At 43.9% G+C, this 143,468-nt stretch overlaps 4 protein-coding genes and 2 long non-coding RNA genes across 14 annotated transcripts; 1 reads left to right on the top strand and 5 right to left on the bottom strand.

Annotated features, from left to right (window-relative positions):
* The first annotated feature begins 59,900 nt into the window (after window positions 1–59,900).
* Window positions 59,901–60,951, top strand: LOC311139920. 2 transcript variants are annotated; one of them, XR_014614113.1, is made up of 2 exons: window positions 59,901–60,569; window positions 60,701–60,951. It is a non-coding gene; the product is annotated as an uncharacterized lncRNA (long non-coding RNA). The 2 variants fall into 2 exon arrangements; XR_014614114.1 differs by having other exon boundaries at window positions 60,683–60,951.
* LOC311139922 lies at window positions 60,740–61,656 on the bottom strand. Its single transcript, XR_014614115.1, has 3 exons — window positions 61,466–61,656; window positions 61,053–61,355; window positions 60,740–60,824 (listed from the first exon to the last, which is right to left on the bottom strand). It is a non-coding gene; the product is annotated as an uncharacterized lncRNA (long non-coding RNA).
* A 771-nt stretch (window positions 61,657–62,427) lies between these two features.
* On the bottom strand, window positions 62,428–64,340 carry LOC311139919 (GPI mannosyltransferase 2-like). Its single transcript, XM_084174920.1, has 3 exons — window positions 64,221–64,340; window positions 62,906–64,075; window positions 62,428–62,736 (listed from the first exon to the last, which is right to left on the bottom strand). The coding sequence occupies exons 1-3, from the start codon at window positions 64,281–64,283 to the stop codon at window positions 62,446–62,448; spliced, it is 1,524 nt and encodes a 507-aa protein (XP_084031046.1). The 5' UTR covers window positions 64,284–64,340; the 3' UTR covers window positions 62,428–62,445.
* A 758-nt stretch (window positions 64,341–65,098) lies between these two features.
* On the bottom strand, window positions 65,099–85,814 carry LOC311140711 (AT-rich interactive domain-containing protein 1A-like). 2 transcript variants are annotated; one of them, XM_084175895.1, is made up of 20 exons: window positions 83,961–85,814; window positions 80,188–80,406; window positions 79,403–80,041; window positions 79,071–79,205; window positions 78,114–78,354; window positions 77,727–77,816; window positions 77,191–77,364; window positions 76,176–76,521; window positions 74,247–74,392; window positions 73,599–73,705; window positions 73,132–73,347; window positions 72,635–72,839; window positions 71,482–71,611; window positions 71,117–71,304; window positions 70,866–71,025; window positions 70,498–70,623; window positions 70,167–70,263; window positions 69,180–70,041; window positions 68,842–68,972; window positions 65,099–68,337 (listed from the first exon to the last, which is right to left on the bottom strand). In XM_084175895.1, exons 1-20 carry the CDS (start codon window positions 84,873–84,875, stop codon window positions 66,409–66,411), a joined length of 7,056 nt encoding a protein of 2,351 aa, XP_084032021.1. In that variant the 5' UTR covers window positions 84,876–85,814; the 3' UTR covers window positions 65,099–66,408. The 2 variants fall into 2 exon arrangements, with proteins under 2 accessions (XP_084032021.1, XP_084032022.1); XM_084175896.1 differs by having other exon boundaries at window positions 73,138–73,347; window positions 83,961–85,813.
* A 5,545-nt stretch (window positions 85,815–91,359) lies between these two features.
* Window positions 91,360–97,773, bottom strand: LOC311140248 (GPN-loop GTPase 2-like). Of its 6 annotated transcripts, none has more exons than XM_084175208.1 (7): window positions 97,672–97,773; window positions 95,737–95,844; window positions 95,387–95,613; window positions 94,541–94,697; window positions 94,234–94,394; window positions 93,805–93,935; window positions 91,360–92,051 (listed from the first exon to the last, which is right to left on the bottom strand). In XM_084175208.1, the coding sequence occupies exons 2-7, from the start codon at window positions 95,804–95,806 to the stop codon at window positions 91,979–91,981; spliced, it is 819 nt and encodes a 272-aa protein (XP_084031334.1). In that variant the 5' UTR covers window positions 95,807–95,844; window positions 97,672–97,773; the 3' UTR covers window positions 91,360–91,978. The 6 variants fall into 6 exon arrangements, with proteins under 6 accessions (XP_084031334.1, XP_084031336.1, XP_084031335.1 ...); XM_084175210.1 differs by lacking the exon at window positions 97,672–97,773 and adding an exon at window positions 97,240–97,310; XM_084175209.1 differs by lacking the exon at window positions 97,672–97,773 and adding an exon at window positions 96,131–96,233.
* Window positions 97,774–107,162: 9,389 nt separating this feature from the next.
* LOC311139399 (G patch domain-containing protein 3-like) lies at window positions 107,163–142,950 on the bottom strand. Of its 2 annotated transcripts, XM_084174270.1 has the most exons (8): window positions 142,466–142,919; window positions 114,238–114,368; window positions 113,929–114,144; window positions 113,470–113,644; window positions 113,282–113,341; window positions 111,948–112,072; window positions 107,602–107,729; window positions 107,174–107,451 (listed from the first exon to the last, which is right to left on the bottom strand). In XM_084174270.1, exons 1-8 carry the CDS (start codon window positions 142,689–142,691, stop codon window positions 107,268–107,270), a joined length of 1,245 nt encoding a protein of 414 aa, XP_084030396.1. In that variant the 5' UTR covers window positions 142,692–142,919; the 3' UTR covers window positions 107,174–107,267. The 2 variants fall into 2 exon arrangements, with proteins under 2 accessions (XP_084030395.1, XP_084030396.1); XM_084174269.1 differs by having other exon boundaries at window positions 107,163–107,451; window positions 113,929–114,368; window positions 142,466–142,950.
* Between the last annotated feature and the right edge of the window lie 518 nt (window positions 142,951–143,468).

The raw sequence follows: 143,468 nt of genomic DNA, 5'->3' as shown, positions 1-143,468 counted from the left end.
CACTTGTTGGTTTATCCCTCTGTACTGGTACAGATCTACTACTCACACCACTCCTCTTAGGATCCCTCCCCCTTGACCCATCTTCCTCTACTTTCTTCACTGCCTCAGCATATGACAACTTCTGCACTACTCTAACCCTGGAAACCTCAACCTGCCTCTCTCGCATAGGACATTTTTGATCCCCAGTCCCAGGGGCACCCCTACAATTAACACATACCACTACTTTCCCCAATGGTACACATTCCTTTGTCTCATGCACTTCTGCACACTTCTCACACCTAGGAACCTCCCTCCTACACACTGCTGCCATATGCCCATAAGCTTGACACCTGTAACAACGTAATGTATTTGGCACAAAAGCGCGTACAGTATAACTTATATATCCTAACATCACTTTGTCAGGCAAAGACTCAACATCAAAACTCAAAAGAACAGACAATTACTCTTCTGTTTCTCCACTCACGCCACCCTGTGTGCGTCGTGCCAAACGACGAGCATCCCAAACACCGGGAATCTACCTCTTCAGTTGATCAGCTTTCACATTTACCGCTACCCCAGTAATCACTCCTTTCAATGGCGCCCACATCTCTTGCGCCCATTCGTTTAACACGGAGCACCTGCTCCCTCTGACCAGCAGAAACACAAACAATTATCACTAGACCACTTCTGGTTACCCTCACCGATTTCACAGCTCCCAACTCTGTTTTCACCCACCCTGAAACCACAAATGGATCAGCCAAAAGGCAAGGGTCCACTTTTTCCAAAAACTTCGCTCCTACTGTCACAGTGGCGGTGACCCATCCTTTCAGGCTGTTGGCCTGAAGTTGGACTAAATACATTTAAATAGTGAAGTGTGGTATTTATTATGATTTTTTATGTGGTGTGGTGTTAGATGGTAGGGTATTAGTATTATTATAGTATATATATACACTACCGGTCAAACGTTTTAGAACACCTACTCATTCAAGGGTTTTTCTTTATTTTCACTATTTTCTACATTGTAGAATAATAGTGAAGACATCAAAACTATGAAATAACACATATGAAATCATGTAGTAACCAAAAAAGTGTTAAACAAATCAAAATATACACTTTTGGCATTCTCTCAACCAGCATCACCTGGAATGCTTTTCCAACAGTCTTGAAGGAGTTCCCACATATGCTGAGCACTTGTTGGCTGCTTTTCCTTCACTCTGCGGTCCGACTCATCCCAAACAAATTATAGTCCCACTAAACCCAAACCAGATGGGATGGCGTATCGCTGCAGAATGCTGTGGTAGCGATGCTGGTTAAGTGTGCCTTGAATTCTAAATTAAACACAAACAGTGTCACCAGCAAAGCACCCCCACACCATAACACCTCCTCCTCCATGCTTTACGATGGGAAATACACATGCGGAGATCATCCATTTACGCACACTGCATCTCACAAAGACACGGCGGTTGAACCAAAAATCTCCAATTCAGACCAAAGGACACATTTCCACTGGTCTAATGTCCGTTGCTCGTGTTTCTTGGCCCAAGCAGGTCTCTTCTTCTTATTGGTGTCCTTTAGTAGTGGTTTCATTGCAGCAATTCGACCATGAAGGCCTGATTCACACAGTCTCCTCTGAACAGTTGATGTTGAGATGTGTCTGTGACTTGAACTCTGTGAAGCATTTATTTGGGCTGAAATTTCTGAGGCTGGTAACTCGAATTAACTTATCCTCTGCAGCAGAGGTAACTCTGGGTCTTCCATTCCCATGGTGGTCCTCATAAGAGCCAGTTTCATCGTAGCGCTTGATGGTTTTTGCGACTGCACTTGAAGAAACTTTCAAAGTTCTTGAAATGTTCCGTATTGACTGACCTTCATGTCTTAAAGTAAAGATGGACTGTCGTTTCTTTTTGCTTATTTGAGCTGTTCTTGCCATAATATTGACTTGGTCTTTTACCAAATAGGGCTATCTTCTGTATACCCCCCCATCCTTGTCACATCACAACTGATTGGCTCAAACACATTCAGAAGGAAACAAATTCCACAAATTAACTTTTAAGAAGGCACACCTGTTAATTGAAATGCATTTCAGGTGACTACCTCATGAAGCTGGTTGAGAGAATGCCAAGCGTGTGCAAAGCTGTCATCAAGGCAAAGGGTGGCTATTTGAAGAATCTCAAATCTCAAATATATTTTGATTTGTTTAACACTTTTTTGGTTACTACATGATTCCATATGTGTTATTTCATAGTTTTGATGTCTTCCCTATTATTCTACAATGTAGAAAATATTAAAAATAAAGAAAAACCCTTGAATCAGTAGGTGTTCTGAAACATCTGACCGGTAGTGTATATTTGTTATTATTTTTATTTTTAAAGCAAAGTATAAGGGCGTTATACTCCAGTCTAGTAGGTGGCGGTAATGCAACATTTATTGGCTGCCAACCACCGTTAAACCTCATTGAAGAAGAAGAATGTGGGTCAAAAGGGAAATACAAGTATTATCAGAGTTTTGGGCAGCTACTGAGGCCATACCTACGAGTTCAGGGAGGAGGAGGAAAGTAGTCCCATGGTGGATGGAGGAATGTGGGGCAATGGTGAGGAGTAGGAATGGCTAGCTAGTATGCTAACTATTCTAGCTAACTAACTGGCTGAATAAGTTGATGAAGGACTCGCTCAAGCTGTCGGGACTAACCCACAACATTAGACACGGACACGAATGATCTGCTTGGCGTGTTGACACACTGGTGGTTTGTTGTGGCCGAGTATTGGTTGACACACTGGTGGTTTGTTGTGGCCGAGTATTGGTGCTAAACCGTGTTGTTGGAGTCCGGCATGCTAGTTGGCTGTGGCGTCATATGACTAGGTGCCCTGGACGATTTTCACAGAAGAATACTGTACCAAGTTAGCTAGCTGAATAAACTAAGTTAGTCTATTCCTAGAAAACATTGAACCGCTGTAGTTTACAACAATTATAGTTTCTGAGGTGGAAGTTGGGAGAGTTATATTTGTGTGTTTCAGTGAAACGTAAGTGAGGGAGGCCCCGCTCTCTCCTTTCCCAGATGTTTAGTTCATTTCATTCCGATCTCCTTTGCATGATTGTAGCCATTGTCTGTAGCCTGTCAACTATGCCTCTGTCTATCCCTGTTCTCTCCTCTCCGCACAGGCTATACAAACGCCTCACACCGCGTGGCTGCTGCCTCTCTAACCTGATAGTCCCTGCATGCACCACCCACGTGGAGTTCCAGGTCTCAGGCAGCCTCTGGAACTGCCGTTCTGCTGTCAACAAGGCAGAGTTAATCTCAGCCTATGCTACCCTCCAGTCCCTCGACTTCTTGGCGCTGACGGAAACATGGATTACCACTGAAAACACTGCTACTCCTACTGCTCTCTCCTCGTCTGACCATGTGTTCTCGCATACCCCGAGAGCATCTGGTCAGCGGGGTGGTGGCACAGGAATCTTCATCTCTCCCAAGTGGACATTCTCTCTTTTTCCCCTGACCCATCTGTCTATCTCCTCATTTGAATTCCATGCTGTCACAGTCACTAGCCCATTCAAGCTTAACATCCTTGTCATTTATCGCCCTCCAGGTTCCCTTGGAGAGTTCATCAATGAGCTTGACGCCTTGATACGTTCCTTTCCTGAGGATGGCTCACCCATCACAGTTCTGGGTGACTTCAACCTCCCTACGTCTACCTTTGACTCATTTCTCTCTGCCTCCTTCTTTCCACTCCTCTCCTCTTTTGACCTCACCCTCTCACCCCCCCCCCCCCCCCCCCCCCCCCCCCCCCCCCCCCTACTCACAAGGCAGGCAATACGCTTGACCTCATCTTTACTAGATGTTGTTCTTCTACTAATCTCACTGCAACTCCCCTCCATGTCTCCGACCACTACTTTGTATTCATTTCTCTCTCGCTCTCCACCAAAACTACTCACTCTGCCCCTACTCAGATGGTAATGCGCCGTCGCAACCTTCGCTCTCTCTCTCCCGCTACTCTCTCCTCTTCCATCCTATCATCTCTTCCCTCTGCTCAATCCTTCTCTCTCCAATCTCCTGATTCTGCCTCCTCAACCCTCCTCTCCTCCCTTTCTGCATCCTTTGACTCTCTATGTCCCCTATCCTCCCGGCCGGCTCGGTCCTCCCCTCCTGCTCCGTGGCTTGATGACTCATTGCGAGCTCACAGAACAGGGCTCCGGGCAGCCGAGCGGAAATGGAGGAAAACTAGACTCCCTGCGGACCTGGCATCTTTTCACTCCCTCCTCTATACATTTTCTTCATCTGTTTCTGCTGCTAAAGCCACTTTCTACCACTCTAAATTCCAAGCATCTGCCTCTAACCCTATGAAGCTCTTTGCCACTGTCACGCCCTGGCTCTGGGACTCTGTTATGTTGAGCCAGGGTGTGTTGTTTCTATGTGTTTTGTGTGCTAGGGGGATTATCTAGTTCATTTGTTTCTATGTTGGCCGGTGTGGTTCTCAATCAGAGGCAACGTGTATCAGCTGTTGCTTATTGTCTCTGATTGGGAACCATACTTAGGCAGCCTGTTTTCCACAGTGTGTTGTGGGATCTTGTTCCGTATGGTTTGTATTGTAACCAAGGACTTCACGTTTCGTATCGTTTGTTGTTTTGTTCGTGTGGTGTTCTCAACAAAATAAAGTATGTTCACTTATCACGCTGCGCATTGGTCCACTTCCTCCGACGATCGTGACACATTTCATATGGCCCTGGTGCCTTACTGTATCTGTATTAGATGCTGTATCTTTCTTTTTATTACAACACATTCTGGTAACATCAAATTATATATATTTAAATAAGAAGATATTAAAACAACCCATCTCAAAAACTGCCATCTACAAATTGCAGAATTATAGGCTATATGTTCTTGAATGTACAATTCATGCATAAATAAATATCATGACACATACTAGTGTTGCAGTATTGAAACTGGTCTCTGTCTACTTTCGAGTCCGCATTTTGGGTGTCTTGGTCTCGTCTCGGACACATTTGTACTCGTTCCAGATAACTTCTATGGTCACAAATTGAGTCAAGTCAGAGATCAGAGAGAATATGTACCATATGTATCACGCATCTTAGAGTAGGAGTGCTGATCTAGGATCAGGCTCCCCCGTCCATGAGGTCCCCGAGTCCATCAGGTCCCCTAGTCCCGATGTGACAATGCCATCACGTGCCTGGTAGACCCACTGCCTCTGCTTTCCTCGTGTCAAAATAGAAGTCCTGCATATGCACCGCCATATGTGCACAAACAAGAGTAACTTGTGGGGGACTTTTATTTGGACATGAGAAAGCAGAGAGGATGTGGGTATACAACAGACTCTTGTTTCAAAAGTCTGTTTAATAATAAATTAATTTGGATATTTTTTCTCAAATTCATTGAGGTATAAGGACCAAACCTGTATAAGGACCGACTGTCAACTTGCTGCAGTGGAGAGAGTTGCGTACTCCAATGACCCTGAAAGCTATGCCGAAGGGGGTGTATACCCCCGGTAGGTGCAACCGAGCCGGACATGTCAAAGGGTAGGAGGCAGACAAAACAGTCCCTGGTCATCCAGGTTGGGGGTTGTGTATGCGGTTGTGCGTACTTACAGGCCAGGAATGAGGAAGAATAAGTAAGTAAATATAAGGACCAACCCCACGGACAATCGGTAGAGTAAGTTCAAATATAATTGTATTCAACATACGTGATAGACAAGGGACATTTAGCTTTTCGTCTATGTAAAAATGCGTGGCGCTGCTGTCCAGGCAAGGGATAGCATCATCACGTTAGGACTAGATATCCCCCTGTCCATTTAATCTTATTTGTTGTGATCTAAAAGGAAAAAGCTGATCCTAAATCAGCACTCCAACTCTGAGATGCTTGATACATATGGCCCCTGGTCTCTGACTTGACTCTCTGACTTGACTCTGTAGTTGTTTTAAAGCAGATATTCTCTTTTAACATTGTCCTTTACAGCACGGGTCCAGCAACTATGGTGGACACACGTATAACCGGGCCAGCCCAGTATAGCTCAGCTCAGTTCAATAGTGTGAAATGGGTAAAACAGGAAGGTTCTCACTTACCACAACCTGGGCTCGCTTAACCTGGACGAATTACGATGCTTGACCGTATTGACCGCCCAATGCCCAGCCTGAATGGTCTCCATTTATTAATTTTCTTGGTCCCCAAAACATGCCTGGCATGTTTTCCTGGCCAATGGATTGAGGGCAGGGCAGTGGGGCACTGAGTAATTTTTGGCTTGGGCATTATTTACTGCAAACAAAACAAGACTTATTCAAAAAATGTATACATATATATATATATATATATATATATATATATATATATATATATATATATATATATATATATATATAAAGAAAACGACCATTGAACAGATTCCAAGATCCCAGATTGTACCTTTATGGGTTCACAAATCCCAGATAGCACCTTTATGGCTGGTATCAGGACAAGCCATCTACTGTACCTAGCTAGCAAGAATAAGCTCTAATGTGGCAAGGTAGAATAACAGGTCTGAAATCTGCATGCATATACACTGAACCATGATCAGAGCCACTTTCTTTTTTTAAATGTAGAACTGATCTTGGACCTGCAGTTAATGTGCTGGTGCTGCTAACTAGTTAGCTAGCTATGGTAGTTTGTTTTTGCTGATATGCTTTCTAGTATTGTGGTAAACAAGTTTGCAACCAAGCTGATCAAACAAAATATTTTGAGAAACAATCAAATCATTACACTGCAGCTGTGTCTTAAAATGCAAATAATTAGCAGCTATTGTTATCAAATGTAAATTACATTTGCTAAGCACACGTTTGGCTAACATTACCTTATCAATCCAGTCATGATTCGAGAGTCATGATTCATTTTTTCTGAGTGACTCGTTAATTTTAGTCGTTCGTTTTACCTGCTGGCTGCAATGAATTCTACAGCAGGATTAATACATGTTCTTCCGGCTCAATAAGAACTAGACAGCCTCCAAGATGGCCGACCGTTGTTTTCAACATAATCTACTCACGGCGGCATACATGATGTCTTTGACGACAGCAAAGAGGGCCTGCCTGTCTCTCAGGTCTACTCCACAGCCACCTCCACACTGCCTGGAATAGCTGGAAGGTGCAGAGAAACAGTTTGGCACCTGGAAATGCCCTGCCTAATGCTCCCCTCTCTGCCTTGCAGCCATCTGTAATGATGAGGCGAGGACCAGCCTGACCGATCCCTACAAAGCGTCCTCCGTCAGGATGTCCTTCAACAGTTGAAGGCCCTCAAGGATTATGGCCTCATCCTCAGACTGAGTCAGCATAGCCCCAAGGGAGTTCTTCCAGAAGATTTCTCAATCTTGGCGCAGATCTCACCGCATCTAAGATTATACTCCCCAACCTGCCTCTCTAGGGCTGAGAGCATCTCAGGCCCATTCTGTTCCCCATACTCCTGCCTGAACACTTTGTGGTACAATCTGTGCAAAAGGTAAAAGCAGCACAAGATGTGTTCCCAATTTCCTACACCTGTTCACTACTAATACTGGAACACCATGATAGAAAAGGAAATGATCATAATCATCCTAACACAAGACTGTCCTGAATTCAAAACATATCACCCACTTTCTTCGGCACCTTTCTTAAAAACGATTAACTTACCGGTAACAAAACTGGAGGTTTGGACAGAGAGATCTGTTTGCCAAGGTGAAGATAGTCCTCTCCATACTCCATCTGCAGGCCGTGTTGCCAACTATTTTTCAGTGAGATCCGCTCCTTGATTTGTTGCTAGATGACATCACAGCACCAATTTACCTTGCTTTGGCACAGCTGTGGTCCCCGACATAGCGGTTTTGCCCCCTCTCCCGCCGCACAACACCTCCCCTTGTGCTTCTATGCACCATTTATGTTACTTCTGTTGCAGAGACAACTTCTCCCGCTCTCGTTTGTGACAGAATTGAGTGGGAAAAGTTGCTAAATTAAATCATTGGTGTCAAAAAGGGCAGCCTGAAACGTAGCTGAATTTGTCACTAGAATCCCCCCCCCCCCCCCCCCCCCCCAACAAAATCGCTGAAGGGGTCTGAACTCGCTAAATAGGCTATAGAGGGCTTGCAGTTGTAGCAACCGCACCAGGCGCCATGTTGGAAGACCAGAGTCAGTATGTTGGATGCCTCTAATCATCCACATGGCTGGCTGCGTTCTGCTACCACTGGAAACGGGAAGATTGCCCATTATTAAAAAAATTCTAAGGACCCAGAAAACTGAGGCAGTGGGAGAACCTATTCAAGTAAGTAAATATATTTAGAAAATTATCAAAAACTATGTATTATTAGCTAGCTTGCTAGAGAAATGTAGTGTGCAGGCTAACTTAAATGAGCTGCTAATGTAATGTTTGCTACCATAGTTAGCTAGCTATACAGTATGTAAAGTTAGCTAAGTGATTTAAATATCACCAGCTTGCTAACTTCATAATAGCTAATTAGCTAGCTATCTTAATGTATTTATCGTTGTAACTAAATGCATTTGTAGCTAGGTTGGTAGCTAGCTAACTACTCTGGAAAGGGCAGGTACCTTTGTGGGAGGACATTATAAAATAATTATCCAGTCCCTAGCGAGAAAAACTGAGGACAGAGAGATAGCAACATAATATTCAGGGCTGTCTAATTTTTGTATAATGCAGCCTGTTTCTTTGTGATGTTTTCTGTCCTCGGATAGAGAGCTGTGAAACCCTGTCTGCAGATGAAGAGGTCTCAATGAATGTACCAAGAGAATAAGGGTACATCCTTGTATACCATGGATTATATGTGTACCTATGTTGGCAAATTCTGTGAACAAAAAAGGCCAACCCTGCTGGGTGTGCACACTTCTGTTCCAGCCCAGCACTAACACACCTGTAATTTTACCTTTATTTAACTAGGCAAGTCAGTTAAGAACAAATTCCTATTTACAATGACGGCCTACACCGGCCAAACCCGGACGACGCTGGGCCAATTGTGCGCCGCCCTATGGGACTCCCAATCATGGCCGGTTGTGATACAGCCTGATTCAATGTATCAAACCTAATTAGTTAATAATCAAGTGTGCTATTGTAGTATCTGAAGAATTTATGACTTTGTTAATGTTTGCAAATGGTAGCTTAGAGAGTGTTGATTTGGCCCAGGGAGATATCTGGAGAGCAGTTCTATAGGAGTACCATAGAACAGAGGAAGTCTGTTGTGTGAACTCCTGGGAGTGGTCTGTAGGGGAAAACACCCATATCAGATTACATAGGATATATACTATGGTTTGGGACAAAGGACGGTGAGAATAGCATATTTGAATTTGGGTCGGCTGTTCTCCGGGTGCCTGCAGGTATCCATAAATTGAAGCTGGAATACTCTGATATAATAAACCTTTATGATCGAAGTACAGCGTCAGCGGATTTCCTTGGTCTCACAGCATAATTAGCAACGTTTTCTCGACACAACAAAATGGCGACGAGTATTTGGCACGGAATTGCGTTTTTTCTCAGCGTTCCATTCATGGGCGCCGAGCTGACTCTAGCTCCGGAGTCCGGCAGATAAGGGTGAGTTTTCTCACAACTTTGGGCTCTGGTTAGTTTGTGTGTCTGTGTGTGCGCGTTGAATAAATGCACCGTTAAGAACTTGCGTGTGTGATATGCTGTGGGATAGGAGTCCGTTCTAAATTTGTTTGCGCTGGTAAACAACGCAAAAAGGGGGGAGTGTCTATAGGGATATTTGGCTTGAATAAAATTCAAGAAGAATAGAGGGAATAAGGCCAGGAACTAGGGTAAATGTGTACAATTTAGAACCATTGTGAATCTACGGTAGCCCTCTTAGGGAGGCGATCATTAGGATGGGCCGAAAATCCTAAAAACACGTTAGGTGTATTTAGGTGAGTCCAGGGGACTTGAGGCTGTGGTATATATATTCGGTTGCAAGTTACTGCTCAACATGTGGTTGACGAATTATATGATTGATGTGACCGCTCATTGAATTTCCGCGGACCTCGTGGCAGCCTAAATTTAGAGACAAAGGAATTATACGGCGCAATGGAGGTAACATGCTACATGCTACATGATACATGCTACATGCTGCATGCTACCTTAGAGGTCCATAGGAATGGATTAAGCCTCTTAAACTGTGTTTATGTGTGTAGAATAGAGTAGGATTTGTGTCCTATGGTTTGTGAGCTCTGTTAAGTGTTATTGTTTGTCTATGAGGGGTAAAAGAGAGGAAGTACAGCGGGACTGTCTACTTTCTGTTGTCTAGCTTGGAGAGAGCTGGGAGAGAGCTCCGTCCACGCTGAAATCGTATTGGTGTATGAACTACGCATGCGCGTGATTTTATGACTTTAGAGTTACGTAGGGCAAATGTGCCACTCCTCTGCCTACACTGTGCTGCGGGGAGACGCAGACAAAGAGAGAGAAGATTTAGAGACTAATAGTGTATTCTGGTTGTTAAATCGGCTGTTGTTTGACGATGAAACTGTTTTCTTGAGACCTATTGAATTGATAAACTAGAGATATGTTGACGGATTAAAAATAATTAAATAAATAAAATAAAATGTTGTTGAGCTATTTATACTATTCCTGAGTTAAGTTTGCTTATTTCTTAGCGCGAATGTGAACGGAGGAATATTGAATGGTTGAAATAACTTAGTGAGTGCATAAACTACTAAATTCTTGTCTGTTTCTTTGTTCTTTTGTGATATGAGAGACGATAAGAACGAGGAGGAGAGAGAGAGAGATGAATTGCTGACGTGTACATCACGCGACAGGGTGTGCTGCGACAGAGTCTGCTGCAACAGGATTCAGTCAAACTAAGGCCAGTACTGTTCTATTTACAAAACTTACCTTCCCATACAGGATATTTTGTGTGCCTAGCATATTTGATGTTATGACAATTTGACAGGGACTTGGCAACAGACTGATCAATTGATGTAATTGCGTATTGGAGTTTTTGTGCATGAGTGGGTTTGATTAGATATGAGGGGAATCGAGTACTGACATTATTCTGTAAAATTAAGGTAATTGGGTGCTTATTAAGCAATTGGTTTGTGAGTACTGTAGTGTTGCAGGATTATAGGTCTTTTCTTTTTTTGGATTGCTCTGAAGTTGACTACTTTCCTTTACTTTCCTGATTGGGTGTGGTAAGATTGCCACTAATCAATAATTTGGTAAAATAAAATAAAATAAATAAATAAATAAATTGATGAATAAATTAATTGATTAATTAATTAATTTGGGGAAGAAAAGGAAAAAAAAAATAGGGAGGAAACCATAAGCTACATAGTCTAAAATAAGGAAATAATTTACAATAAAGGAATATAAAAGAGTTGTTACAAGGGGGAAAAAGGTCATCAGGACTATGAAAGTAATTACACCTGTTGATATAGTTGAAAATAGTAATCCTTTAGTTAATGGTATTGCAAGGTTATCTGGAAAAGGGAATAAACGTTGGCATGACATTGAACAACCATAGCTAGTGGAAGGGATTTTAACCCTGACGTCATCAACATGATGAAAGTGATTGAATAATAGAGAGAGGATAAGCAGAAACGACGATAAAGAAAACTCCAAAAGTAGGAAGAAAATGAGATGTCTGGAAACTAAGGGTGGAGTGATGTTAAGGAAGATGGAACTTGAAGAAGAAGAAGATGATGATGATGATGATGATCAGAGTGATTGAGAAGATATCATGGGTGGATATGACTCTGTGATTAGAAGGAAGTTGGCAAGAGAGGAAAGAAGAAGGATACTAGAGATTTGATCTCTGATGGAAGTTGAAGGAAGAAGGATACTAGAGATTCGATCTCTGAGGAAAGTGAAGATGGAGACAGTGATGAAGATTTGGAGATTAAAGGTGCTTTATGTTCAAGAGGATTTTATCCAACAATGACTAGCACAGAAGAAATAGAACGAGATATAGACCGATGCGTATCATGCCTGGATAAAGCGAATAATTTAGAAGAAGTAAGAGAACTGGAACAACAACTCAAGAAGCTGAAGATACAGAAGAGGAGAAAAAACTGCTGAGAAAAGGATCCCAAGAATTGGAGAAGAATAATACATTGAGGCCAAGGGAAGAGAGCACAAGTAAGACGAAGATATTTCTAGGACAGAACTTAGAATATAAGCCTTTGAAGAATACCGATATGTCAACAACAAGAAAGAACAGGACCAAGAAACTCTCAGAAAACTCAATCAAATACAACTGGGGGGAGAATAAGAAGGAGAAGAAAAGCTTTGGTTATGAAGAATCAGTGTGCACCAAATCAACAATCACTGCCACAGCTTCAACTGAACAAGGTCAAATGCAATTGTACCAGCCACAACTAGTGGTACAAGTTGTTTCATATCCATAGATAGTTTCTGGAAAGAAAGAATTTCAGAGGAAGATACAGGAGCAAGTGAAGATCATCTGGAGGACAGGTGAACCCCTATAGGGGCCCGGAGCAAGGATTCTAGAGTGCCTAGAAGATCCGAAAGGGGGGTGTCAGCTGGTAGCACCAGTTAGGGGAAAAAGATCCAACAATTGAGGTGAAAATAAACAATGGACTATGGGAAGTGATGATGGATAGTGAAGCTGCTTTTATCTGTGTTCAGCCTGAAGAGGTTACACATCTCACTATGTAAAATTAACTAAATTAGGATAGGGATTCGAGGGAGTAAAACAGCTGATTACTCTTAAGGAACCAATTGAGCTCTGCTATAAAAATCAAAGAAATTTACAATACCCATACTGGTATCAGAACATATACCTATTGCATTATTGGGAAGAGATGCATTGTGTAAGTTGAACTGTACAATAAGATGTACACCAGACGGCTGTCTGGTAGAAGTGCCAAAGGAAAAGGTTTACCAATTGTTGATGATGACAGAAATGGATTTGTCTTTAGTATTCTGGATTGGGAAATCTCAGTAAAGATTCTTTAAAGAAGGCTAAGGTTAGGAGAAGATTATAAAAGAGTATGGTTTTTGGGAATCATATTTGCTTGAAAAGATTGATTATATCATAGGAAGGAGGACAATCTGTCTGAAAAATAATGTTTACAGGGGGTGACTGTTATTCTTGGTTACATTCTTACACCAAGAGGTGAATAAGATGTCAAACTAGGCTAAAAGATGCTCAATCGTTTGCCAAGTCTGTGTGTAAAGAAGTCATAAGCAGGTGGGGACTTCCCGATCACATATCCTAAAATTAGTGGGAAAGGAATTTGTGGATAAATCAGTGAAATGTTTTTTAAAAGTTAGGAGAAAAAGTCAGATTAAAAAAAAAAAGTTAGGAAAACTAGGGTTGAAGGAACTCTAGGACAGTCAGCTAAGCTTCAATGTTAGTAGTAAGAGAGAGAGAACAGTGGTGAAGGGAAATTTAGAGTTCAGTGGGAAGATAGATATGGTAGGAGTTTAGATCTGTTAGGAGCAGTTACATTGAGAAAGTATGTGTTGTTGAATGATAAGAGAAGAGTGAAGATTGAGGGTGATTGCAGTATCTATATTTACAATTCCCAGCAGGAAGATCAAGGTGATTATAAGTGTATTTTTTATAATCAACAGTTTGAGTTAGAGTTGGGACTGAGAGTTAATGTAGTGACACTAGTGGTGATAGATGGAAATACAAGTAAAGAGTTCAAAGCTTTAGGGAGAATGGATGAATTAACAACAATGACATCAACACTTCAGCCTATTATAACAACAGTGAGAAGCAATTCAACATTGACAGTTATTAAAGCTATAAATATATCACATTTGATTACAAGGGAGCCAATTGCTCCAGCACTAATTTTAGAGGAAAAGACGGTCATTAGGGTTAGGATGGTTGATACAGCTCATCTTCCTTGTAGATGTGAGAGAAGGAATGTGTAGAGGTGAGATTCCTCTCATGTGGAGAGATAATTATGGAGAAGAAGTGTTATGAGGACAAGAAGTAGAAGCTGTTTCACCTAGTCAAAGGAAGTATATTTTGTAAAACGATATGAAGTGGAAGAGGGTTATGAGTGATTGCTAACTTATTTTGAGTAATGTTAGAGGCAGGATACTATCATGGAGGTACAGGATGAGTTCTTTGATTTTAATGGAGGACGAGAAGATATATCTGATCAATACAGTTCGTTAGGGAAGAGAGAAACTAAATGGAAGGTATATGGATTTGATTTTTCTGTTTTGGAAATTAAAGATGGATGGGCAGGTAGGAATCTTTGGTTCAAGAAGTTAACTCATTCTGTAAGATAAGTGAGGAATCTTGAGGGTCCATGTCTGTTGAGAGTTTCAGCATAAGGAAAATGGGGTTGAATCTTAGAAGGTAGCTAAACCTCTATCAGGTATGTGTAAAACACATATCATTAAGAGAGAAAATAATGTAGTTGTCGAAACATTTGTTTAGGCCTAGGTTTAAGTGTTCTTGGTTAAGTGAATGACCCTATGTGAATTTGTTAGATGGGAAGGAAAATCAGTTAACAGCGCTTTATGAAGCATTGGGGAGGTGAAACCAGTGAGGGCTAAAAGCTGTTTTTGTTCTAATAAAACATATGAGGGAAAGAGGATGTTTAGGGGAATATCAGATGGTGATGATTATATGATGATTTGGGGTAACCAGGAACATAAGGTTAGTAATGAGAAATATAATGTAACTTTTGAGGTTTAATTTAGTAAAGAGAGACGTTTCATAGTCTGGGAAGCCTACCATTGGAGGATAAGTCTAAGAGAGAAGTGGGGATTTTTCCATGGTATGGTGTCAAATTTGGGAAGATAACATAGATAATGGTCCTCTGTAGCTCAACTGGTAGAGCACGGCACTTGTAACGCCAAGGTAGTGGGTTCGATCCCCGGGACCACCCATACACAAAAATGTATGCACGCATGACTGTAAGTCGCTTTGGATAAAAGCGTCTGCTAAATGGCATATTATTATAATATTACCTATAATTTGAGGGGTTTTGCGAATGAAACGATAAGAGGGTTTAACCTTCTGTCAAGACTCAAAGGAGTATTGATAGATAGATATCAATTTTGATTATCAAATGTTTTTCAATATTAGTGTGATTTTAGTATTTTGTTATGAATCAAAGGGGGGAAATGGTATGTGATTCATTTTATATATCATTTTTATATTTTTAGTTGATATTGATGTTTTAATTTGAATGTGTTGTTTTGCAAAAGATACTGTTTGGTCTTTTCTTTTCTTCCAGAAGCATATGGGGGAATATGTAGAGGGGACAATATGAAAGGACAATATGAAGGGACTGGAGGAAGTGGAACAAGGAAGGTGTGGAAAGGTTCCGATTCCATCATCGACGATGCATTGGAAGTCGACACTGCTGAGGAGATGAAGTGTAGTGGACTACATTCCAGTGTCTGCAATGATATATAGACATATTTGCATTTGTAATACATAATTTGTGTCATATTCTTTCTGTATTAATTTTTGTAGAATGATGTTTGCTGTTATTGGGTACATGTGGGGATCTCAGATGTTTTTGTTTATTTCGTGGAAGCTTAGGGATATGGGGTCTAGGCAGGGATAGAGAGAATCCACAGGAGGGTTCGATGGGTCGACCAGCCTGAATGTGGACATTTTGGATTGTATTTTGTTTGCTGAGGCTTTCATGTGTATTCAAATTGCATCATAGTTTCAAATGCATTGATAAAGATTTATGAATTGATCTGGAGTACTTAGGTGGTTGCCTGGGGCAGAGGGGCCGTGAGAGAATTTTACTGTCTTGAATGATGGATGGATATTTTGAAAGAAGGCTGCCAGACAGGTTTTTCGCTCTCACACTCCATAAAGATTTGTTCATATTTCATAGAAATGTATTCACACTCCATAGAGATTTGTTCATATTTCATAGAAATATATTTACACTCCATAGAAAAATGTGTTTTTGGTTTATTGTTAAAGATACTCAATAAGATAAATTGTTACTTGTCATGATCTTATTCTTTTTGTTTTCGAGACTTAATTTGTCTCGAAGGGGGGAATATGTAGTATCTGAAGAATTTATGACTTTGTTAATGTTTGCAAATGGTAGCTTAGAGAATGTTGATTTGGCCCAGGGAGACATCTGGAGAGCAGTTCTATAGGAGTACCATAGAACAGAGGAAGTCTGTTGTGTGAACTCCTGGGAGTGGTCTGTAGGGGAAAACACCCATATCAGATTACATAGGATATATACTATGGTTTGGGACAAAGGACGGTGAGAATAGCATATTTGAATTTGGGTCGGCTGTTCTCCGGGTGCCTGCAGGTATCCATAAATTGAAGCTGGAATACTCTGATATAATAAACCTTTATGATCGAAGTACAGCGTCAGCGGATTTCCTTGGTCTCACAGCATAATTAGCAACGTTTTCTCGACACAACACTATTGCTGGGCTGGAATGTAAGTCTGCTCACCCAGTAGATCAGGGATCAGTGGAGCGAGGTTGGCCACCTCTGGTATTGACTTATTTATTTATTCTAGAAATTATGCTTTAGTAGTAATAGCCTTCTAAAATGTCCAACGTTTACAAATTAGTTTGCTTACTTGTACACTGAAATTACAGTGCATTCGGAAAGTATTCAAACCCCTTGACATTTTCCACATTTTGTTACTTTACAGACTTATTCTAAAATCGATTAAATAGTTTTTTTCCCTCAACAATCTACACACAATAAATACCCCATAATGACAAAGCAAAAACAGGTTTTTAAAATGTTTAAAAAAAGGGAAAAAAAGGAAATATCACATTTACATAAGTATTCAGACCCTTTACTCAGTACTTTGTTGAAGCACCTTTGGCAGCGATTACAGCCTCGAGTCTTCTTGGGTATGACGCTACAAGCTTGGCACCCCTGTATTTGGGGAGTTTCTCCCATTCTTCTCTGCAGATCCTCTCAAGGTCTGTCAGGTTGAATGGGGAGCGTCGCTGCACAGCTATTTTCAGGTTTCTCCAGAGATGTTCGATCACCTTCAAGTCCGGGCTCTGGCTGGGCCACTCAAGGACATTCAGAGACTTGTCCTGAAGCCACTCCTGCGTTGTCTTGGCTGTGTGCTTAGGGTTGTTGTCCTGTTTCAAGGTGAACCTTCGCCCCAGTCTGAGGTCCTGAGCGCTCCGTTCTTCACCTTAGGGATGGTGCCAGGTTTCCTCCAGACTTGAAGCTTGGCATTCAGGCCAAAGAGTGCAATCTTGGTTTCATCAGACCAGAGAATCTTTTCTCATGATCTGAGAGTCCTTTAGGTGCCTTTTGGCAAACTCCAAGAGGGCTGTCATGTGCCTTTTACTGAGGAGTGGCCACTGTACCATAAAGGCCTGATTAGTGGAGTGCTGCAGATATGGTTGTCTTTCTGGAAGGTTCTCCCATTTCCACAGAGGAATTCTGGAGCTCTGTCAGAGTGACCATTGGGTTCTTGGTCACCTCCCTGACCAAGGCCCTTCTCCCCCGATTGCTCAGTTTGGCCGGGCGGCCAGCTCTAGGAAGAGTCTTGGTGGTTCCAAATTTCTTCCATTTAAGAATGATGGAGGCCACTGTGTTCTTGGGGACCTTCAATGCTGCAGAAATATTTTGGTACCCTTCCCCAGATCTGTGCCTCGACACAATCCTGTCTCGGAGCTCTACGGACAATTCCTTCAACCTCATGGCTTGGTTTTTGCTCTGACATGCACTGTCTAGGTGTGAGCCTTTCCATATCATGTCCAATCAATTGAATTTACCACAGGTGGACTCCAATAAAGTTGTAGAAATATCAAGGATGATCACTGGAAACAGGATGCACCTGAGCTCAATTTCGTGTCTAATAGCAAAGGGTCTGAATACTTATGTAAATAAGGTATTTCTGTTTTTCTAACATTTCTAAAAACCTGTTTTTGCTTTGTCATTATGGGGTATTGTGTGTAGATTGATGAGTAAAAAATTTATTTGATCCATTTTAGAATAAGGCTGTAACGTAACAAGATGTGGAAAAAGTCAAGGGGTCTGAATACTATCCGAATGTACTGTATATAAGACATGTGAATCGCTGACCCACCTGCTCAATTTTCGGTTATTTTTTGTTGTTGTTGTAAGATGTCCTTATATATTTTATTTTAACAATACAAAACATCCACATTCAAACGACAACATACAGAGGCACACAAACATCCACAACATCACCCCTGCCCAGACCCATATGGTCACACTTTTGCGAAAGCAGCAGCTACTCTTCCTGGGGTCCACATAAAACATGATACATGACATAATACAGAACATTAATAGACAAGAACAGCTCAAGGACAGAACTACACTACCAGTCAAAAGTTTGGACACACCTACTCATTCATATGTTTTACATTGTAGAATAATAGTGAAGACATCAAAACTATGAAAGAACACATATGGAATCATGTAGTAACCAAAAAAGTGTTAAACAAATCAACAAATATTTTATATTTGAGATTCTTCAAATAGCCACCCTTTGCCTTGATGACAGCTTCGCACACTCTTGGCATGGAAATACATATATTTCCTATTTCCCATAGAATCATATTTAACATTTTGGGGAAAGGTATTTACACAAATGACAACACACATTCATTGCTTCCTAGTTCCATGTTTGAAACGGTAATTTCAGTTATATTAAACCCAGGAAAATCTGGAGAGTCCCCTGCTGATTACAGCCCCATAAGTTTAATAAATTGTGACAATAAAACTATAACAAAGCTCAAAAGCGATAGAATGGCATACATTTTACCAGACAGGGTTTATTAAAAATAGACACTTACAAACAAATACAAGAACATGTTTCAGTTTAATACGCTAAAAAACAAGATATACAGTGGGGGAAAAAAGTATTTAGTCAGCCACCAATTGTGCAAGTTCTCCCACTTAAAAAGATGAGAGAGGCCTGTAATTTTCATCATAGGTACACGTCAACTATGACAGACAAAATGAGGAACAAAAATCCAGAAAATCACATTGTAGGATTTTTAATGAATTGATTTGCACATTATGGTGGAAAATAAGTATTTGGTCAATAACAAACGTTTCTCAATACTTTGTTATATACCCTTTGTTGGCAATGACACAGGTCAAACGTTTTCTGTAAGTCTTCACAAGGTTTTCACACACTGTTGCTGGTATTTTGGCCCATTCCTCCATGCAGATCTCCTCTAGAGCAGTGATGTTTTGGGGCTGTCGCTGGGCAACACGGACTTTCAACTCCCTCCAAAGATTTTCTATGGGGTTGAGATCTGGAGACTGGCTAGGCCACTCCAGGACCTTGAAATGCTTCTTACGAAGCCACTCCTTCGTTGCCCGGGCGGTGTGTTTGGGATCATTGTCATGCTGAAAGACCCAGCCATGTTTAATCTTCAATGCCCTTGCTGATGGAAGGAGGTTTTCACTCAAAATCTCACGATACATGGCCCCATTCATTCTTTCCTTTACACGGATCAGTCGTCCTTGTCCCTTTGCAGAAAAACAGCCCCAAAGCATGATGTTTCCACCCCCATGCTTCACAGTAGGTATGGTATTCTTTGGATGCAACTCAGCATTCTTTGTCCTCCAAACACGACGAGTTGAGTTTTTACCAAAAAGTTCTATTTTGGTTTCATCTGACCATATGACATTCTCCCAATCCTCTTCTGGATCATCCAAATGCACTCTAGCAAACTTCAGACGGGCCTGGACGTGTACTGGCTTAAGCAGGGGGACACGTCTGGCACTGCAGGATTTGAGTCCCTGGCGGCGTAGTGTGTTACTGATGGTAGGCTTTGTTACTTTGGTCCCAGCTCTCTGCAGGTCATTCACTAGGTCCCCCCGTGTGGTTCTGGGATTTTTGCTCACTGTTCTTGTGATCATTTTGACCCCACGGGGTGAGATCTTGCGTGGAGCCCCAGATCGAGGGAGATTATCAGTGGTCTTGTATGTCTTCCATTTCCTAATAATTGCTCCCACAGTTGATTTCTTCAAACCAAGCTGCTTACCAATTGCAGATTCAGTCTTCCCAGCCTGGTGCAGGTCTACAATTTTGTTTCTGGTGTCCTTTGACAGCTCTTTGGTCTTGGCCATAGTGGAGTTTGGAGTGTGACTGTTTGAGGTTGTGGACAGGTGTCTTTTATACTGATAACAAGTTCAAACAGGTGCCATTAATACAGGTAACGAGTGGAGGACAGAGGAGCCTCTTAAAGAAGAAGTTCCAGGTCTGTGAGAGCCAGAAATCTTGCTTGTTTGTAGGTGACCAAATACTTATTTTCCACCATAATTTGCAAATAAATTCATAAAAAATCCTACAATGTAATTTTCTGGATTTTTTTTTCTCAATTTGTCTGTCATAGTTGACGTGTACCTATGATGAAAATTACAGGCCTCTCTCATCTTTTAAGTGGGAGAACTTGCACAATTGGTGGCTGACTAAATACTTTTTTTCCCCACTGTAGATTTATCAATAATAGCTGTTGATGCTGAAAAGGCCTCTTTAATGGCATTTTCTATTCAAAACTTTGGAAGCTTTCAACTTTCCAGCTGAAATAATATATGTAAAAAATATATAAATGTCCTAAAGCAAAAATACACACAAATTTAGAAAGGGGCACGAGACAGGGATGTCCTCTCTCCCCCCTCCCGTTTGCACTGGCAATTGAACCACTTGCAGAAAGATTTAGGACCCAAATGTAACAGGTATCCTTATTGGTAAACATGAATATAAGCTAAACTTATTTGCAGACGATCTCCTGATATACCTGACCAATATTGAAAAGTAAATGCCCCCCTGCTAAAAATATTTTCAGATTACTCAAATCTCAGGATATAAAATTCATGTGGGAAAAAAAGGAAATAATGGCAATAGGAAAAAGAATAACTCATGATCTACAGCAATCCTTTAAGTGGACTACAAAAAATATAAAATACTTAGGATGATACCAATTACCCCACCGAAGACATTCTTTTAAAAAGTTTACTTGGTCATAACAGACTTTATATGGGAAAATAAAACTCATAGGACAAAAAGGAAAGTTTTACATCTTCCTAAGTCTGAGGGTAGTTTTAACCTTCCAGACTTGGAATTGTATTAACTCGCCACCCAAGGCTTTTACTTGCAACATATAGTTAAATGCACTAAAGAGGAACAATGGGTACATATTGAAGATGAAAATGCTCTTCCCTGGAATATGTTCATGTGTCTATTTTCAAAGGATAAAGCTTAAGAACATTAACAACTTCATAGTTAAGAACACTATATCAACATGGAAGAAAATTAAACGTATTCTACAAGAACCAATATCACTCCCTAAAAAAGCACAAGCCTATGGAACAATCCTTTGATAGATTTTCAGAATTCACAGATAAATTGGTCCACATGGAAAACTAAAGGCATGACTTGGTAATAGGAAATACATTTATTTCCATGACAACATTAAAAAACAATTTTGGAATGACCAATGTAGATATTTTCAAATACATGCAACTTCACAACATTTTGATTTGAAATATTTTAGATAATGTCTTAATTGCAAAACTAACAATGACTTGATAATCCATGCCTTCTGGGAATGTTATAGTGGCCTGGAAATATGATGACATTGCTAAAGTAGGCAAATGTTTAGTAGGAAACAACTTTGCCATCATTATCATGTCGTCAAGATGGCAATGTTGTCATTAGCTAGCAAAGTTCATAAAACATAGCTAGCTAGCAATGTTAACATTAACTATCTAAAATCCGGTGATCTCCCCTCAATTTTAGCTAGCTAGCTAACGTTATACTGCATCTAAAGTCAATCTGGAGACATCAAAATTACAAAAGACCTTCCTACTAATTATTTGCCTCCTTCTCCAATGTCATTGTATTTCCAAGCCACTGTAATGCACTTCTGATGAAATCAGCGCTCATTGACAATGCATTGAGTAGAATGCTCGATCAGTTGGACATGCTTCTCAGATAGGGGCTTGCTTGTTCTTGAGAACAGCCATAGCTAGCTAACATAGTGATCCCCTCGAGAGTAGCTAATTTCAATGCATCATTCATATAGCTAGCAAGCTGGCTAATTGTTTCAATGCACCTTCCAAATGTGAAATTACAAGACAAAAAGGAAACTTACTTCAGCTGTTCTTCTATGTACTCTTGGTTGTGAAGGTAATGTAGCTAGCTAGCTAATCTTGTTCCCTGAGACTTCCGCCCAAAATGCACACTCCATAAGGGACTAGAATGTGAAGTAACCACATGACTGTTTTGGGTCACCACATCCTGCATGGACATATTTAAGATGTATTCGTTTGTATCCATGAAGCTTTCCATGTCGGCCCAGTTGATCAAGAAGGAATAACGCTATGTCAAGGACGTAAACTGATGACAACACAATCTATATTGCCCAATGACACTAATATCTCCCAATGCCTCAAACCGAGGAGAAAATAAAAGTTGATCAACTCTAGCAAACCGGCCATAATGTCAACCTGTGCATGAGAGGAAGCCAAGCTTGCATAGCCTATGCTACTGTTTCAGCATAATAAAGGCTATTTCTCATAATAACGTGCAACCGGATTATTGACATTCTCGTTATAACATGATCTTTCTCATAACATTTGAGCTCTTTCTTCTTATAACGTTATCTTTCTCGTAATTTATTTTTATTTTATTTATTTCACCTTTATTTAACCAGGTAAGCCAGTTGAGAACAAGTTCTCATTTACAACTGCGACCTGGCCAAGATAAAGCAAAGCAGTGCGATAAAAACAACAACACAGAGTTACATATGGGGTAAACAAAACATAAAGTCAAAAATACAACAGAAAATATATATACAGTGTGTGCGAATGTAGTAAGTTATGGAGGTATGTGTCAAGTTGCGTCAATTCGAATCTGGTATAAGGAACAAAAGAGGTGAACACACGTCTTTTAAGATATACTAGTATTTTAATTAATGCAAACACTTGAATGGTAAATATGATGTTCGTATATACGGGCCCACTGAAAAACCACGCAGGGCAGACAGAGAACTGAGCTATTGTTATAAGTTCTTCTTTAAATACTCTGACAGAGATAGTTCCCGCTCCCTGCTGGGCCTGTCAGAATAGAGGCTGGGTGTGGTTTAAACTTACCCAACCTATCGTTGGCGCTCAGGCTGGTCCCAGCCCCTTGGCACTTCACTGTTGCCGGGCATTAGTTGTTATCTTTACAACTTGTCTCGAGTCAGCAACCTCAGACATAGTTTATTCTTCTTCATTGTAGCAGTACACATGTCCTTGAGCAGTTTAACAAAGAGGCAGTGTGTGTGTGTGTGAGTCACAAGTCTCAGCCTACCCCCTAACGGTTCCTCACATTAATCACAGCTTGTTATGTTAAACAATCTATATCAGTACAGTACAAACCTATTATGTTTAATCATTAATGTATTCTTTCTAAGCTAGGCATCACATCTAGTTGTAAGAGAATAGATCCCAACAATCCCCCTTTCAGGGAAATTTTGGATTCCCCCTTTTGACACCCACTAGGGTGTCACTCATTAAAATACAATACAAACAAAAATAATCACACTTTTATTAATAGGCAATAATGATAATAAAAAAGCCTTCAGTCCTTCCATCTACACCTAACTTGTACTAGGTTGGCTACCAGCCACCCAGGAACTTCAAACCTTCACCTAAGGAAAGACAAACATTCACAATAGTTAAAATGGATTTATAAAACATAAAAACACAAACATGGAATTTTGATTCCCCCTTTAGACACCCACTAGGGTGTCACTCCACCACCTCACCAATAGCAAACCAAGGGTCATCCTCAGTCAGCTTCATCTCAGTGTCTGCATCTCCTTCTTGAGCCCCTAGGAGGGGCATCATACCCGCAGCATGCACGACATCTGTAACATACTTTCTCAAACAAGGAATTACACAGGCAGCACAGCACATTAATATTAGAAACACAACTACTAGGGTCAGAAATCCAGTAACCACCAGTGCAGCATACTTACCAAACCACTCCCCTAACACAACTACTAGGGTCAGAAATCCAGTAACCACCAGTGCAGCATACTTACCAAACCACTCCCCTAACCAGGAGAACAGTCCGTTTCCCTCCATTCCAGCCATGCTCTTCATTTCAGCTGATAGTTTATCTAAACCAACTAGGGCTTTAGAGATACTCCCGTCAGGACTGATATTGTTAGGGATAAACGTACAACAATGGCTTACCATTCTATAGACACCACACCTTTCTGTCTGATCTAGAGCCAACCTCTTTTTACTAAGTCATAAGAGTGAGATGGCGGATAATTGTTCAAAGATCCCTTTTGTTGCACCCCTAGTCTAGCCAATAAATCGTTGTTGGTCGTAATAGATATAATTATTCCAATCCACAATTCTGCTTGTCACCTATCAAAAGAACGTGGTAGTAAACCCTTCCCCTAATTGTTTCATAGCTCGGTATCCATCCGATACCCCCCTTGGTATCCCAATCGCATCCATCTAAATAGGGCTATTCTCCTTCTTATTAAAACTCCTCCTACATCTGTTTAATCCTTGGTTCCTGGTGACTAATTCTAACTAGCTGAACCAGTAGAACCAGGGCGCACGTATCTAGCCACCCTTTTGGAATTCTCTGCCTTATACTGCCTTTACTGGCACACGCCCACCACACATCGGTTACAGGGGCTGTAAGGTTCAAAATTCTCTCCTGTGCTTCCGAACTTAAGTCCGTCACATTACTACTATCTCCAATTGATAATTGGTGATGTCTTTGTTTCTCTTTACCCCCCATCTGGATGTTCAGTCCCACCCGGTCTCATATCCCCGTCCCCAAGTGTGTTTCAACACTTGAGTCTAGGAACAATCCGCCGTGGGGGCCGAACACGAATATAATGGGATTTTATAATCCCAATTTGCTTATTGACATGTACCCCACCCATTGGCTACGTCCCTAACCCTTATTTTGAATCTGACAGTCTGCCCTTCTCTGACTCCCATTTTGTAGGCCACTCGTCCTTGACGGTCAGTATGTCGGGTCGCTTCTCTTCTCTTTTACTTCTTAACAATGGTAAGGGCATAGCACAACTGGTGGTGGATCTTGACATATCAAGACCATTACCGAGACTATGATGCAACTCAAGTTATCCATATTCCCAAAAACCGCCAACCCTCTCCTGTCCTCAGTCTTTCTGCTTGGTACTACCCCATACTCACACCCTGAGAACACACTACAGTGATGATAGGTCGGGGTAGGAGATCTTCTTTAACAGAGGTGATCCCCAGACCCTATTGGTCCAGTTCTTCTCTCTAACTCTGCATGTGTTCAGTGGTGCTTGCATGTGTTCTTACCTTTTTGCAGTGGGTAACGTGGACCCAGGTTGCTCTTTCTGCTATTCTAATGGCAAAGGCAGTGACCAATATAACCTGATAGGGCCCTTCCCAACAGGCCTGCTTCCAGTTTTTCTTCTTTAGGGACTGGATGCTCACCAGTCACCTGGTTAGATAGAGTGGGTCACCTTCTCCTTTAGTTCACCTGTGGGGCACAAAACCTCTGACATACGGGTGTGGTTAATAAACTATCTTCACACGTGTTCAGCTCTCAATTTCTATTTCTGACTGCATTCTCTTTCTAGACTGTATCTAAAAAATTGTTTTTGTTTTTTTAAAAGTATTTTGTCCTCTCCTTCGTATATATTTATTATTTAATCCTACCATCTACTATCATCCTCCTTTTGACACATGTTTTGCCCATGGGTCAATATTACACCTACCTAAACAATCACTTAGGTAATATTGGTAATTTATCATCCAATTGCCATCCCTTATTATTATTTATTTTTTGACTGTCCCTTGCTTCTTTATTGCTCCTCCCACTTCCTTTGTCTTTTATGGCGGCTAAATTCGACTTTCATTCAGTTCAGAATCAATAGTAATCCAATCAATCAATCCCTTATCTTGTAAAAACACTCATGTTTAGTTCAAACTCTGTTCTCCCCCGGCTCTCCCGGGCTTGACCTGAAGACTGATGGTTGGACATGACAGGTCCATACTTAAATCTTTCAAACCTAACACAAACCCCCTAAATTTAACATAACAACCCTTTATAACCATCATACTAGGTGTGTTGTTTTTTATTTGAAAAACCCAATTTGAAAAACAACAACCACAAATAGCCAGGCCCCACTTAATTTGGTAGCTCACTTTTACGACCTAAATACTGCCTAACTTCACTACTGCTCCCCCTAGCCCTGGGCAACATTCCAATGAGATAAGATAATCTCTTTCTCCTGGTTATACATTTTGTTAACCTTCAATTACCATCAGTAATCTAAAGATGGTAGTACACACAAAACATGATACAGATATCCCCAGTCCTAACCCATCAATAATTGTTTGTATCAATCTAATTCCTCATAACTAATCCATAAAACCACTCAAAATGTCTCGATGATTATTTAATTGATTACCCTAAATCTGCTACATGTGATCTCATCTCAAATGATCCATTATCAATTATTTGATCAACCCCCTAGGAAAATCTGTCTCCCCTTCTATTGATCCTGTCCCCCCTGTAAATGTCATATTTCATTTTTTAGCCAATACAATCACGGTTACATCAAATGTTCCCTCCTTTGGCCATTTAGTTACTATCTTTCTGGTCTTTTTTCTAATTTGTTAGAGATATTACCAATATCTTCACTATTTTCTGGGAACCTTCTCTTCATGATTGCTACTGGTGATCCTGCCATCTCTACTTCTGGTGTGGTCTAATGTCTATATTAGGGTGTAAGGTAAATTATTCCTGTTGTCTTTTTCAGCGAAACGTTGTATATCCCTCAGTTAATGGTATTTTCTCCCTAATATATCTTCATACTCTACTTCTTTCCCTAAATGAGATTTAATCCCTTGCCTTTCCTCTACTATCCTTCTATCATTACTGGATCAATGATAATAACTGTAATAACTATTAATAATAATTGTAATAACTATTTCACATTAAATTGTGCCTTTTTCTGATAATGTTATAATTGTAGCCTATTGCATTACTTTAGTTTAAAATATACGTTTGTTTATTTAACAAATCTAGAACCCACTATAGGTTGGTGCTATTCCCTCAGCATAATAGCTAAAGCTACTTGCATCCCCTGGTCCCCGTAATGAAAATAAATTATCGTTCTAGAATTCACCAACTATTTGCATACACCACTGGTGTTAAGCAACCTATCGAATAAAGTAATAACAATTAGAATGTATCAAAGCACTGCCTTCCAGTCAAGTATTTAGACCTCTACTTGAAATCTTACAGCTCAATCTAACTCGCTGGACTGTCTCTATTTTTTATTTTAAAAAATCGCTAACCAGAGCCATAAATTATTCTCCTTTGTCCTCAACTCAATTTTCACAGCTCTATCGCCATTTCAGTTCGCTATTCAATATCTTTAACTGTTCTCTCTGATTAGGCCCTAATTAATAAAACAAATACTTGCTATCGTTGATAAGCATACATTTAATGATATTCCTATCATTTGAACGATGTACTGTCTCTCACCTATATTATACATTACTTCTATAACCTCATTAGTTATGGTCCGATTACCCATTAAACCTTATCACATAATTAAACAACGGCACAACCTTAAACTCATTTTCTCTACTTTCTCACCCATGATGTATGTCTACGTTCGGGTGAGCAAGTTCATACGTTATACATCTAAAGTTGCTGGGGCCCCTTTCATTCCCCGCCAATAGATTAGGTAAGGCTATCAGTGGGTACTGGCCCCCTCCTACTCTCTCTCTCTCTCTCACTGCTTCTTCATGCTCTTCTCCCATATCTATATAGTGCCCTCTAGGAATGGAGTTTGCTCTACTTCCTTGTTTCCTTTCCTCGCTCAAGTCTCGTATGGTTCTCTCCATCTCCTGCAGCTGTTCCGCGCCTCTTCTTACTTCCTCTTCCAATATTTTCACTTCCTTATTTCTTTCTTCTCTCTCTCTGTCCTCCCTTTCCTGATTCTTCAGTTCTGTTTGGGTCAAACCCCCATCAAGCATCAGGCTTCCCCTGTCGCCGTCACCCGTCAGGCTCATACGACTTTCTTCTTCCTGTAACCTGGACCTGTTCTCAACCCCGTCTCGTATAGCTCTTGCCGCTTCTAGCAGTGCCCCTACCTCCTGTCTCCGATCGTCCAGATCGCAAGCCCTCACCCATTTTTTTCCTTCTTCCTCTTCTGGTCGCTTATGATATTCGACTTTCCCCACAATATCCAGTGTTGGAGCCATTAGCTTTGGTGCCTCGTATGGGGGTGGAGACGTAGGCAGTTCTGGATATAATCTTGGTGGCGGTTCCGTAGGAAACCTGGATCCTTCCTTCTTGTCCTGTTTTCTCCTCCCACATTTTCTTCAATTTTTCAAGCATGGCTAGGCCAATCCGCTCCTTTAGCCTTGCTTTCTCCATTGCGTCTTTGATCTTGCCTCTGCGGGGCTCCCCTTCATTCTTCCATTCACCTTCTGCTTTCTGAGTTCTTCTTTTCAGTGTTTCTAGTATTCTGCCAGGTTCTCTGTCTCCTGGGATTCCGTCAGTTGCAATTATACAACCGTCTTCTATCCACTCTTTGTATAATTTTTCTCCTCTCCGTTTCCACTCCTTTCCATCTTTTCCTCCATTTGTTTGAAGGGTGGACTTCAGTACTTTCAGCACCCATTCCGCCTCTGTGTGTCCCGCCATATTTATGTACACGACACTTTTTATCTTTATTTTAGAAATTGAATATTTTTAGGCTATGATTCTTTGTCTCACTTTTAATATATATTTTATTTTAATTTCTCTACCCTAGTATATCTATTCCCAATTGTTATTAACGGGTTATACGGTTTAAGCAGCTACAGACTTCTTTAACTCCTAATTCGTTTTCTATCAAGGTATACAAGGTATATTAATTTTAATAACCCGCATTCACTCTTTTATTTAATTTGCAATCACTCTTTTATTACACTGGGATCATTCGCACTCATACAACACCCTATACTTTAAAGTGCTCCTCCGATCTGGGTTGTTCCCCCAAGTACAACTCCCTGCCGAAGCGCAACACTATAGTGTACTTTAAAGTGCTCCTACGATACTAGCCGTACTAGTTACGGACCTTGCCGAGAGCGCAACACTATCTAAAATGTTAAGTGTCCCTCTGATCCTAGCCTAACCCTCGTAGTTACGATCCTTGCCAGTAGCGCAACACTTTTAATCCAATAATTCCCTATACCCCCAGTTCCCACCCCTGGTGGTCCTAGCCTGAGGATTTCAGTATTTTCCCTGGTCCTAGCCATACCCTCGTAGTTACGGACCTTGCCGGTGGAACAATACTCTATGGTACCATGGTTTAACATCACATTCACCACAGGTTTGCATGTCACAATATGGTGCTTATCTACTCATAATAATCCGTATAATAATTCATAATTTAGTTCACTTACATCAAACAGGTGTTTCACAAAATTAATTTGGATAAAGCCAATGTGCAGAACTTTAGTTATATAACAATAGGTGTCTGCTTACCTGTTTTTAGTTGTCCGGACTCTTTGTGAAACACACCGTCCAATGACAGCGATGTCCAATCGGCCGGACAATACCCAGCGAAGTCCCTCTACCAGATCACGTCGGCGTCACCAATTGTCAAGTTGCGTCAATTCGAATCTGGTATAAGGAACAAAAGAGGTGAACACACGTCTTTTAAGATATACTAGTATTTTAATTAATGCAAACACTTGAATGGTAAATATGATGTTCGTATATACGGGCCCACTGAAAAACCACACAGGGCAGACAGAGAACTGAGCTATTGTTATAAGTTCTTCTTTAAATACTCTGACAGAGATAGTTCCCGCTCCCTGCTGGGCCTGTCAGAATAGAGGCTGGGTGTGGTTTAAACTTACCCAACCTATCGTTGGCGCTCAGGCTGGTCCCAGTCCCTTGGCGCTTCACTGTTGCCGGGCATTAGTTGTTATCTTTACAACTTGTCTCGAGTCAGCAACCTCAGACATAGTTTATTCTTATTCATTGTAGCAGTAAACATGTCCTTGAGCAGTTTAACAAAGAGGCAGTGTGTGTGTGTGTGAGTCACAAGTCTCAGCCTACCCCCTAACGGTTCCTCACATTAATCACAGCTTGTTATGTTAAACAATCTATATCAGTACAGCACAAACCTATTATGCTTAATCATTAATGTATTCTTTCTAAGCTAGGCTTCACATCTAGTTGTAAGAGAATAGATCCCCACATAAGGCAATAAATAGGCCATAGTGCAAAATAGTTACAATTTCGTATAATACTGGAATGATAGATGTGCAAAAGATGATGTGCAAATAGAGATACTGGGGTGCAAATTAGCAAAATAAATAACAATATGGGGATGAGGTAGTTGGGTGGGCTAATTTCAGAAAGGCTGTGTACAGGTGCAGTGATCGGTAAGCTGCTCTGACAACTGACGCTTAAAGTTAGTGAGGGAGATGAGAGTCTCCAGCTTCAGAGATTTTTGCAGTTCGTTCCAGTCATTGGCAGCAGAGAACTGGAATGAATGGCGGCCAAAGGAGATGACCAGTGAGATATACCTGCTGGAGCGCAGACTACGGGTGGGTGTTGCTATGGTGACCAGTGAGCTAAGATAAGACAGGGATTTGCCTAGCAGTGATTTATAGATGACCTGGATAATGAATTATTTCGCTATAACGAGTTATTGAATTATTTCCTAATAACGTGATTTCAAACGCAGAGTTCTATAATCCCACGGCAAACACAACCACAAAGACAGGCCAAAGTACAATCAAAAGTTCTGTATTATAAATTCAGCATTTACAACAATGACAAACACAGTATCACTATGGCCCGATTAGAACATGTAAAAAGGCTAGGATTTAGAACTAAAGGCTAACTATGAGCACCGGGGAAACTAACAGCAGTTGATTCACTCAGAGCGGTGGCCAATGTTCGTTTGGCTCTACCCGAGCAGGGTTCGTTCGTTTGGCTCTACCCGAGCAGGGTTTGTTTGTTCGGCTGTACCCTAAATGACATCATCACCTAATTTGCATAATTGGCCATGTGTATGTAATTGTGATGGACGCTGTAGGAGAGAGGAATAACATCGTGGGAGAGACAAAAAGTGAGTAAAGGATCAGCCAGCGTCAGCTTCCCGCATGCGCGATTCATTTGCAGTCTGGACGCGGAGGGGTGAACATCTTCTGCTCTGACTGCAGCTGGGAGGGACTGCTGCGCGAGGACTGGGTCGCCTGTGAGTGCTTTGGGACGGGGGTGGGGCCCACGGCAGCACCCGCTGCTCGTTGAGAAGAGTAAGAACGATACGTGCTTTCACGTCAGAGTCTCCAAAAGTCTCCAATAACACCAGAAAAAGTCGCTAGTCGCTTTTTTGAAAATGTGTCGCGAGAGGGGTCTGAAAACTTGCTAAATATAGCGACAAAGTCGCTAAGTTTGCAACACTGTTTCTGGGGCGTGTTTAGCTATTAGTTTGGGGAGGGAGGCGGTGATAGGGAATTGGCAACAGCTGTCTCAGGTCAATGTAGTCCATGCCAATCTGGGGATCACAGCACACCATGCAAGCAAATAAATAATTCATGCAATTCAAAAGGCAATCGTTGTAAAACAACACACAGCACAGGTGATTAAAAGGCACTCCTAAATATGCTGATACATAATATAAAAAGAATGTCAGTCTCTAGTTTAGTAAGAGTCAGTGTCACTTGTGACGACCTTATCTCTGTCACGCCCTGACTTATGGGACTCTTGTATGCATTCTATGTTGTGTGTTTCTATGTTTGGCCGGGTGTGATTCCCAATCAGAGGCAGCTGTCGCTCGTTGTCTCTGATTGGGGATCATACTTAAGTAGCCTGTTGGCACTCATTAGTTGTGGGATCTTGTTCCGTTTAGAGGCTTGTGTTGTGTTGTGTTTAGCCTGAGGACTTCACGTTATGTTGTTTTGTTCGTGTGTTTATCGTTGATATAAACATGTATGCATTTCACGCTGCGCCTTGGTCTGACCCGTCCTTAAACGAACGTGACAGAAGATCCCACCAAAAATGGACCAAGCAGCGTGCCCAGGAGCAGACATCCTGGACATGGGAGGAGATCCTGGACGGAAAGGGATCCTGGACATGGGAGGAGATCCAGGCTGGGATGGATCGCCGTCCTTGGGAGGAGACAGTGGAGGCCCGGTTTAGAGAGGAGCAACAGCAACGCAGAAGGTGCCGGCCGAGGAGGAAGCCCGAGAGACAGCCCCAATACATTTTTTTTGGGGGGGGGGGCTAAAAGGGTGGTCGGGGATCGATGGAGAAGAGCCCCGACCACTGCACTCGTGGGGGCTCAGGGAGGAGTCCTCACGGGAGGAGGACTGGGCGTGGAGAGTGAAAGACTGGTACAGTCGGAAATCTCTAATGTCAGTTCCCAGTCCGGTACACCTCGTGCCTGCGTCTCGCACCAAGCTAGTGGTGCGTGTTCCCAGTCCGGTACGGCCCGTGCCTGCTCCCCGCACCAAGTCAGTGGTGCGTGTCGCCAGTCCGGCCCGGCACGTTCCTGCTCCTCGCACCAAGCCAGTGGTGCGTGTTCCCAGTCCGGTACGGCCCGTGCCTGCTCCCCGCACCAAGCCAGTGGTGCGTGTCGCCAGTCCGGCCCGGCCCGTTCCTGTTCCTCGCACCAGGCCAGAGGTGCGTGTTCCCAGTCCGGTACGGCCCGCGCCTGCTCCCCGCACCAAGCCAGTGGTGCGTGTCGCCAGTCCGGCCCGGCCCATTCCTGCTCCTCGCACCAAGCCAGTGGTGCGTGTTCCCAGTCTGGTACGGCCCGTGCCTGCTCCCCGCACCAAGCCAGTGGTGCGTGTCGCCAGTCCGGCCTGGCCCGTTCCTCGCACCGATGCGTGCCTGTTCCACCGGTGCCTGGTCCGGCAACGGTCAGCTGCTCCACTCCGGAGCCAGAGCAGTCCGCTCCACCGGTGCCTGATCCAGCTCCGGTCAGCTGCTCCACTCCGGAGCCAGAGCAGTCCGCTCCACTGGGGACTAGTCCAGCTCCGGTCAGCTGCTCCACTCCGGAGCTAGAGTAGTCCGCTCCACCGGTACCTAGTCCAGCTCCGGTCAGCGGCTCCACTCCGGAGCCAGAGCAGTCCGCTCCACCGGTGCCTGATCCAACTCCGGTCAGCTGCTCCACTCCGGAGCCAGAGCAGTCCGCTCCACCGGGGTCTAGTCCAGCTCCGGTCAGCTGCTCCACTCCGGAGCTAGAGCAGTCCGCTCCACCGGTGCCAAGTTCAGCTCCGGTCAGCAGCTCCACTCCGGAGCCAGAGCAGTCCGCTCCACCGGTGCCAAGTCCAGCTCTGGTCAGCGGCTCCAGTCCAGACCCAGACGTCAGCCCCTCTCCAGGTTCGGGGTCTCCCATACCAGGGTCCAGACAGGGCTTGGTACATCGTGGGAGGAAGGAGAGGGGAAGCAGCGCGCAGAGGTCCAGACCAGACCAGGGGCGCAACGGGGAGGCTGAGAGAATGTGGTCATCACGCCCGGAGCCGGATCCGCCTCCGAGGCGGAATGGCCACCCGGACCCTACCCTGTTATGTAAGGTTTGTGCGGTCGGAGTCCGCACCTTTGGGACTGTAGCCCATCCCAGCCTTGTGCAGGTCTACAATTTTATCCCTGATGTCCTTACACAGCTCTCTGGTCTTTGGTCATTGTGGAGAGGTTGGAGTCTGTTTGATTGAGTGTGTGGACAGGTGTCTTTTATACAGGTAACGAGTTCAAACAGGTGCAGTTAATACAGGTAATGAGTGGCGAACAGGAGGGCTTCTTAAAGAAAAACTAACAGGTCTGTGAGAGCCGGAAGTCTTACTGGTTGGTAGGTGATCAAATACTTATGTCATGCAATAAAATGCAAATTAATTACTTAAAAATCATACTATGTGATTTTCTGGATTTTTGTTTTAGATTCTGTCTCTCACAGTTGAAGTGTACCTATTATAAAAATGACAGACCTCTACATGCTTTGTAAGTAGGAAAACCTGCAAAATCGACAGTGTATCAAATACTTGTTCTCCCCCACTGTATGTTAGTATTTCTATGTTTGCATTCTATGTTGTGTGTTTCTATGTTTGGCCGGGTGTGATTCCCAATCAGAGGCAGCTGTCGCTGATCATACTTAAGTAGCCTGTTGGCACTCATTAGTTGTGGGATCTTGTTCCGTTTAGAGGCTTGTGTTGCGTTTAGCCTGAGGACTTCACGTTATGTTGTTTTGGTTGTGTGTTTATCATTGAAATAAACATGTATGCATTTCACGCTGCGCCTTGGTTTGACCCGTCCTTAAACGAACATGACAATCTCGTAATAATTATATAAAAATATATCAAATTTGAGTGGCAGCTACTGTACTACTAAGAAAATAAGTATAATTTTTTCTGTCACACTAATTGCTCTTCCTTTTATAGCATTTAAAAATATACAGTGCCTTCCGAAAGTATTCATACCCCTTGACTTATTTCACATTTTGGTGTGTTACAACCTGAATTCGAAATTGATTAAATAGTTTTTTTTCCCTCACGCATCTACACACAATACCCCGTAATGACAAAGTGAAAACATGTTTAGAATTCTTTTAGCAAATGTTAAGTACAGAAATACAATGGGGGAAAAAAGTATTTAGTCAGCCACCAATTGTGCAAGTTCTCCCACTTAAAAAGATGAGAGAGGCCTGTAATTTTCATCATAGGTACACGTCAACTATGACAGACAAATTGAGGAAAAAAATTCCGGAAAATCACATTGTAGGATTTTTAATGAATTTATTTGCAAATTATGGTGGAAAATAAGTATTTGGTCACCTACAAACAAGCAAGATTTCTGGCTCTCACAGACCTGTTACTTCTTCTTTAAGAGGCTCCTCTGTCCTCCACTCGTTACCTGTATTAATGGCACCTGTTTGAACTTGTTATCAGTATAAAATACACCTGTCCACAACCTCAAACAGTCACACTCCAAACTCCACTATGGCCAAGACCAAAGAGCTGTCAAAGGACACCAGAAACAAAATTGTAGACCTGCACCAGGCTGGGAAGACTGAATCTGCAATAGGTAAGCAGCTTGGTTTGAAGAAATCAACTGTGGAAGCAATTATTAGGAAATGGAAGACATACAAGACCACTGATAATCTCCCTCGATCTGGGGCTCCACGCAAGATCTCACCCCGTGGGGTCAAAATGATCACAAGAACGGTGAGCAAAAATCCCAGAACCACACGGGGGGACCTAGTGAATGACCTGCAGAGAGCTGGGACCAAAGTAACAAAGCCTACCATCTGTAACACACTACGCCGCCAGGGACTCAAATCCTGCAGTGCCAGACGTGTCCAGAAAATCACAGTGTAGGATTTTTAATGAATTTATTTGCAAATTATGGTGGAAAATAAGTATTTGGTCAATAACAAAAGTTTCTCAATACTTTGTTATATACCCTTTGTTGGCAATGACACAGGTCAAACGTTTTCTGTAAGTCTTCACAAGGTTTTCACACACTGTTGCTGGTATTTTGTCCCATTCCTCCATGCAGATCTCCTCTAGAGCAGTGATGTTTTGGGGCTGTCGCTGGGCAACACGGACTTTCCACAACAATTTACCAGAGTATAATTCCTTAAGAAGTAGAGGTACACTTGTTGAACGCAAATGCATGGTTCAAACCTGATGAGACCTCAGAAGATGACTCCCTCTGCATTTCCTTCAACCGAATTATCCTTTCTGACGGTGTGATATGAATTCCTCTGTGTGAGTGCTGTATTGACATATAAATGCATGGTTAAATCCTTCAGCTGTGAAAGAATGTCTACAAAACTGCATAAAATAATGTGTATGACATTTTAAGTCAAACATTAAAATTGATATTTGAATTTGCCTGAGTTTGGGGGATTTCCAATCTGTTACTGCATAAGCACCTACTGTACCTTTTTTATTTTCACACTCAGGACTGTGGGCCCCCTTCTGCCAGTGTATGTTTGACCTGGCATCTGTGATAGGCCCTTTGTTGCAGAAACAGTGGAAAGGCAAGCCCTTGGTGACAAGCCCTTGGTTGCAGAAATGGTGGAAAGGCCCTTTGATAAAGTGATGTTTGAATGCCACGTGGGCCATTCTTCATAATTTACTTTGCTACTCACTACATATAGTGGTGTTTGACTCTCAGGTTGATGGTGGGAACCTGAGTCTACTTCAGGGGAGCTGCCATTGGTTTGACTTGAGATCAACAGCAGAGTCTCTTGCACAAGATGAGCAACAATGAAGTAGCTGAGAGCCTCATCTTGGGCATCCAGGGCAGAGCTTAAGTTGTAGCCCATGAGGTTCATCTGAAATTGCAGGCACTCCAGAACACGGCCGCGGATTTACTCAATGACCTGTGGATGGCGGCAGACATCACAGATAGTCTCATCAGCACATACTCTTACCCCTGGAGACTCAGACAGTTGATTTATAGCACAATGAAAAAGATCCTGAGCATAAAGGTGGCGCTTCTCTTCCATGGGCACATTAGGAGAAATCTCCTGCAGCAGTCTGGAGATGATCTCCCACACAGCCTTGCAGTTCACTATGCACTCACTGGCAGATTGAACAGCAGCAAGCTCAGGTGTGAGCTGTCTGTTACTGTGGCTCGTAACAGGGCAGTCATCTTTGTGGCTGGTTTGGGCTGGGAGATATGTGGAGTCTGACTCCTGTTCTGGGAAGAGCTTGTACACTTGCTTTGCCACTACATCAGCCAGTGCTGTGACTGCAAGCTTCCTTCTGAGCTTGAGAGCGTCTTGCAATGCCTCAGCTGAGCCAGTTTCCCTCACCATCTTCTCATACACTAATCTGGCAGCTTTCTCCAGATCTGTAAGGGAGGGTTTGCACCATTGTTGCTGGTGGTCATCTTCTGGAGTCGCCAGCATGGCTGTGTTAGTGAAGAGCTCCACCATGACTGCATCCATGAGATCTCCGGTCATGTCAGTGGAGCATCGGCTCTGTGGCCCATTCCAGGTGCTGTCTGGTGACCGACAGTATGATATGAAGTCTAGGATTCTGAGGACAAGATCTTCAGAGATGTCTGAGGCTGCACAGGACACCCAAGAAACATTCGTGTCCGTTCTGGGGCCGGGTGAGATTGGACTATCAGTGTGATTGACACTATTGGTGTGATAGATAGCCCCAATCTTGCTGGTTACTTTGGACACCTCCAGAAGTAACCAGTGCGTGCCTGTTCCACCGGTGCCTGGTCCGGCAACGGTCAGCTGCTCCACTCCGGAGCCAGAGCAGTCCGCTCCACCGGTGCCTGATCCAGCTCCGGTCAGCTGCTCCACTCCGGAGCCAGAGCAGTCCGCTCCACTGGGGACCAGTCCAGCTCCGGTCAGCTGCTCCACTCCGGAGCTAGAGTAGTCCGCTCCACCGGTACCTAGTCCAGCTCCGGTCAGCGGCTCCACTCCGGAGCCAGAGCAGTCCGCTCCACCGGTGCCTGATCCAACTCCGGTCAGCTGCTCCACTCCGGAGCCAGAGCAGTCCGCTCCACCGGGGTCTAGTCCAGCTCCGGTCAGCTGCTCCACTCCGGAGCTAGAGCAGTCCGCTCCACCGGTGCCAAGTTCAGCTCCGGTCAGCAGCTCCACTCCGGAGCCAGAGCAGTCCGCTCCACCGGTGCCAAGTCCAGCTCTGGTCAGCGGCTCCAGTCCAGACCCAGACGTCAGCCCCTCTCCAGGTTCGGGGTCTCCCATACCAGGGTCCAGACAGGGCTTGGTACATCGTGGGAGGAAGGAGAGGGGAAGCAGCGCGCAGAGGTCCAGACCAGACCAGGGGCGCAACGGGGAGGCTGAGAGAATGTGGTCATCACGCCCGGAGCCGGATCCGCCTCCGAGGCGGAATGGCCACCCGGACCCTACCCTGTTATGTAAGGTTTGTGCGGTCGGAGTCCGCACCTTTGGGACTGTAGCCCATCCCAGCCTTGTGCAGGTCTACAATTTTATCCCTGATGTCCTTACACAGCTCTCTGGTCTTTGGTCATTGTGGAGAGGTTGGAGTCTGTTTGATTGAGTGTGTGGACAGGTGTCTTTTATACAGGTAACGAGTTCAAACAGGTGCAGTTAATACAGGTAATGAGTGGCGAACAGGAGGGCTTCTTAAAGAAAAACTAACAGGTCTGTGAGAGCCGGAAGTCTTACTGGTTGGTAGGTGATCAAATACTTATGTCATGCAATAAAATGCAAATTAATTACTTAAAAATCATACTATGTGATTTTCTGGATTTTTGTTTTAGATTCTGTCTCTCACAGTTGAAGTGTACCTATTATAAAAATGACAGACCTCTACATGCTTTGTAAGTAGGAAAACCTGCAAAATCGACAGTGTATCAAATACTTGTTCTCCCCCACTGTATGTTAGTATTTCTATGTTTGCATTCTATGTTGTGTGTTTCTATGTTTGGCCGGGTGTGATTCCCAATCAGAGGCAGCTGTCGCTGATCATACTTAAGTAGCCTGTTGGCACTCATTAGTTGTGGGATCTTGTTCCGTTTAGAGGCTTGTGTTGCGTTTAGCCTGAGGACTTCACGTTATGTTGTTTTGGTTGTGTGTTTATCATTGAAATAAACATGTATGCATTTCACGCTGCGCCTTGGTTTGACCCGTCCTTAAACGAACATGACAATCTCGTAATAATTATATAAAAATATATCAAATTTGAGTGGCAGCTACTGTACTACTAAGAAAATAAGTATAATTTTTTCTGTCACACTAATTGCTCTTCCTTTTATAGCATTTAAAAATATACAGTGCCTTCCGAAAGTATTCATACCCCTTGACTTATTTCACATTTTGGTGTGTTACAACCTGAATTCGAAATTGATTAAATAGTTTTTTTTCCCTCACGCATCTACACACAATACCCCGTAATGACAAAGTGAAAACATGTTTAGAATTCTTTTAGCAAATGTTAAGTACAGAAATACAATGGGGGAAAAAAGTATTTAGTCAGCCACCAATTGTGCAAGTTCTCCCACTTAAAAAGATGAGAGAGGCCTGTAATTTTCATCATAGGTACACGTCAACTATGACAGACAAATTGAGGAAAAAAATTCCGGAAAATCACATTGTAGGATTTTTAATGAATTTATTTGCAAATTATGGTGGAAAATAAGTATTTGGTCACCTACAAACAAGCAAGATTTCTGGCTCTCACAGACCTGTAACTTCTTCTTTAAGAGGCTCCTCTGTCCTCCACTCGTTACCTGTATTAATGGCACCTGTTTGAACTTGTTATCAGTATAAAAGACACCTGTCCACAACCTCAAACAGTCACACTCCAAACTCCACTATGGCCAAGACCAAAGAGCTGTCAAAGGACACCAGAAACAAAATTGTAGACCTGCACCAGGCTGGGAAGACTGAATCTGCAATAGGTAAGCAGCTTGGTTTGAAGAAATCAACTGTGGAAGCAATTATTAGGAAATGGAAGACATACAAGACCACTGATAATCTCCCTCGATCTGGGGCTCCACGCAAGATCTCACCCCGTGGGGTCAAAATGATCACAAGAACGGTGAGCAAAAATCCCAGAACCACACGGGGGGACCTAGTGAATGACCTGCAGAGAGCTGGGACCAAAGTAACAAAGCCTACCATCTGTAACACACTACGCCGCCAGGGACTCAAATCCTGCAGTGCCAGACGTGTCCAGAAAATCACAGTGTAGGATTTTTAATGAATTTATTTGCAAATTATGGTGGAAAATAAGTATTTGGTCAATAACAAAAGTTTCTCAATACTTTGTTATATACCCTTTGTTGGCAATGACACAGGTCAAACGTTTTCTGTAAGTCTTCACAAGGTTTTCACACACTGTTGCTGGTATTTTGTCCCATTCCTCCATGCAGATCTCCTCTAGAGCAGTGATGTTTTGGGGCTGTCGCTGGGCAACACGGACTTTCCACAACAATTTACCAGAGTATAATTCCTTAAGAAGTAGAGGTACACTTGTTGAACGCAAATGCATGGTTCAAACCTGATGAGACCTCAGAAGATGACTCCCTCTGCATTTCCTTCAACCGAATTATCCTTTCTGACGGTGTGATATGAATTCCTCTGTGTGAGTGCTGTATTGACATATAAATGCATGGTTAAATCCTTCAGCTGTGAAAGAATGTCTACAAAACTGCATAAAATAATGTGTATGACATTTTAAGTCAAACATTAAAATTGATATTTGAATTTGCCTGAGTTTGGGGGATTTCCAATCTGTTACTGCATAAGCACCTACTGTACCTTTTTTATTTTCACACTCAGGACTGTGGGCCCCCTTCTGCCAGTGTATGTTTGACCTGGCATCTGTGATAGGCCCTTTGTTGCAGAAACAGTGGAAAGGCAAGCCCTTGGTGACAAGCCCTTGGTTGCAGAAATGGTGGAAAGGCCCTTTGATAAAGTGATGTTTGAATGCCACGTGGGCCATTCTTCATAATTTACTTTGCTACTCACTACATATAGTGGTGTTTGACTCTCAGGTTGATGGTGGGAACCTGAGTCTACTTCAGGGGAGCTGCCATTGGTTTGACTTGAGATCAACAGCAGAGTCTCTTGCACAAGATGAGCAACAATGAAGTAGCTGAGAGCCTCATCTTGGGCATCCAGGGCAGAGCTTAAGTTGTAGCCCATGAGGTTCATCTGAAATTGCAGGCACTCCAGAACACGGCCGCGGATTTACTCAATGACCTGTGGATGGCGGCAGACATCACAGATAGTCTCATCAGCACATACTCTTACCCCTGGAGACTCAGACAGTTGATTTATAGCACAATGAAAAAGATCCTGAGCATAAAGGTGGCGCTTCTCTTCCATGGGCACGTTAGGAGAAATCTCCTGCAGCAGTCTGGAGATGATCTCCCACACAGCCTTGCAGTTCACTATGCACTCACTGGCAGATTGAACAGCAGCAAGCTCAGGTGTGAGCTGTCTGTTACTGTGGCTCGTAACAGGGCAGTCATCTTTGTGGCTGGTTTGGGCTGGGAGATATGTGGAGTCTGACTCCTGTTCTGGGAAGAGCTTGTACACTTGCTTTGCCACTACATCAGCCAGTGCTGTGACTGCAAGCTTCCTTCTGAGCTTGAGAGCGTCTTGCAATGCCTCAGCTGAGCCAGTTTCCCTCACCATCTTCTCATACACTAATCTGGCAGCTTTCTCCAGATCTGTAAGGGAGGGTTTGCACCATTGTTGCTGGTGGTCATCTTCTGGAGTCGCCAGCATGGCTGTGTTAGTGAAGAGCTCCACCATGACTGCATCCATGAGATCTCCGGTCATGTCAGTGGAGCATCGGCTCTGTGGCCCATTCCAGGTGCTGTCTGGTGACCGACAGTATGATATGAAGTCTAGGATTCTGAGGACAAGATCTTCAGAGATGTCTGAGGCTGCACAGGACACCCAAGAAACATTCGTGTCCGTTCTGGGGCCGGGTGAGATTGGACTATCAGTGTGATTGACACTATTGGTGTGATAGATAGCCCCAATCTTGCTGGTTACTTTGGACACCTCCAGAAGTAACCAGTGCGTGCCTGTTCCACCGGTGCCTGGTCCGGCAACGGTCAGCTGCTCCACTCCGGAGCCAGAGCAGTCCGCTCCACCGGTGCCTGATCCAGCTCCGGTCAGCTGCTCCACTCCGGAGCCAGAGCAGTCCGCTCCACTGGGGACCAGTCCAGCTCCGGTCAGCTTCTCCACTCCGGAGCTAGAGTAGTCCGCTCCACCGGTACCTAGTCCAGCTCCGGTCAGCGGCTCCACTCCGGAGCCAGAGCAGTCCGCTCCACCGGTGCCTGATCCAACTCCGGTCAGCTGCTCCACTCCGGAGCCAGAGCAGTCCGCTCCACCGGGGTCTAGTCCAGCTCCGGTCAGCTGCTCCACTCCGGAGCTAGAGCAGTCCGCTCCACCGGTGCCAAGTTCAGCTCCGGTCAGCAGCTCCACTCCGGAGCCAGAGCAGTCCGCTCCACCGGTGCCAAGTCCAGCTCTGGTCAGCGGCTCCAGTCCAGACCCAGACGTCAGCCCCTCTCCAGGTTCGGGGTCTCCCATACCAGGGTCCAGACAGGGCTTGGTACATCGTGGGAGGAAGGAGAGGGGAAGCAGCGCGCAGAGGTCCAGACCAGACCAGGGGCGCAACGGGGAGGCTGAGAGAATGTGGTCATCATGCCCGGAGCCGGATCCGCCTCCGAGGCGGAATGGCCACCCGGACCCTACCCTGTTATGTAAGGTTTGTGCGGTCGGAGTCCGCACCTTTGGGACTGTAGCCCATCCCAGCCTTGTGCAGGTCTACAATTTTATCCCTGATGTCCTTACACAGCTCTCTGGTCTTTGGTCATTGTGGAGAGGTTGGAGTCTGTTTGATTGAGTGTGTGGACAGGTGTCTTTTATACAGGTAACGAGTTCAAACAGGTGCAGTTAATACAGGTAATGAGTGGCGAACAGGAGGGCTTCTTAAAGAAAAACTAACAGGTCTGTGAGAGCCGGAAGTCTTACTGGTTGGTAGGTGATCAAATACTTATGTCATGCAATAAAATGCAAATTAATTACTTAAAAATCATACTATGTGATTTTCTGGATTTTTGTTTTAGATTCTGTCTCTCACAGTTGAAGTGTACCTATTATAAAAATGACAGACCTCTACATGCTTTGTAAGTAGGAAAACCTGCAAAATCGACAGTGTATCAAATACTTGTTCTCCCCCACTGTATGTTAGTATTTCTATGTTTGCATTCTATGTTGTGTGTTTCTATGTTTGGCCGGGTGTGATTCCCAATCAGAGGCAGCTGTCGCTGATCATACTTAAGTAGCCTGTTGGCACTCATTAGTTGTGGGATCTTGTTCCGTTTAGAGGCTTGTGTTGCGTTTAGCCTGAGGACTTCACGTTATGTTGTTTTGGTTGTGTGTTTATCATTGAAATAAACATGTATGCATTTCACGCTGCGCCTTGGTTAGACCCGTCCTTAAACGAACATGACAATCTCGTAATAATTATATAAAAATATATCAAATTTGAGTGGCAGCTACTGTACTACTAAGAAAATAAGTATAATTTTTTCTGTCACACTAATTGCTCTTCCTTTTATAGCATTTAAAAATATACAGTGCCTTCCGAAAGTATTCATACCCCTTGACTTATTTCACATTTTGGTGTGTTACAACCTGAATTCGAAATTGATTAAATAGTTTTTTTTCCCTCACGCATCTACACACAATACCCCGTAATGACAAAGTGAAAACATGTTTAGAATTCTTTTAGCAAATGTTAAGTACAGAAATACAATGGGGGAAAAAAGTATTTAGTCAGCCACCAATTGTGCAAGTTCTCCCACTTAAAAAGATGAGAGAGGCCTGTAATTTTCATCATAGGTACACGTCAACTATGACAGACAAATTGAGGAAAAAAATTCCGGAAAATCACATTGTAGGATTTTTAATGAATTTATTTGCAAATTATGGTGGAAAATAAGTATTTGGTCACCTACAAACAAGCAAGATTTCTGGCTCTCACAGACCTGTAACTTCTTCTTTAAGAGGCTCCTCTGTCCTCCACTCGTTACCTGTATTAATGGCACCTGTTTGAACTTGTTATCAGTATAAAAGACACCTGTCCACAACCTCAAACAGTCACACTCCAAACTCCACTATGGCCAAGACCAAAGAGCTGTCAAAGGACACCAGAAACAAAATTGTAGACCTGCACCAGGCTGGGAAGACTGAATCTGCAATAGGTAAGCAGCTTGGTTTGAAGAAATCAACTGTGGAAGCAATTATTAGGAAATGGAAGACATACAAGACCACTGATAATCTCCCTCGATCTGGGGCTCCACGCAAGATCTCACCCCGTGGGGTCAAAATGATCACAAGAACGGTGAGCAAAAATCCCAGAACCACACGGGGGGACCTAGTGAATGACCTGCAGAGAGCTGGGACCAAAGTAACAAAGCCTACCATCTGTAACACACTACGCCGCCAGGGACTCAAATCCTGCAGTGCCAGACGTGTCCAGAAAATCACAGTGTAGGATTTTTAATGAATTTATTTGCAAATTATGGTGGAAAATAAGTATTTGGTCAATAACAAAAGTTTCTCAATACTTTGTTATATACCCTTTGTTGGCAATGACACAGGTCAAACGTTTTCTGTAAGTCTTCACAAGGTTTTCACACACTGTTGCTGGTATTTTGTCCCATTCCTCCATGCAGATCTCCTCTAGAGCAGTGATGTTTTGGGGCTGTCGCTGGGCAACACGGACTTTCCACAACAATTTACCAGAGTATAATTCCTTAAGAAGTAGAGGTACACTTGTTGAACGCAAATGCATGGTTCAAACCTGATGAGACCTCAGAAGATGACTCCCTCTGCATTTCCTTCAACCGAATTATCCTTTCTGACGGTGTGATATGAATTCCTCTGTGTGAGTGCTGTATTGACATATAAATGCATGGTTAAATCCTTCAGCTGTGAAAGAATGTCTACAAAACTGCATAAAATAATGTGTATGACATTTTAAGTCAAACATTAAAATTGATATTTGAATTTGCCTGAGTTTGGGGGATTTCCAATCTGTTACTGCATAAGCACCTACTGTACCTTTTTTATTTTCACACTCAGGACTGTGGGCCCCCTTCTGCCAGTGTATGTTTGACCTGGCATCTGTGATAGGCCCTTTGTTGCAGAAACAGTGGAAAGGCAAGCCCTTGGTGACAAGCCCTTGGTTGCAGAAATGGTGGAAAGGCCCTTTGATAAAGTGATGTTTGAATGCCACGTGGGCCATTCTTCATAATTTACTTTGCTACTCACTACATATAGTGGTGTTTGACTCTCAGGTTGATGGTGGGAACCTGAGTCTACTTCAGGGGAGCTGCCATTGGTTTGACTTGAGATCAACAGCAGAGTCTCTTGCACAAGATGAGCAACAATGAAGTAGCTGAGAGCCTCATCTTGGGCATCCAGGGCAGAGCTTAAGTTGTAGCCCATGAGGTTCATCTGAAATTGCAGGCACTCCAGAACACGGCCGCGGATTTACTCAATGACCTGTGGATGGCGGCAGACATCACAGATAGTCTCATCAGCACATACTCTTACCCCTGGAGACTCAGACAGTTGATTTATAGCACAATGAAAAAGATCCTGAGCATAAAGGTGGCGCTTCTCTTCCATGGGCACGTTAGGAGAAATCTCCTGCAGCAGTCTGGAGATGATCTCCCACACAGCCTTGCAGTTCACTATGCACTCACTGGCAGATTGAACAGCAGCAAGCTCAGGTGTGAGCTGTCTGTTACTGTGGCTCGTAACAGGGCAGTCATCTTTGTGGCTGGTTTGGGCTGGGAGATATGTGGAGTCTGACTCCTGTTCTGGGAAGAGCTTGTACACTTGCTTTGCCACTACATCAGCCAGTGCTGTGACTGCAAGCTTCCTTCTGAGCTTGAGAGCGTCTTGCAATGCCTCAGCTGAGCCAGTTTCCCTCACCATCTTCTCATACACTAATCTGGCAGCTTTCTCCAGATCTGTAAGGGAGGGTTTGCACCATTGTTGCTGGTGGTCATCTTCTGGAGTCGTCAGCATGGCTGTGTTAGTGAAGAGCTCCACCATGACTGCATCCATGAGATCTCCGGTCATGTCAGTGGAGCATCGGCTCTGTGGCCCATTCCAGGTGCTGTCTGGTGACCGACAGTATGATATGAAGTCTAGGATTCTGAGGACAAGATCTTCAGAGATGTCTGAGGCTGCACAGGACACCCAAGAAACATTCGTGTCCGTTCTGGGGCCGGGTGAGATTGGACTATCAGTGTGATTGACACTATTGGTGTGATAGATAGCCCCAATCTTGCTGGTTACTTTGGACACCTCCAGAGAGATTGAGCTGGCAATCTCTTTCACCATGTGGCCTGAGGATACAGCCTTCCATAAGCTTTCTTGGGAACCAGTGCAGGAAAGCAATTCTTTGTGAACACTCTTGGCCACCTGACGTTTATAACTAGATGGGAGGACCAGAGGCTCATCGGTATGTAAACCAAACAGGTCACTTGGGGTGTTCTTTAGCTCATCAACCACATTATCAATGAGGTCCAAAGCTGTTTCACTCAGGCCAGGAATGGGGGTGTCTGGTTGGGTACCTGTCTTATCGTAGTAGATTTCGCCTATTAAGCAGGTCACAATATCCTCAATTGTTTCAACTTGCTGAGCGTGTAGATTCTCAAGAAAATAAAATAGACTGATGTCATCTAGTGTCATATGTCGGGCCCTCACACTCTGCCGGGCTGACTTTGTCCTGGGTTGGTTCTCAAGTACATTAAACCATCCTGCCCTGTTGCTACTCTGGTGTTTGTGGTGCAGTTGTTAAGGTTGGCTCCTTATTAGCTGGAGATTCCAGGGGCTTCAATGCACTTTTCATTTGCTCCTTGGCTCTTTGGGCCCAGACGGGTGCCTCATGGTGTTTGGCCTGTGACTGGCTGGGTTTTCCCTCATTCCAGTCTGCCTGGGTGGCTCTGATGTGAGGCTCCTCTTCAGTGTGCACGGCTGTCTTAACTGGTGACGTCTTCCTAAAATACCTTCTCATAGTGCTGGCAGCCTTACCGTGCCAGGGAAGCTCAGGTTTCACGCATTTAGACCACATGATCCTTTTCACATCTGAAAAACACAGGGGAAAATGAGACTTAATCTGTGGTGTTGAATTCATACAACATGGTGACCAAATTGCCATTTTTGTCAATTGAGTATCTCTGACTGGTCAAAGAATGACCACCAAGCCAATACTCTTCTTTAACATGACTAGTGTACAGATCATGACAATGTTGCGGCTGCGATACCTTCTATTTCTATTTTGAAAAAAAAGAAGTTTGCAGCGCTGAAGGCCTTCAGTGGATACGTTTTTCTTACCCTCAGGAAATTTTTTTCTCCAGTGATTGATAACCATCACTCTCTGTTATAAAAATGCCACACTGACAAACCGTTTCTATGATGTAATAGTGATGTAACAGTCACTATTTTTATGGTAACAGTGCACATGATGCAATAATGCGTCAGTATCTATCCAAATCTCTTTGGTCACTTTCAAATAAACTACTAGTTTTATTTTTTAGAAGTATATTTTTGATTAATCAAATAGTTTATAGGAAATAACATTGTAGCCTTTTTTTTAAATGAAATAAAAATGTAATTACTACTGATCAATGCCTACATGTTTTTTTGTGTGACCAATTACTGCTCAATGCTCACAACGTGTTTGATGTTTTTCAGTTAACTTCCATTCCATGAAAGCAGCCTATTTTGACAGCTACATAACATGAATCATAAAAGCATAGACTACAAATTATTAACATGGAACAGGCGCTAATAGATATTTTATTCTCATGCTTACATGATATCTAATTTCTATTGAGGGATTTAATTCTGTACATATTCGTAAATTAGTAAAGGCTAAATGTGAGTAAATATGCTCAAGGCCGTGACCCCACTCTGTCTCAGGGGGAGTTGGGATATACAAAAAAATAAATAAATAAAATCTAATTCACACATGCGTATTAATACACACTTGTACATGTGAAATAGGAAAAATATAAGTACCCACCAACCCACTCCATAAAGGATACATTTACTTCGCAAAAACTGAAGCTGTGGTAGGCCTATGTGATAATATAATTTGGTTGGTCAGAAAAGTGACTCGCCAATAGAGGCGCTCTTTTTTATTTATTTTTATTTTATTTCACCTTTATTTAACCAGGTAAGTCAGTTGAGAACAAGTTCTCATTTACAACTGCGACCTGGCCAAGATAAAGCAAAGCAGTGCGATAAAAACAACAACACAGAGTTACATATGGGGTAAACAAAACATAAAGTCAAAAATACAACAGAAAATATATATACAGTGTGTGCAAATGTAGTAAGTTATGGAGGTAAGGCAATAAATAGGCCATAGTGCAAAATAGTTAAAATTTCGTATAATACTGGAATGATAGATGTGCAAAAGATGATGTGCAAATAGAGATACTGGGGTGCAAATTAGCAAAATAAATAACAATATGGGGATGAGGTAGTTGGGTGGTCTAATTTCAGAAAGGCTGTGTACAGGTGCAGTGATCGGTAAGCTGCTCTGACAACTGACGCTTAAAGTTAGTGAGGGAGATAAGAATCTCCAGCTTCAGAGATTTTTGCAGTTCGTTCCAGTCATTGGCAGCAGAGAACTGGAAGGAATGGCGGCCAAAGGAGGTGTTGGCTTTGGGGATGACCAGTGAGATATACCACTCTAACTTTTTACCTTTAAAATAAGATGATAGCTGCGGACTTACCTGTGTTGCTTGTTGAGGCCTGGGGAGAGTTATCCCACAGCAAAGAATTCATCACAGACTTGGTCACAACATCACAGAGTGAAGTTGACAAATCATCACAGCTCTGTGTTCATCTTCAGCTCCTCCCCTGATGTCTGAAGTCCAGACTGTTTCAACAGCTCAGCGTCACCACTCTAGGAAGGCTGCATTTCGCTCAAAGCACAAAGCACTCCCTGCTCTGACTGACATGAGGATGTCCGGTAGCTTGCACTGATCCATCACCTTCACAAACGTCTCCACTGTGGACTTGAGTAAGTGCATGGAGGGTATTTACAGCTTTTGCATGTCGTTTCGCTGACAGGTATCTGTAGTACGACTGCAGTCAGTGTCAAGGACCAAGGTCTGTTTCTGTTCTCAGGGGCCACTGCATTGTTTGAGGTATTGTTTTCGGCTTGACTTCAGACAAAGAATGTTTTGCTTCCTGGTTACACTCCTTTGTGTGTCCATGTGCAATAGTAGACAACACCTCTGCTGTAACTCTATGTACAATGATGTCTATGCTATTTACATAAGGCTGTATCACTAGGTTATTTTATATACATGTAAGGCTGTATCACCAGGTTCTCATATCTTGGATATGAGATGCAGGCTGGAAGTTCCCTTTCCATCTTGAGGTTTGTGGATCGCTCACCATATGTCTCCTTCAGAAGAGACGGAGCTGACTTTGAGAGCGAGCCACGGAATTTAGCCAGCTCTGTACTAGCGACACAGGGGATTAGAGAGCAGGTGAGCTGTTTTATTTATAAACTTGTATTTATTCAGGGTAGCCCAACTGAGACCAGGGTCTCATTCCCAATGGTGATGTGATGTTTACTAGGTTTCTTTGCATTGTCTTTATTGAGGTGAGTCTCACTTGTGTGTTTGAATAAGGTCTAAGATATAGAGGAGGATACATGGTCAATAGCCATGTATCCATACTGACTAATGTCTGACCCTTGACCTTTGAGTGTCTGTAAGATTTCTTCAACAACATCCTGAGCTTCACATGGAAAACCAAACTCTGTTTGTTCCCCTGAATTACTCAAAAACTCCTAACTGATGATCTTTTTTAGCTTTCCAACAATGGTTTGGAGTATTTCCTCTGACACCAATTCAATTTGAGACCCTGATAAGTCTGTCGGAAGAGATTCTGGGTTTTTGGACGACAATGCTCGGACAAGGTTCTTGATCTCCATGTGACTTGAGCAAGCAGCTGTTTTACCACCAGAGGTCTCCACCAGCTTATTCAGGACCACATATATGATGTCTGTAGCTAAAGAAGAGAGCACTCTCCGACTCCTTACTGCACACATGGACATTTTTGGGCTGCAGTGGTTGGATGTTAAGTTCAGCAATGGGGTGTCTTCACTGGAGCTGCCAAATTTTAATTGAGATCCTTTTCATCTTTAGATTGAAGATCATCCAGCTTCTCCAAGGCAGTTTCAACAATCTCTAGAACAAGGATGCCCTCCACCTGTTCTTTGCTGTCCACCCCCGTCTGGATATCACCCTGATCTATCTTGCCAAGCTGCATTTTGATCTTCTGGAATATACTGTGAGCTACCTTGACTGCCCAATGGCATATTTGGAAGTCTGACAACACTGAGGATCGGCTACCAAATGTCTGTGTGGTGTCACTTGTCTGATTTTCCAAAGACTTAAATCCTCTTAGTTTTGTGACTGGGATTGGCTTTGTTATACATCCACTCATTCTTCACTTACACCTTCCTCCTCAGTATTTTCCTCAATGTTCTGCAAGATAACACTGATGATTTCATCAGCATGAGGGTCAATCTCACCGAGTGTCAGTTCTTCTTTCAATGCTAGGGGTGTAGGAGAGGTCATATGGGAGGAATGTTCACCTAGAAGCTTGCAGCAGAGCTGTCCTCCCCTGCCCTCTATATTTGGTGGGCCTGGCCACCTGACACACAACACAGTGCCTCGCTGGTGGTCCTAAGGTCAAAGGAGTAGGATGATTGGCTGGATGACCTGCTAGATGACTGGATGGAGTTCTCAGACTCAGCCATAGAGATGACCTCAATTCCCTCCTTGGCAATCATAGAGCTAACCTTCCAGATGACCCCCCAAACGATGTGCTCAGCCTTTTTCAGAAGACTGGGTTTTGGTGACCCCATGGAAGAGTTAGTGGGAGATGTGGGTGTCATACTGTCCTAATGCTCTCCAGACAGGTGTTCCAGACTACCAGAATGCTGCTCCTGCATTGGAGGTGATGGGACATGGGGAGGGTACTGTAGGCCAACACAAAATGGTGCAGGGTCTTCATAGTAGTTGATGTCATACAGCGTAGACATTTCTCCAGAATAAGTAGTGTTAGGCGGCGTACTATGCTTGCACTCATAACTCTGCATGGCGGAGATCGGATTCCCATTCACTTCCTTCATCACTAATGCCTAAGCATTGTATTTGGGACAAATCATTCACTAAACCCTAAACCTCAACTAAATATTATAATGAATAATGTGGAAATTGAGCTAGTTGAGGTGACTAAACTGCTTGGAGTGGATTGTAAACTGTCATGGTCAAAACATATTGATACAACAGTAGCTAAGATGGGGAGAAGTCTGTCCATAATAAAGCGCTGCTCTGCCTTCTTAACAACACTATCAACAAGGCAGGTCCTACAGGTCCTAGTTTTGTTGCACCTGGACTACTGTTCAGTCGTGTGGTCAGGTGCCACAAAGGGGGACTTAGGAAAATTAGAATTGGCTCAGAACAGGGCAGCACGGCTGGCACTTAAAAGTACACGGGGAGCTAACATTAATGATATGCATGTCAATCTCTCATGGCTCAAAGTGGAGGAGAGATTGACTACATCACTAATTGTTTTTGTAAGAAGTGTTGACAAGCTGAATGCACCGAGCTGTCTGTTTAAACTCGGACACCCATGCATACCCCACAAGACATGCCACCAGAGGTCTCTTCACAATCCCCAAGTCCAGAACAGACTGTTAGGCACACAGTACTACATAGAGCAATGACTACATGGAACTCTATTCCACATCAGGTAACTGATGCAAGCAGTAGAATCAGATTTAAAAAACATATACAAAAATACCTTATGGAACAGCGGGGACTGTGAAGAGACACACACAAAGATAGAGACAAACGCATACGCACACAAGCGCTAGCACACGCACTCTACACACACATGCATTGTAATATTGTTGTCTGATGGTATTATACATTTTGTATTGTAAATATGTAGTGGTGTAATAATGTTATATGATGTACTGTTTTATCTTTTTTTTAAATATGTAATGTAAGTGCCTTAATGTGTTTGGACCCCAGGCAGAGTAGCTGCTGCCTTGGCAGTAGCTAATGGGGATCCCTAATAAATACAAATAAATACAAAAAAATGCCACAATATTCCCGAAAATGGGGTACATAGTAATCTATGTAGAAATGAAACCCATTAGAGAGCCAATGAACTAACTGCCTCTCATGACTGTGTGAGGACAATAACTTTAAGTATTAATACTAACTGGAAGTTAGTTCTGAGGCACATATTTTCAGATGAATCAATGAAAATGGCTTCAAATGCCAAGTATGCAAAGAATATAAATCATCCTTACACATCTCTTTTGATGCACCTCTATTGGCTCCTCGTCACTGAAATATAACAGCAAATCAAAGTTTATGAAACAATAACAAGGGAGCATTTAGTTGATTTTAGTAACCCATTATCTAATGACTACTTTTTTTTACCTGGTTGCCATGGCGCTTAGTGACAAATTAGTTTTAAGTGTTTTTTTATGTGCATTACTTTCAATGATCTTTTTTTTTTTTTTTTTAAAGCTAATCAAGTACTTGTTAGGGAATAGGTTAGGTAGTTTAGACAGCACACTACCACTTCCACACTCCATTCCCTCAGTGGGCAGCAGCAACCTTGTCTTGGTGGTGAGCCTGGTTGATAAGCACATCAGATGCAGCCAATTAAGGATCGTCAGTCAGTGTCCCTACTTGTGAGGCTGCTGGTTCATTTGGTGGCCATGAGGCCTTTCATTTGGATTTTAAATCTTTAGTTTAGGCATGCCTGTTTGTAGTTTTCCTTTTTGTAAATATTGGTTTCCGTCACCATCTGAACATAATAATCCGCTTGGGCTCGGCTGACCCAAAAGAGGTCAAGAGAGACAGAGCTGCCCCTGGACCAAGGTAAGGTTGCTGTCTCCCTGGGCACATGTACTTTCAACACCTAGGTGCTGATTTCTCACATAGGTGCACATCTTAAAATCAGGTTACAGACCAGTGAACTAGGCCTAAGACCCCTAGACTTTGCGAGTGCAACAATATTACAGGCTAGTTAATCGGTTTCGTAACATACTGAATACAAAAATCGAGTCATCTAAACTGACATTTAAACTTGACAAGATATTAGCATACTTCTCCAATCAACTAGCTAATTGTTTGGATTCGAATACTAGCCTAGATCTTCCTCTCATCTCCTGGACCAAAGATTAAGAAATGGCAGCAACTTTCCTCCACTGCAAGGATTCCTCAGAAGTTTTGAACAGATTAAAACAACCCTGCGCAAGGAGCTCAAGAACAGCCTTATGCAATACGGGATCCTACATAAAACATGCAGACGGCGAGGAATTAAAGTCTATTGTGTGCACTCACAATGTGAGCAGTACAACATGCACACCGAAGTTGGACAATAATGATCACTTGCCAGTTCTGCAGGCTAACCCTCAGGCAATTGACATCACCTACTCCAAACCAATACAGAGCGGAGTGGACCAACCACAATGCAATGAATCTGTTTCCACCAATACGTCCACACGTTTTGCACTCTACAATCCTTAACGAATAAGTCTCTTCTTCTGTAAGAGTTTCTCTGACAATGACTTTTACATCTGTCTCACTGAAACATGGCACAGAGACAGTGACTTTCACCATCTTAATGAAGAAACTCCGCCTGAATACAAATACATTGAAAAGGCGCACAGCCACGGCCGCGGTGGAGGCCTTGCTGTTTTATACAGAGACTGCTTTATTTTAAACCCATTGACTGTTGCTGATTTTCAGTCTTTTGAGTGCCTTGCTTTTAAATGTAAACAACCAAATCCTCTCACTGTTATTCTTGTTTACCACCCCCCAAGACAAATACCTCTCATCTAGCCTGCTTATGTTTGTCACCACCCTGATCAACAAGTCCCTGCTGACCGGAGAGGTACCATCGATCTTCAAAACAGCAGTCACGTCCTTACTGAAGAAACCCAACCTTGACCAGGATATCCTATCCCTTCCTATCAAAAGTACTGGAGAAAGTGGTTGCAAACCATCTTCAATTGCATCTGTCATCTAATCAGTTGTAGAAGGTTTCCAGTTTGGCTTCTGGCCCTTAAACAGCACTGAAGCCGCTCTGGTTAAATTTACCAACAACCTACTGATGACTGCTGATTCTGGATCTCCTAGCATCCTCCTCCTCTTAGATCTTAGTGCTGCTTTTGACACCGTAGACCACAATACCCTCCTGCGGTGTCTGAGAGCACACTGTTGTCTCCGGAACAACTCTGAACTGGTTCTCCTCCTAGCTCTCCAATAGGAATCAATACATCACTATTGGAGAGTCCAGATCGGAGGAGTCTGCAGACATGCGGCATCCCACAGGGGTCAGTGCTGGGGCCTATCCTGTTTTTAATTGACATGCTCCCTCTCGGCCAAAACCTCAGACTATAACATCAACATCAACTGCTACGCTAACGATGCCCAGGTTTACATTAACACCATACTGGACACCATCTCTGCGCCAGTAAAACTCAGCATCTGCCTAGAGGACATCAGGGCATGGATGAAAGAGAACTTCCTCCAGTTGAACAGTAGCAAGACTGAGGCTATGCTTATTGGGACACCCAAGCAGGTCACCAGTGCTGGAAACATCTGCCCTACAATCAACGGCCAGGCCATCTATCTGTCTTCTCCAACCTGGGAGTCAAGTTTGATCCTTTTCTGTCCTTCGATGCCCACATGTAAAACATCATTTTTCCTTCTAAAAAAACATTGCACGGGTCATACCATCACTCTCCCAGCCAGATGCAGAGAAAGTCATCCATGCCTTCATCTTCTCTCGGAACGACTAAAGCAATGCGCTGTTTTGGGGGGCCTCACTACAGAGGCTCCAACTAATCAAGAACAGTGCTGCCAGGGTCCTGACTAGGACCAAGAAGTCAGACCACATCACCCCGATCCTGGTCCAACTCCACTGGCTACTGGTCAACTACAGGATCGACTTCAAAATCCTCCTGCTTGTATTTAAAGCCTTGAACGGATTGAGCCTCACCTACATCAGCAACCTCACCTCAATCAGCGAGCCACCTCGCACTCTCCGTTCCAGCCAATCCCTACTGCTTCAAGTCCACAAGACACGTCTCCGAACTATGGAGAACAGGGCCATCTGCTCCCTTTCCCCTAGCCTTTGGAATGCTCTCCCTGTCCATCTGAACTTTTAAAACAGGCCTTAAAGCCCACTTCTACAGACTGTCTTTCTCATAGTCCTAGTCCCAATCTGAAATATATTTAGCACCATCCCACTATAGCTATTTTACCTGCCTTGATTCTAAATGTGTTTTATTGTATATAATTGGTTATTTTGTTTACATCAGTAGAGCTTTGAGATAACTCTGTAATGAAAAGCGCTATACAAATGTAATGTATTATTATGACTTTAAGAAATACACTACATGACCAAACGTACATGGACACCTGCTCGTCAAACATCTCATTCCAAAATCATGGGCATTAATATGGAGTTGGTCCCCCCTGTCATGACTGTCCACGAGAATCCAAATAGGTCAGATCAGGTTTGCAATGAATAACTTCAATCAGACCCCCTCTCACTCGTAGAGGGGGAAGGAAAGAACTGGGGGGTTAGCAATTCACACTCTGTCGTAAATCAAGGGAAGAAGATCTCTCTCTCTCTCTCCAAGATTCACCAAAGGAATGTCTTTGTTTCAACAGACTTTTTCCCGCTGAAACTCCAACACGTTCAAAACGAATACTGGAACAATATTTTGAACGTAGAACATGAAGAATGGTCAGAGGCGATCTATAGAACACTAATATCATTTTGTTTGTTATTTTGTGATGTCATTAAACATTTTATAAAGGAAATACTGTAACTTGGAAAGTATACCCACTACATATTTGACGTTGCCATACTATGTGTTGTGCATGTAATATAAAAAATGATGAAAGTGTTTTTGTTAATAGAGGGATGTGATTTGAGAAGTTAAGAGATGTTTTTCATAACTTTGCACAGTTAGTAGTCACCGCCTGAAGTGAGGTCAGAGGGCGTGTCAGCCCGCTGGAACTGCCCCTTTTCGAGCAGAGTGTATAAATGATGGGTAAATAAATTAACATACCAGACCAGAAAAACGTGAAGCGGCAGCTACACGTTTAAAATTGTTGGAACTTTGAATCTCAACACAAGGTGAAGACAATAAACTCACTTCCCGGACAATCACTAGTACGGCTGATTAGCTGTCCTAAGTAAGGTATCTTCGAAAGCGAATTTAAGTAGGACCATCTACTACTCTGCTCAAACTATCGTATTACGCTACTCTCATCACCCCACTGAGGAACCATCGATACGGCTGCCTAGCCTATCTTCAAAGAAGCAACTTCAAGAGCGAATGGAAGGAAAATCAATTCTGTAGTTCTGTTTAGGACTACATGACAAGTTATCGGAGACCGGACAACAGTAGAAGACTGTTGGAACCATTTTGGACAATAAGAGACTTACAAGTGTGCCGTGAAAAGGCCCACCCCCATTAAGGCGGTCCGGTTCACCGAGAGATTCCCGGCGAACAAAGGCATTTCACGTAAATACATTCATGATTTCTTACTCAAAGCGGGCGGCGGTTCGTGTGTAAAGTATATGGGTACTGTAGGTGAGCGTAGTTTCTGAATGTATCAAGGTTAAGTCTCTCTGTCCCTCTCTCTTCCCATCTCTTCTTTTTAACAAGCAGCCATGTTGTCATTCCGCTAGGGACCTGTTTTCTCCAGTCAATAACCGGTGCAGAGTGTGTATGTTTATCCTGTGTTCCCATTTAATTAGCTAGTAAATAAATAATTAAACCAATTTGTGTAGTACTGAATCATAAGTAAGGCTCAGGTTTTAGCAGATGCAAGGAGGTTATGACTGTTCAGAATGATATGATACGAGGTTATGATTAATAAGTTGACTGTTTATAGATGTGGCAGGTAAAACCCTTTTAGAGTTTAATTTGGGAGATGGTAACTCTGTGGCTCTCGTGGTGCCACAGATACTAATGAGTTAATTGTTACATGATTAATTTAAATCGGGTAACAATTAAACATAGTTAGTTAATTAGAGATAAGTCTTCAGATTAATGTTAAATTCACGTCACGACACCTCTTTGCTGCTATAACAGCCTCCACTCTTCTGGCAAGGCTATCCACTAGATGTTGGAACATTGCTGCGGGAACTTGCTTGTCTATAAACATGCCCTCATGTTCTGTGTTTTGGTCTGCCTCTGTTCTAGTTTTATACTTGTGCCAAAAGTTTAACTGCTGTGGTGTAAAGTTGCACTTTATGAGCCTATTGCAACCATCGGTGACCACCAGATTATCGCCAGCTGATCTCTCGTTAAACCATCAATATGGGCTAAATTCACCCGCACAGCTGATCTTAATTGCCAATATTATTGGACACCTTACTAACGCTCCCTAAAAGCTGACGTCGGTGTTACCTTAGTCCTGCTTGCTACCAAAGACTTTCAAGATATGTTCGCCCTCTGGTGGGTATAAGAAAAACGTAGTCCTACTTTTTAAGTAGACTAAGGGTGATTTATCTGTTTGACAATTATTCCATACAACAAAAAATAAGGTACATCCTCGTTTACCACGGCAAATCTGTGTTGCAATCCATTAAGTTCAACTGTCTTTAATATAAAATCTTCTGGTATGGTCATTCCTTATCAAGATCGGGGCTAAAATATCCCTGGACTGTACGGACGGAAGAAATCCTGTGATATCCTTGACTGTAGACTGTAACCGAGATGTGCCTCACCATGGAGCTACCAATGATGATGGCTGGAGGAAGGTGAATGGTCGTAGATGTCCGGTCTTTTCTGTGCCTCCTTGAGGACTGACGGGAGATGGGGGACAGAGGACCCACACTATCAACAGAAACCCTCAGAGCAGGGTGGGATGCTGGAGTCTCAGACACCCTCGAGGCCTGATGTGAAAGGGAACCCGGGGGTAGAGGCATGTGTTAGAAACCCCCTGTGCTGGACCCTCAGGACACAGGGTAGAGGATGAAGGAGCAAGAATCTCCGGAAGCAGGTGGGCGAAACTGTTGGTCATTAGGATGTCCAGCTCAGACATATTCCTCAATAAGCTGAGTTTCCACATTGGAAATTTGGCCGGTAAATATTATCCCGGAACTGTGCAAAATAGGTGCAGCTCCTACATGGGATGAAACGTTCACCATAGTCTCTGAAGATGGTAGTCGCCAATCTGGAAAAACAGCATGATCATTACACAGGTGCACCTTGTGCTGGGGACAATGAATGGCCACTCTAAAATGTTCAGTTTTGACACAACACAATGCCACATTTCTCAGGTTTTGAGGGCGCGTGCAATTGGCATGACTGCAGAAATGTCCACCAGAGCTGTTGCCAGATAATTTAATATTAATTTCTCTACCATGACGTCGTTTTAGAGAATTTGGCAGGACGCTTAACCGGCCTCACAACCTCAGACTACGTGTAATCATGCCAGCCCAGGACCTCCACATCTGGCTTCTTCACCTGCGGGATCGTCTGAGACCAGCCACCCGGACAGCTGATGAAAGTGTGGGTTTGCACAACCGAACAACTTCTGCACAAACTGTCAGAAACCGTCTCAGGGAAACTCATCTGCGTGCTCGCCATCCTCAGCAGGGTCTTGACCGAATTCAGTGGGCAAGCTCACCTTCGATGGCCACTGGCACGCTGGAGAAGTGCGCTCTTCATGGATGAATCCCGGTTTCAAATGTACCGGGCAGATGGCAGACAGCGTGTATGGCGTCGTGTGGGCAAGCAGTTTGCTGATGTCAACGCTGTGAACAGAGTGCCCCATGGTGGGGTTATGGTATGGTAAGGCATAAGCTACGGACAATGAACACAACTGCATTTTATCGATGGCAATTTGAATGCACAGAGATACCGTGACGAGATCCTGAGGCCCATTGTCGTGCCATTCATCCATCCCCATACTCACCAGACAGCTACCACTTCCAATTCAAATAAGCTAAAAAAAAGTGAATTACATTTTTGTTTTGTGTGACTATAGCGCCAACGCAAATATAGACACGTTCTAATTGAGCGAGGCGTCAAAGCAGACAACCCGCCCGCCCGGCTTCGGATGGTTCATTATAATTCAAAAAACAATACATTCTAAAATAAAAATCACACACACACACCTCGCACAGCTCACCTTTCAAGTTTCAATGTCATTTGCTTGTAATGATGCAGGTTTTATCAGAAGGTCATCTACAGTAGCTAGCCATGCATTGTCTGTATAAAATTCAGCAAGTTTGCTAGCTAGCTTCGTTTACTTTTGATCATAACTTTCTAGGTGTTTCAACTAGAAATAGAAGGCTCGCTATCCGTGGTGCTGAAATGCTGCAAGCAGAATCTACCCCCCCCCCAAAAAAACAATACATTTATTGTGATGCATACTATTTTAATTGTCAGCTTCTTAAAAAAAACACAGCCATGCTTTATTACACAGTATCTCTTTAGTAAACAAAAAATACAATAACATTTCAACAAAAACAGATGCACTGGAATGCACTCAAAAAAGCACAAACTGCACCCTGTACATTTTCAGAGACAATTTGATATAATGGAACGTTCCAAGTGAATGGAATAATCAGTGCATCAATGCTGGATTGCGAATCAATCCAACGTTTTTTGTTAGGGAAATATTAAAATAAGCAATTTTCTGAAAATGAGATGGAGTGCAAATAAAACACTTGAACCTTATTGCCTAACACTAACAGAGGTGAGTAGCCAGTTGCTATCTAAAACGGCAATGTCTATTTATGCAGCAGGCAGAAAATATGACACACTTCAGAGCTATTATTATTGCCCTCAAATAGTATTTTGTGCACACATCAGGGCCCGTATCCTTAAAGATTCTGAGAATCCTCTCAGAGAGCTCCTAACTTAACCTAAAAATTCCTTGCCAGGAGTTTTAGCTTAGAAGTGATTCCAGAACATTTTCAGTGAACTCTGAGCCAGGAATGGATGAAAAATCCTATCTTAGTGAGGAGGTGTGGTTGACCCCGTTGCTAGGTATGAGTCATCATTTCAAAAGCCGTGATTGGTTGATCCTACAAGTTTGATGAAAATGAACTTTTGGTGATAATGAGCAAAGGATGTACCCTCAAATCAATAAACATAATTATACACTCTAATCTTATGCAGACTATAATTGTAAATAATATTTCACATTCAAGAAAATATCTGGAAAATGAATAGTAAGCTGTAGGGGTTATAGCCTAACATTAGAATCTAAAATATGTGAAAACTTAAGCTCATTACACCCTGTTCAAATAATGATTTGTGTCTCATTTGCTCATATTAATATCCTAGCTGGCATATTTTGTACTTTCACTTCCATATGGACCCCATTGAAAACAAGATGGCCTATCTCAAGGGGCTGTCCTTAATGAAGTAGAAATTGCAACGTTACAACTCAGTGTGAACTTAACGAGGGTAACACAGCTCAGCTTTTAACAATGTCTGTGATTGCTGGCTGGTCTATTTATGAAGGCTTGTTAACAAATATCCTACAAACACAGAAAATGGAGAAAAAAAGGAATCGCAAGCCGAACTGGACTGAGGAGCAAGGTTTGTTGCTGGCCCAGTTGGTGAACGAACATAAAGGTATGTTACGAGGAAAATTTGGCCCAACTGTCACTAGCCAAGGCAAGAGGCGCGCCTGGGACACAATATCCCAAACAATCAATGCCTCTTTTCCACTGGTGGTGCGGACAGGCGACGATTGTGAGAAAAGGTGGTATGTGCTGCAGTCCAAGGCAAAAGATGAGATTGCAGCACACAAGCGGGAATCCTCACTCACAGGTGAGCAAAATACTATGGCCTACCACATAATCTGGCAATTTGCTCCTGCTGGCAAAGTTAATTTACATGCCTAAGTACTGTGTTCATTGACTGTTTCTTTCTAGGGGGTGGACCACCTGCAAAGCGGCTGTCCCAGGTGGCCGACACTGTCTTTCAAGTCCTGGGACACTCTGAGGTCAGTGTCACCGGGCTGCCAACAGGCATTGACACGTCAATGATGCAGGCCCTTGAAATGCAGCAAAGGTAGGACACAGGGTTATTCATATCAACAGTGTTTATTCATTGCAGAAGCCATTTCATGTGTTATCCATGCTCATTGTATTAAATTAATTTAATCAAAACAATAATTAAACTAGGCCTATGTATTTCTGTAGCATGGAGCCATCACAAGAACCGGGCCCATCAAGTTTGCCGCCTGAACCATCTGCAGCTGCTACTCAGGATAGCCCGGCGGATCAAACACCATTCCCATCCGCAGCACCTGCTCCGTCAGCATCCCTGCAGGAGAGAAGATTGCAACTCACAATTGATGTGTTTGAACAACAAAAAAAAGTCCTTTCCCTTCAGGAGGAGTACTACCGCCTTAAAATTGAACACCTAAAAAATAAACCATTTAGAGATTGTGTTCTGTGTCTTGCATTTAACAGTTGCAGGTGATGTGCAGTAAAACTGTGGTAGTTCTTAATACCATCACAAGTTCTCAAATGACATGGGGCTACAGCTTGCCTGAAATGTAAATTTGTGAAGTTTGCCCTGTAAGGCAGTCCACTCTGGGCTCGGTTCCCCTGTGGAATGTGAATATCTTCTTCACCACCATCCTCATCGTTGTCTCCATCCTCATCCTCATCGCCATCCTCCAGAGGTTCTGCAATCTGTCTAACCTTGCAAATATTGTGTAATATTGCACAGGCTATGATGAGTTTGCTGACTTTTTCAGGCCTCAGCCGCACCTCTCCGTGGAGAACATGAAAGCGCCTCTTAAGCTGGCCTATGCCACGCTCCACCACCGCTCTTGTTGTCTTGTGGGCCCTACAATAGAATACAGACCTTTAATTATTTGATGGAAATATTGCACTACTTGGATGCTCTAACATATTGCTTGCATTTCATTTCCATGATTTTTGTATTGTTTGGCTTACCTGTTATAGTTTAGTTGGGGCCCTTGGCGTGGCTGGAGGTAAGGTGTAAGGAGCCATGGTTTGCATGGGTAGCCACTGTCCCCTAACAAGTGGCAATTAGCTGGCACATAGCGTCTCTCAAAAAGCTGTCTGATGCCACTCTCGGAGAGCATTCTCGCATCATGTGTGGAGCCTGGCCATTTAGCCACAATGTCCAAAATCTTCCAGGCCGCATTGAACACTATTTGCACATTGATGCTGTGGAAATTCTTCCTGTTAACAAAGACAGCCTCGTCCTCTGATGGCGCAATTATTCTCACATGTGTTCCATCAATTACACCCACAACGCCAGGGAATCCTGCAATGTCCATAAATGCCCTTTTATGTGTGTGTAAAGTGCGGGCATCCAGCGGGAATGAAACAAATTGTGTCACAATATTAGGTTGTGACAAAGCTGTCAGTGTTTGGGTGATGACTCTGCTGACGGAGGATTGGGACAGACCCAAGTCATCACTGCTGCATTGTTGCATTTTCCCTGTTGCCAAATACCTCAGGGTTGTGATTACTTTCTTCTCCGGTGTAATAGCGTTGTGGCGTCGAGTTGGTGAAGTAATTGCATCTCTAAGGAGATCCACCACAAACATGATTCCTGCACGATCCAATCTGTAGCGTCTCAATAATTCCCTGTCATCCAGTGTTTGCAGGACATCTCTCCTGCCTCCTCTGTTGGCCATTTTGTGCAGCTGCTTAGGGTAACTCCTAAGCCACTAAAAGTCCTCTTCCCTGCTCTTAGCAGATCTCGCCTTAGGAGCCCTTTTAAGCGCTAGGACTCTTGAGGAATAGCTTTTATATTAACTGGGATTTTCGTGTCACTTTTAGGGGAAATTCTAAGAAAACGTCATGCCTCTGAGAATTTTCTTAGAATTTGGCCGCTAGGAGCCACTTTTTGCACAAAAATTCTTTAGAGATACGGGCCCAGGTCTTTAATAGAAAGTGTCAGATCAAGTCCATGGTAAGAAGTTACAGTGCAGTGCCAGGCCCATAAGCCAATAGGAGATGAAGTACCCTAGAATCCATCGTGTGGGGATAGAGCATGTCTTCCAGCGGGACAGTAGATGAACAATGGGGTTTTGGGGTAAGTACAAGAAGACAGTCCTGGGTGTCCCCCGCTGCTGCCCCTTATTGGATGTGGGTTGTGACCTTCGCTGAAGGAGGGGCTCATAGAGTAAGAGCAAGTGGGCACTGATCCAGAAAGGTACAGGGGAGGAGGAAGACAGAAACCGGGTCAAAACCTGGAGAAATCAGTAAAAGAGAAAAACATTAATGGACTAAATGAGCTGCCTGTATTTCATAAAAATCTTCAAACACGGCAATTTGTTTAACATTATGTGACCGTTGTTCCCCCACTAGACCTGTATTAAAATCCCCGTACATGAACTAATCAGTGGAAAAGTTTCTCACCTGCACATGCATGCAGAATGTTCCAAATCCCAGGAGCATTGTAGCATGCACCACATACAAAAACACCCTGGGGCTGTAAAATCCAGGTGTGGGTTTGTCTGGCCGTTTGTTTGCCCCTTCGTCCCATAGCCCCAGTCTCAGACACCTGGCTGGGTTAGCCCTATAGTACATGTAGGCCGCCGCCATGCCCAGAGTTGCCATGGGCAGTGCCAGCAGGAAGTTGGGTATCTGCTTAAGCTGGAAGTAGCGCAGGAAGCCCACATCCCAATACACATCCTGGATATGAGAGTAGAGCAGGGGGAGGGGTCGCAGGCACCAGAGGGGTGGGGGTGCGTTTTCGTCAGGGACCCTGTAGCCTTTATCCTCAGCCAGCTGGATGAGGGCAGGGGAAACCTGCTCCAAGGAGAGGGAGGGTGTACAGAACGCCCTGTACCCATAGTACTGGAAGACCAAGAAGGGGAGCGCAATAACTGCTGTGCCCAATGCAGCCGTGAACAGGAGACGAGCGACGATCCAGGTGTAGTGGAGGCATTTGTTGTGCCTGTTATTGTCCTTATGCAGTCCCCAGATCTTGGACAGGGCCTGTTGCAGGGGCAGATACAACAAGAATCCTACATTCACAAGTCCATTGGCTCGCGCAGCAGTAGCTATACTCAGAGCCAGGCAGGCTCTAAGGGTGTATCCTCTCTCCAGGAGAAAGAGGCCACCGAAGGTCAGTGCAGCAAACAGGCTCTCTGAGTAACCAGCTGTCATGAAGACATTGGCAGGGGTGAGACAGTAGAGCAAACTGGAGACTAGAGCAAGACGCCGGTCCTGCAGCACCACGCGGCCAAGTCCATACAGTGCTACCACACTCAACAGGAAGAGAGCGCTGTTACCCAAGGCAACAGCCAGTAGCAGGCGTCCACGCAGTGTAAGACAGCCACTGAGGGGCCGTAGTATAGTCTCTGCAAGCCCCCGCAGTATGACAGGGAACAGGGGGAAGAAGGCGTAGTTGTGCTCATACAGGTAACCCCTTTCAGCGATGAAGAGAAAATGCTCTGCATCCCAGTGGGAAAGGCCCCCCAGAAACCATTGCACTGCAGGGTCCAGAAGCCGAGGCTCCACCTCTGCAGGTGGAGGAGTGAATGCATCAGCTTCGTGATCTGGGATTGCAGCATTTAGGAGAGCCTGAAAGGGAGGCACAGCAAACGAGATGACAAGCACACACCAATTACACTTTTCTAATTGATTAACATCCAAGTCCTTCAATCTGTGGACGTTATGCTGTAGTTAACCAGCCACTATTGTAAATAAATACATTATTATTACTGACCTGTATTAGTAGTGACAAGCCTCTTGTGGTGGCGGCGAATTGCAGTACCGTCTTAACGTCCATCTGTCATTACAATGAACAGCCTTACCCATAACAATAGCTAGCGCGAGCTAGCCTGCTGTCGTTGGAACAAAAGGCAACACAATATTCCGCCTCTACAAATACTCGAAATAGACGGTGTCAATTTGGACTAAACGTTGACATTCATTTACACACGGTCAATTTTTTCGTCACACATATCTTTACTTTTTTTATTAGAGAAGCCAGGTCAGAACCATAGACATTAAGCTCAGAAACCTTCACATTCTATTATTGGAACCGCTTGGTCCGCTAAATATTTACTTCCGGTGGAATTTTCTCTATTTCAAAATAAAAGTTCGAGTGAAAAAGGGACATTGTATCCAGCTGTTAAACAGAAGGGAATAATATTTGCTTTGAATGATGTTCAGTTATCATTGTTGCATAATGAAATACTACAATAACTTTTATGACCTTTCATAAATATACTAATTACGATACCATATAAAGTATAGATTCATCATACAAGACTAGTTTGTCTTGATTCAAATACTAGAAACTAGTCATAACCAAGGAAGCAGAGACCAAGGTGCTTCTTTGATCATGGAGGATTGCACACTAGTGTGCAGGCTTTTATCCCAGCCCAGTACTAACATAATAACCTGATTCAGTTTATCAAGCTTGACCATTAGTTGAATCAAGTGTTCTAGTACTGGGCTGGAATAAAAATACATGCACACCCGGTATGTTCACAGGGCCAGGGATTTTAGAACATTTTTGAAAAATAAACTGCTTTTTAATAAATTGTACATCTGAGAAAAAGACACTTCAAGTCCAATGGAACAAAACCATCAAACATCTTACGAAGATTTAATGTACATTTATTCTTACCACGTGGAACATATAGTATAAAGATTTCATACTGAATAAATGATATTCATTGAGCCAAAAAAAGGGAAAAGGAGGAATTTACATGTTTTTAGTTACATAGTCTGAAATACAAATATGCAGAATCCATATCACTGGAGAAAATAACTGTCAAATGTGTGTTTCTTCATCTAGAGTTTTTTTGTTGTACCAGGAGGAGATAACAGATTTGACCCGAGTCTGCCGTACTAAGGAGCCGTGGAGTGAGAGGCTGGAGGAGAGAGGGTCTATCAGCAGGGACTGGATGACAGGAACCAAACTCATGGGTCACCTTCATTCCTCATCAACAAAAAGTGTGGGAATAGTGACACGGACAGAGACAGACACAGAGAAAGGAAGTGTAATGTACAACATCATATATACACCACAGCAAAGCTGCATCTGAAGTTGAAAACCAGTCCTAAGAGGTGATTTCTTTTACAAGGGTCAATTCATACAATCAAGGGCTAAAGAGAGGAGGTAAGGGTGTTGTAGTAGGTTCTCGGTACTTTGGGGAAAGCCTTTTTAGCTTTTAAACGTCAAAACTAAAATGACCTTTTAAAACTCTAGTACAGCTGCATTGTCAACGTTTTTCTGTATGAAACTTGTTTACAGAATGCTTGACACTCAAGAGCAGTACGGCACATAAAATGCCCTACAATCTACTGCACAGGCCTCCCCAGTGAAGGTGTCTGTCAACAGCCTACGAAGTTGTAGGCTGACTGGTTAGCATCCAATTACAGCAACTATACCATCAGACCAGGCCGTTCCTCAGTCTGCTTTACCTCCAAACATGAACCAGAGTCTGACTCACTCACTGTGCTCTCGAGGGTTGAGAAAGGGCACACATTATCCCCAAACTTACTGTAAACGAGACAGCAACTTTGGTTACAGTTTGTTTTTCAACTACTTATTTATCTTTATTAAAAATACCCCCTCCCCCCAACGTGTGGAACACTCCTAAACCCAGGTTCTCCACTCCATGTCATCTAATTGGAATTAATGTTACAAGTTGTGTCAGTTTGTGGAGTCTCAGGTTTGTAAATCCACCACTGCAGCTTTGTGACGTCCCTTCTCCTTGAGTGAGAACAGCAAGAGCGGGCTCAGAGAGTGGAATCTGAAGGGTTTGCATAAATTAAAAACAGTCACTTGAACTTTCCCTGCCCCCGACACACGTACAAGCCAGGTTGTAACCAGGGGGTGAGGGGGGGGGGGGGGGGGGGGTGAAACCTAGAGGAGGTGGAGCCAAAGCTCCCTACAGCTGTCATGACTGGCCAATCAGAAAGAGTACATCGCAGATGACGTGAGACACCACTGAGTTCATGAGCGGTGACACGGAGAGGTCGAGGAGGCGCGATTCGTACAGTGTGAACTCTGAGTGGTTCTCCTCCACCTTGGCTAAGGCGTGCAGGGCCCGGGCCGCCCGTCGCATCATGTCATTACTGGTGGGCTCGAAGTGCATCCCCTGCAGGTGCAGCAGAGAGCTCTGGCTCTGCTGTAGCTGGGTGGCCGCCAGGCTATCCTCCAAGAAGCCCAGGAGGTTACCCACGCTTCCCTTCTGCACGGCGATGGCGCGCGCTGCCATGCTGTCTCCCTGGGCCAGGTTGGCCAGCAACACCACCGACATCTCCCTGCAGACGGCCACCTTTCTCTCCCCAACCAGCCGCACCAAGGTCCCATACAGCTTCTCTAACCGACCCAACGGCGGCGTGGCCAGGACCAGGTCCACATTGTTGTCTTGGATGCTCAGCTTGCTGAGGGTCTCCAGGACCAGTCTCTGGGGTGACATTGCACTGTGGGGCCCCAATGTGGGGAAGGGGTCCTGGGCCTCAGCCGAGGGGCACACGGCCCAGTGGAGGAGGCCGTCCAGCAGCGGAAGGCAGATGCTCTCGGGGTAGATGGAGAGGTCCAGCTGGCCAGAGATGTTGGCCAGAGTGACCAGGCCGTTCTCCCTCAGCAGCGACAGGCAGTCCCACCACCATTCGTCCCTCTGGCCAAGGCTGTCATCAGACTCCTCCTCCTTTTCGTAGGTGAGCGGGGCCTGCTTCCTCTCAGGGTGGCGGTGGTGCAGCAGCACTAGGCGACCCAGCAGCAGCATGAGGCCCGGGTGTTTGGACATCTCCTGGTCATTGCCAGGCACGAAGGAGAGGCTGCGCACAATGTTGGAGACGCAGATGCAGCGGCGGGCCAGAGCGTCCTGCCAGTTGGCCAGCGTAACCAGTGGGCCCTCGTCTTTGCTGTGAGGCTCGTCCTCCACCACACGCTGGGGGACCTGCTGACCAGGAGGGCCGCTCGGTTTGTCGTTCTCCTGCTGGCTCTGGGGCTCTTCCGTCTGTGATGTTTCCTCTGTCTCAGCTTCCAAGCGCTCGGACTTCCCCTCCTTACTGTCGGCTGAGGTGCCGGTTGATGTTGAGGCCTTCTCTGTGGATGATGGCTGGGAGGGCCTCTGATCTTCCTCCCCCTTCTCCTTGTCTTTCTCTGTGGTGGTAGCATTGTCCTTGTCCCCCACCATCTCTGGTTCTGGCCTTTTCCTCCTGGCTGTGGGGACGACCAGCACCCGTTCTCGTGGCTCCAGGAAGTCCTCCTTCCTCTCAAAGTGGGTCTGGATATGTTCCGTGCTGTCCCCCCCGCCGGCGCTCCAGTGGAGCAGCCCACTGTCAAACTCCTGCACTTTGCCTCTCTGGCTCACCCTGCCTGCTGCAAACGGGTCCTTCTTCCGTACCATCTTGAGGGGGAGCTTGTCGAACTTGCTAGCCTGTTTGGGTCTCTCCTGGGGGGTAGCCGGGCCCAGGGTAGGGGGGTCCGATGAAGAGCTGGGCTGCTCAAATGAAGAGGAGCTCTTCCCTCTCTTCTCCTCATTTTCAGCGTCCTTCTCTTTCAGAGTGTCCCATTCCGAGCACGACTCCTGCTCATCCTCTTGCTTCACCTGAGCCTGTCCCTCGAATGTCGTCCTGGCCGGCTGTTTTGAACGCTGCACCACCTCCTCCTCCTCTTCTTCCTCATCGTCATCATCCTCCTCTCCCTCCACCTCCATGTCCTCATCTTCCGTGCAGCTCCAGTCTCGGTCCAGGGCTTCAGGGTCCAGTAGAGTCCTCTGGCCGGGGTCGCCCACCTCGTACTCGCGCAGGATGCCGAAGATCTCGATGAGGCAGCGCCGGAAGTACTCCACCACCAGCTCCAGCAGGCCAGGCAGCTGAGGATGAAATGGAGGAGAAGATTAATAGTTTGCATTGTATGATATGCAAGACAGAAAATCTGGAAAAGGGTTTGGGAAATTAATAATATGTGAAAGGATAAATGTAAAAAGAAAAGAAAAAGCAGAAAGTCCTACTAAATCAGAAAATATTACATTCCTGATTGTATAGGTTTACCATGTAGGGGTTTTATTAAAACCTCTTATCCCACATTGTGGCCAGTGTAATAATAATAATTTGGTGGGTGCTTATATTTGTCCTATTTCTCACATGTACAAGTGTGTATTAATATTATGTGTCAATTGTTTCTTTGCATATCCGACTCTCCCCAAGACACCCTCGGCGAGTGGGGTCACGGCCAGGGTCTGGTGCAATTAGGGTTAAGTGCCTTACTCAAGGGCACTGACAGATTTTTCACCTTGTCGGTCTGGGATTCGAACTAGCGACCTTTCGGTTATTGGCCCAAAGCTCTAAGCGCTAGGCTACCTGTCTTGTTAGCTCACCGTATTGAGGTTGAAGGTGGAGATGCTGTTGTCATCATACAGGAGGATGTTGATAGTGTCCAGGGCCCACGTGCTCTCAGCCAGCAGGCCAGACTTTAGGGACATCATCACCCTCCAAGCCTCTGGGGTCCCTATGGAGATATACAAATACAGTATTTTAACTCAAGCTGATACCCTTCACAGTGCTGATGGACCACACAATACACAAACTTTCATAGAGATCCGAAGCAACCTATCATTGTAGTGTCCAAATGTGATCCCTAAATAGTGAATATTGTATATTGCATGTATAATACTTTTGTGATTGTGGGTGGTGTTGTGGGTTGTAATGGCCATACCGATATCTTTCGTGGTGAGGCGTCGGCGTGGTTTTAGGACGGGGTGGGTGGCCTCTACTGAGCCTGGGGGAAAGGGCATGTCTCTACGGATCAGAGGGGACTGCACAGACTGGGGCACTATGTGAGAGGCAGGAACCGGGGGCCCCGCCTTTTGCATCTTGATGCCACTGTGCATGTAGGGAGATTTACTGGGCGACGTCCGGCTCTCCATGGGGCCCCCACGGGGCATGGGGGAGGGACTGGACACCTGTGGAATGTGGTTCTGCATGGCCTGAGCGGATTGGTAGTTGGACTGTAGGGTGCGGGTCATGGGCGGGCCCGTCCCTCCAGGGCCGTAGGGGGGCTGCCGAGGGCCCATCTGACCTGGCCCCCATTGGCCCTCGTGGTTCATGCGCTGCTCCGATGACATCATTTCCTCCGAACCGCGGTTCAGGCCGGGTCCCTGGGCTGAGCCCCCTGGTGGACCACCCTGCCGGTTGGGGTAGTTGCCGGGATAGTTAATCTCCCCGCGGCCCTGCCACATGCCACCCTGGGGGCCGTCAGGGCCTGGCTGCATCATCTGAGGGGGCATTGAGGGCTGGGCGTTGAGCCCCGTGGCAGCCTGCATGCGCTCCCTGTTGAAGGGGAAGGGGAACTGGCCCTGGGGACCAGATACGCGGCGATCAGTGCCGGGGAAGGAGCCGCCACTGTACTGGGGTTGGTACATCTCTGGCTGGCCAGCAGGGGGTGCAGAGGCTGCTGCTGGCTGCTGCGGTTGTTGTTGCTGCTGCTGCTGTGGACCTCCACTGAAGGGCCCGCTGTACATCTCCCCCTCGTGACGCTTCGCTGGTGGGTAGCCCCCTTCCACAGGACGCTTGTAGTTCTGCACAGAGCAAAGACGCTTAGTTAGACGGTGTTATTACATTGGCTAGTGGTTACTACATTACAGTTTGTGATTTACAGTGACGTCACACTTCCAGTGCATACGCAGTGAGTTGGAGCCTTCACCTGTTGTTGCTGTGGGTACATTCCTGGCTGCTGATTGGGATAGGAACCACCAGGGGGAGTACCATGGCCAGGATATTGATTACCATAGGAATCATTCCTGTAAACAACCACAACACATCAACAAGACATTCCACATAAGCCGAGTGCCTATATACCTAATATTGCTACAGTATACTGCTAGTATGCCAATAAACCCTCATTGTGAAAAACAACCCAATCTTTAAAATATTGCAAGACTATAAATGCTGGGACAGTCAGTGCATGGTGTGTGTCTGCACAAGTCTGTGCCAGCCCTCTCCTGAGATAGAGGGGTGCTGGGTTGTGAACTGACCGTGGCTGCTGCTGTGGTGGGTAGCGGTTTGGCGAGTACATCCCTGTGTCGGCGTTGGCGGGCATCAGGTTTGGCTGCGGTGCAACAGATCCCATGCTGCCCTCTGGGCCCATCCCCTGCTCTGGCCTGGTAAACAACACCATACAGGAAAGGTTGGTTGACCATACTTAGTACAAATAATTTCCATAAAAAAAGGAAATGAGCAGACTTCTACACATTCACTATGCAGTCAAAGATGGTGTCTGTATAGAAATAGAAATATACTCAATATGGCCGCCAGTCCACCCATCATAGACACATTGACTTGAATTTGGATGTCCTTTCTAAGTAATTATATTTCTATGGTCTGTAAGCGTGTAGGGTCTTACCTCCTCTCGTAGCCTTGTCCGTAAGGTCCTGGTCCGTACTGCTGTCTCTGAGCCATCGACATGTTCCCCATAGCACCTGGTGGAGGCCCGCGGTTAAACTGCTGCTGCTCAGCAATCCCACTGTTAGGACCCTGACTGGCAGGCAAGAACTGCTCCCCAACTGGAAAGAAATACACACTCCGTCAGCAAGGGACCCAGCTTCCCAGCACCATCAGTTTCTAGGGATATTTCTTGCAGCCTCTTCTACCCACCTTTCCGCATGGCACCAAAGGGGTCTTTGTTAGGCCCTGGACCCTCGTAGGGCCCTGGACCCATGCGAGCTGGCATCTCTGGTGTACTCATGCCAGACTGGTAGCCAGAGTTAGGGGTCATGGAGTTCCTTCTGGGGAAAGCAGGGTCACTACCATCAGCAAATGGGTCCTGCAACGCCACATTGCTCCTAAAAGATAGATGGACGTTTAGTGAGTAAATAGGGGTTTAACAAAGCAGCTAAAAACAGAGTTGGGGTGAATTCCATTTAAATTCAATAAGTAAATTAAAATTCCAATTGAAGAATTGAATCTCCTGAATGCAATGGATAACTCAAAGAGGATGAGATTGAAGCACTGCGACTCACCTGGCCCCGGGTGGCATCTGGGTGGGGTGTGGGGTGGAGGCGGGTGTGGGGGGCTTGAGGTCGCTGCCCTCGGCCATGGAGCTGCTGGTGGACTGGGGGGTCTGAGGGCCCTGGAGAGAGCCTGACCCAGCTACCGGAACAAAAGAGGGACATTTCAGTTAGAGAGAGTTGGGTATACATGACTTTCACCAGGTGGTTCAAGCCCTGAATGCTGATTGTCTGAAAGCCGTGGCATATCAAACCGTATACCACAGGTATGACAATAATTACTATTTACTGGTCTAATTACATTGGTCAACAGTTTATAATATCAATAAGGCACCTTGGGGGTTTGTGGTATATGGCTAATATACTAAGGCTACGCGTTGCGTCGTGACTAAGAACAGCCCTTAGCCGTGGTATATTGGCCATGTACCACACCTTCTCGGGCCTTATTACTTAATTATACAGGTCCTTCAATCTACATTATCTATATGAATGCAGCTGCCACTTCATTAAAGCCGTTAGATACAGTTAACATAGTGCACGTCGCTTTATTACGGTGTCAGGTTCAGTACACATCACTGCATTCTTTACCAGAAAGTAAGCTGGCCCTCTTTGAATTCAAGTAGGTCGATTCATCGCTTTCTTTTTATTCATAAAGCTCTCTTTTAAAAAACGGCCACCGTACCTAACTTCGTTAATAACTAATAATAAGTATGAGTTACCATACCCGGTCTCAGGGATGGCTAACACATGAAATCTCTTCAGTCTCCTCAGAGTTAGGTAAATCTGCTTTTAGTTTCTTTGCACCCCATGTATGGAACAGAGTTCCCTACAACTGGATGTTCTGGTGCCTCTCGGGCAGTTCAAAATGTTGACCTCTTTGCTGATGAATGTGATTGTTATTTTTTACAAAAATATATATTTGTATTATATTGTATTTTGTAAATTATGCGTATGCAGGGCTCCCTTGTGAAAGAGACCTTGGTCTCAATGGGACTCCATGTTAAAACTTAACTTCACAACGGAAAAAAATGTTACATATTTTGCTTCGAAAATTAGCGTTTCATATTGGACAAGACCAGGTAGTCCCAACCAGTTTCAGTCCGCAGTCCGTTTGATGCCTAATAATTACAACCCAGCATAGTGTGGATAACCGTCTGGCACTGACCTGGGGAGGGTGGCTGGACCTTGGCCTGGTTGGCCTTCTTGTTGTCAGTGATGATCTCAGGAGGGGGGTCCTCCCCGCGTTCGAGCTTGCACTCGAAGGCGTATAGACACTGGATGTACTGCTTCTTCAAGGAGCTGGCGGCGCTGCTCGACGTGCCAACGTTCAGGTTGGTGGACAGCTCACGCCACTTCTTGTTCTTGTTCACCTGGACATAGAGCATGAAGACAGGGACATTAAAACAGGGACCAGAGAGAAGAGGATGAGCAAATAAGAACCAAGAAATTGTGCATGGTGTGTTTGTTCTAAGGTGTGTTTGTTCTAAGGTGTTTTGTGCGTGTGTTCTACTTATTTATTAAACCTATATTTATCCAGGAATTCCCATTGAGGGCAGAAGACCCCTTTTACAGGGGAGACCTGGCCAAGAGGGCAGCTCAATCGGAAAACACATAGATCAAACACACTACAGTGCATGCATGCATAGTACAGCACAAACCTACACTGACCTGTGCGAAGCCTCCAATCTCCTTGACCGAGACGTAGAGTCTGAAGAGGTCCAGGGGCTTGCGGCCCACAGCAGGCAGGTTGGTCATGCCCATGGCTTTCTCCTCGATAAAGCCCAGGTAGCGGTCCACCCACATCTTCCTCTCGAGCTCGGGGCCCAGCTCGTACAGACGCGTGATCTTCTCGTTGGTTGTCGTGGAAGAGCTCGACTTCTGGAAGGCGTCAAGAGAGAGCCGTCGTGAGGGAAAGGGTTGGGTTATAAATTGGTCTTATTTCCCTTTAGTAGCTAGCTCATTGGCAACTGTAACAACCACAGAATAAAGTCAAAAGTATGATTGTCACACGTGTTTTAACAGTTTACAAACAATATGGTTTATAACGTAGTTTATTTTAGCATACACACAAGCCCGCAAACAAAATTGTCCCAAGTGGACAGACAATAAAGTCATCATTATCTTATCACCTTGGATTTAGTCGGTTCCGCTTTCGGTGTTCCGTCCACTTTGTTGTTCATCTTTTGGCCCTGGTTCATTTTCCCATCCATACCAAACTCTGGACTCGGGGCCATACCTAGGTACAAGGGTACATTGAGGGGTTGAGAACTGTTCAACGGCTTTTGAACAACAATTCTCTGGATTAGGACATATACCAAACAACTGCTGAACGACCATAAGAGGCAGCTGACATTTTTTTATATTCTAATTTCAGAGCAATACAGACTAACAATAAAGTTTCCCTTATAGAACTTATTCATACCGCGGCCATTGTTCATTGACCAACGTTATCTTCTAACAGGATAGGAAATGCTCTGGTGAAACCAATGCAAAAACTTTCCTCAAGTGTGACCTGTAGATTAACAACCACTGCACTAAAACAATATTTGTTTTGGAAAACTCATGCTTAGCTACCCATACTATCAGTCTATGCTAGAACTTTCAGATGAGAAAAGGGTCTATTGTGAAAACACTGCAGACAAATTGCATCAGGCCTTACTTACTGGCCACCCCAATGCAAACCTATGCCACTGACCACTGTCCCAACCAAAGTCATCCTGCCATATCAGAAATACCTGGGGCACCATGGTGCAACACTATTGGACTACAGTACTCACCACTGGAGTTATTGGCCATGTTGGGCCCCATAGGGAAAGGCGGGCCAACCTGCGCGTTCATCATGCCAGGCATGTTGTTCATGGGAGGGCCATAGGGGGCACCAGAGCCCATCATGCCAGGGGACATGTTGGGGTAGCCAGGCATCCTGAACGATGAGGGACAACCACACTTTTAGCATGTAGCATGATAGAGTAAAAAACATTCCTCTCCTACAGAGAAATTCATCTCTTATGCTGAAAAACAATCAGTTATGCAACTATATCACTAAATAAGAAAGAGTGTGTTATGAGTACCATTGCAAGGGGGAATTCCTTGAGTTCTTGATACGAAAATGGCTAGTGACTTTGTACACCTGTGAAGACTGTAAAGACTAAAGAGGGAAAATATCCTGAATCTGCATCTGAATTCTCCAATGCATTTCATGTGTTTATATGTAATGTGAGAGCCAGGTATTCCTCGTAGTGACAGGGGCTGGAGAACATCTAATCTGCCTCTCCCTGTCTACCTCTCAGTGAGTCTCTCCTCTGTTCTTTATTTCCCGCTGCTCTAATCACTCCTCCTCTCACTGCCTTCACTGGACCTTCAACGTAGAGGAAAACCTGCTAGTTAGGACCAGATAACGCATACTCAACACATTAACAATGATAAAAAAAGAACAATATATTGGGTGGAGGCACACACCTGTCTATATAAGGTCCCACAGTTGACAGTGCATGTCAGAGCAAAAACCAAGCCATGATGTCAAAGGAATTGTCCGTAGAGCTCCGAGAAAGGATTGTGTCGAGGCACAGATCTGGTGAAGGGTACCAAAAAAGTTCTGCAGCATTGAAGGTCCCCAAGAACACAGTGGCCTCCATCATTCTTAAATGGAAGAAGTTTGGAACCACCTAGACTCTTCCTAGAGTTGGCCGCCCGGCCAAACTGAGCAATCGGGGGAGAAGGGCCTTGGTCAGGGAGGTGACCAAGAACCCGATGGTCACTCTGACAGTGCTCCAGAGTTCCTCTGTGGAGATGGGAGAACCTTCCAGAAGGACAACCATCTCCGCAGCACTCCACCAATCAGGCCTTTATGGTAGAGTGGCCAGACAGAAGCCACTCCTAAGTAAAAGGCACATGACAGCCCTCTTGGAGTTTGCCAAAAGGCACCTAAAGGACTCTCAGACCATGAGAAAAAAGATTCTCTGGTCTGATGAAACCAAGATTGAACTCATTGGCCTGAATGCCAAGCGTCACGTCTGGAAGAAACGTGTCACCATCTCTACAGTGAAGCATGGTGGTGGCAGCATCATGCTGTGGGGATGCTTTTCAGCGGCAGGAGACTAGTCAGGATCGAGGGAAAGATGAACGGAGCAAAGTACAGAGAGATCCTTGATGAAAACCTGCTCCAGGGCGTTCAGGACCTCAGACTGGGGGCGAAGGTTCACCTTCCAACAGGACAACAACCCTAAGCACACAGCCAAGGCAACGCAGGAGTGGCTCCGGGACAAGTCTCTGAATGTCCTTGAGTGGCTCAGCAAGAGCCCAGACATGAACCCGATTTAACATCTCTGGAGAAACCTGAAAATAGCTGTGCAGCGACGCTCCCCATCCAACCTGACAGAGCTTGTAGCGTCATACCCAAGAAGACTCGAGGCTGTAATCTCTGCCAAAGGTGCTTCAACAAAGTACTGAGTAAAGGGTCTGAATACTTATGTAAATGTAATATTTAAGTTCTTATTTTTAATAAAAAATTTGTAAAAAATTCTAAAAACCTGTTTTTGCTTCGTCATTATGGGGTATTGTGTGTACATTGATGAGGGGAAAAAAATATTTTATTAATTTTAGAATAAGGCTGTAACGTAACAAAATGTGGAAAAAGTCAAGGGGTCTGAATACTTTCAGAGTGCACTGTACATGTGTAATATGGGTTAGTAAAGAGCATAGTGTACCTGCTGTGTATGGAGTTGGTAGCAGTGTGCTGCATGACTACAGCTGCAGCCTCCTGGGCCTTCCGGTTGAGGCCGGGGGGAGGGCACATCCCTGAGCCCACCTGAGGTGGCATGTTGCCCATGTTGGGTGGCATGTTGGGCCCCATGTTGGGGCCATAGGGACGCACTCCCATCTGGCCCGGAGGCATTCTACCAGGGGGGATGCCCGCGTACGGTGGCCCCCCTTGCCCAGACATGGGGTTCATGGGGTTGCCAATGCCAGGGCCGGGGTTCATGGGGTTGCCCATGCCAGGGCCGGGGTAGTTGGCATTGGGCATGTTGTTGTAGCCAGGTTGCCGGGGGTAACCTGTAGTAGAATGGATAAAAACAGTGTGTGTAAAAAATGTATGTGTAACAAAAAAACACTGCTCAGGTGACATTGGGAAGACTAGTTATATGCGCAAAACATCAAACTAAATATTTAATCAACTTGGGGTTCTATTGTAAAAGGTGGACTTGACAGCGAATGTCTGTTGAAGTTGTGCAAGGCACTATAGTGAGCTGGCAGTGGGAGCTGTGGACACTGAGCGCTGAGCCTGCCATCACAGTGGCAGCGCTACTGACAGGGGGGCTCTGCTATGTCAGCTGACTATTCTCCATGGTTAAAAATAGCTGCGCTAGACTCAGAGAGGGAGGGATGAGCTGATAGGATGGAATTCCTATGAGGCAGAAATACATATTCCATGGGTTTGGCTGGGGGAACAAACAAGAAGCAACTTGACAGGATGGTGAGATAATTAAGTGGGAAGCATTTATACATTAGCAGTCAGAGGACAACCAAAATGTTAAAGATCAAAATGATTTAAAGTCTATTTGGTATTTCAACAGAGTTATTATTTTTCAAGTGTACCAAATGTTTAAATTTTAACATAAAATATAACTTACTTCTCTTAATGCAAAACTAAACCAAATGATCCTTTAACTAATTGCCTCGAGACCCTCTCCTTTGTTGCACAGTGTAACCCACAGAACTCACCTTGTGGGCCATACTGCCCACCCTGAGGTCCATAGCCCCCCATGGAGTTGTTCTGCTGCTGATAAGGCCCCATCCCAGGGTGCATCTGGCCTCCAGAGGACTGTCGGGGTGACAGGGGAGAGGCAGACTGTGGTGAGCTGTAGGGGGGCATCTGGGGGTTTCTCTGCATGAACCCTGGCAGGGTCAAAGAAGAGAGAGTGAAAGATATGTTAATCCTCCAAAAAAACACTGGAAATCTCTCATAAGACACATCAGAACACCTCGGTACAGAAAATAGCTAGTATTTAGTTAGAAAGTACATGGTAAAATGGCAATTACAAAGTATTAACCAATTATACACTGTGTAAAATTATTTGAAGTAAGTACCAGAAAGTACCCATTGTTACCACACAATTTTCTAGTAAGTACCAGGTAAATACCAGTGGTACCATAAAAGAAAGTGCAACCAAAGTTTCTTTAAAACAGCACACTGTCAGTGGTCTCTGCAGAGGAGGGTGGTACTGTGTGATGGGGATTCTCAGTCAAGGTGAACTCACCTCTGTCCTGGGCCATGGGAGACTGGCTCATGGCGGGGTGCAGACTCCCGTCAGACTGCACACTCGATGGCCTGGGGGGCATCTGGGTCCCTAAACAACAGAAGGCTTATCTCAGTATGTAAATAAGACGTCTGAGTAGGAACAAGGCCACTAATGTCCCTTAAAATATTGTTAATCAAAATGACCTTAGATTGAAACACTGGAGCTACTGCAGCAAAGCAGCTTTTAAAACCATATGGTTTTAAAAGGTGCTAGGCTGCAGTAGCTCCAGTGTTTCAATCTATGGCCATTTTGTTGTCATTGTGTATTTGTATAACAAATGACATGTCCTAGTACATGTCAGAAAAACCCATGTATGTGTGCGCATACTTGTGTACGTGTGCTCACCTGGCATTGTGGCTGGTGAGAGGGGCCCCGTGCGGGAGGTGGTGGCACTGGCGGGGGAGCCGGCGGGTGACGGCGAGGGCCCTCGGATGCCTGGCAGGTGGGGAGAGGTGTGGGGCGAGAAGGGCGACTGGGCCAGGTTGCTCTGCTCGCCCTGGCTGCTTGACACACCTGAAGTGCTCACGCCAGGACTCAGAGCGCCATCCGTGCCCGTGGGTAGGTCATCGATGGAGCCTGAGAGATCCTGCAGACACACAAGACAGGAGAGAGCGGGACCTATGGTGAGGAGACGCTGTGGAAAAACGCCAGCCTGATAGAATCGACATGACAGCCATTAGCTGACTGTACAGTTAGCAGTGAGTCGTCTTGATAACAATTCCATGCATTTCCCGTAGCTCTGTCTACTAGCACAACAGAAGCACATAGAGGATGCAAGCACAATTTAATCTCCTCAGTCTTGGAAAGCATGATAGGACACTTTCTACTAGGTTTGGAGACGTGACACACACAGTTGTCCTTATTTATCTTGTCGAGGAAGAGAGAGCATATTAGAGCAGGGGGTTGTCATGGTTACGGTGAATGTATGCCAACTCAGCGCAGAGCAACCCTGCCATGTGAATCTGATACACGCTCTCACACACACACACAAGCAGCGCGTGCGCTTTCGCACTCGTTTTACCCAGGCCCGAGCTCTGCTCAAATTCACTAATATTCATCTCCCAGACTCCCACACAACATTTCTGCAAGTCCACAACACAAGAAACACACTACACATGCCCAATGACATCTACAGACACACACATACAATAAATAGGGGTAGCATTAATTAACCACAACAGCCCACACAATGGTTTTACTATGTGAACACTAAAATGGGTCACATGGATGCATGCAAACATGTTTCAATGCATTATGATTTCAGAACAATGTAATAATTTGATTTATAAATGTATAGCATACCTTTGCACAGGTTGGGTGAGGACTCACCGGTAGGCTGGACGGCCGGCCTTGCAGGTTGACGTCCTCTGAGCCACTTTTGGGCTGGTTGGAGGGAGGGGCGCTAGACTGGGAACTGAACGAGTCCTGGGATATCTCCTGGGGGAGAGAACGAGACAATCAGTATTGAAGAGCATTCACATATATGCGGACATGAGAATACACAAAGTGACAATACCAATGCCTTCCATCTGCAGAGCAAGTATGGCAACCGGTACTGCACGTTCAATGACGATATCAAAAGGTACCTCAATCATAAAACATAAATTGCACACAAACACCAAACTCAGTTATACCTGCTGTGGTGGAGGAGGGAAGCGTTGGTAAGGTGACTGCTGTGACTGTTGTTGTTGCAGCTGCTGTTGTTGCTGTGGAGGATTCTGGGAGTAGGATGCAGGCTGGCCCTGTGGATGCTGGCTGTGACCTGGTGGTTGCTGAGGGGGTTGAGAGGGTGTCTGGGGTTGCTGCTGCTGCTGTGTAGGGAGCTGCTGTGGGCCCTGCGTGGGTGGATAGCTAGGCTGGGGCTGCGACCCTGCTGGGACCTGGGAGCTGGCCTGCTGTGGAGGCTGGCTGGGAGGCCCCTGCAGCTGGGGATAAGGAGGCTGACCAGACTGTGCCTGAGCCTGGGCCGGACCCTGGGAGTAGGGCGGCTGAGACTGCGGGGGCCCTTGGGATGGACCTGGCTGCGGGCCCTGGGACTGGGGGGGCATGTGGGGCTGTGGATAGGGTGGCCCACCCTGTGCGTGTGAGGCTGATGTCTGGGGAGGGTGGGACTGCTGAGGGTAGGGTGTCTGACCACCCTGCTGACCCGGTGGTGCCTGGGGGTAAGGCCCTTGCTGCTGGCCTGGGTGTGAAGCCTGGCCCTGTTGGCCGTAGTAGGGCCCTTGGCCCTGAGGCCCATAGCCTCCTGGTCCCTGCTGTCCATAAGATGGCATCTATACACAAATACAGACCCCAGAGTTAGAAAACAAGCAAATGGGTAGGGATATGACAAGCAAGCCATATAGTAGTGTGTGAAGAGGAGGGCCGATTCAGGTGTGAGATTAATGTAGGAATAAATCAGATCGATGACACCACTGACCTGCTGCCCGTACTGCATGCCCCCCATAGCCCCAGGGGTGCGGCCCTGCATGCCCACCGGGTATCTCTGGGAGCCAAGGGGACCGTAGCCTTGGCCCGGGTATGCATGACCCTGCTGGGCTCCTGGGGGAGGCCCCTGCCCAGGCTGTTGGGAGTATGGACTGCCTCCTCCGTACGGCTGGCCTCTCATTTTAGCCATCGGATCCATTGCACCTGGGGGCTGTGGATCAGAAACAAAGATCAAATACATGAACAACACTTCATAACATGAACACTATTTAAAAAATACAGAGCGGTACGGGTGACAGGATGTACCATAGATCACAAAAGACTTGGATACGGGCAGATGACTATACTATAGTTTATAGGCACTTTAATTATCTGGCAGGGGTCTCTCGTGCAAGCAAGCAAACTCACACATTTTAAGCTTCCCAACACAGCAAGCGCTATAGGGAGGCCTTTTCCCATCCTGATAGGCACAAAAACAAAAAATATGACAGAAGGCAAGTCCACAGAACACACGAGTTTTTTTTTTCTTCTCACATTTCCCACGGTCATTAACCTGACTTTTACCTTTCTGTGCCATAGTTACGGAAGTCAACAGAGCTATATATCTCATCTCAAATGAAGGGCAGTCTGCCCAATCTTAAACCCATCCCAGCTGTGCTCCTGTTTGGTTCGGGGCCAAGCCGGTTTCCCTTTTTGGGAAGGCGGCAATTCTGACTCTGAATGAATGGCATCAAACGGAGGGAGAAGTTGCCTACTCACTCTACTCTGTTATGATGTGAACACCACTAACTATGAGTCAGGTATCCTTTCAATGGAGAATGTTTTCTTAAATCTCTAGGCCTCCCTCTCCTCAACATTATAATTTCACTCTATGAAAATGGCTAACCATAGGCCTATCAGTTTAACTTGCTCAACTCAAAACAACCTAAACAAGGGTCGTCAAAACATTTCATGTCGATAACAACGTTAATAACAACAAATGGACAAGCTAATGAAAACATAAGCATTAATTTACCACAGTGGATTCTTATGGGTTTGGTTTCTTTATCTGTACCCTTGTCAACGCACACTGCTCTGAGACTTGAGACAGCTCTGGAACGTCACTGCTAAACAAAGGCCTTTAGAAATGGAGGGCAAAAAGCCTTTCTTGACATTTCCCAGCTTCCAGATAATGAATTGAAATAAATAAAAGCAGCACATGGCTAATCTGCATAAGACAGTGGAGACTCCCTAGGCGGGGGAGAGGCGGCTGGACTGTCTCTGTGATTGGCCAAGGGGGGGTTAGAAGGAATTCTTAGTCACACACAGAGACAGTGGCACATGAGCTACAGCAGCTACTCATGTCACACACACACACGGCTCATGTTCACCTCGCTATGCAGTGTCAACACACAGCAATGCCACAGGATGTAGACCTAACCTTGCCTCAGGAATACATCTGTATGTCATTGATAGATGAACCCATCAAATGGGACATAGTGGATGATGTCTCCCTAACACATTACCATTGGCATGCATTACCATCACAAACCTAACAAAGACCCTATTGATGACCAAAACATTGTCAGGTAGAAGTTTGTTAGGGAGAAGTAAAGGTGTGTGAGTATTACTGCTTTACTATGCTAGTGAGTTATGACATGTAACCAAAGTCAGCTGGGCATACATCAGACAGGCCACACTGTAGTCTCGAAGCATGTACATACATTTCAAGACAGTTGGGTTAGTTCTGGGCGATATTCATGGATAGATATGTAGTCAGAGCAGATTTCATCTTTCCATGATATTTACATTGGTCAGTGGTCATGCCCAAATATGATTGCGCCAAATTGTGTTATCAGGTACTGCAGCAAGTTCTTGTTGTTGCCTACATAAGGGTTTCCCAAACTTGGTCCTAAGGCCCCCCCTGGGTGCACGTTTTGGTTTTTGCCCTAGCACTAAACAGCTGATTCAAATAACCAACTCACCATCAAGCTGATTATTTGAAATCAGCTGTGTAGTGCAAGGCCAAAAAGCGCACCCAGGGGTGCCCCAGGACCGAGTTTGGAAAACCCTGGCTTACACATTGGTCAAATTCAGTTGCTTCCAAATGTGAAAAACCCTGTCAAAATAAAGGCTGTGCAACCTGAACTTGTCAAATAATCATGTTAATTTAGCAATGTCTGTATTTCAAATTCATATCACACCCACACAGTCTTATTGTCCTTCAAATTGTTATTGTGATAAATGTTAACATTTTTGTGATATGGATTGTTTGTGATGAATTGCTCATCTGGCATCTTGTTTACACATCTCAACCACTAAGAAACATTATGTTGTTTCATATTTGTAGCTTTTAAATGCATGGTGCAGATACAAAAACTATTTAAATGGATCTTTGATCAAAAATGAGAGGAAATAGTGGGTGCTTAACAATGAGGGTAAAGATACCCTCAAGATACTATAGCCATTTTCATCTGCTTTTCTTTATAGGATGGTGCAAATACAGTTCTTTACTTATACATGTAGGCTATAGAGTTCCGTAAACCCTTCTATTTACCATGTTGGCCACGGTTGCTGTTTTGTTCATGAATCTAGAAATTCAACAGGTTATACCATGTAAAAAATAAACATTAGCTGAAAAACTTGCTGGCACAGAAAATGGCACACAATATCAAACTGGATTAACAAAGGTTAAACGTGATTACTTGGTCAATGGGCCAAACTCTGACCATTTCTCCTTATTATAGAATGCATGTGGAATAGTGCAAACAGGCATGTCATAGGTGTGGGAAACAGATGATTGCAAAGTAGTGATTTAGAGAAATTGCCAAAAATATGTTTAGTATGAGCAATCATGGATTTGTGCAGTGTGGGGGTGTGCACTTATCAGGAACTGTTGTTGCTTTACATCATATGTAATTATAAATGGCCAAGAGCAGGATGAGGAGCCAATCAGATCTCAGCTAGCATGTCAAACCAAGACCAACTGTTTACTGGCTTTGACAGCAGGATTTTTACCTCCGCAATTCAAATCCCAGAGCAAAGCAATCTGCAGTCAGACACTCAAATCACTAGGCTAATGTTTACAAGCAGAATGCGGTGGGGGAAGCAGTTCCTGGCAACAGAGGCGCCAAGTGACAGTTTCAGAAATAACTAGGTCAGTGTGTGATGATTAAAATGTAACATTTTACATAATTTAGTTACTCGTGCAGTCCACGTCAAATCACTTTCAAACACACGTACACTTGAGTCTCGGCAACATCAGTGTTCTGGCCTTGCTAATGTTGTGCATTTCCTTCACAATTTCCACAATGATCAAAACAGACTCGTCGACGTAAAAATGTATAGTCTATTCATAAACATTAAATTGTATTCCAAAACGACTGACGTTAGCAGTGCAAACAAATTAAATAGCCCTACTATGGAATAACTGTTTAATTGGGTTATATACCGCCCTGCCGAGAAAGAAGTCTGGGTAATGAATACGCCTTTAGAGCTTTTTCACCTCTTTCAAGATTCGGGCCTCCTTCATTCTCTGTACGTTCGAAGTTCCATTTCATAAGGAGGATTACCGAAGAATGGTTGCCTGAACGTGACACATTTCATACCAACCAAACAAATACTGTTTAATGAGGTGGTGTTGGAAAAACGAGAGGCAGCCATTTTAGAGTGTCTTTGCAAGCAAACTGGCTAGCAACAATGGCTGGCCTGCTACGTTGTGAACTACATACATCAGATTACACCAAATGTATAGTAATAAAGGTTCGGTGGAACATGGGCCTTTACCTGGCTTCTACCTAGGGGTTGCCCTGTACTTCCAGGGCTCATAGGCGGTGGATGATGGGTCCTTTGTTGCCAACCCGGATTCCCCCCTCCATACTGACCGCTACTGCCCGTGTCTGTTGGTCCCTTACTAGCTCCTTCCTGATTACTATATTCAGTAGATGGGTAATTTGGATATACCCGCGTGGAGCTTGGGGAGGTTAGGAGCTGGTTGAGGGTTGGGGTAGACGTTGGCTGTGGATTCCCCATATTATATCTCTGATTGTTGTACGATGCAGACATTGCTGTGGGTCCTCCTGCTGGTTGCTGCTTAACGTTAGCTGGCTGTCCCCCAGCTGCCGGAGCCTGGGTATTACGCGAGGGGTTCATGCCGTATCCTTGGCCAGAATAGGGAGTTCTGTTCGGGAATGGATTGTAATTGTTAAACTGGTGGTTAGAAAAGCCATGGTCGTGCGAATTGGGTTGATATGGGTCCATCATATTGCTCGACTGCACGGCTGGACCTGCAGCAGCTGCCATGCCAGGGCTTTGTTGTCCGCCATGTTGATGAAAAGGGGCCCGGCCGTAGTGTTGACTGTATCCATAAGAAGGTGGAGGAAAACCAGACCCGTGGTGGTGTACCATCCCGGGATGGTTATTCCCCTCGGATCCAATGGAATCATTCTGATTATTATTAGTCCTGGACGGGTTCCCGTTCCCGTTCTTCATCTCAGGTTCCCCTCCTCCCCCTGCATTTCCAACATCGGCCCCGTCGTGCAGATCCCCCCGGCCCGGAGATCCGCGCACTAATCCCGGCTGCTTGTTTTCCTGCTGCTTTTCCCCCAGTATAGAATCCTCCTTTGGGTCTCGATCCGGCTTCTTTAGTTCGGAAGGCGGGCTTGTGTTGAGAGTGGCGGCGCTGGCGACCTGAGCGGCCATAATACCCCCCTCTCTCCGCGAGTCAGTCACAATCAAACGCTAGCATTGAATATAAATAATTGTTTATAACCATTTATCCTTGTCCCGATTCATTCCCACCCCTTTCACCGGACCGAATCCGGTTTTGTCTCCCGATTCCGATGTGAAAATAATTGGACACGTAATAATAAATCTCAAGGATACATAAAAACAGACAAATATTCTGGGGGCTCTTTTACTGAGCGAGAGCATAGGCAAGGAACGGAGCGAACCAGCACGAGGCTCCGCGAGATACAGCCATTTTACTGAGCCGTATAAACATAAGTAAAGTACGGATTGGACCTCAGTGGGAACACGGAGTGGATTCGTTCATTTTTACATTGTATAAGGGCATAAGTGGTTGCATTTATAAAGTGATGTTTGCGTTTTAAATGCAACTATTCTCAAAACATGCGTCTTTGCTTTGTTCCATTCTATCGACTGTTTTTGAACAATTCAACATGAGACAGGCCAAGCAGGAACCTGATGATTGAGTGGTCATGTTTCATGGTTTGGAAGTCTGAATAATATTAACTATTATTTACATTGTTTCATTATGATGTATCCACGTTCAACGAATGTCGTTTGGTTGAAAGACTCCTGCTCTGGGCAAGGACTGAGTGTGAGGGGGTAGCATTTCACCAGTGTCGATGTGTCATCGTGTGCGAACTGCGGAGCGCAATATGGGATGAGGCCGCAAGAATGAATGAGGAAGTGAAAATAAAAAATAAATAAGATAGTCACACAAATCAGCTACAATCTGGTCATGTTAGCATGTTCTAAATATCAAAATTCAGTTGGGCCCTATAAAATGGATATTAGCTCAGAATTTTAGAGGGAAAACCTTGCCTGAACGAGACTACTAATGCACCCTCTCACTAATTCCCCCGCCCTCTCCCTACCCACCCCCTCTCTGTCTCTCGCTCCTAACAGCAGCCGCGCTAGCAGAAACACTCCTCTTGTGAGTGTGGGGGATGGGCAGTGAACACAGCTTTCTCAACCGCCAACATTGAACTACGCTGGCCAACCCTGACCTTGCCCCACTCACATCAATAGTTACTCAGAGTAAATTTTGTATGTTTTTTTAAATAACATTTTGCACCATGTTCTTTGGGTGTATCAAAAATCCTTAAGCTAAAATTCATTCTGTTCGTTCAACTATTTTTGTTAGAGCCCACTTTTTGTGTGTGTGTGGTTGCATTGAAGCCATATTCTGATCAATGTGAGATAAATCTACAGTCCCCCCCATACACACACACAGTTGTACAGGGGGCGATAAGGAAAAAGGCAGGAAGTGCCAGTCAGGAGGCATACTCACATGTATAAACATTCACAACTCAACCTCACATTCTCCCTGACACACCCACTCATAGCCTGAGAGTGATGATCATTCCCAGACAATCACATACACACGTAAACACACACATTGTCTGGAGTGTGCTGAGGAAGGAGGTGCCACTCTATGATACACACACTAGGGAATGCTCGACAGAAGTGCTACTCGGTAACCCTTTCACAGACAAGAACACATCGACAACACTCTTCATGAATGATGGTACTTTGCCCAGTGCTCTAAAACTATAACAAAATATGTTGATGTAACCTTGAGCAAGGCACATAACCCTAATTTGCTCCTGGGTTGGCGTACTACTATGGCTGATCCTGTAAAACAACACAATTCCCTGCACCTATCCGGTGTATATGACAATAAAACAGATCAGATCAAATCTAGATTTGTATAATGGCAGTCGGGATATGGCCTTTCAAGGTACTACAGCCTGCCATTATTTTCATTATTTTTCCTATGTTAGCACCATCTGTGTCTGCACCTAGCCTACATCCCCAATTGAGATGAGAAGAAGCATCTATCTAGAGGTCCATACTAAATATCAATCTTAAACAGCCATTTTTAATACAAGGGAAATGTAGCAGAAAAGCCTGTAAGGATTTTGACCTTTCACTAAGGACAACAGGTCTCAGAGGAGATATGGAAAGAATTGTCACCATTCTCTCAAAGCTACTATACTATATATACATAAGGGAAGAGGCAGGAGTTTTTGCCGCTTTGGAAGACATGCAGGGCCTTCCCATCCCAGAGAACAGACACAGGGCCAGTTGTGCAGAAACACAGATTTAATGTAGCTTCCTCTCCTGACTTCGTTTTTTAAAATGCTTTGGCCACCTGTAAAAGCTGGAGTAGAATTTTTAAAGGGATCTAAGGAAGGGGATTTGGATACACTGGTGCCATCTCCTGGTCAGAAAGAAACTTAAAACAAATACAGTACCCTAAATAGATCTCCTATTTTTAATGAACAAAAATATAAATGCAACATGTAAAGTGTTGGTTTCATGAGCTGAAATAAAAGACCCCAGAATTTTTCCATAGGCACAGAAAGCTTCTTTCTCTCAAATTGTGCACAAATGTGTTTACATCCCTGTTAGTTAACATCTCTCCTTTGAAAATATAATCCATCCACCTCACAGGTGTGGCATATCAAGAAGCTGATTAAACAGCATGCTCATTACACAGGTGCACTTTGTGCTGGGGACAATAAAAGGCTACTCTAAAATGTGCAGTTTTCTCACAACACAATGCCACAGATGTCTCAAGTTGAGAGGGAGCGTGCAATTGGCATGCTGACTGACGGAATGTCCACCAGAACGGTTGCCAGAGAATATAATGTTCAGTTCTCTACCATAAGCCGCCTTCAACATTGTTTTAGAGAATTTGGCAGTACGTCCAACCGGCCTCACAACCACAGATCACGTGTAACCACGCCAACCCAGGACCTCCACATCCGGCTTCTTCACCTACAGGGATCGTCTGAGACCAGCCACCCGGACAGTTGATGCAACTGAGGAGTATTTATTTTTGTATTTTACCCCCTTTTCGCCCCAATTTCCATCTTGTCTCATCGCTGCAACTCCCCAACGGGCTCGGGAGGTGAAGGTCGAGACATGCGCCCTTTGAAACATGACCCGCCAAACCACGCTTCTTAACACCCGGAAGCCAGCCGCACCAATGTGTCGGAGGAAACACTGTTCAACTGACGACCGAGGTCAGCCTGCAGGCGACCGGCCCGCCACAAGGAGTCGTTAGAGCGCGATGAGCCAAGTAAAGCCCCCCCCCGGCCAAACCCTCCCCTAACCCGGACAACGCTGGGCCAATTGTGCGCCGCCTTAGACTGCTGCGCCACTCGGGAGACCCCACTGAGGAGTATTTCTGTCTGTAATAAAACCCTTTTGTGGGGAAAAACTCATTCTGATTGGCTGCGCCCCTGCCCAGTCATGTGAAATCCAACTGACAGATTTCCTTATATGAACTGTAACTCAGTGAAATCGTTGAAATGGTTGCATGTTGCGTTTATACACTGCTCAAAAAAATAAAGGGAACACTAAAATAACACATCCTAGATCTGAATGAATGAAATAATCTTATTAAATACTTTTTTCTTTACATAGTTGAATGTGCTGACAACAAAATCACACAAAAATTATCAATGGAAATCAAATTTATCAACCCATGGAGGTCTGGATTTGGAGTCACCCTCAAAATTAAAGTGGAAAACCACACTACAGGCTGATCCAACTTTGATGTAATGTCCTTAAAACAAGTCAAAATGAGGCTCAGTAGTGTGTGTGGCCTCCACGTGCCTGTATGACCTCCCTACAACGCCTGGGCATGCTCCTGATGAGATGGCGGATGGTCTCCTGAGGGATCTCCTCCCAGACCTGGACTAAAGCATCCGCCAACTCCTGAACAGTCTGTGGTGCAACGTGGCGTTGGTGGATGGAGCGAGACATGATGTCCCAGATGTGCTCAATTGGATTCAGGTCTGGGGAACGGGCGGGCCAGTCCATAGCATCAATGCCTTCCTCTTGCAGGAACTGCTGACACACTCCAGCCACATGAGGTCTAGCATTGTCTTGCATTAGGAGGAACCCAGGGCCAACCGCACCAGCATATGGTCTCACAAGGGGTCTGAGGATCTCATCTCGGTACCTAATGGCAGTCAGGCTACCTCTGGCGAGCACATGGAGGGCTGTGCGGCCCCCCAAAGAAATGCCACCCCACACCATGACTGACCCACCGCCAAACCGGTCATGCTGGAGGATGTTGTAGGCAGCAGTTCTCCACGGCGTCTCCAGACTCTGTCACGTCTGTCACATGTGCTCAGTGTGAACCTGCTTTCATCTGTGAAGAGCACAGGGCGCCAGTGGCGAATTTGCCAATCTTGGTGTTCTCTGGCAAATGCCAAACGTCCTGCACGGTGTTGGGCTGTAAGCACAACCCCCATCTGTGGACGTTGGGCCCTCTTACCACCCTCATGGAGTCTGTTTCTGACCGTTTGAGCAGACACATGCACATTTGTGGCCTGCTGGAGGTCATTTTGCAGGGCTCTGGCAGTGCTCCTCCTGCTCCTCCTTGCACAAAGGCGGAGGTAGCAGTCCTGCTGCTGGGTTGTTGCCCTCCTACGGCCTCCTCCACGTCTCCTGATGTACTGGCCTGTCTCCTGGTAGCGCCTCCATGCTCTGGACACTACGCTGACAGACACAGCAAACCTTCTTGCCACAGCTCGCATTGATGTGCCATCCTGGATGAGCTGCACTACCTGAGCCACTTGTGTGGGTTGTAGACTCCGTCTCATGCTACCACTAGAGTGAAAGCACTGCCAGCATTCAAAAGTGACCAAAACATCAGCCAGGAAGCATAGGAACTGAGAAGTGGTCTGTGGTCACCACCTGCAAAACCAGTCCTTTATTGGGGGGTGTCTTGCTAATTGCCTATAATTTCCACCTGTTGTCTATTCCATTTGCACAACAGCATGTGAAATGTATTGTCAATCAGTGTTGCTTCCTAAGTGGACAGTTTGATTTCACAGAAGTGTGATTGACTTGGAGTTACATTGTTGTTTAAGTGTTCCCTTTATTTTTTTGAGCAGTGTATTTTTGTTCAGTATACATAATACTGTAAATAAAAGCATGGCAACTGCTCGGAGGGTACTGCGCTACAGAGGGTAGTGCGTACAGCCCAGTACATCACTGTGGCCAAGCTTCCTGCCATCCAGGACCTATATAGTAGGTGGTGTCAGAGGAAGGACCCAAAAATTGTAAAAGACTCCAGTCACCCAAGTCATAGACTGTTGAACAATTAATCAAAACGCCACCCGGACTATTTGCATTGACACCCCCCTTCGTTTTTACACTGCTGCTACTCGCTATGCAGTCATTTTACCCCTACCTACATGTACAAATTACCTCGACTAACCTGTACCCCCGCACATTGACTCGGTACCGGTACCCCCTGTATATAGCCTCATTGTTATTTTGTGTTACTTTTTAATTAAAAAAGACATATTTTCACTCTTTACTTCAGTTTATTTAGTAAATATTTTCTTAACTCTCTTTTCTTAAAACTGCATTGTTGGTTAAGGGCTTGTAAGTAAGCATTTCCGCGGTAAGGTCTACACCTGTTGTATTCGGCGCATGTGACAAATAAAATTAGCTTTCATTTGATATTTTGCCTCATTAGACAAGAGTTATGCTTGGCCCAGTCTCATTCACCAGCCATGTGTTTTAGACTCTTTAAGTAGGGTTAGTTTTGACTGCCAATATACTGACAGTGTTCTTGTTTTCACATGGAATAAAGGTTTACAAGAAAGCAATTTTCCATAGATAAAACATATGCACATTCATCTATTTATTGGTTTCCCAACAAGCCTCTGGACACTGCTGGTATGAACTGTTTTCTGAACATATGAAAGTCAAGATTGCTTCTACCTTTCTAGATGTATAGCAGCATTAGTTCCATTTAAACTACATCTTTGAAAGGTTGGCAGACAACAACTGAGGACAAGACCTTGAAGTGTGACCAATACTTTGGAGATAGAACTCCATTCCATGTTTTTAAAACAGCTCTACTCTATGAGCTAGGCGAATTACTGACTCAGTTAAGCCAATGCTTCTGAATGTTATCATGTTTGTTCCATAAAATCTGGCCTCCATCTACAAAGATGAAACACCAAGGTCGTTATAAGTGTATATTTGAAACCTCCGTCTATCATTTTACATCCTCAAAGCGAGCATCCAATCAGGTTTGGTTAAGAATCTTGCCTACTACGTTGCACAAGTCTATTGTTTTAATCTGAATATGAGCTTCTTTCTGTTGGCTATCAGCTGCCACCTATGGAGAACAAACATTACCTGAATAGATTCTGGAGAGAAATTAAGGGAACAGCTGCATCAAGGGACCAGTACCTATGCTTTTGATCTGAATCAAGCTCCACTCTGAATTCTCCCTCTCTGCCTCTTGCTCATCTATATGTGTCACAGGTCTGGGGTAGATAGGGAGATGATGATGCATAGGGCACCTCACCCTCTCCTGGTCTGCACCTATTACACAGAGCTATAGGTCCATACAAACACACAAGAGGGCACATCTGTAAATGTCTGTTGTACATGCATGTAAGACCAACTCTTCACAAACTTTATTCATGAAAATAAAACACAACAGTTTATTTTTCTAATTTGCAAAGGGATTTGTACCCAATGTACACATCTTATAGACTGAAGGGCTGACCAAACTGCCCCTACAAACCAGGGTATTTCTCATTACAAAATGTAAATAATTATCTGTAGTCCAGTGCTCCTGGATTTGTCCATCTTTTTTCACTGGCAGAATAAGAGATGAGCATTTGCATCCAACTAAACAACACACTGTTGTCTGTAGTAACACTGGAATTACAACCCAGCCACAAAGCCAAGGATATATCAATCCAAACTCTTAACCCAGATTGATCCAATTCTTGGTTTGTGGGGTAGGAAGCAGTTGGCTTGGAATCTGTTTGCAGTCTGATGCTTCTAACCCTTTCTCCACCCTTCTCTCCTCTCTATATACCCAGAGCCAGCCATATCAAGTTAAAAGAGTGATAATTTACATGTTCAGTCAAAGAGGGAAAGAAAAATAGCATTTTCTGCATTTGACACACCACTTCCACTGGACAAATGTTGTATTGTCTGTCCTTTGCTGGCCCAGTGCAAGCAACATGGAGGTCAGCAGCATCCATTGATGAGTGTCTGGTGATCTACAGATCCATCACCTCCTCCTCCACGGTCTTTTCACCATCTCCAACATACCTCTCTTGCACTCCTAGAGTTCTAGGGGTAAATGTTTTAAGAAAATCAAATCTAAATGCTATTCGTAAACAACAGGTGTAGACCAACAGTGAAATGCTTAGGAGTGTAGACCAGTCATCTATGGTAAGCAGCACTCCACAGGCAGATCTGTTTAGAACAGAATACACTATTCAAACTCTAATAATAATTGTCATCACTTGCTGAGACTGCTTAAAAAGGTCCAAATGCAGCAGTTTTTATCTCAATATCAAATCATTTCTGGGTAACAATTAAGTACCTTACTGAGATTGTTTTCATTTAAAATGGTAAAAAAAAGGAAAAAATTGCTTCTTAGCAAAGATCTATCTGGGAGTGGTCTGAGTGGGGAGGGGAAAACGAGCTGTTATTGGCAGAGGTTTGGAACTCTCTTGTTGGTCTATTTAAGTGAAAATGCCAGAGAAGCCGGTGTTTGGAGAGTATATTGGCACAGTGTTGTTAGACCCAAGACGAAGTTGGCAAACTGTGCCAATATATCCTCCAAACACCGCCTTCGAGGGCATTATCACTTTTATACAACGGGTTACCAACATATTCAAATAATGATTGATATATCTTCATTAAAATGGTTTGATTAATTTATTCATACTATTTCATTCTTCCATGAGATATAGTCCTGACACAAATCTAGGGTTTGCTCCCCAAACCGGCTGGCTGGTCGTTTGGGTTGGTTGCCAGAGATGCGACCCAGTCCTTAAGTCTTTTTGTTCTGTATCTATGGACGCGACCCAGTCGGTCTATTGCCATACTGGCTGACAACGTTTTTATCCCTTGCTTGCTAGCTAGCCAACTACAGCTAACTTACAGTCACGTCAAACAGTGCAGCCATAATAACAGCAAAGTAGCTAGCTGCCTTTGCTTAAGCTGTTTTCTAGTGACATTTGGATCCATTCATAAGAATTACCTAATGATGCGCGATTTCACCTGGCATAGAAAATGTGCACTCTCGTCAGGACACTGTTGTTCAGAGGAGCTAGCCAACAACACAATCACTTCAAACTTAAGCTGGAAATTGCATTTCATTTCACCTGTTTTCTATTGACACTTGAATATATCCATACAAATTATGCTGATTCATGATTTCGACTGCCTGAGAAAAGCTGCCTGCCTGTCTCGTCCCGACCCCTACCCCTACAGCTGGAGATCGAATTTCAATATTGAAACAATGTTGCAAATGTCAGAGAGACAGACAGCAAATCTCCACCATTGAAAACTAATTGCTAGTCTAAAAGAAATGGCAGATATTGTCTAGATGCTTTTTAGTGGAGATCAAGTTTATAAATTCTCTGATGAGACAGTGGATTGCGCAGTGAAATGGAACAGAGTAAATAGGCATTTCAACATCATAGCTTTAGCCGGTGGTAACTTGTGTAATAGACACCAGCTGGAATGCAGTTTTAACCAATCAGTGTCCAGGATTAGACCCAACCGTTGTATAATAACTAATTAACCACCTGGTGATGTCACCAGGCAGGCCAACACTCCATCCCATCAAAACAGGCTGAAATTTCAGCCGGTCTTTTCAAACAGCTCTTACATGAAAAGGGTATTATCATAATTTCACAATATTATTCCAACCTCAGAGTGGAAATATATATATAACACACAGTTTTGGACTTAACTGGGCCTTTAACAATTTCTACATTTAAAATAGCTTTGTTTCATAGGTTGAGCATGTGAAATAGATTGTTTAATAACAAACACATAAATCAATATAGCAGCTGTGAGTAAAGGATACGAGGTGAACTGGAAGTCTGCTCCCACAGCGGCTGACATCATTGCATGCAGGTTCCTCTCCTCCAGGTCACCGAAGCAGTAGCCGTTGGCCTTGTCCACTGTCCGCAGGACCTGCGTCATGCTCTCCCTGTCCTGGAGATGAAGCACAATGTAGGATGTCAGTGGTTAAGTGGCAAAAATGTAAATGCAGGCTTCATCCTCCAGGTTGAGACTACAGTGTTTTACCCTTACCTCACCTTCTAAAATGGACCAGTATTTATTATGAGTTTAGACAAAGTGTTATCAAGGTTGTGTTCACTAGAAGGCACGAAGCGGAGAAAAAGATCTGAAACAGGGAGGTACTGAACTTTATGTCCCATAATAAATATGACCCAGGAACAGTAGATGCCCAAGAACCAGTGAACTTCTAAAGGCAGCAGCAAAGTCTCACCTGCACATTGAGAGGCACAAAAGAGACAAGACCGTAGTCTTGTATGACCCCTGCGAGTTTCTCATTCAGTTTGAGGAACTTCCTAAAGAAAGGGTCAGCAGCCAAGTGATCCAGCAGATATGTCAGGTCCATAACCTCTGTGTAGAAGTCCAGGTTGAAGGCTATCCCAGAGACAGACAAAGTGCAAAAATGAAACAAATCCCCCAGCTAAACGGCAAACTGTAAAATCAAACACTTCTGAGGGAAACTGAGGGAATATAGCCATACAAAGCCCATATTCATCATCACCCAGGACGTCTCATCTCACCCAGTTTTCCGTACTGCTCGATGAGGTCTATCTTGGAGAGGACGTTGACGTGGGGTAGCTCCACGTGCAGCATGGTGGACAAGGAGGTGCACAGCACTGAGATGAACTTAGCTGGGTCAGCGCAGTAATGAGAGTCCACAAGGTGCACTGCAGTCAGCTGAGAGTGTTTAAAGAGGGAGTGTTAGTGAGACAGTGAGGGGATTGAATTATCTGGCCCAGGTTATCCCGGCGGGGGGAGTTTGCACTGGGTGAAAAGTGATTGCATTTGTTTTGGAACCGGGCTGCCCCCTCGGGCGTGAGCCAGGTGCCCTGTTCAAAGCCCACGGTGAAGTCGGCTCAAAACAAAATTGACGTAGCCTAGGCTAGATTAAGCATGTGGAGTAATTAGTATTCTGTGTTTTCACATGCAAAAGTGATTGCTTTTAATAAAAACGCTTTATCTGCCTTCTCAATGAAAACTAGTTTGAAAATTCGAACATATATTTTTACGGAAAATATGTTTTTCTGGACAATGCACCATGCTGTTCGATTTGCCCGTTAACGTCACGGGCCATAGACTGGTGCACCGCTGCTCAGGTTAATAGAACTCCCTCAGTGATAATGAGCACAACCTATGACTCAACACTAACAAAGCACATGCCAATAAACACCATTACAAATAGCTAGGCCTACTTGTCAAAGCCCCAAATTCTCCATCAATATGGTGAACAATTCATTTCTTAAATTAGCCTAAATGATACTGAATGTGGATTGACATACTACACAGAGTTTTTATTTTGGGGAATCATTAATACTAGGAATCAGAACATTCCAGCACAAATATCTTAGAATCCTGAAGCATCTCACCCTGAAGTTCCACTTGGCCAGCTGAGCAAAGACGTTTTTCACTGAGTTCTGGTGGGTGTACAGCTCCACCTGACCAGGACAGTCAAACAGGAAGTAACAGTCACTATGTTCCTCTAACTTGGCTTCCAGCCAGTCCAGATTGGCCTCCAGATACTCCATGCAGTACAGGAGTCCACCATTGGGCCCCAGCTTCAAACCCTCCATCACGTCATGTAGGGTGACCAGCTCTGAAATATCCACAGCACAGGGGTATGGGAGCCCTTCATTTGCAGGGTCCATGTTCACCACAACTACCTTCCGTCCCAAGTGACTCAAGAACTCCTGCATCCCCCGGCAGTATGTGGTTTTACCTGAGCCAGGAGGTCCAATGACCACCTGGCCAAAGCGTAAGGATGGAGGCTGCGAGGGCTGGGTGGCCATGATTACTTCTCCAAAGCTTTGACCTGTTAGGTTCCCATCTGAGGAGAAAACAAACGGTACATGCCCATCACTGACCCCTGTCCTTAGCCACTAACCACCACCTATGGTCCTTGCCTCAGGTTAGCCCATTCATAGAAGTTAACTACATTTAGCGCCTATTAATGATAGTTTCTTCTGGCCGGGTGAGTTTTGTTAGGTGCCCCGACTCTCGTTCTGAACGTTAACATGCATAATGTACGGTACGGTTTTGGAAACATAAGGTACGTATCTTTCCTATCAGCAATAAATATTTGTCAAAAAACTAAAGGTTAAATTACTACACACCTTTATAGGGTTAGGGTTCCCACATGGCCATATTTCCATGTTACAGCGATTGTTCACGGAAAAGACAGAGGCGACTACCTGTGCTAATTTGCTATCTGCGTCTGTGTGTAAACGCAAGATGGACGCCAAAAACGTGTTGTCGCTGAAAAATTATTTCGTCTGCATCTGTGTTAAAACCGTGTACAGTATGTATATATTTTTCATTTGTTAAATTAATTTGATGTGATATGAAAGTAAGGGGCTTTATGTTTCTAGAACAGTACCGCAATTGAGAATCGATTCACGTTTAGATGGAGTATTTGGCTGTTTTGGCTCTGAGAGCCAATTCGCATTTAAACAGAACATTTTACATTTAGCTAAGATCCTTGGACTCTGAGTAACATTAGGCTCATTTAGTCCATTATTGGGATAGCTGAGGAACGTTCAACTCCGTTCTCTTATATCGAGGCGGAGTTGAGTTTAGATAACTGTTTTACTAACAACAACATCCGCCTCGATTTAAGAGAACCGAGTTCAGCGTTCATCAGCTATTATGATCTAGCGCAGGGTTTCCCAAACTCGGTCCTCGGGACCCCAAGTGCACGTTTTCGTTTTTGTCATAATATTACACAGCTGATTCAAATAATCATCAAGCTTTGATCATTTGATTCAGCTGTGTAGTGTTAAGCACAAACCAAAACATGCACTCCTTGGGGTCCCGAGGTGGACTGCGTTTGGGAAACTAGCCAGGTTTGCACAGAAACGTGTATTCAATTATGTTGTTTACTGACTAACGTCTTTCAATTAACCTGCACATTTTAAAGTGTTGCTAGTCAGCAGCGGTGGAAAAATTACCCAATTGTCATACTTGAATACAAGTAAAGATACTTTAATAGAAAATGACACAAAAGTCATCCAGCCAGTAGCATATACTAATTGAGTAAAAGTCTTAAAGTATTTGGTTTTAAATATACTTAATCATCAAAAGTAAATGTAATTTCTAAAATGTACTTAAGTATCAAAAGTAATTATTTCAAATTCCTTAGATTAAACAAACCAGACAGCACATTGTTTTTTACATTTACGGATAGCCAGGGACACCCTCCAACACTCAGACATCATTTACAAACCAGATCAGAGGCAATAGAGATGACCAGGGATGTTCTCTTGATAAGTGTGTGAATTGGACAATTTCCCTTTCCTGTTAAGCATTCAAAATGTAACGAGTACTTTTGGGTGTCAGGAAAAATGTATGCAGTAAAAAGTACATTATTTTCTTTAGGAATGTAACGTTAGTGAAGTAAAAAATCTAAAAAGTAAAGTACAGATACCCCCCAAAACTACTTAAGTACTTTACACCACTGGTTAGCAAAGCATTCAATGCACAATGTCATGCGAAATGATGATGCGCTAGCTAGCTAGCTATCCATATTGCAGTTAGCTTGCTAATTAGCAGCGTAGCAAAATAATCAAGCTAAAACAGCAACCAAAATGCTCCTCAAAATACTTGTTATAACAACAAATAAGGATTTTACATTACGGTACGAGTGAAATGTACTAACTTCGCCACCTGCCGCCGTTAAAATTGGTTGTTTGAGAAGTTACCCAAAACCTAGCCAACGCCGCTGTGAAACAGGCAAGAATATACTAAGTACTTCCGGGTCACGGATTTTGGAATCCTTCAGATTAAAAGTCCCGTCCTGTATACTTAGTGAAGGAATAATTAGGGCAAAAATGAGCCCAATTATCGATATATTTGACTTATCATACAAATAATTACGTATTTCTATAAGATATGTCATTTAAAAAATGTTTCAAGCCTAAATGTTAAACAAAAAAAAAAAAAGTGTGTACTCCTATCATTAATTGTACCATACAAAATTATCTGTATGTTATGTCGCTGTAAAGGGGGGTCCATTCTGCTTAGGAGCACTTCTAGTTTCCAAATTCACAGAGTTTACACCCAGAGGAGCGACGTTGCTCATTTGGCGGTCCTTATAGTGGCCCATCAACTTAAATCCAATATTTTTTCCACATTGGACATACAGTGGGGAAAAAAAGTATTTAGTCAGCCACCAATTGTGCAAGTTCTCCCACTTAAAAAGATGAGAGAGGCCTGTAATTTTCATCATAGGTACACGTCAACTATGACAGACAAATTGAGAATTTTCTTTCCAGAAAATCACATTGTAGGAATTTTTATGAATTTATTTGCAAATTATGGTGGAAAATAAGTATTTGGTCACCTACAAACAAGCAAGATTTCTGTAAAAGACACCTGTCCACAACCTCAAACAGTCACACTCCAAACTCCACTATGGCCAAGACCAAAGAGCTGTCAATGGACACCAGAAACAAAATTGTAGACCTGCACCAGGCTGGGAAGACTGAATCTGCAATAGGTAAGCAGCTTGGTTTGAAGAAATCAATGTGGGAGCAATTATTAGGAAATGGAAGACATACAAGACCACTGATAATCTCCCTCGATCTGGGGCTCCACGCAAGATCTCACCCCGTGGGGTCAAAATGATCACAAGAACGGTGGCAAAAATCCCAGAACCACACGGGGGGACCTAGTGAATGACCTGCAGAGAGCTGGGACCAAAGTAACAAAGCCTACCATCAGTAACACACTACGCCGCCAGGGACTCAAATCCTGCAGTGCCAGACGTGTCCCCGTGCTTAAGCCAGTACATGTCCAGGCCCGTCTGAAGTTTGCTAGAGTGCATTTGGATGATCCAGAAGAGGATTGGGAGAATGTCGTATGGTCAGATGAAACCAAATTATTTGGTAAAAACTCAACTCGTCGTGTTTGGAGGACAAAGAATGCTGAGTTGCATCCAAAGAACACCATACCTACTGTGAAGCATGGGGGTGGAAACATCATGCTTTGGGCTGTTTTTCTGCAAAGGGACCAGGATGACTGATCCGTGTAAAGGAAAGAATGAATAGGGCCATGTATCGTGAGATTTTGAGTGAAAACCTCCTTCCATCAGCAAGGGCATTGAAGATGAAACCTGGCTGGGTCTTTCAGCATGACAATGATCCCAAACACACCGCCCGGGCAACGAAGGAGTGGCTTCGTAAGAAGCATTTATTGGTCCTGGAGTGGCCTAGCCAGTCTCCAGATCTCAACCCCATAGAAAATCTTTGGAGGGAGTTGAAAGTCCATGTTGCCCAGCGACAGCCCCAAAACATCACTGCTCTAGAGGAGATCTGCATGGAGGAATGGGCCAAAATACCAGCAACAGTGTGTGAAAACCTTGTGAAACTTTTGTTATTGACCAAATACTTATTTTCCACCATAATTTGCAAATTAATTAATTAAAAATCCTACAATGTGATTTTCAGGATTTTTTTTTTCTCAATTTGTCTGTCATAGTTGACGTGTACCTATGATGAAAATTACAGGCCTCTCTCATCTTTTTAAGTGGGAGAACTTGCACAATTGGTGGCTGACTAAATACTTCCCCCCCCCACTTTATATGAAATGGAGTTTGAGGACATTATGTACTGACTGGAAAAATACCTGGCATGTCATGGAGTTGTGGTGGATATTAGCCTCGACTATGAATTCTGTCATCGATGCCCTACATTTATAAAACAGACAGATGGCAGCAGTTGTGGTAATTATATATGTTTGTTTTCCAAAGCATTCCTTTTTGGAGGAAGTATTAATCGATTTTGTCTCAAGGGTATGAGATAGTTAGTGTCTGTTGTATGAGTTGACAGAAAACAAAGTACTTAGAAAGTTGAAGCTGAATAATGAATGAAACCTCTATACTTTCAAATGAATTTAAGATAACTTATTCATTTTGAATGACTTGCATGAAATAAGTCACCTTATGAATTATTGTTTTTATATAAGTTATTAAAAGCATTGTTTTTATTTTTTATTACTAATGAGTTCAAGGAAGTCATGAATTTGAGGACAATCACATTTTATGAAATGCCTGCTGTGTAATGAATTACTCAAAATGAATTAAGTCATCTTATCAATTGTACTGGAGGGTTTATTGAAAGACAATCTTTATGGATGTATTTTGAGGTTTTGGGTTTCTATAGTCAGCACGTGATGATACTGGAAAATAATGATTTTATGTATTTTTCCAAGACTGGATGTGAAATAATAATAATCTGTTAAATGTTATATGGTGCATGATTCTCAGAAATTTAATTTTGTCTTTCAGGAACTGAAAGCCTGGGACCTTTGAGACGTGATGTTCCTCGCCAAGGGCATTTGCTGAAATCACAAAGAGAACCAAGTGGAAGTTGTTGATCTTCTTGTAAATATATTGTTTAAAAGTATTATTTATGACATTTATATTAGCAAAAGTTTGAATGCATAGATTTCAGGACAGTTTTCAATGTACGAATTGTAATTCTATACATTTTCTTTAGTGTAATGTTTTTTTTTTTTTTTGTGCTTTTGGACTTGTCTAATGACTCATCTTTTTATGTGTGTTTCCCAGCAGTTTGTGATGTTAGTATTTTGTATCAGGGGTGGCTTCATGTTAAAGCCCCATTCTACCACACCTGATTCTACTAATCAGCTTTTTAGTAGAACTGGGCTTGAACAAAGGTTTGCACACCCTGTTGGTCCTTAAGAGCAGGTTGGACCAGCCCTGATTAATAAGTACTAGTTCCTAAGTCTGATTATTGTACGTTTCGCTGTTAATAGTTTTTTTGTTGTTGTTGTAATAAGTCACTATTTTTACAGGTATTTTAAAGTACATTTCCGTGTAAATAGTTTAGTTATTGATCCATTGTGGCACATGTACTTGTGTAAATAAAACCTAGCTATCTAATATGCAAATATCTGGATGTAAGCTGATTTCCCACTCTTAAAGGGCCACAATAATAGCAATGATGACCTTGTGGGTGTAAACTCTGTGGATTTGGAAACTACAGGTGCTCCTGAGTAGAATGGATGCCCCTTTTACTGCAACACAATGTACAGAAAATGGTGTATGGTGCATGCAATATATATGTCCAATATGGAAAAACAATTGGATTTAAGCTGATGGGCCGCAAAAAGAGCATCGAAACTCCTCTGTGTGTAAACTCTGTGGATTAAGAAATGAGAAGTGCTCCTGAGTAGAATAGATCCTTTTACTGCGACACAACGTACAGACATACAAAAACCATTGTATTTAAGCTGATTGGCTACTCTTTAAGGGATAAGGGATGGATCGAAATTTACAGAATGGGTACCTGGAGTACCTTTTTCAATTTCAGTCAAGGGGAGGGTTTTGCTTTAAAAAAAAATAAAGATCTAGTCCAGGGGAGGGTCATGTACAGTGCATTCGTAAAGTATAAAAAATATATTTAAAAAAATTACATTTACGTAAGTATTCAGACCCTTTACTCAGTACTTTGTTGAAGCACCTTTGGCAGCGATCACAGCCTCAAGTCTTCTTGGGTATAACGCTACAAGCTTGGCACACCTGTATTTGGGGAGTTTCTCCCATTCTTCTCTGCAGATCCTCTCATGCTCTTGTCAGGTTGGACGGGGAGCGTCGCTGCACAGCTATTTTCAGGTCTCTCCAGAGATGTTCGATCGGGTTCAAGTCCGGGCTCTGGCTGGGCCACTCAAGGACATTCAGAGACTTGTCCCGAAGCCACTCCTACGTTGTCTTGGCTGTGTGCTTAGGGCCGTTGTCCTGTTGGAAGGTGATCCTTCTCCCCAGTCTGAGGTCCTGAGAGCTCTGGAGCAGGTTTTCATCAAGGAACTTTCTGTACTTTGCTCTGTTCATCTTTCCCTCGATCCTGACTAGTCTTCGAGTCCCTGCCGCTGAAAAACATCCCCACAGCATGACGCTGCCACCACCACGCTTCACTGTAGGGATAGTGCAAGGTTTCCTCCAAACGTGACGCTTGGCATTCAGGCCAAAGAGTTCGATCTTGGTTTCATCAGACCAGAGAATCTTGTTTCTCATGGTCTGAGAGTACTTTAGGTGCCTTTTGGCAAACTCCAAGTGGGCTGTCATTTGCCTTTTACTGAGGAGTGGCTTCCATCTGGCCACTCTACCATAAAGGCCTGATTGGTGGAGGGCTGCAGAGATGGTTGTCCTTCTGGTTCTCCCATCTCCACAGAGGAACTCTGGAGCTCTGTCAGAGTGACCATCGGGTTCTTGGTCACCTCCCAGACCAAGGCCCTTCTCCTCCGATTGCTCAGTTTGGCCGGGTGGCCAGCTCTAGGAAGAGGCTTGGTGGTTCCAAACTTCTTCTATTTAAGAATGATGGAGGCCACTGTGTTCTTGTGGACCTTCAATGCTGCAGAAATGTTTTCGTCTCGGAGCTCTACGGACAATTCCTTCGACCTCATGGCTTGGTTTTGCTCTGACATGCACTGTCAACTGTGGGACCTTATATAGACAGGTGTGTGCCTTTCCAAATCATGTCCAATCAACTTGAATTTACCACAGGTGGACTCCAAGTTGTAGAAACATCTCAAGGATGATCAATGGAAAAAGGATGCACCTGAGCTCAATTTCGAGTCTCATAGCAAAGGGTCTGAATACTTATCTAAATAAGGTATTTCTGTTTTTGATTTTTTTTATAAATTAGCAAAAAAATCTAAAAACCCGTTTTCACTTTGTAATTATGGTGTATTGTGTGTAGATTGATGGGGAAAATATATTTAATCCATTTTAGAATAAGGCTGTAACGTAACAAAATGTAGAAAAAGTCAAGGGGTCTGAATACTTTCCGAAAGCACTGTAATTTGTAATTGATGAAATTTCAATACTTCTCAGTGTTTTAGAATTAGTTGCTTATTAGGCTATATATCGATGTGTGCCCAATGATGCCCTTCATCGCTGATTCTCTGCTGGGCGCACAATATCAAGTGCGTCCATTGCCGCGGGAAGGTGTTTGGGGGTGCTGCAATTATTTTTTGCCCATGCTACAGACAGCTATATCGGTCCGCTAATACAGGACTAGTAAAGGCCCAGTGCACTACTTTTGTGGGGGAAAAAAGCATATATATATATATATTCTATTCCGATTCATCAGGGGGAGCTTCAGCACCCCTACTTCCCGCGGCTATGAGTGCGCCTATAGGCTATTTAGTGTGGTCTCAATCAAATGATCCATAGCCTATAGGCTACGAAGTGCATGCTCGGAGAAGCACAGAGCAAAGTTATATTTATAGGGTAGCTGCTGGGATGGTGTAAATAAAACTAGGCTGCATTACACACTGCAATGGATATTCCAATCCTGAGCACCGGCCTGCTCTGCTCTTGCTGATCAAAACCTTTTTTTGTGCTGCCTAACCAATGCTGTGCTGTTTAAGCCTACTACAGTGGCAGTTCAGGAGGAGAGTCAAAAAATTATTCAGAAAATAATTTTTGATTTGGCCTAGTCCAAAAAAGCCTATAGCCTATGTTCTGTTCAGTTTGAGAAGGAGAATGCGAAGATGAGGAAGATCGGAGGTGAACTTTGATAGCTTACTGCTACTACTACACTGAACAAAAATATAAACGTAACATGTTTCATGAGCTGCAATAAAAGATCCCAGAAATTTTCCATACACACAAAAGGCTTATTTATCTCAAATTTTGTGCACAAATTTCTTTACATCCCTGTTAGTGAGCATTTCTCCTTTGCCAAGATAATCCATCCACCTGACAGGTGTGGCATATCAAGAAGCTGATTAAAGAGCATGATCATTACACAGGTGCACCTTGGGCTGGGGTAAATACAAATATGCAGTTTTGTCACACAACACAATGCCACAGATGTCTCAAGTTTTGAGGGAGCGTGCAATTGGCATGCTGACTGCAGGAATGTCCACCAGAGCTATTACAATAGAATTGAATGATAATTTCTCTACCTTAAGCTACCTCCAACGTCGTTTTCGAGAATTTGGCAGCATGTCCAACCGGCAGACCACGTGTATGGCGTCATGTGGGCGAGCGGTTTGCTGATGTCAACATTGTGAAAAGAGTGCCCCATGGTGGCGGTGGGGTTATGGTATGGGCAGGCATAAGCTATGGACAATGAACACAATTGAATTTAATTGACAGCAATTTGAATGCACAGAGATACCGTGACGAGATCCTGAGGCACATTGTTGTTCCATTCATCCGCAACCATCACCTCATGTTTCAGAATGATAATGCACGGCTCCATGTCACAATTCCTGGAAGCTGAAAGTGTCCCAGTTCTTCAATGGCCTGCATACTCACCAGACATGTTACCCATTGAGCATGTTTGGGATGCTCTGGATCGACGTGTACGACAGCATCTTCCAGTTTCCGCCAATATCCAGCAACTTCGCACAGCTATTGAAGTAGTAGGACAACATTCCACAGGCCACAATCAACAGCCTGATCAGCTCTATGCGAAGGAATGTCAGGCCGCATGAGGCAAACGGTGCTCACACTAGATACTGACTGGTTTTCTGATCCACGCTTCTCCCTTTTTTTTCAGGTATCTGTGACCAACAACAGATGCATATCTGTATTCCCAGTCATGTGAAATCCATAGATTAGGGCCTAATTTATTTCAATTTACTGATTTCCTTAGATTAACTGTAACTCAGTAAAATCTTAGAAATTGTTGCATGTGTTTATTTTTGTTCAGTATATAATTGATTTGAATAAAAACGATGTTTCTTTCCCATTATGTATTTATCAGAGTTATTGACCTCACAATAAGCCAGATTCGAGTGACTTACATTGTGGTGCTGAAACATGAAGCAGCAGTCACGGCACAATCAATTGGAAATGGACAGCTCATGGTGCTGAAAGTAGGCAAATTAGAGTAGGCATAATTCATTTCCACAGTCTTCATTTTAATTAGACATTACTAACAACTTTGTGTTGGAGCCTATTTCTTTCTATTTAAGAAATAAGAGGTAGGCCTACCTGTTTGACAGATTAAATTAGGCTATAGTCTGTTATATGTTTGTAATACTGCAATGTCATATGTAAAATACATGACCAAAAGTATGTGGACCCCTGCTTGTTGAACATCTCATTCCAAAATCATGGCCATTAATATGGAGTTGGTCCCCCCTTTGCTGCTATAACAGCATCCACTCTTCTGGGAAGGCTTTCCACTAGACGTTGGAACATTGCTGATGTTGGCCGATTAGGCTTGGCTCGCAGTCGGCGTTCCAATTAATCTCAAAGGTGTTTGATTGGGGTTGAGGTCAGAGCTCTGTGCAGGCCATTCAAGTTCTTCCATACCAATCTCGACAAACCTTTTCTGTATGGACCTCACTTTGTGCACAGGGGTATTGTAATGCTGAAACAGGAAAGGACCTTCCCCAAACAGTTGCCACAAAGTTGGAAGCACAGAATCGTCTAGAATGTCATTGTATGCTGTAGCGTTAAGATTTCCCTTCACTAACCCGAGCCATGAAAAATAGCCCCAGACCATTATTCCTCCTCCACCAAACTTTACAGTTGGCACTATGGATTGGGGCAGGTAGCGAGGGGAGGGGGGAACTCAGTCGGGGTCTCAACCTACTATTGAGAGTAAGAATAGTAGAATACACAGCAGGTGCAATTTCAAAATGTTGTTGTGCATCAGCAGTTTCTCGTTACTGTATGTCAGTCACTCAATTAGCCATGTCAGCTAACATTTGTTTTATTGGTAGGTAGTCTAGCCAGCTATGTAAACTTGTAGTAATCATGGTCGAATACCGACCAGGCATGCAGGTCAGGTGCCCTTCAGGGGGCCCCCATTGATTGTGTTAGTCATTCTCACTCAGATATCATATTAACATGGCATAAGTCATTACAACATTTGTAGAATTGCAGGAAATTAGCTTTAAAACTGCAACATTTTCTCTATGCTCCATGGCAAAACGTGTAGAATTGCAAGAAATGAACTTTAAAACTTACATTTCTCTCTCAACCCCCAACCAAATCTCGCATTTTTATTTCAGAGGTCCAATTTTCCCTTACTATAAATAAAGTTCACTCCCTAAGGATCGCAATGAGTAGCGATGGTCCTCTGGGTGTAAACTCTGTGGATTTGGAAACTAGAACTGCTCCTGAGTAGAATTGACCCCCCTTTTACCGACGCAACGTACAGAAAATTGTGTACGGTGCAATATGCATGTCCAATATGAAAAACGTATTGCATTTAAACTGATTGGCCACTCTTTAAGGGCCGCAGAATGAGCAGTGACGCTCCATGGGTTGTACACTCTGAATTTGGAAGCTAGAGGTGCTCCTGAGTAGAATGGACCTCCCTTTTACTGCGACACAATGTACAGGAAATTGTGTACTATGGAGCAGTATGTCCAATATGAAAAACGTACTGAACATCGTGCTATTTGAATAAATTAATTAACAATGGGATTTAAAAAGATTAAAGTTGATTATTATAATATTATTAATAGCATTATGTCTTGTTATTTGTTTACTGTTAGCATGATATCTAGTAATTATTACTTTTAATACTGTTAATGTCAATGCTATAATATTGGTGCTATAAAGGCGATTACCTTTATTCCTTTTTTCATATTGTTTAACAAAATTCTAAGTCTGCCAACATTTCCTCATAAAACGTTAAGAATTTCAACTATTGGTATAATTTTTTTTACCATCATTGCGGGACATTCATTTGGAAGGAAAACCGCCGAGGTCACAGCCTTATTCTTGTTAGGTCTTGCTGGTGGAATGCAGGTCTAGCCAACTACTACTGGCTAAAATATTTACTTCAAGTTCAATCATTGTTTTAAATAAATAAAAGCAGATATAAATACAGTTGTTGTGAAAAAAATAAAACCAACTGTAAGAGAAAATGTGAAGTCTACTTATACTAATGTAGAATATTAGTTACCACTGTCACACTAGCTATGCTTTATTTTATTTTATTTTATTTCACTTCACCTTTATTTAACCAGGTAAGCCAGTTGAGAACAGGTTCTCATTTACAACTGCGACCTGGCCAAGATAAAGCAAAGCAGTGCAATAAAAACAACACAGAGTTACATATGGGGTAAAAAACATAAAGTCAAAACATGATCAAAACTACAAAAATGTGTAATTCATTCAGGAGACGAGACAAGACAAAATAATTGAAACAAATCCCTTGTATGATGAAAACGCTTTAATACAAACAAAGCATGAATTCCAAAGGGAAAAATAGGTCATAATAGTAATAAGAACAATTAAATAAACATGTAATACAGTTGTCATCTTTTTGGCCCAATGCTGCCACCTGGCAGCCAGCCTCGGTACTTCATGCTGGTTTTGGGATGGCGTCGCAATAAGGGGTCCCCTTGGTCTATGTCTTTGGGTTTATCATACACCGTGGATATGTAGAAGTCTGGTTTGGCCTTTTTCACAAAGTAGGAGCTCAGCTTCTCTCCATGGTACCTGCACAAAACAGCATATTGTAATCAGGGTTTTTATTTGTCAACAAGAATAACTTGTAATATCCTTTAACTTTCCTGTACATATCCAAGTTACAAAGGCCATGTATTTAATTGTCATTGTAGTTATTGTGATAGTAAATGTTGCTCTCACCCAAAGCCCCTCTTGCATTTGGGATGCTGTCCTTCATTCTCCAGGGCTTCTGGAATCCCTGCCTGACTGTTACCCAGGCCCTTTCCCTCCTTCCAGCCCTGCTTCTCCATCACCCGGCGACCAACCCCCTAAACAACGACAACATACAAAGATCAGTACTGCTCCTAGTACCAGGTACCAGACTATGGAAAAAGCCATTCCTGCTTTTATGAGGAATTCAGACCACACCAGTTACATTCTGCCTACTAAATGAGAACAGAGTACTAGGTAAATAGGTAGCACTTTATAATAACTCCACGCAATAAAACATTTATAATGGATTAGTAAATAGTTTCTTCATAATTTATTATTCATTACACACACTGTAAATGTTAGTAACCTAGTTAGTTATTCACACACTTATAAACAACTTAAAGCATTTAAATAATGATTCATACGATCATTCATAAGATGTTTAATATAGGTCCTTATAAACCATTTACTAATCCTTAGTTAAGTCTTCTTGCGTTGTCTCATCTAAAGTGGGCTATTTATACTTTATAAATGTTTAGAGAGTGACCAGTGTAATTTCTCTATTTTATTTTTTATTTATTTTTTACATGCCATCGGTAGACATTCCAGCAGTACCTGATGCTCCTTAAGGTCTCAAAATGGCCCCTAGAACATATCAATGGTTAAACAATAAGCAGATGTTTTTTTCTTCCCCATTTTAAAACTCATCTCCTGAAATTCTACACAGTTTGACATGACTTATTATGTCTCTCGAGGAGTATATGGAGCGGTATTTTGAAAACACAGTATAAGTGGAAAGCCCCCTCCCCCCTGAATATTGGGGGGGGACATATCCCCGCAATCCCCCTTGGCAATTTCGCCTATCCTTCAGACACTCCATGCTAAGTAAAACAACGTTTTCAGGCCAAAAATGCTAACATAAGCTTTTCTAGGCAATGACTTTTCTAACAAATCCAAAGCGTGGATTGCAGTCATTCCTTAGAGCAGTCTAATCTTGGTTTGCCCAGAACTAAAATCTCATGTAATTTGATCATCTGAGTGATTAAATTCTGGGTCCATACATTTTAGAACTTCGGAGTGGGGTATCAATGATCATGAGGAAGGTGAGGGATCAGCCCAGAACTACACGGCGGGACCTGGTCAATGACCTGAAGAGAGCTGGGACCACAGTCTCAAAGAAAACCATTAGTAACACACTACGCCGTCATGGATTAAAATCATGCAGCGCACGCAAGGTCCCCCTGCTCAAGCCAGCGCATGTCCAGGCCCGTCTGAAGTTTGCCAATGACCATCTGGATGATCCAGAAGAGGAATGGGAGAAGGTCATGTGGTCTGATGAGACAAAAATAGAGCTTTTTGGTCTAAACTCCAATCGCCGTGTTTGGAGGAAGAAGAAGGATGAGTACAACCCCAAGAACACCATCCCAACCGTGAAGCATGGAGGTGGAAACATCATTCTTTGGGGATGCTTTTCTGCAAAGGGGACAGGACGACTGCACCGTATTGAGGGGAGGATGGATGGGGCCATGTATCGCGAGATCTTGGCCAACAACCTCCTTCCCTCAGTAAGAGCATTGAAGATGGGTCGTGGCTGGGTCTTCCAGCATGACAACGACCCGAAACACACAGCCAGGGCAACTAAGGAGTGGCTCCGTAAGAAGCATCTCAAGGTCCTGGAGTGGCCTAGCCAGTCTCCGGACCTGAACCCAATAGAAAATCTTTGGAGGGAGCTGAAAGTCCGTATTGCCCAGCGACAGCCCCGAAACCTGAAGGATCTGGAGAAGGTCTGTATGGAGGAGTGGGCCAAAATCCCTGCTGCAGTGTGTGCAAACCTGGTCAAGACCTACAGGAAACGTATGATCTCTGTAATTGCAAACAAAGGTTTCTGTACCAAATATTAAGTTCTGCTTTTCTGATGTATCAAATACTTATGTCATGCAATAAAATGCAAATTAATTACTTAAAAATCATACAATGTGATTTTCTGGATTTTTGTTTTAGATTCCGTCTCTCACAGTTGAAGTGTACCTATGATAAAAATTACAGACCTCTACATGCTTTGTAAGTAGGAAAACCTGCAAAATCGGCAGTGTATCAAATACTTGTTCTCCCCACTGTATATACACACATTTGTGAAGAACTAGCTTACTAACATTTACAAATATGGAAGTAATGATTAATAAATGGTGAACAAACCGTTTGTAAATGCCTTATAAATGGTTTATTAAAATAAAGTGTTACCCGAAGTTTAAACACCGCCTTCGCCCAATCTTGGTACATCCAAATAATCAGTGATGAAAACCCTAACACCGGAACTACTACTGCTAATTACCATACGCATTCCATCCCGTCGTGACAGATTCTTCGGTTTACGGGCAGAATCTGTCCACAAGAGATTAAGAGCAGTCCATAGACTGCTTACGAGGTAAGGAAACAAATATCTGAATACATATTTTCGCTGAACTATCCCATTATGTTTAAAGAGTTACTCCCATTAAAGGCCCGGTAAAGGTGTCGCCAAACAAACCCGTGTGAAAATAGTCTGCGGTTAAAAGACGCACTGGAAGCATTTAAAAGGTTATACATGTAAAATGTATACCTGCAAATCATACATGTAACATTTCTACCTCAATCACACCAGTAATATTGAAGGAATAAAAATCCACTCGAGAAAAACTGTCCGGTCCGCCCAGCTGTGTGTGTAGGCTACATCTCCCCGTTTTATGATTTGTTTGCGTTTGCGAAGTTGACAACAGCAAAACATTCAGAATACAACTCTTCCTCAAGTCCTTGCAACAGTTGTTTCACAATAGCTGAATTAAATGTTCTATATACACACAAAAGTATGTGGACAGTCATAGGATGCCACCTTTCCAACAAGTCAGTTCGTCAGATTTCTGCCCTGCAACGGTAAGTGCTGTTATTTAGAAGTGGAAACGTCTAGGAGCAACACTGGCTCAGCCGCGAAGCGGTAGGCCACACAAGCTCACAGAAAGGGACCACCGAGTGCTGAAGTGCGTAAAAATAATCTGTCCTCGGTTGCAACACTCACTACTGAGATCCAAACTGCCTCTGGAAGCAACTTCAGCACAATAACTGTTCGTCGGGAGCTTCATGAAATGGGTTTCCATGGCCGAGCAGTCACACACAAGCCTAAGATCACCATGCGCAATGCCAAGCGTCGGCTAGAGTGGTGTACAGCTCACCGCCATTGGACTCTGGAGTAGTGGAAACGCTTTCTCTGGAGTGATGAATCACACTTCACCATCTGGCAGTTCGACGGACTAATCTGGGTTTGGCGGATGCCAGGAGAATGCTACCTGCCCCAATGCATAGTGCCAACTGTAAAGTTTGGTGGTGGAGGAATAATGGTCTGGGGATGTTTTTCATGGTTCGGGCTAGGCCCCTTAGTTCCAATGAAGGGAAATCTTAACACTACGGCATACAATGACATTCTAGACGATTCCGTGCTTCCAACTTTGTGGAAACAGTTTGGGGAAGGCCCTTTCCTGTGTCAGTAATACAATGCCCCCGTGCACAAAGCGAGGTCCATACAGAAATGGTTTGTCGAGATCGGTGTGGAAGAACTTGACTGGCCTGCACAGAGCCCTGACCTCAATTGGAAGGCCGACTGCGAGCCAGGCCTAATTGCCCAACATCAGTGCCTGACCTCACTAATGCTCTTGTGGCTGAATGGAAGCAAGTCCCTGCAGCAATGTTCCAACATCTAGTGGAAAGCCTTCCCAGAAGAGTGGAGGCTGTTATAGCAGCAAAGGGGGGACCAACTCCATATTAATGCCCATGATTTTAGAATGAGATGTTTGACGAGCAGGTGTCCACATACTTTTGGTTATATAGTGTATTTCCTTTAAAATCCTGTGTTGTGTGTTTTACCATTGATATGCTCTAGGCTATTTTGAGACCTTAAGGAGAATCAGGTACTGCTGAAATGTCTACCAATGGCATGTCCATTTTTTGGTGAGAAATTACACTGGTCACTCAAAACATTTATAAAGTATAAATTGCCCACACTTTAGATAAAGGCCACGCAAAAAGACTTAACTAATGATTAGTAAACCTACATTAAACATCTTATGAATGGAGTAATCATTAATAAATGACTAAAATATTTACTAATCCATTATAAATGCTTCATTAAATGGAGTTATTATAAAGTGCTCCCGGTAAATGTGTATTGGTGTGTGACTGCTCAGTCGACTCATCAGACTGCAAGACCAAAGAATGGACGAGGCATCTGATCTGATATCTAATATGATCTGCTATTTATTTTCATGGCTGCTCAGTTCACATGATTGGAACAAGGACTGCCCTACCTTAGTGAACTTCTCAAAGTTGCCGATTGGCTGATCTTGTCCTCCAGACCTGTCCTCCAGCCCCTCCCTCAGCCTCTTCTCATACCGCATGCGGACGTAGTCACGGGAGTCCATGTCACCCCCGTCTGTGTGGAGAGTGGCCCCCACGAGATGAATTCTCTACGTACACCATTACTACCTTTTTGCACTTTGTGCTGTTGTCTGTGCCTAACAATGTCTGTACCATGTTTGTGCTGCTGCCATGTTGTGTTGCTACCATGCTGTGTTGTCATGTGTTGCTGCCATGTTGTGTTGTTGTCTTATGTCTCTCTTTATGTAGTGTTGCGGTGTCTCTCATCTTGATGTGTTTTGTCCTCAATTTTGAATCCCAGCCCCCATCCCCGCAGGAGGCCTTTTGGTAGGCCGTCATTGTAAATAAGAATTTGTTCTTAATTGACTTGCATAGTTAAATTAAGGTTAAAAATGTCCCTTCAAATGTCTTAAGACATTGTGCCTACCTAGTTCACTAGGATTTCAAATCAGTCAACCACGTTTCCATCCAGTTCTTATGCGAGTAAAGTCATACCGTATTTTAAAAAAGAATCTCGACAGCTGTGATGGAAACAGGACGTTTCGGTACAATTTTATAAGATGGCAACAGATCATTTGGTAAAATGTATTATGCGAGAAATGACGGTGGAAACGCCTTTATGAGCAAATATTGATATTGAAGTTAACTTGGGAGTCACACGATGACATGGTGTGTGGTACTCCCACTACGGCTCGAAATCATGAAGTTTAAATTAGGTTACAGATTAAATGAGTTACGATGAACTTCACAGGGTGGTGAAAGTGCATGGTATGAGCTTGATGCTCCTGTCCAATAAAAGTTGAGGGTCTTATTCCGGTGAAATGATGATCAATGCTTGACTGCCGTTTTGACAAATAAAAACATTCTCGCTGTTATCCATAATCTCATAATGTAGACTAGTCTACCCACACTGTATCTGCAAGCTGTTGGCTAGAGTGCACGTGCCAAGACCAGAGTAGGCACATTTTCTATTTAACGCAACAGTTTGTGACAAAACTATGCGATGGAAACACATTGAACATTACATTTTTTATTTGGCACATGAAAACTTAAGTGAAAAAGAACATTTTGTGTGCACTACTTAGTCACGCACTGATTTGTATCTGCAACAAGTCCGTTTGGTGGAAACACACCACTGGTGGGAAAATGTGCATATTTTCTTTATGCGGATTTTAGAATAGTCACATGAAAATCTGTCACCAATTGGATGGAAACCTAGCCATAGATCCTGAATTGTGAAGGAAAACATGCAAAGTCAGGTTACCTTTGTCATAGTAAACGCTCATGTCCACATCCCAATCATCTGCCGTTTGCTCATCAAAATCTAGGGCAAGAGAAAAAACAACATCACTATTTGACTGGAGGGAAATGTATAATTATGAATTTTACAAGACAGAAATGTTCAATCAGAATGACAGATCTTTAAGAGGGCTAGTGGAGCCCCCGCCATACCTCCTTCCTCCTCTTGCCAGTACTGGGCATCTGTGTAGAAGACCAGGCCTGAGCCTCCCTTCTCCCACTTCAGCTCTATCTCCTCCTCGTAGAGCCGCTCCTTGCTACGCTCCTGGCTCGTCACGTCCTCATGCAGGGCCTCATGGCGATCCCACTCCTCACAGCGGTCATCATCCTACATCACAGAACAACACAGGGATCATATGCAATGAAAGAAATGGCCCATGCGTCTGTAAAGCCAGAGTTCACAGCAACAACAATAATCCAGCCATTGTTATGTAGCCTACTCCGATGTTTCTACCTTGAGATGTATTTTTCTTTACCAGTGCCTCAGCCTTTTTACCACTTTAAGCCCTTCCAGTTTTCAACATGATTCCCTTATGAACTAATCACAGCAAGTACTGTAGCTCACAGGTTATAGGATATTTACAGTATATACAGTAACACATTTAGACTCACATCATCTGCATTTGACTGGGCATCCTCCTCTTCCACTTCTGGTATTTCAGGGTCCCCTGAGTCAGTGGGCCCCTTGGTTCCTGAGGGAGGGGCCACACTACCAGGACCTGATATTTCATGCCCACCAGCTGTGAAGACACTCTCCTCGGTGGATGGTGCCAAGCTGGTGTTATGGTACTGGAAGGGCACATTACCATAGCGCCGATTGCAGCTTGTCTTGGGGAAGGAGAGGCCGAGTTTGCGTATGAGGCGTGGGGGTAGGCGGCATGACTGAATAAGCTGTAAGAATACCTTTACTGTTGTACCCACATTACCAGCTGGCATAAGAGAAGGCGGGTTCAGCTCTGGCAAGCCCTTTAGATCCGCCTCTGTGAAGCGTTCTGTTAGTGCCACGTGGCGCCTGTGCTCAGACTTTGTCTTGTAGGGGAATCCATCCTCATCTGAAACAAAAATGTGGATTCCTTAAATTTTATGAATAGCACACAGAGGCAGATTTTATGGTTTTATGTCTGACCTTGTCCCCAGGCGCTTGACAACCCATGACAAGATTGCCCAGACTAGAGTAATGGTTCAGTTACAGTGCCTTCAGAAAGTATTAACACCCCTTGACTTTTTCCACATTGTTGTGTTACAAGGTGGGATTAAAATTGATTCTAACATAAGTATTCAACCCCAGAGTCAATATTTCCTAGAATCACCTTTGGCAGCGATTACAGCTGTGAGTCTTTCTAGGTAAGTCTCTACAAAAGCTTTGCACACCTGGATTGTACAATATTTGCACATTATTATTTTTAAAATTCAAGCTCTGTCAAGTTTGTTGTTGATCATTGCTAGACAGCCATGTTCAAGTCTCGCCATTGAGTTTCAAGCCAATTTAAGTCAAAACTGTAACTAGGCCACTCAGGAACATTCAATGTCATCTTGGTAGGCAACTCCAGTGTATATTTGGCCACCACAATGCTTGAAAATAAGTGGTACTCAGTAATGTGTTGCGTTGGATTTGGCCCAAACATAACGCTTTGTATTCAGGACATAAAGTTCATTTTTTTTGCCACATTTGCATTTTTACTTCAGTGCCTTATTGCAAATATGATGCATTTTTTTGAATATTTTGTATTCTGTACAGGCTTCCTTCTTTTCACTGTCATTTAGGGTAGTATTGTGGACTAACTACAATTTTGTTAATCCATCCTCAGCCATTAAACTCTAATGGTTTTAATGTCACCATTGGCCGCATGGTGAAATGCCTCAGCAGTTTCCTTCCTCTCTGCCAACTCTGTTAGGAAGTACTCCTGGATCTTTGAAGTGACTGGGTGTCTTGATACACTATCCAAAGTTTAATTTATACTGTACCTTCACCATGCTCAAAGGGATATTCAATGTCATCTTTTTTTTACCCATCTACAAATAGGTGCCCTTTTTGCGAGGCATTGGAAAACCTCCCTGGTCTTTGTGGTTGAATCTTTGTTTGAAATTCACTGCTCAACTGAGGGACCTTACAGATAATTGTATGTGTGGGGTACAGAAATGTGGTAGTCATTCAAAAACCATGTTAAAAACTATTTGCACACAGTGAGTCCATGCAATTTATTATGTGACTTGTTAAGCACATTTTTACTCATTAACTTATTTAGGCTTGCGATTACAAAGGGTTGAATACTTATTGACTCAACACATTTCAGCTTTTCCTTTTTAATTAATTTGTAAAAAATATGAAAAACATAATTCCACTTTGACATTATGGGGTATTGTGTGTAGGCTAGTGACAAACAATCTCAATTTAATCCATTTTAAATTCAGGCTGTAACAGAATGTGGAAAAAGTTGAGGGGTGTGAACACTTTCTGAAGGCACTGTAGCCTAATTTGAATCCTTCAGAAAGTCTTTGGAGTTACTATTGGGTGATTTCCTCACTAAACTAGATTTAAGAAAACATTTATAATAATAATAATAATAATAATAATAATAATAATAATAATAAATATATATATATATATATATATATATATATATATATATATATACACATACATACATACACACACATACATACACAGTTGAAGTCAGAAGTTTACATACACAGGTTGGAGTCAATAAAACTCGTTTTTCAACCACTCCACAAATTTCTTGTTAACAAACTATAGTTTTGGCAAGTCAGTTAGTCCATCTACTTTGTGCATGACACAAGTAATCTTTCCAACAATTGTTTACAGACAGATTATTTAACTTATAATTCACTGTATCACAATTCCAGTGGGTCAGAAGTTTACATACACCAAGTTGACTGTGCCTTTAAACAGCTTGGAAAATTCCAGAAAATGATGTCATGGCTTTAGAAGCTTGTGATAGGCTAATTGACGTCATTTGAGTCAAATGGAGGAGTACCTGTGGATGTATTTCAAGGCCTACCTTCAAACTCAGTGCCTCTTTGCTTGACATCATGGGAAAATCTAAAGAAATCAGCCAAGACCTCAGAAAATAAATTGTAGACCTCCACAAGTCTGGTTCATCCTTGGGAGCAATTTCCAAATACCTGAAGGTACCACGTTCATCTGTACAAACAATAGTACGCAAGTATAAACACCACGGGACCACGCAGCAGTCATACCGCTCAGGAAGGAGACGCGTTCTGTCTCCTAGTGATGAACGTACTTTGGTGCGAAAAGTGCAAATCAATCCCAGAACAACAGCAAAGGACCTTGTGAAGATGCTGGACGAAAAAGGAACAAAAGTATCTATATCCACAGTAAAACGAGTCCTATATCGACATAACCTGAAAGGCCGCTCAGCAAGGAAGAAGCCACTGCTCCAAAACTGCCATAAAAAAGCCAGACTACGGTTTGCAACTGCACATGGGGACAAAGATCGTACTTTTGGAGAAATGTCCTCTGGTCTGATGAAACAAAAATAGAACTGTTTGGCCATAATGACCATCGTTATGTTTGGAGGAAAAAGGGGGATGCTTGCAAGCTAAATAACACCATCCCAACCGTGAAGCACGGGGGTGGCAGCATCATACTGTGGGGGTGCTTTGCTGCAGGAGGGACTGGTGCACTTCACAAAATAGATGGCATCACGAGGAAGGAAAATTAAGTGGATATATTGAAGCGACATCAAGACATCAGTCAGGAAGTTAAAGCTTGGTCCCAAATGGACAATGACCCCAAGCATACTTCCAAAGTTGTGGCAAAATGGCTTAAGGACAACAAGGTCAAGGTATTGGAGTTGCCATCACAAAGCCCTGACCTCAATCCTATAGAAAAGTTGTGGGCAGAACTGAAAAAGCGTGTGCAAGCAAGGAGGCCTACAAAACTGACTCAGTTACACCAGCTCTGTCAGGAGGAATGGGCCAAAATTCACCAAACTTATTGTGGGAAGCTTGTGGAAGGCTACCCGAAACGTTTGACCCAAGTTAAACAATTTAAAGGCAATGCTACCAAATACTAATTGAGTGTATGTAAACTTCTAACCTACTGGGAATGTGATGAAAGAAATAAAAGCTGAAATAAATCTTTCTCTCTACTATTATTCTGACATTTCACATTCTTAAAATAAAATGGTGATCCTAACTGACCTAAGACAAGGAATTTTTACTAGGATTAAATGTCAGGAATTGTGAAAAACTGAGTTTAAATGTATCCGAATTCAACTGTATGTATGTATGTATGTATGTAATATATATATATATATATATATGTGTGTGTTAAACAAATCAAAATATATTTTATTAGTGAGATTCTTCAAAGTAGCCACCCTTTGCCTTGATGACAGCTTTGAACTCTTGGCATTCTCTCAACCAGCTTCACATGGAATGCTTTTCCAACAATCTTGAAGGAGTTCCCACAACAATCTTGAAGGAGTTCCCACATATGCTGAGCACTTGTTGGCTGCTTTTCCTTCACTCTGTGGTCCAACTCATCCCAAACCATCTCAATTGGGTTGAGATCGGGTGATTGTGGAGGCCAGGTCATCTGATGCAGCACTCCATCACTCTCCTTGGTCAAATAGCCCTTACACAGCCTGGAGGTGTGTTTTGGGTCATCGTCCTGTTGAAAAACAAATGATAGTCCCACTAAGCGCAAACAAGATGGGATGGCGTATCGCTGCAGAATGCTGTGGTAGCCATGCTGCTTAAGTGTGCCTAGAATTCTAAAAAATCACAGACAGTGTCACCAGCAAAGCACCCTCACACCTCCTCCTCCATGCTTCACAGTGGGAACCACACATGCGGAGATCATCCGTTCACCTACTCTGCGTCTCACAAAGACACGGCGGTTGGAACCAAAAATCTCAAATTTGGACTCATCAGACCAAAAGACAGATTCCCATCGGTCTAATGTCCATTGCTCGTGTTTCTTTGCCCAAGCAAGTCTCTTCTTATTGGTGTCCTTTAGTAGTGGTTTCTTTGCAGCAATTGAACCATGAAGGCCTGATTCATGCAGTCTCCTTTGAACAAATCAAATTTTATTTGCCACATGCGCCGAATACAACATGTGTAGACATTACTGTGAAATGCTTACTTCCAGCCCTTAACCAACAATGCATTTATTTCAACAGTTGATGTTGAGATGTGTCTGTTACTTGAACTTGAACTCTGTGAAGCATTTATTTGGGCTGTAATTTCTGAGGCTGGTAACTCTAATGAACTTATCCTCTGCAGCAGAGGTAACTCTGGGTCTTCCTTTCCTGTGGCGGTCCTCATGAGAGCCAGTTTCATCATAGCGCTTGATGGTTTTTGCAACTGCACTTGAAGAAACTTTCAAAGTTCTTGACATTGTCCAGATTGACTGACCTTCATGTCTTAAAGTAATGATGGACTTTCGTTTCTCTTTGCTTATTTGAGCTGTTCTTGCCATAATATGGACTTGGTATTTTACCAAATAGGGCAATCTTCTGTATACCACCCCTACCTTGCCACAACACAACTGATTGGCTCAAATGCATTAAGAAGGAAAGAAATTCCAGAAATGTACTTGTAACAAGGCACACCTGCTAATTGAAATGCATTCCAGGTGACTACCTCATGAAGCTGGTTGAGAGAATGCCAAGAGTGTGCAAAGCTGTCATCAAGGAAAAGGGTGGCTATTTGAAGAATCTCAAAAATAAAATATATTTTGATTTGTTTAACACTTTTTTGGTTACTACATGATTCCATGTGTTATTTCATAGTTTTGATGTCTTCACTATTATCCTACAATGTAGAAAATAGTAAAAATAAAGAAAAACCCTTGAATGAGTAGGTGTGTCCAAACTTTTGACTGTTACTGTATATTTGACATTTGTATTATAAAGCATAATTGAGAAATAATTAATTGAATTTGGAACATTGTGACATTACCCAATCCTCCTTCAAGACTCAATGTTTCATCTGTAGGTACTACAAAGCAACAAAAAAAGGTGTAATATGAAGCTTTACCGTTTGCTCTGTAATATAAGTAGTATTTTGATTTCAATAAAAATTTTCATACATTAATTTATGACTATTGGAAAAATGTATTGGGCCACTTAATTTGTACAATATATTATTGAATATAATATACTCTACAGGAATATCAAAGTTCCAGAGTGTGATCTCTGCTAGCTTTAAAGTTATGGCCCATTTGAAACAGAGAAATTGGCATAGTAGGCTATATAACCAATCACAGCCCTCCTCTTACTTGTATCGTTGCACAACCTGCAAATCACCAGCAGAGGGGGACCATTTTGAATAGGTTTTCACATTCACTCTGCTGGTAATGCTTACAAATTGGATCATAACTCTAAAAGTAGCTGCGATACCACACTGGAACTTCGATATGCCCATATAGTATATTATTTTAAACAATATATTGAAAGATTAGCCTAATCAAAGTGTATATTTTAAATATTAATGTTTATATTTTACAATATGTGACTGACCGCCTTGATTTGGTCTTATGTAGCAAAATTTGAAATTGTGTTTTTTACATTGGCTAAATCATACACTGCATTTAAGGGAACAATGGGAAAGTAATTCTGCTTTGAAAGTTGATTAACTTGTAATCTCACTTTTGAGAAAATGGCCTTTGAATGTTTTGATACCTACTGAAGAGCTCTTCTTTGTCCACACCCATTCAGCACCGTTCACACACACTCTTAAGCTTTAGCCCCACCAATCTCTTTTCGCTCTCGGAGCATTCCGAGCGCACACTTGACGCTCTGGCCGATGAGTAGGGTTGATCCGAGCGTTCTGACCTCACAACGGCAGTGAAGCACCCAAGCTAACTGGCTAACATTGGCTAGATTGCTAGCTACTTCCAGACACAAAATTGGGATTATGGTTAATTGTTTCCCTCCGGATAACATGAAAACAGCGAGTGGGGTGTTCCCTCACCCTACTCGCCCCAGCTCTGCTAGGGCGAGTAAAATGGTCAGTGGGGTGTTCCCCCATATGAGACCATTTTACTCGCCCTAGAAGAGCTGGTTAGGCTGTTTTCGTGTTATCCAGAGCGTTGGTGACTAACTGTGCTGCTGGCAACAATTTAATTATGTTTTTTTGCCGACGTTTACTGACACAGGCCATATTTAACGGGTGTTGTGCATTCGTAAATTAATCAGTTATTCTGCGCTCTGGCATACTCAGACTGAATTTACAAATGCACCAGAAATGGTTACTTGCATAGTGGAGTCTTTTGTTAAGACATGTAGCTAGCTAGCTAGCTAGGTAAATCATTAACCATAATCCCAACTCATGACGTTACTACCCTGCATTAATCTGCAGGTAGCTAACCAACCAGGTTCAATGTTAGCTACAGTGGGGAAAAAAAGTATTTAGTCAGCCACCAATTGTGCAAGTTCTCCCACTTAAAAAGATGAGAGAGGCCTGTAATTTTCAGCATAAGTACACGTCAACTATGACAGACAAATTGAGGAAAAAAAAATCCAGAAAATCACATTGTAGGATTTTTAATGAATTTATTTGCAAATTATGGTGGAAAATAAGTATTTGGTCACCTACAAACAAGCAAGATTTCTGGCTCTCACAGACCTGTAACTTCTTCTTTAAGAGGCTCCTCTGTCCTCCACTCGTTACCTGTATTAATGGCACCTGTTTGAACTTGTTATCAGTATAAAAGACACCTGTCCACAACCTCAAACAGTCACACTCCAAACTCCAGTATGGCCAAGACCAAAGAGCTGTCAAAGGACACCAGAAACAAAATTGTAGACCTGCACCAGGCTGGGAAGACTGAATCTGCAATAGGTAAGCAGCTTGGTTTGAAGAAATCAACTGTGGGAGCAATTATTAGGAATTGGAAGACATACAAGACTACTGATAATTTCCCTCGATCTGGGGCTCTACGCAAGATCTCACCCCGTGGGGTCAAAATGATCACAAGAACGGTGAGCAAAAATCCCAGAACCACACGGGGGGACCTAGTGAATGACCTGCAGAGAGCTGGGACCAAAGTAACAAAGCCTACCATCAGTAACACACTACACCGCCAGGGACTCAAATCCTGCAGTGCAGACGTGTCCCCCTGCTTAAGCCAGTACATGTCCAGGCCCGTCTGAAGTTTGCTAGAGTGCATTTCGATGATCCAGAAGAGGATTGGGAGAATGTCATATGGTCAGATGAAACCAAAATATAACTTTTTGGTAAAAACTAAACTCGTCGTGTTTGGAGGACAAAGAATGCTGAGTTGCATCCAAAGAACACCATACCTACTGTGAAGCATGGGGGTGGAAACATCATGCTTTGGGGCTGTTTTTCTGCAAAGGGACCAGGACGACTGATCTGTGTAAAGGAAAGAATGAATGGGGCCATGTATCGTGAGATTTTGAGTGAAAACCTCCTTCCATCAGCAAGGGCATTGAAGATGAAACGTGGCTGGGTCTTTCAGCATGACAATGATCCCAAACACACCGCCCGGGCAACGAAGGAGTGGCTTCGTAAGAAGCATTTCAATGTCCTGGAGTGGCCTAGCCAGTCTCCAGATCTCAACCCCATAGAAAATCTTTGGAGGGAGTTGAAAGTCCGTGTTGCCCAGCGACAGCGCCAAAACATCACTGCTCTAGAGGAGATTTGCATGGAGGAATGGGCCAAAATACCAGCAACAGTGTGTGAAAACGTACAGAAAACGTTTGACCTGTGTCATTGCCAACAAAGGGTATATAACAAAGTATTGAGAAACTTTTGTTATTGACCAAATACTTATTTTCCACCATAATTTGCAAATAAATTCATTAAAAATCCTACAATGTGATTTTCTGGATTCTCATTTTGTCTGTCATAGTTGACGTGTACCTATGATGAAAATTACAGGCCTCTCATCTTTTTAAGTGGAAGAACTTGCACAATTGGTGGCTGACTAAATACTTTTTTTCCCCACTGTATATACACACACACATACATACACATATATATATATATTTTTAATTGAAAATACTACTCATATTACAGAGCAAGCGGTAAAGCGTCATCTGACCAATTTCTGCTTTTTAGCACCTGAAACATTAGTCTTAAAAGGAGGCCTGGGTAAGGCCAAAATATCAAATGTTCAAACTTCAATTAATGATTTCTCAATTATGCTTTAAAGAGTTACGCACCGATTCCACGTGTTTTTTTGTTGCTCATAAAAAAAAATAGATTTAAGTCTTGGGGGTGTGGTTCGATGTGGCAGTTACTGATGAGACACCATAGGAACAACGTCAGTAGGCCTATCACTTCCTCAAAATAGTCCGAATGAATCGAAGATAACACAAGAAATCTGTAATTAATTGACGTTTTTGCCAAGGAGGTTTTAGTCACACAATTTTACATCTAGCTAAGGTGTTTGGTGCAGAATTTCTCAAGTAAAAAAATTTGCGATATTTTGTCTTATGTAAACAAAGTCAGATGCACTGCAGTGAGGTCTCTCTCATGCCTCGATCACACCAACAGCATCATTGCGTTTTGGTACACCAGAAGTACATGTACATTCATTTCCAATGGAATGCTGCATTTGCCTTGCAGCATTGTGTTGCAGAGGCAGTTGCAGTGCATATGTTGGATTTATCGAACATATGCATAAAAATGGTATGCGTAGATGGCTTGACAGAAGCAGAATGTGAATGTTGAACTGTTGTTGCACACATCCAGATGATGCTGTGTACCATGTTGTGCAATGACGCTGTCGGTCTGATTGAGGCGTCACTGTCTGTGTGTTCTGCGGTATGATTGAATAGAGTGAACTTAATGACCAAAATTTACCTACTTGCACTTTTTAGTCAATTTTGCCATTGGAATAAATGTTTGACTAATGTCAATGTCTCATATGAAGTTTTCAACTAGATAAGTTGGTTCTACAGTTCTGCATTAAGATACAAATCTCAAATGTATGTCAAATTCAAGTTCCGATTTCTATCAGACTTCTATCACCTGAAGCATATGTAAAACTATGTAAACAGGTGCACTAGCTCAGCAAGTACGCATGCGTCACGTGCATGCGTCAGGTGATAGACATCTGAACACACTACCAGTGCTTTGAAAAGTTTGTTTAATTATACTTTCCTGTGTATATTCATTTCTAAAAATATTGGCCCGAATAAAGACTTTTTCCACATTTTGTTACGTTACAGCCTTATTCTAAAATGGATTAAATTGCCCCCCCCCCCCCCTTATCTACACACAATACCCCATAATGACAAAGCAAAAACAAGTTTATGTTTTTTGCAAATGTATTACAAATAAAAAACTGAAATATCACATTAACATAAGTATTCAGACCCTTTACTCAGTACTTTGTAGAAGCACTTTTGGCAGTGATTACAGTCTCTAGTCTTCTTGGGTATGACGCTACAAGCTTGGCACTTCAGTATTTGGGGAGTTTCTCCCAATCTTCTCTGCGCATCCTCTCAAGCTCTGTCAGGTTGGATGGGAAGCGTCGCTGCACAGCTATTTTCAAGTCTCTCCAGAGATGTTCGATCGGGTTCATGTCTGGGCTCTGGTTGGGCCACTCAAGGACATTCAGAGACTTGTACCGAAGTCACGCCTGCGTTGTCTTGGCTGTGTGCTTATGGTCGTTGTCCTGTTGGAAGGTGAACCTTCGCCCCAGTCTGAGGTCCTGAGCGCTCTGGAGCAGGTTTTCATCAAGGATCTCTCTGTACTTTGCTCTGTTCATCTTTCCCTCGATCCTGATTAGTCTCCCAGTCCCTGCCGCTGAAAAACATCCCCACAGCATGATGCTGCCCCCACCACGCTTCACTGTAGGGATGGTGCCAGGTTTCCTCCAGACGAGACCCTTGGCATTCAGGCCAAAGAGTTCAATCTTGGTTTCAACAAACCAGAGAATCTTGTTTCTCATGGTCTGAGAGTCCTTTAGGTGCCTTTTGGCAAACTCCAAGCGGGCTGTCATGTGCCTTTTACTGAGGAGTGGCTTCCATCTGGCCACTCTACCATAAAGGCCTGATTGGTAGAGTGCTGCAGAGATGGTTGTCCTTCTGGAAGGTTCTCCCATCTCCACAGAGGAACTCTGGAGCTCTGTCAGAGTGACCATCGGGTTCTTGGTCATCTCCTTGACCAAGGCCATTCTCCCCCGATTGCTCAGTTTGGCCGGGCAGTCAGCTCTAGGAAGAGTCTTGGTGGTTCCAAACTTCTTCCATTTAAGAATGATGGAGGCCTCTGTGTTCTTGGGGGACCTTCCAAGAACCCTACCCCAGATCTGTGCCGACACAATCCTGTCTCTGAGCTCTACGGACAATTCCTTCGACCTCATGGCTTGGTTTTTGGTCTGACATGCACAGTCAACTGTGGGACCTTATATAGACAGGTGTGTGCCTTTCCAAATCATGTCCAATCAATTGAATTTACCACAGGTGGACTCCAATCTAGTTGTAGAAACATCTGAAGGATGATCAATGGAAACAGTAGGCAGCTGAGCTTAATTTCGAGACTCATAGCAAAGGGTCTGCAGCTGGAGCTGGGAGGAGGTCGTCGGGTAAGCTCGTCGGGTAAGCTTGGCTTTATACATAGCATGGGCTTTGTCGAGTCAGGCTTAAACTATGTATTTAGATTGTAGTTAGGTATTGTAGGTAGGTATCGTGGGTTGTTGTAGGTAGTTGTTGTATGTAATTATTGTAGGTTAGTATTGTATTCGGCGGTGCCGGGTGTAGCACAAAGCTAGCTAGCTAGCTAACTCACCACCTGGACTAGCTGGCGAGTAGCTATTAGCAACGGTATAGTTGTTTCACGCCTGAGTGCCTGTAATTACGCCAGCTGGCTGCCTACAATGGTTACATACAATAACTGCCTACCATTCAGCTGTTTTCTAACCTCATTGTCTGAACCGTTAACGTTAGGTAGCAAGTGGCTACTGTGCTTGAAAATTAGCAAGCTTGTTGCAACCTGGATAGCTACTTGTAAACAATAGCTGGAATGATCGAGCGAGTCAATTCAGTGGCTAGCTTTGCACTTGGCTAGCTAACAGTAGCTGCTAGGGGTAAGTCATAACCTACACTTGTGTTTTGTTTTTTACATATTGATAGCCCGAGGCGCTCAAGGAATTCGGGACATGGGTGACTAGTTAACGTTAGTTTGGCTCTCTCTGTGTGTTCGTGCCGTGAAAGGAGGGGTTCTTCTTTGTCTGAAAGCAATGGCTAGCTAGTTTGCTAACTATTCTAGCTAACTAACTGGCTGAATAAGTTGACGACGGACTCGCTCAAGCTGTCGGGACTAACCCACAACGTTAGACACGGACACGAACGATCTGCTTGTGTGTTGATACACTGGTGGTTGTTGTGGCTGAGTATTGGCGCTAAACCCTGCTGCTGGAGACCGGCATGCTAGCTGGCTGTGGCGTCTTATGACGAGGTGCCCGGACGTTTTTCACGGAATAATACTGCACCTAGTTAGCTAGCTGAATAAACTAGGTTAGTCTATTCCTAGAAAACATTGAACCGCTGTAGTTTACAACAATTATAGTTTCTGAGGTGGAAGTTGGGAGAGTTATATTTGGGAGTTGTGGTGAGGGAGGCCCCGCTCTCTCCTTTCCCAGATATTTAGTTCATTTTATTCCGATCTCCTCTGCATTATTGTAGCCATCTGCTGCAGCCTGTCAACTATGCCTCTGCCTATCCCTGTTCTCTCCTCTCCGCACAGGCTACACAAACGCCTCACACCGCGTGGCTGCTGCCTCTCTAACCTGGTGGTCCCTGCACGCACGACCCACGTGGAGTTCCAGGTCTCAGGCAGCCTCTGGAACTGCCGTTCTGCTGCCAACAAGGCAGACTTCATCCCAGCCTATGCTACCCTCCAGTCCCTCGACTTCTTGGCGCTGACGGAAACATGGATTACCACTGAAAACACTGCTACTCCTACTGCTCTCTCCTCGTCTGACCATGTGTTCTCGCATACCCCAAGAGCATCTGGTCAGCGGGGTGGTGGCACAGGAATCCTCATCTCTCCCAAGTGGACATTCTCAATTTTTCCCCTGACCCATCTGTCTATCTCCTCATTTGAATTCCATGCTGTCACAGTCACTAGCCCATTTAAGCTTAATATCCTTGTCATCTATCGCCCTCCAGGTTCCCTTGGAGAGTTCATCAATGAGCTTGACGCCTTGATAAGTTCCTTTCCTGAGGATGGCTCACCCCTCACAGTTCTGGGGGATTTCAACCTCCCTACGTCTACATTTGACTCATTTCTCTCTGCCTCCTTCTTTCCACTCCTCTCCTCTTTTGACCTCACCCTCTCACCGTCCCCCCCCCTACTCACAAGGCAGGCAATACGCTTGACCTCATCTTTACTAGATGCTGTTCTTCTACTAAGCTCACTGCAACTCCCCTCCAAGTCTCCGACCACTTCTTTGTATCCTTTTCTCTCTCCCTCTCCTCCAACACTACTCACTCTGCCCCTACACAGATGGTAATGCGCCGTCGCAACCTTCGCTCTCTCTCTCCCGCTACTCTCTCCTCTTCCATCCTATCATCTCTTCCCTCTGCTCAATCCTTCGCCCTCCAATCTCCTGATTCTGCCTCCTCAATCCTCCTCTCCTCCCTTTCTGCATCCTTTGACTCTCTATGTCCCCTATCTTCCCGGCCGGCTCGGTCCTCCCCTCCAGCTCCGTGGCTTGATGACTCATTGCGAGCTCACAGAACAGAGCTCCGGGCAGCTGAGTGGAAATGGAAGAAAACTAGACTCCCTGCAGACCTGGCATCTTTTCACTCCCTCCTCTCTACATTTTCTTCATCTGTTTCTGCTGCTAAGGCCACTTTCTACCACTCTAAATTCCAAGCATCCGCCTCTAACCCTAGGAAGCTCTTTGCCACATTCTCCTCCCTGCTGAATCCCCCCCCCCCCCCCCCCCCCCCCCCCCTCTGTGGATGACTTCGTCAACCATTTTGAAAAGAAGGTTGACGACATCCGATCCTCGTTTGTTAAGTCAAATGACACTGCTGGTCCTGCTCACACTGCCCTACCCTATGCTTTGACTTCTTTCTCCCCTCTCTCTCCAGATATAATCTTGCGACGGCAGCCCGCCCAACAACCTGCCCGCTTGACCCTATCCCCTCCTCTCTTCTCCAGACCATCTCCGGTGACCTTCTCCCTTACCTCACCTCGCTGATCAACTCATCCTTGACCGCTGGCTATGTCCCTTCCGTCTTCAAGAGACGAGAGTTGCACCTCTTCTCAAAAAACCAACACTCGATCCCTCCGATGTCAACAACTACAGACCAGTATCCCTTCTTTCTTTTCTCTCCAAAACTATTGAGCGTGCCGTCTTTAGCCAACTCTCTTGCTATCTCTCTCAGAATGACCTTCTTGATCCAAACCAGTCAGGTTTCAAGACTGGTCATTCAACTGAGACTGCTCTTCTCTGTGTCACAGAGGCTCTCCGCACTGCTAAAGCTAACTCTCTCTCCTCTGCTCTTGTCCTTCTAGACCTGTCTGCTGCCTTTGATACTGTGAACCATCAGATCCTCCTCTCCACCCTCTCCGAGCTGGGCATCTCCGGCGCGGCTCACTCTTGGATTGCGTCCTACCTGACCGGTCGCTCTCTACCAAGTGGCGTGGCGAGAAGCTGTCTCCGCACCACGTGCTCTCACCACTGGTGTCCCCCAGGGCTCAGTTCTAGGCCCTCTCCTATTCTCGCTATACACCAAGTCACTTGGCTCCGTCATATCCTCACATGGCCTCTCCTATCATTGCTACGCTGACGACACACAACTAATCTTCTCCTTTCCCCCTTCTGATAACCAGGTGGCGAATCGCATCTCTGCATGTCTGGCAGACATATCAGTATGGATGACGGATCACCACTTCAAGCTGAACCTCGGCAAGACGGAGCTGCTCTTCCTCCCGGGGAAGGACTGCCCGTTCCATGATCTCGCCATCACGGTTGACAACTCCGTTGTGTCCTCCTCCCAGAGTGCGAAGAGCCTTGGCGTGACCCTGGACAACACCCTGTCGTTCTCCGCTAACATCAAGGCGGTGACCCGATCCTGTAGGTTCATGCTCTACAACATTCGGAGAGTACGACCCTGCCTTACACAGGAAGCAGCACAGGTCCTAATCCAGGCACTTGTCATCTCCCGTCTGGATTACTGCAACTCGCTGTTGGCTGGGCTCCCTGCCTGTGCCATTAAACCCCTACAACTCATCCAGAATGCCGCAGCCCGTCTGGTGTTCAACCTTCCCAAGTTCTCTCACGTCACCCCGCTCCTCCGCACACTCCACTGGCTTCCAGTTGAAGCTCGCATCTGCTACAAGACCATGGTGCTTGCCTACGGAGCTGTGAGGGGAACGGCACCTCTGTACCTTCAGGCTCTGATCAGTCCCTACACCCAAACGAGGGCACTGCGTTCATCCACCTCTGGCCTGCTGGCTCCCCTACCTCTGCGGAAGCATAGTTCCCGCTCAGCCCAGTCAAAATTGTTCGCTGCTCTGGCACCCCAATGGTGGAACAAGCTCCCTCACGACGCCAGGACAGCGGAGTCACTCACCACCTTCCGGAGACATTTGAAACCCCACCTCTTTAAGGAACACCTGGGATAGGATAAAGTAATCCTTCTACCCCCCCCAAAAAAAACATTGTAAAGTGGTTATCCCACTGGCTATAAGGTGAATGCACCTATTTGTAAGTCGCTCTGGATAAGAGCGTCTGCTAAATGACGTAAATGTAATGTAAATGTCTGAATTTTTATGTAAATAATGTATCTTTTTTTAAATAAACATTTTCAAAAGTTTCTACAAATCTGTTTTTGCTTTGTCATTATGGGGTATTGTGTTTGATGAGGATTTTTATTTATTTAATCCATTTTAGAATAAGGCTGTAACGTAACAAAATGTGGAAAAATTCAAAGGGTCTGAATACTTTCCGAATGCACGGTACAGTATGTTGTAAGAATTTCAATATCAAGAGGACATGTCATTTCTTCCCCCCGGATGCCAAAAAGTTACTTGCAGATGAGACATTTTGATCAGAAAAGTATCAGAAAAAGCAGATTGAGGTTTCCAAAACCCTTACCAAATAACACATTTTAGAGATGAGCTCTATAAAATAAATAAAATAAAAAATAATAACCACTGTTCCATGTGCTCCACACATGAGCATGCGGCAACAGATAGCCTAGTAGCCTACAGCAGGGTTCCCAAACTGGCACCCCGCGGGGTGATGTTTTTTGGTCCCCCAAAACTTAACATAAAAGACAAAAAACATCTGCAAATCCACTCCAAGTGATTTGAATTTTGGAAATCTGTATTCCCATACATAATTATAACAGATAGGCTATATATATATATATATATATATATATATATATATATATATATATATATATATATATATATATATATATATATATATATATATATATATATATATATATATATATGATCATATACAAATGTAAGTAAGGTTTGAAATGATAAAAAAAAATTCAAATATTATATACAGTATGTTTGGGCTTCTTGCAGTCAATTTGCAGTCTACAAATTATATGTCATTATGACCCTTAGTGTGTCCACCCACTCTGTGAAAACGCGCTTTGGTGATGACATTTCACTTCCTTATGTTATAAAATACATTTTACCAAGTCAGATATGATTCTTCATGTTCTGAATCGTTCAGTGGGGTCTCCAAGATGGCGTAGCAGTGCGGTCGTGGTTTTTTTCTGTGTCCTAGTGTAAATAGCCAGTTTCTGTTTTTTTTGGTCTATTTTGTATATATTTCTCAATTTTACTTTTCATTCTTTAACTAAATATACTTTCCTGCAACCCGCCTCACCCAACGTGGAAAGGATTCTATTATTTTTTTATAACTTTCATCAAGATCCTTAAGCTGAAACTAGTCTAGCTGCAACTGAATGGCTACTTGCTATTAGCCACCGTTAGCGTCTTCACCATTGTCCGTGGCCTACACTATCCACCAGCCAGCTCTAGCTCTAGCCTGGACAATTCGTCGGCCAGTCTGCACAGCGTGCTATCGACCCAGAGCATATCAGACTTTCTGCTGGAATCACTGGACCCTAGCGCCGGATCATCGCAACCAGCTAGCTGCAACCTGTTGTTGGCTAATTACCATTGCCCCATAGCAAGCACAAGTTAGCCTTGAGCTAGCCTCAGGCCCATCTCCCGGCTATCTACCTCTCTGTCAACCGGACGGGACCTCCTAGTGTTGACACTGAGCCCCGCCGATCCAACACGACTGGTTTGCAGACGAAATCGTCTGATGTGGTTTCAACAGGCTTCCCGTTGCGACGACCACGAAGATCCATCTGCTAGCCCAGGCCCGCTAGCACACGCAAACTACAACTGTGCTTCCTGCTAGCTGTGCTGAAGCACCAATTTGAACTGCTCTCGGACTCACATATTGCTGTTCACTGGACCTTATGATCACTCAGCTGCACAGCTGATGCCTGCTGGACTGTTCCTTTACACGGTACCCTGTCCTGTTTATTCTGTTTAGCCTCAGCCCAAACTTTATCGCTATTTTCAAGGACAGCTTTTTTCCATCTACGTAACATTGCAAAAATCAGAAATTTTCTGTCCAAAAATGATGCAGAAAAATTAATCCATGCATTTGTTACTTCTAGATTAGACTACTGCAATGCTCTATTTTCCGGCTACCCGGATAAAGCACTAAATAAACTTCAGTTAGTGCTAAATACGGCTGCTAGAATCCTGACTAGAACCAAGAAATTTGATCATATTACTCCAGTGCTAGCTTCCCTACACTGGCTTCCTGTTAAGGCAAGGGCTGATTTCAAGGTTTTACTGTTAACCTATAAAGCGTTACATGGGCTTGCTCCTACCTATCTTTCCGAGTTGGTCCTGCCGTACATACCAATACGTACGCTACGGTCACAAGACGCAGGCCTCCTAATTGTCCCTAGAATTTCTAAGCAAACAGCGGGAGGCAGGGCTTTCTCCTATAGATCTCCATTTTTATGGAACAGTCTGCCTACCCATGTGAGAGACGCAGACTCGGTCTCAACCTTTAAGTCTTTACTGAAGACTTATCTCTTCAGTAGGTCATATGATTGAGTGTAGTCTGGCCCAGGAGTGTGAAGGTGAACGGAAAGGCTGGAGCAACGAACAGCCCTTGCTGTCTCTGCCAGGCCGGTTCCCCTCTCCACTGGGGTTCTCTGCCTCTAACCCTGTTGCAGGGGCTGAGTCACTGGCCTGCTGGTGCTCTTTCATGCCGTCCCTGGGAGGGGTGCGTCACTTGAGTGGGTTGAGTTACTGACGTGATCTTCCTGTCTGGGTTGGCGCCCCCCCCCCCCTTGGTTTGTGCTGTGGTGGAGACCTCTGTGGGCTATACTCGGCCTTGTCTCAGGATTGTAAGTTGGTGGTTGGGGATATCCCTCTAGTGGTGCGGGGGCTGTGCTTTGGCGGAGTGGGTGGGGTTATATCCTTCCTGTTTGGCCCTGTCCGGGGGTTTCTTCGGATGGGGCCACAGTGTCTCCGGACCGCTCCTGTCTCAGCCTCCAGTATTTATGCTGCAGTAGTTTATGTGTCGGGGGGCTGGGGTTAGTTGGTTATACCTGGAGTACTTCTCCTGTCTTATCCAGTGTCCTGTGTGAATTTAAGTATGCTCTCTCTAATTCTCTCGTTCTCTCTTTCTCTCTGAGAACCTGAGCCCTAGGACCATACGTCAGGACTACCGGGCATGATGACACCCTGCTGCCCCCAGTCCGCCTGGCCTTGCTGCTATTCCAGTTTCAACTGTTCTGCCTGCGGCTACGAAACCCCTACCTGTCCCAGACCTGCTGTTTTCAACTCTAAATGATCGGCTATGAAAAGCCAACTGAGAGACCTGAGCCCTAGGACCATACGTCGGGACTACCGGCCGTGGTGACTCCTTGCTATCCCCAGTCCGCCTGGCCTTGCTGCTATTCCAGTTTAAACTGTTCTGCCTGCGGTTATGGAACCCCTACCTGTCCCAGACCTGCTGTTTTAAACTCTAATGATCGGCTATGAAAAGCCAACTGAGATTTATTCCTGATTATTATTTGACCATGCTTGTCACTTATGAACATTTTTGAACATCTTGGCATGGTTCTGTTATAATCTCCACCCGGCACAGCCAGAAGAGGACTGGCCACCCCTCATAGCCTGGTTCCTCTCTAGGTTTCTTCCTAGGTTTTGCCTTTCTAGGGAGTTTTTCCTAGCCACCGTGCTTCTACACCTGCATTACTAGCTGTTTGGGGTTTTAGGCTGGGTTTCTGTACAGCACTTCGAGATATTAGCTGATGTAAGAAGGGCTATATAAAATAAAATTGATTGAAAATTGATTGATTACCAGTTGTTGTCTTAGCTCTCTCTAATAACACCTGTGATTGCTTTATGCCTCTCTCCCATGTCAATATGCCTTGCCTATTGCTGTTTGGGTTAGTTCTTATTATACAATTTCACTGTAGAACCCCAAGTCCCTCTCAAACTGCCTAAAATAGTTCCTTTGTTCCACCCCCCATACACGCCGAGACCGGCTCAATCGGTGCCTCCAGTGATGCTATCTCTTTCATTGTTACCCAACGCTTAGGTTTACCTCAACTGTACTCATATCCTTTTCTGTACATAATGCCCTGAATCTTTTCTACAACGCCCGGAAATCTGCCCCCTTTATTCTCTGTACCCAACGCACTAGAAGACCAGTTCTTAAAGCCTTTAGTCATATCCGTATTCTTCTACTCCTCTGTTCCTCTGGTGATTTAGAGGCTAACCCAGGCCCTGCAGCCCCCAGTATCACTCCTACTCCCCAGGAGCTATCATTTGTTGACTTCTGTAACCGTAAAAGCCTTGGTTTTCTGCACGTAAATATCAGAAGCCTCCGTCCTAAGTTTGAGTTATTCACTGCGTTAGCACACTCCGCCAACCCTGGTGTTCTAGCAGTGTCTGAATCCTGGCTTAGGAAGGCCACCAAAAATTCTGAACTTTCCATCCCCAACTATAACATTTTCCGTCTAGATAGAACTGCCAAAGGGGGTGGAGTTGCAATCTACTGTAGAGATAGCCTGCAGAGCTCTATCATACTATCCAGGTCTGTGCCCAAACAGATTGAGCGTCTACATCTAAAAATCCACCTTTCCAGAAATAAGTCTCTCACTGTTGCCGCTTGCTACAGACCCCCCTCAGCCCCCAGCTGTGCCCTGGACACCATATGTGAATTGATTGCCCCCCATTTATCCTCAGAGTTCGTACTGCTTGGTGACCTAAATTGGGATATGCTTAACACCCCGGCCATCCTACAATCTAAACTAGATGCCCTCAATCTCACACAAATGATCAACGAACCTACCAGGTACAACCCTAAATCCGTAAACATGGGTACACTCATAGATATCATCCTGACTAACTTACCCTCTAAATACAGCTCCGCTGTCTTCAACCAGGATCTCAGCGATCACTGCCTTATTGACTGCGTCCGTAACGGGTCCGCGGTCAAACGACCACCCCTAATCACTGTCAAACACTCCCTAAAACATTTCAGCGAGCAGGCCTTCCTAATTGACCTGGCCCAGGTATCCTGGATGGATATAGATCTCATTCTGTCAGTAGAGGATGCCTGGTTGTTCTTTAAAAGTAATTTCCTCTCAATCTTAAATAAACATGCCCCATTCAAAAAATACAGAACTAAGAACAGATATAGCCCCTGGTTCTCCTCAGACTTGACTGCCCTTGACCAGCACAAAAACATCCTGTGGCGTACTGCATTAGCATCAAATAGCCCCCACGATATGCAACTTTTCAGGGAAGTTAGGAACCAATATACACAAGCAGTTAGGAAAGCAAAGGCTAACTTTTTCAAACAGAAATTTGCATCCTGTAGCACTAACTCCAAAAGGTTTTGGGACACTGTAAAGTCCATGGAGAATAAGAGCACTTCCTCCCAGCTGCCCACTGCACTGAGGCTAGGAAACACTATCACCACCGATAAATCTACAATAATCGAGAATTTCAACAAGCATTTTGCTACGGCTGGCCATGCTTTCCACCTGGCTACCACTACCCCGGCCACCAGCTCTGCACCCTCCGCTGCAACTTGCCCATGCCGCCCCCGCTTCTCCTTCACACAAATCCAGACAGCTGATGTTCTGAAAGAGCTGCAAAATCTGGACCCCTACAAATCATCTGAGCTAGACAATCTGGACACTTTCTTTCTAAAACTAGCCGCCGAAATTGTCGCAACCCCTATTACTAGCCTGTTCAACCTCTCTTTCGTAACGTCTGAGATCCCCAGAGATTGGAAAGCTGCCGCGGTCATCCCCCTCTTCAAAGGGGGTGACACTCTAGATCCAAACTGTTACAGACCTACAGTGGGGAGAACAAGTATTTGATACACTGCCGATTTTGCAGGTTTTCCTACTTACAAAGCATGTAGAGGTCTGTAATTTTTTATCATAGGTACACTTCAACTGTGAGAGACGGAATCTAAAACAAAAATCCAGAAAATCACATTATGATTTTTAAGTAATTAATTTGCATTTTATTGCATGACATAAGTATTTGATACGTCAGAAAAGCAGAACTTAATATTTGGTACAGAAACCTTTGTTTGCAATTACAGAGATCATACGTTTCCTGTAGGTCTTGACCAGGTTTGCACACACTGCAGCAGGGATTTTGGCCCACTCCTCCATACAGACCTTCTCCAGATCCTTCAGGTTTCGGGGCTGTCGCTGGGCAATACGGACTATCAGCTCCCTCCAAAGATTTTCTATTGGGTTCAGGTCTGGAGACTGGCTAGGCCACTCCAGGACCTTGAGATGCATCTTACGGAGCCACTCCTTAGTTGCCCTGGCTGTGTGTTTCAGGTCGTTGTCATGCTGGAAGACCCAGCCACGACCCATCTTCACTGCTCTTACTGAGGGAAGGAGGTTGTTGGCCAAGATCTCGCGATGCATGGCCCCATCCATCCTCCCCTCAATACGGTGCAGTCGTCCTGTCCCCTTTGCAGAAAAGCATCCCCAAAGAATGATGTTTCCGCCTCCATGCTTCACGGTTGGGATGGTGTTCTTGGGGTTGTACTCATCCTTCTTCTTCCTCCAAACACGGCGAGTGGAGTTTAGACCAAAAAGCTATATTTGTGTCTCATCAGACCACATGACCTTCTCCCATTCCTCCTCTGGATCATCCAGATGGTCATTGGCAAACTTCAGACGGGCCTGGACATGCGCTGGCTTGAGCAGGGGGACCTTGCGTGCGCTGCAGGATTTTAATCCATGACGGCGTAGTGTGTTACTAATGGTTTTCTTTGAGACTGTGGTCCCAGCTCTCTTCAGGTCATTGACCAGGTCCTGCCGTGTAGTTCTGGGCTGATCCTTCACCTTCCTCATGATCATTGATGCCCCACGAGGTGAGATCTTGCATGGAGCCCCAGACCGAGGTTGATTGACCATCATCTTGAACTTCTTCTATTTTCTAATAATTGGGCCAACAGATGTTGTCTTCTCACCAAGCTGCTTGCCTATTGTCCTGTAGCCCACCCCAGCCTTGTGCAGGTCTACAATTTTATCCCTGATGTCCTTACACAGCTCTCTGGTCTTGGCCATTGTGGAGAGGTTGGAGTCTGTTTGATTGAGTGTTTGGACAGGTATCTTTTATACAGGTAACGAGTTCAAACAGGTGCAGTTAATACAGGTAATGAGTGGAGAACAGGAGGGCTTCTTAAAGAAAAACTAACAGGTCTGTGAGAGCCGGAATTCTTACTGGTTGGTAGGTGATCGAATACTTATGTCATGCAATAAAATGCAAATGATTTACTTAAAAATCATACAATGTGATTTTCTGGATTTTTGTTTTAGATTCCGTCTCTCACAGTTGAAGTGTACCTATGATAAATATTACAGACCTCTACATGCTTTGTAAGTAGGAGAACCTGCAAAATCGGCAGTGTATCAAATACTTGTTCTTCCCACTGTATATCCATCCTGCCCTGCCTCTCGAAAGTTTTTGAAAGCCAAGTTAACAAACAGATCACCGACCATTTCGAATCCCACCGTACCTTCTCCGCTATGCAATCCGGTTTCCGAGCAGGTCATGGGAGCACTTCAGCCACGCTCAAGGTCCTAAACGATATTATAACCGCGATCGATAATAGACAGTACTGTGCAGCCGTCTTCATCGACCTGGCCAAGGCTTTCGACTGTCAACCACCTGGTTTCTCAAATGACTGCCTCGCCTGGTTCACCAACTACTTCTCAGAGTTCAATGTGTCAAATCGGAGGGCCTGTTGTCTGGACCTATGGCAGTCTCTATGGGGGTGCCACAGGGTTCAATTCTTGGGCCGACTCTTTTCTCTGTGTATATCAACGATGTCGCTCTTGCTGCTGGTGACTCTCAGATCCACCTCTACGCAGACAACACCATTTTGTATACATCTGGCCCTTCACTGTGTTAACAAACCTCCAAACGAGCTTCAATGCCATACAACACTCCTTCAGTAGCCTCCAACTGCTCTTAAACACTAGTAAAACTAAATGCATGCTCTTCAATCGAACGCTGCTGGCACCCGCCCACCCGACTAGAATCACTACTCTCGACGGGTCTGACCTAGAGTATGTGGACAACTATAAATACCTAGGTGTCTGGTTAGACTAAACTCTCCTTCCAGACTCACATTAAGAATCTCCAATCCAAAGTTAAATCTAGAATCGGTTTCCTATTTCGCAACAAAGCCTCCTTCACTCATGCTGCCAAACATGCCCTCGTAAAACTGACTATCCTACCGATCCTTGACTTCGGCGATGTCATTTACAAAATAGCCTCCAACACTCTACTCAGCAAATTGGATGTAGTCTATCACAGTGCCATCCGTTTTGTCTCCAAAGCCCCATATATTACCCACCACTGTGACCTGTACGCTCTTGTTGGCTGGTCCTCACTACATATTTGTCGCCAAACCCACTGGCTCCAGGCCATCTATAAATCACTGCTAGGCAAATCCCCGCCTTATCTTAGCTCATTGGTCACCATAGCAACACCCACCCGTAGTATGCGCTCCAGCAGGTATATCTCACTGGTCATCCCCAAAGCCAACACCTCCTTTGGCCGCCATTCCTTCCAGTTCTCTGCTGCCAATGACTGGAACAAATTGCAAAAATCTCTGAAGCTGGAGACACTCATCTCCCTCACTAACTTTAAGCATCAGTTGTCAGAGCACCTTACCGATCACTGCACCTGTACACAGCCCATCTGAAAATAGCCCACCCAACTACCTCATCCCTATATTGTTATTTATTTTGCTCATTTGCACCCCAGTATCTCTATTTGCACATCATCTCTTGCACATCTATCATTTCAGTGTTAATACTAATTGTAATTATTTTGCACTATAGCCTATTTATTGCCTTACCTCCATAACTTGCTACATTTGCACACACTGTATATATATTTTCTGTTGTATTTTTGACTTTATGTTTTGTTTTACCCCATATGTAACTCTGTGTTGTTGTTTTTATCGCACTGCTTTGATTTCTCTTGGCCAGGTCGCAGTTGTAAATGAGAACTTGTTCTCAACTGGCTTACCTGGTTAAATAAAGGTTAAATAAAAAATAAAATAAATAAAAATATCAAAAAAGTCGGATTTTGTAACCTAATACATCCGATAATAAGCACCAAGCTCTGTTGACAGAGCGGTGCAGCTTTATTGTAAAAACTTTAGTGGATTTTCATTTTGTAGTCCTCGTCTTCCAAGTTGTTTCCGCCAGTCGCAAATAGCAAAATTAGCATGACATAAGCTGAATTAAATGTAAAAGGCTTTGAAAAAAAGTTTGGGGTACGCTCAGTGCTCCGTTGGCATTTCACAGAGATACGCTTGTTTTTGTGAGAAGTCTTCGAAAAAGAACAGAAACGTCGCATTAATATGAACAGCGTATACTACAATATGAAAATACTACATGTCATGTCTCACCATTGAACTTTCTCAAATCCTGAGGACATTAGAGGTAAAATAGATAACGATTTTAAGCCTGTCAGGTAGCCTTAATGGTGCTTTCAAGACAACTGGGAAATCTGAAAAAAAGAGGTCAAATCATGACATCTGAGATCTTCAGGTCGGAGCTTTAGAAAAGAGGCTTGAGTACCCGACTTCGGCTGCAGTCCAAACACGTTACATTTGACCCCCTCAGCCCTCACGCTAGCCACTTTCCATCGGGAGAATCCCTGTCGAAACCAGATGCAGTTTGATTGCCATCTTAAGTCGAGGTCCAATTTACAAACGTTGCCCCCTCGTCCCTCGATTTAGCTCGAGGGAGCGAGTGAAGAACATTTTGACCACTTGTGGGGTTGATATGACCCACAATTCAATGCAAACTGTAGTGACGTGTCAAACTCCGATGGCCGCGAAGTGTCAAATTTAATCAACATGGCTGCATTTTCGGCATGTGAGACAAAATTATGAAACTAGCTTGCTAAAGAATATATATATATATATATATATATGGGAATGACGCTCAAATTGGCTTAGTCTCGTAGTGAGGAGCCTATAAAACGTAGCTAGCTTCATACATTTGTGGGAATTTTGAAATGTATTGGAATAAATGACCAAACTATAAAACTATCTAGCCAGCTATTGGTAACTGTCGCTAGCTACCTGACAGGAGTGGTCTATAGCTACGTTAGATTGCTAGGTACATTAATAGCTTTAGTTTGGTTGTTTTTAAGCTCAACTTCAAGATTTACACCAAGGACGTTGCCTCTCCGATCATCACTCTCCCTCGCTTGGGCAAGGGACATTTAAGGTATACTCGGATGTGACGATGTAAAAGGTTGAGATGTAATTGTCCATCAGTAAAGCAGAAGCAAAGGGGTTAATAAGAACAGTGGTTAAAAACAAAATGTCAAGAGTTGTGGAACAGGGAGAGAGAGGGAAGACACCTGTATAAGATCCAGGAAAAGGTGGGGGCAGGGAGGTCTTCAGGCCGAGAGAACAGGGAGGAAAGTGTAGTCACAAGGCTGAGACTAGGACACACAAGGCTCAATAGTACATTGATATTGGTGGGGAAACATCTGACTGGGAGGTGTGATCATTGTCTGGAGGAGATGGAGACAGTGGAACATGTTCTATTTCAGTGCCAGAAATATTTGAGGGAAAGGGTTCGATTGTTATTACATTTGAGGAGTAATGGGGTTGAAGAGCCGGGATTAAGTGAACTGCTTGGAAAATCTTCAGGGAGACGAGAATATTGGGTAGGATTTAGACCTTCAATGTCTCTGGTCCACACTCCAGTCCAGTTGGTGGCGGTAATGCACCTTAAAGTTGGTTGCCAACCGCCATATTAAATCCACAGAAGAAGACTATGTAAAATGTCATTCAAGGGCTGAGGGTTTAGGGCGGAGGGCTGTCTAGGTGATGGTTTGGAGATGGTTTGAATCGAGGAATCCGGAAGAAAGAGAGCGCGCTTGTTTGAAATGGAAAAGCGTCGCGGTAGCTATTGATAAAGAACAACATCAAGACGAAACAGCTGATTGATGCACTGTTGAGCGCTACATCCCGAGGGGTTCTTGCTGATTGTAGGGAGATTGTGAAAGCCGGTTAAATGGCGTCCCTAGACAAGGCAAGAACAAGTGGGGAGAACAAGTATTTGATACACTGCCGATTTTGCAGGTTTTCCTACTTACAAAGCATGTAGAGGTCTGTAATTTTTATCATAGGTACACTTAGGTATAGGTACAGATTCTGCCCGTAAACCGAAGAATCTATCACGACGGGATGGAATGCGTATGGTAATGAGCAGTAGTAGTTCCGGTGTTAGGGTTTTCATCACTGATTATTTGGATGTACCAAGATTGGGCGAAGAAGGTGTTTAAACTTCGGGTAACACTTTATTTTAAACCATTTATAAGGCATTTACAAACGGTTTGTTCACCATTTATTAATCATTACTTCCATATTTGTAAATGTTAGTAAGCTAGTTCTTCACAAATGTGTGTATATACAGTGGGGAGAACAAGTATTTGATACACTGCCGATTTTGCAGGTTTTCCTACTTACAAAGCATGTAGAGGTCTGTAATTTTTATCATAGGTACACTTCAACTGTGAGAGACGGAATCTAAAACAAAAATCCAGAAAATCACATTGTATGATTTTTAAGTAATTAATTTGCTGATCCATTTGTGGTTTCAGGGTGGGTGAAAACAGAGTTGGGTGCTGTGGAATTGGTGAGGGTAACCAGAAGTGGTCTAGTGATAATTGTTTGTTTCTCTGCTGGTCAGAGGGACGAGGCGCTCCATGTTAAACGAATGGGGGCAAGAGATTGTTTTGCTCTCAAGAAAAGGGCGCCATTGAAAGGAGTGATTACTGGGGTAAATGTGAAAGCTGACCAACTGAAGGGGAAGATTCCCGGTGTTTGTGATGCTCGTCGTTTGGTGCGACGCAGACAGGGTGGCGTGAGTGGAGAAACAGAAGAGTCATTGTCTGTTCTTTTGAGTTTTGATGTTGAGTCTTTGCCCGACAAAATGATGTTAGGATATATAAGTTATCCGGTACGAGCTTTAGTGCCGAATACATTACGTTGTTACAGGTGTCAAGCTTATGGGCATGTGCCAGCAGTGTGTAGGAGGGAGGTTCCTAGGTGTGAGAAGTGTGCAGAAGGGCATGAGACAAAGGAATGTGTAGCATTGGGGAATGTAGTGGTATGTGTTAATTGTAGGGGTGCCCATGGGGCTGGGGATCCGAAATGTCTGGTGTGAGAGAGGCAGCTTGAGGTTTCCAGGGTTAGAGTAGTGCAGACGTTGTAATTTGCTGAGGCAGTGAAGAAAGTAGAGGAAGATGGGTCAAGGGGGAGGGATCATGAGAGGAATGGTGTGAGTAGTAGATCTGTACCAGCACAGAGGGATAAACCAACAAGTGATATGTTTCAGTAAGATTGGATTTTTGGCATTTATAGCAATGGTTATCAAATGTACTGCAGGGATGGAACGTAAGATGCAGAAAATCAAGGTTGTGGTGGCAGCTGCAGAGGTATTTGGGTGTGCGAGACTTGACATCAGAAGAGTTACAGGGTGTGTTAAGTGGTGGTGTCCCATCCTTTCAGGCTGTTGGCCTGAAGTAGGAATAAATAGATTTAAATAGTGGAGTATGTGAGTGTAGTGTTAGATGGTAGGGTATTTGTTGTATTTTTTTAAAGCAAAGTATAAGGGAGTTATACTCCAGTCTAGTAGGTTGCGGTAATGCAACATTTATTGGATACCAACCGCCTTTAAACCTCATCAAGGCTGCCTACTTTTGTGTTTACATTTACATTACATTTTAGTCATTTAGCAGACGCTCTTATCCAGAGCGACTTACAGTTAGTGAGTGCATACATTATTTTATTTTTTTCATACTGGCCCCCCCGTGGGAATTGAACCCACAACCCTGGCGTTGCAAACGCCATGCTCTACCAACTGAGCTACATCCCTGCCGGCCATTCCCTCCCCTAACCTGGACGACGCAGGGCCAATTATGCGCCGCCCCATGGGTCTCCCGGTCGCGGCCGGCTACGACAGAGCCTGGATTCGAACCAGGATCTCTAGTGGCACAGCTAGCACTGCGATGCAGTGCCTTAGACCACTGCGCCATTCGGGAGGCTGTTTGGACTGCAGTTGGAATTTCGAGTTTGATGACAGTTCAAAACTATTTTTCCCAGTCGGAGTTAGTATTTTTCCAAGTTCCCAGTTGTTTTGAACGCCTTATAATTCTCGCACAGCATCCAGCCTAGCTGACGCGATTTAGTCGCCCTAATTTTGACCATCCTACAAGGGTAAAAACGCCAATCAATTAACGGATTATGATAGAGAGGTGAGGTTTGGACCATTGTTTTTCTTAGAGTAGACCTATTATCTACACAATTAACATTATTTTACCCATTGGTGAAAAGATGCCACTAACATGGGTGGAAAATGGCGTTTCATAAAGAAAGTGCGCATATTTTAAGTTTAGTTAAGGAGGAAATCGACGACTTTTGCAGCCTGAATGGAAAATGTTTTATGTAACAACCGGTCCACGGGGATTCTAGTGTATTGCGGGCTGCATGATTTGACTGTTAGAATGTGGCTGAAAGGGGGTCCTTGAGGCCCAACTTTTCTAGTGTTAATGACTCCAAAGACATACTAACCTGTGGGATGTGATACTTTTACTTTTCTTATCACACAACGCCTCGCAAGCCAGTTGCCCTTCGAGTCGATCCATTGATTCCCAGCGTACATTTTGACCAATCTGTCCGCCTCATTTGAAGGTACCGAGACCACGCAACAACATGTTTTTATACTCTTCGGCGAAGAACCACTCTCCTCTGTCACCGCAGAGTTTGAAGTGACCGCCTCGACGTCTGTGGATGGCATTTCTGTTGTCGGTGTCTCTCTTCTTGTATGGTCTGAAATGTTGTCTTGGGTGCCCTGGGACTCCTTCAAAATTTCCGGTCGATGTCAGTAATGGAAACACAAGAAACCATTGCTTTCTATGAATTGGCTAAAAAAGTTTCTTAGGTTAGCAGATCGAAAGGCAGTAGGTATATTGCTAACAGCAAAGTACATAGCCGAGCTGGATTCCGCCATGTTTATTTTTTGGTTGTTGACTCGAACGTCATTACGGAAGTGATCTAGAAGCCAGTCTTCTTCTTCGATGAGGGTTAACGGCGGTTGGCATCCAATAAATATTCTTCTTCTTCTTCTTCTTCTTCTTCTTCATCTTCTTCAGTGGGGTTTATCGGCGGTTGGCATCCAACGTTATGGTGCATTACCGCCACCTACCGTAATGGAGTGTGGGCCAGAGACAGGGATAAACTAAATCCTACCTGCTAACCCAGTTTCTCTTAAAAAAGACAACAAAATATGTGATACTATATCTAATGACGTTCTACTCAATATACTCTTTAAACTAATTTCCTGTATCCCCTTCTCCCTCATACTTAATCTCATCCTCTCTCTTTCCCTCTGATACTGCCCACACTGTAGCAATACATGCTCCACAGTCCTATCACGCTTAGTGTCTTATTCAACTGGCTGTGTCCCACCCTTAATCTTGTAAATATAGCCTCCTCTCTTATGTCCCTTCCTGCCGTCCTCCCCTCCCGTTTCCTCTGTACTTGAAATAAATGCCTTCCCTTAATATTTACATTC

Source organism: Coregonus lavaretus (assembly GCF_964263955.1).
Source record: "Coregonus lavaretus genome assembly, chromosome: 13".
Taxonomy (NCBI): domain Eukaryota; kingdom Metazoa; phylum Chordata; class Actinopteri; order Salmoniformes; family Salmonidae; genus Coregonus; species Coregonus lavaretus.
Note: the sequence above shows the minus strand (reverse complement) of the source record. Positions and strands in the feature narration are given on the sequence as shown.

Bases quoted from the DNA above. Each gene is read 5' to 3' on its own strand.
- LOC311139919 (XM_084174920.1), bottom strand. From the start codon at position 64,283: ATGGACGTTAAGACGGTACTGCAATTCGCCGCCACCACAAGAGGCTTG. The intron at 64,076-64,220 runs GTCAGTAATAAT...CCTCCCTTTCAG, and splicing joins GCTTGTCACTACTAATACAG to GCTCTCCTAAATGCTGCAAT. The intron at 62,737-62,905 runs GTGAGAAACTTT...TGATTTCTCCAG, and splicing joins CATTCTGCATGCATGTGCAG to GTTTTGACCCGGTTTCTGTC.
- LOC311140711 (XM_084175895.1), bottom strand. From the start codon at position 84,875: ATGGCCGCTCAGGTCGCCAGCGCCGCCACTCTCAACACAAGCCCGCCT. The intron at 76,522-77,190 runs GTGAGTTCTGTG...ATTCTACTACAG, and splicing joins TGGGCAGTATGGCCCACAAG to GTTACCCCCGGCAACCTGGC. The intron at 73,348-73,598 runs GTGATAAGATAA...GACGCCTTCCAG, and splicing joins CGGAACCGACTAAATCCAAG to AAGTCGAGCTCTTCCACGAC.
- LOC311140248 (XM_084175206.1), bottom strand. From the start codon at position 95,806: ATGGCCACCCAGCCCTCGCAGCCTCCATCCTTACGCTTTGGCCAGGTG. The intron at 94,395-94,540 runs GTGAGATGAGAC...TCTCTGGGATAG, and splicing joins CGAGCAGTACGGAAAACTGG to CCTTCAACCTGGACTTCTAC. The intron at 93,936-94,233 runs GTGAGACTTTGC...CTTCATCTCCAG, and splicing joins TTGTGCCTCTCAATGTGCAG to GACAGGGAGAGCATGACGCA.
- LOC311139399 (XM_084174269.1), bottom strand. From the start codon at position 142,691: ATGCCATCCACAGACGTCGAGGCGGTCACTTCAAACTCTGCGGTGACA. The intron at 112,073-113,281 runs GTAACCTGACTT...CTCTCCACACAG, and splicing joins GAGCGTTTACTATGACAAAG to ACGGGGGTGACATGGACTCC. The intron at 107,452-107,601 runs GTGAGAGCAACA...TGTTTTGTGCAG, and splicing joins AAATGCAAGAGGGGCTTTGG to GTACCATGGAGAGAAGCTGA.